Source organism: Eriocheir sinensis, chromosome 10, assembly GCF_024679095.1.
Source record: "Eriocheir sinensis breed Jianghai 21 chromosome 10, ASM2467909v1, whole genome shotgun sequence".
In the NCBI taxonomy this organism is placed as follows: Eukaryota; Metazoa; Arthropoda; class Malacostraca; order Decapoda; family Varunidae; genus Eriocheir; species Eriocheir sinensis.
Window position 1 is genome coordinate 10,289,040 of NC_066518.1, and position 132,043 is coordinate 10,421,082.

Here is a 132,043-nt window from a genome sequence, read left to right on the forward strand (position 1 = left end):
GACATGGGTTAGGGGAGAGACATGAACTGAGTATAGCAGCGGTCAGGGTGAATGCACAGGTATCTTGTTAACCCTCAGAAACTATACAGCGGAGAGTCGGGGCGATGAAGGGAGAGACAAAAAGGATGAGTAAGAATAAGAGATAGGGACGGGAGAGGATAGGCGAGACGGGGAAAGTAAAACAGGAAGAAATGGGGAATGGAAAAGAGAATAAACTAGAAAAGTTAAGTAGAACAGGGAGGAAGGGGAAGAGTGGAAAAGAAGGTAGGTGAGAAAAGGGGAACGCAAGGGAGGAGGAAGAGAGGATAGACGGTGGGGTAGAGAGAAAGAGTAGAAAATGAAGGAGGGGAAAGAGAAGGTACGCAAGAAAAAGTAAATAGAACACGAGGGAAGGGGAAAGGAAGAAGAGAAAAGAGGATAGGCGGTCGGGGAGAGAGAGAGAGAGAGTGGGAGTGAGTGAGGGCGCAGGCGTGTGGGTCAGGACGCAAGGGAAGCAAAGGGTGTAGGTTCTAAAAATTACCACCGTCCCGAGAGCAACATTGTGTCCGCGCCGTAACCTTTAAGCAGGAAGTCAAGAATAAGGCCCCGAGGGAAGCCGCCAACCCGCCATTGTTTCCTGGGGCCGCGTGCTTGATGGTCCCAGCACACCTGAGGCACGAGCAGGTGTTAGTGGTGGCCAGGTGCTCGAGACTAAATACCATAATTCGCTACCTAAACTAGAAAAATACAAACAAACCAGCGGGGATGAGAGAAGTGGCAAGGAAAGGAAAAGAGAGAAGGAAGGAAACGGGAAAGAGAGGAAGAGGAAAAGAGAAGAGTTAGGAAGGAGGAAAACAGGGGATGGATAAGAAGAGGAAAATAAAACAGGGAGGAATGAGAAGAGTGGAAAACAGGATAAGAGAGAAGAGGAAAGAGAAGAGTTGGGGAGGAGGAAAACAGGGGTGGATAAGAAGAGGAAAGTAAAACAGGGAAGAATGAGAAGAGTGGAAAACAGGATAAGAGAAGAGAGGAAAGTAAAACGTGTGTGAAGCTGGCAATCATGAAGGTATAAACAAATAGGAAAACACACACACACACACACACACACACACACACACACACACACACACACACACACACACACGCTTGTTCAAGAAGGTGAATTTGACAATTATGTAAATATAAACAAACAAAAAAACACATACACACAAACACACATACTGACACACACACACGCTTGCTCAAGAAGGTAAAGACTCACACCACGAAATCAATACCAAGAGAAAAAGTGAAACGACAGCCACGCGACTCTATGCAGCACTAACGGGGGCGACGAGGCAATCAGGCGCAGCACCGCAGGTAGTCTAGGGCAAGGCCGGGGCGCCCCTCAAAGCCGCTCACCTGGCAGACACGCAAGGGGGGCAGCGACAGGTAAGCTAAACATTTACACCTGTGCAGACCCTAGAAAAGGTACGCTTTGCACACTCATACAACCCACACACCTGTACCACTGTCTATCTATCTCTACTTTTCTATCTAACCTTTCCTTCTACTTCAGTCTATATATGTATTCACACCTGCAATAACCCATGAATAGGTACACTTTGCATACCTATATAACCTACCCACCTGTACCACATCTATCTATCCCTCTCTTTTCTATCTATCTTTTCCTTTTATCTCTATCTCTATATGTATTCACACCTGCACAAACCCATGAACAGGTATACTTTACACACCTATATAACCTAAACACCTGTACAGCCATCTATTTATCCTTCCTTTCTATCTATCTATATCTTTCTATCAGCCCGTATTCGTAAGCCTGCCATTGCCTCAGTTCGCTCGTTTGAAAGACTCTCGTAGAAGTTTCTAGGATTTCCATGGGCTGTTTTGTATTCCTAGCGATAGTCTTTCAAGAGGAGGGTATCAGGACACCTCTCCTCCCAAAATTGACCCCTCTTTCGGCCACCTCCTTGGATTCTTTTTAGGAGCAGCGAGTAGCGGGCTTTTATTTTATTATTGTTTCCTTTTTTTGTGCCCCTGAGCTGTCTCCTTTGTTGTAAAAAAAAAAAAATAGTCTGACACAACTTCTGCATCTTCGTCAGGAAAATCGCCCATGTGAAAACCTAGCTGATCTTTTCTCTGGCCTTTGAAATTAGTTGTAATGGAAGCCCGAGACGTTTAAGGTTAAGAACTTATGTCTATCTCTCTATCAATCTATATTTCTTTCATGGTCTCTCGTATTTAGTATCCCATTCTCTTTATACAGCTTCTACAAGGCCCACCTCTATCTCTGTCTCTCTCTCAATCCATATCTCACTCATAGTCTCTCGTATTCTACAATCCATCTCTTGTATAGTTTTTGCGAGACACATCTATCTCTCTGTCTCTCTATCTCTCTCTCAGTCTCTCGTATTCTGCATTCCTCTGTATTCAGCTTTTGCGAGACCCACCTCTATCTCTATCTCTCTAGCAGTCTCGTATTGTGCATCCCATTCTCTGTATACAAATTCCTCGAGACCTACCTCACCTGTACCTGTCACTATATCCCATGTGGGGGGTTGCTTACACCTGTCCTAACCTGGGATCACATCATAACAGAGGACGCACATCAAAGGGACGCCTCCGCTTTAGTTTAAAATCTCCCTTCCGCGAGGCGACCTTTCCTTTGTTACTTTTGGGAGGTAATTAAAAAACCCTTTTCATGTCGGGCTTCAAAAATAGTTTACATCTTCAGCTCATCACCCCAAAAGATGCTTCGGCGGAGGAAGGGTTGAGGAGGGACAACACTCTCCTCCGTGCTTATGAGGGAAGTAAAGAACGGGATCAAAAAAAGGGAGAAGTAAAGGAGGTAAGTAAAGGGGAGGATATGAGGGCATCTTCCACGAGTAATTGATGACCGACAAGAGCCCAACGAGGAGCAGGGAGGGGATTAAGGAAGAGGTAGGAAAGGAAAGCAAGGAAGGAAAGGGAAGGGAAGGAGGTGGAGATGAGAGGACGGCACTAAAGGGGAGGGGAGGTAAGAGAACGGGAAGCGGGAGAGATAGAGGGTAAAAGGAGACAGGAGAAAGGAAAGGAGGGGAAGGAGGTGGAGATGAGACAATATGAATAAAGGGAAGGAGGGGGATAACAGAAAGGGAACTGAGAGGAATGAGAAGTAAAAAGAGAAGGAAGCAAAGAGAAAAAACGGATAAGAGAAAGGAGAGAAGGAGACGAAGAAAGGAGGGAGGGGGCAGGACGGGAAGGAGGTAAGAGAAAGGTAAACAAGAGGCATGGGAATTAAAAGGAGAAAGACCCCCCAAAAAAATTAAAGAAAAAAAAGTGTAGGGAAATTAGCAGCAGTAGGAAGAGAGCTGAGAGTGGAGGGAAGTGCGTGGTGGTGGGAGAAGAATAGACGACTGAAAGAGAGGAAGAAGGAGGAGGAGGGACGGGAGGGTTGAAGCAGCAGGAGAGAAAGAGAAAGAGAGAGCAGCAAAGAGGAAACCCAAGCTGAAGTGAACTTTTTCGTGGTCATGGGAGGCGTAAAGAGGGAGAGGAAATCCATCATGAGAGTTGGAGAGAGGAGAGGGACACCAGTGATTGAGGAGAAGAGAGGAGGTAAGGAGAAAAGGACACTCAGGATGAAGGGAAGGGAAGGGGAGGAAATGGGAGGCAGAAACCAGAAGAGGGAACAACCACCAACAAGGAATGGGCAGCTATTTTAGACAGGAAACGTTGGGAAGGAAAGGACAGGAAAGGAAAGGGAAGGGAAGGGAGGGGAAGAGGAAGGGAGGGGGATGGAGGTAATGTCAAGAAGAAACAAGAGACTCGGACCACTCACCAACACGGAATGGGTAGCTATTTTAGACAGGGAACGTTGGGAAGGAAAGAACAGGAAAGGAAAGGGAAGGAAAGGGAAGGGAAGGGAAGGGAAGGGGATGGAGGTAATGGAAAGAAGAAACTCACCAACACGGAATGGGCAGCTATTTAAGACAGGAAACGCGGGGAAGGAAAGGACAGGAAAGGGAGGAAAGGGAAGGGGGTATAGGGAGGGAAGTCGAGGCAGGTAGGAGGCAACTAACTCGGCTGTCGTTTAAATGGGACCCTCGGGGAAGGAAGGACCCGGGTCACACGCGTAATAGAAAGCCACGAAAGGGTACGAGGAGCGAGAAAGAAGCTGAAGAAGGACGCGCAACGAAGAGGGACCGGCCACATAAATTAGGAAGCAATGAAAGAAAAATAAATAAATACTGAATACTGAAATTAATGATGCCAGAAAAAGAGGAAAATGATAGGAAAAAAACAAGCGATTAAGAGTGAGTTAAGGAGCTGGAGGAGGAGGAGCAGGAGGAGGAGGAGGAGGAGGAGGGAGAGAAGGAGGAGGAGGAGGAGGGAATAGAAGAAGAAAAGGAGAAACCAACCACATTAATCAAGGAGACGAAAGAAAGCAAATAAACACACACACACACACACACACACACACACACACACACACACACACACACACACACACACACACACACACACACACACACACACACACAACCCCCCCCACAAACATTTCCCCCCTCCCCTTCCCCCTCCCCCCCACACACAATGATGAACGTGAAGATTATAAAAGGAGATGAGAAAAAAGTGAAAGGGATAGAAAGAGAGAAGTTAATCAAGCGCTTGCATTGCCTCCCTCCCTCCCTGCCTCCCTCCCGGCCATTACTAAATTCATAATGCACACGCCGACTTATAAATCACGCCATGGGCCGCTCACTGCAGGAGGGCGAAGCGAAATGAAAAGAGGTGAGCGAAGAAATTTAAAGGAAAGGCCATAAACGGTGGGGGAAGGGAAGGGAAGGGAAGGGAAGGGAAGGGAAGATAAGGGAAGGGAAGATAAGGGAAGGGAAGGGAAGGGAAGGGAAGGGGAAGGGAAGGGAAGAGAAGAGAAGAGAAGGGATGGGAAGGGAAGAGAAGAGAAGGGAAGGGTGGTGGAGGAGGAGGAGGAGGAGGAGGAACGGCGACGGAGGGGAAAACGAAGATAAATGTGAATATAAGGAGGAGGAATAGAAAGCAGCAACAATTGAGATAAAGTTGTGGATAAACGATGAATGATGCGAAGAAAAGGAGGAGAGAAGAAGAGAGGAGAGAGAGGAAAAGAAGGAGGAGGAGGAGGAGGAGGAGCAGAATGATGCGGAGAAGTTGCAGCGGTAGAATGCCGACGAGGAGGAAGAGGGGGAGGAGGAGAAGGAGGAAAAAGAAAATTAAGAAAAATCTACAAAAAAGAAAGACGAGGAGAAGGAAAGGAAAACGAAAATGAAACTGACAACGACAAAGACGAGGACGAGGACGAAGAGGAGAAGAGGAAGACACGAAAACGGAGATAACAAAACAACGACGAGAGTGAGGAAAAAGAGAAGAAGGAGAAGGAAGATGAAAAAGAGGCCATAAAGAAACACGGAGATGATGACCAAAAAAAAAAAAAATAAATAAATAAAAGCAAAGAGGAGTAAGAAGGACACATCATCTTCATTCAAGAGGAAGAGTAACAATAAAAGAGGATTGGTTCTGGCATGAGGGTGTGACAAATTCATCTCATTTTCCAGCGATAAAACCAAGACAGCAACATAATTTTCAGTAGCATATCCACTCATTTCTACATTCTTTCTATGAGTAGGGATTAGCGGGCTTATTGTGTTTATTTAATTATACCCCTGAGCTGTTCCCTTTGCTGTAAAAAAAAATTGTGTTCTGTCCCTTAACACAAAATAGAAAGTCCCATAAAAATAATGAGTAGTGTTTCAACTTCAGCATCATCATCATTATAACAAAATATAATTACATCCAAAACTGTCGATTAAACTTGTTCACTCTCGGGAAAACTCATTAGCAGAATATTTATAAAGTTTGAGGTCCCTATAAATATACACTAATAATGAATGTAACTCTCTCTAGCACTCCTTTTTCTAGTTCTCCTTTTTAGTTCTTTCATCCTCCTTTTTTTTTTTTTATACGAAGTCAGCACCGAATGGCCTCCTTCCTCGCTGTAGCTTTGATTTCGACCCCTTCTAAAGTTGTCGGGTCTCGCTTAAGTAAGACGTTGAAGGAGCCGGAAATCTCTCTTGCACTCCTTTTTCTAGTTCTCCTTTTTAGTTCTTTCATCCTCCTTTTTTTTACGAAGTCAGCACCGAATGGCCTCCCTCCTCGCTGTAGCTCTGATTTCGACCCCTTCTCAAGTTGTCGGGTCTCGCTTAAGTAGGACGTTGAAGGACTAAATTCTTACAAGACTCTTTCGACGCCGGTGGAGCTTCTCTAAGGGCGATCTTCCGACTACCTGGCGCTTACCTTCAATTTCCTGGTTTCGCTTTCAACATGCTGAGAGGGAAGATGTACGTCCCTCCTTTGAACTGAGGAAAAGTGCAAGAGGATGCGGAAATAGATATCTAATTCCCTCGTGACATAGATGAATAGAAGTTACTTTTTGGAGAACTGTACGCGCCTCCTTTGAAATGAAGAGGACTCGGAAATTAGTCTAAGCCCTTCGTTACTTAGTTAGATAGCTGTTACTTTTCTGTATCGATTGCAGTTCCAGAATGTCAGTCCACGCATTACACGACATTCACATAAAAGTTACATTGGACTATTTTGCAAAGCTCTTTCGTGGTTTTTTCCTCATCCGTCGACGTTTCCAGCCACACCTTGCGTCAACAGTCTCCCCACCCCACCCCACCCCCACCCCAAGACCTACAATCTGGCACCTCCACAACACATTTATTTTGCATCCATTCCTCTGACGCACGACACATAAAACTATCACACCTCCCTCAGTAAGCCGCCCCCCTTTTTGACCTTAAATCTTGGCACACTAACGTCTTCAGGACACGACTCGATGATCTGCTGCACAACCGTTCGATTCCCCTTAACGCCCAGCCAACCAACGACAGCCTCCTGCTTTAAGAGAGTTCGTGACTGCTCTCCTCTTTGCTCGGGCCATTAAAGGGACATTCCACAGCCTGCACTCCCCTGCCGCCAATGAGCTGAGGTGAGCCAGAGTGACGGTGTGGAAGAATTTCGAACTATTTTTTTATGCATTTTCTTGTGTGTGTATCTGTGTGTGTGTGTGTGTGTGTGTGTGTGTGTGTGTGTGTGTGTGTGTGTGTGTTATTTCCGTGAGTGGAGGAGAGCGCAGAGGCAGACACAAAAGAGGGAAAGACGCATGAGGAATGATGAAAAGCCGCACTGAAGATTAAGTCTAGCCCCTCCCCTTCCCCCCCCCCCCCCAAAAAAAAAAAAATGACGTAAATACATTTCGTTCAATAACATTTTCCTCAGCGGCTCAAGGACTCTGGGGACGAGGGACACGTCTTATTTTTGGGGGGGGAGGTGGGGGGGGGGGGCGTGATAAGTTTAATGCAACGGGTCCTTCGCTATCAGGAACCAAACACTACTGAGAGAGATGCTTCTGATTGTTTTGTTACCATCAATCTCAAGGGCCAATGCGACGGAGATGAGCACAGAGGCCACGCGCAGTGATAGCGTATGCCCCCTACTTTACCTTCACCTTTTTATCTATCACTCCTTTCTATCTATATCCATATCTCCTTTCTATACCTATCTCTTTATCGGTCTATATTCCTCTCTGAGTTTTCATATTCTCCATCTCATCTCTCAATCACTGCATCTTATCCTGATCAATCCATATGAATGTTATTTCTGTTTTCTAAATGTCTATCTCCATCACTCCTTCATATCTCCATCTCTCCATCAATCTATATATCTCCATCATAGTCTCGTATTCTGCATCTCATCTCTTTACTATCAGTCCATATGAGTGTTTTTTTTTCTGCTTTTCTATCTATCTTCCTTCAATTCTGTCTCTCTCTCCTTTTTATCCCTATCTCCCCATCAAGCTATATCCCTCTCATTCACGTATTCTGCCTCTCATCCCTCTATCAATCCACACTATCTATCTCAAAGCAAACAATAAAGGGGCAAGACGCCCCTAAGAAGAGTAATCGGGCCGCAATGAAGCCGCTTCCCACAGATAAGAGTTCTCGCACCTCGCTGAGTGATCGAGTATGACGTGGATGGTCCTCATTAGGCGAGCCCTCAGCGGTCTGACGGCGTGCCAAGAAAACAAACTGGGCGGCGAGAGCTTTGTATCAAACCTCCCCTCTCGTTCACGCCACCAAAGGGATACGGGCCATATTTTCAAACATTTCGGCGGCCGAGTCACATATTTAACAAGGCGTTTGGGTCATGTCCTTATGGCCCTGGTGGTAGTTTGACCCTTCTTCTGTAGCATGAACCTAAGAAATTACTCATTACAACCCGACTCATCTCCTTTTCGGCCTTTGGAAATAGTTGATGTGAGAGCCGAGAACGTCTGACAATACCGATCACACACACACACACACACACATACACACACACACACACACACACACACACACACACACACACACACACACACACACACACACACACACACACACACACACACACACACACGAAATATAATTAATACACAAAATTTTCTTAGTTTTCCAAATATTCATAAATATTTTTTATTGTTAAGCATTTACAAGTGCCTTACACAGTATTGTGGAGGTCAGCCTTTCAGACTGGTACACACATCATACAACATTCGAGGTAATGATATCAATCTCATATGTCCACAGTTCAGAACTTCTCTCTTTAAGCACAGTATATTATACTCAGGTCCCCAAATGTGGAATTCATTGCCTCTACATATTAAGACTCTTCTCAATCATATAAATTTATCCATTTTTAAAAAATCTGTGAAAACTTATTTATATAATTGTCAAAGTAGTAATCAAATGTAGTGTGTGATATGAACTTAGTTTCACAAGTGTAATGTTCATTATTATTATTATTATTATTATTATTATTATTATTATTATTATTATTATTATTATTATTATTATTATTATTATTATTATTATTATTATTATTATTATTATTATTATTATAATTGATATTGTTATTGTTATTCTCAGCAACATATTATTATAATTATTCTTATTGTTCTATACGTTAGTTAATAATATATTAGGTACCAATTTTGTGCCAATGTAAACATTAAATAAAATAATATAATTCCATGTCTGTCGGGAAGCTTCGGCTTGACAGGCTGTGCCATTGCCATGTTTTATGTTATGTTTATATATAACAATATTCTTATATTTTAAAGGCAATAAATATTTACTTACTTACTTACTTACTTACTTACTTACTTACTTACTTACACAGGGGTAAGTTTTGGGGGGATGTGTGTGTGTGTGTGTGTCCGCATATTTCCATCGAATTATCGCGCGAGACAGACTGAAAAACGGATATGCACGAGTTTCGAACGGATTCAGAAGGGCTCCGGGGCCTTGAGCGGGGGACCTGAGGCTTTCCACGGAGGGTTTGGGAGGCTCTAAAAAGGGGTTGGAAAGCTTTACAGGGAGATTTCAACCCCACGCACCCAATCTCATTCCGCTGATAAGGATACATTCTCTTATACAATCTCTACCACGAATAAGAACTTTGCTTAACTACTTCATGCAGTGGGTATTTGATAGGCAATGAATGTGATGTCAACTGAGAAGGGAGAGAAAGCCTCCAGTCCAATATATGAAGGCAAATATTCCAAAGTTTCTCTCTCGGTCACAAAGACTTTCCTCCTCCACTAGAGAGAGAGAGAAAGACATAAGCAAATAGAAGGTTATTAATTCATGAAGGACTCAATCGGTGCGTCGCTCCCCTTCAGTTCCCTTGGCGTGTGAGTCCCGTGGGAGGAGGAGGAGGAGGAGGAGGAGGAGGAGGAGGAGGAGGAGGAGGAGGAGGAGAACAGTGGAGAGCTTCTATTGAGTTGAATCAAAGGAGCGAACAATGATGGATAACCGAGAGTGAGGAATAGGAGAGGAAATAGGAAAATTCTCTCTCTCTCTCTCTCTCTCTCTCTCTCTCTCTCTCTCTCTCTCTCTCTCTCTCTCTCGCACAGACAGACACACACAGCAGTTTTTAAAGGATTTTTCTCCTTTAAAAATCCGAAGGGGCGAAATCTCCCCATCGCACCATCCCCTTAAAACACACACACACACACACACACACACACACACACACACACACACACACACACACACACACACACACATATGAAAGGCGTCTCCCGTGGTTCTTCTGTTTCCGGACGAGTCTTTGATGGGCCGATCTTGTTGGGGCGCAGATGAACACGAAGGGGCGAGGAAGGAGCGTGATGGGAAACAGCGGGAAGAGATAAGGGGAGAGAGGGAGAGAGAGGAAGGAAGAGGATAACCTACTCTTAGCGGGCTTTGGAGAGTGGGTCTGTCATCCTCAACGGGGACATACGGGAGGGGATTCGATACTCTGTTCACCCCTCTCCCCCCCCCGAGTCCTCTATTCCTCATAAGTCATAAGTACTCCCTTGTAAGTCCCCTCCGCCCCCCACCCCGAACCATCCTTTCCGCAATCACCCTTCCACCCTAAACAACTGAAACTCTTGATTTAGTTACACTAGCTAAGAATTACAGCTACTTAAGAGGTTCAGATCATATGCAGGTAATAGACTCTGACTACATTACACTGAGATATCAACGACTTAACACGTGGTTACTCTGTTAAATCAGTAATTATTTAAAGACACTTATTACTAAAAACATGAATATCTCTCTTATTGTCACGTTTTAATCCCCACGTCCATTGTCATAATGTATTTTGGTGAAGTGCGTGCACAAGCGATGCTTCAAACTCGTGCTGAACGAATGTTTCAACTAAAACAGCAAATGTATTCGTCGCATGCCTACGCCTGGCCGCCGCCCCATTGTTAGGAGCTACGCCAGCGGCCTAAGCAAACATATCAGTGAAGCTAGAGCCATTGCCACGCCGATGAGGAGTAAGAGTAAGCTTCCGCGTTCTGAGACTAAGCTCCTGGTTGTAGTGAGACTAAGTTTCTGTTCGAGATAGTGTATGGCCTCTTCCTGCTCCTATTCGTATTCCTATTCCTATTCCTCCTCCTCCTCCTCCTCTTCCTCCACTTCCTCCTCTTCCTCCTCTTCCTCCTCTTCCTCCTCCTCCTCCTCCTCCTCCTCCTCCCAACTCCTCTGACTTCGGAAAACGTACCTCAACGCAAGCTACAGGTGCGCCACGATCGATAATATTGATTGCCAAGATGTATAACCATGAGGCTGCTCCGTGACTCCTTAATCAATGCGACTGAACACCACATCAGCATCAAAGGGCAAGCCAGTAATAATAACGATGGTGATAATGATAATACGAGGATGAATACAATGACGCCAAACAAGGAATTCGCAGGAGCATCTTTAAAGGGGAAACAATATTGCCACCATTTTCAGCGGACCCTCCCTTCCTCTCTCCCTCTCCCTCTCTCCCTCCGACTCTCTCTCAGCCCTCTCCCGCTTCTTTCCTGCTGATGCTTGCTAATGACAGAGATAATTCCACCTCCTCATCTTCCTCTTCTTCCTCCTCTTTTCCTCTTCCTCCTCCTCCTCCTCATGTTTCTCGTGCTCGTCGCAGTCCTCGTCCTCGTCCTCCTCCTTTTCCAAAATCCTCCATTCTTCCTCTTCTTTTTCTTCTTCTTCTCTCCTCGCCCTCCTCCTTCTCCTCCTCCTCTTCCTCCTCTGAGTTGCAACCACTGGCGGGCGGAACACCTAAATCAAGGCTTATGGAAACACGGGTCCGATTTTAGGTTTATATCCAAGGTTCGAAATCTTCTCATAAAGGATTAAATTCAACTATTGGGTGGATGCTCTCTCTCTCTCTCTCTCTCTCTCTCTCTCTCTCTCTCTCTATGTGTTACACACACACACACACACACACACACACACACACACACACACACACACACACAAAGTTGCACACAAACTTTGGATTTATGTGACGTTAGCAACCTGTCTCTTTGTGTGTGTATATGTGCGTCTGTGTCTGTGTCTGGGTCTGTATGTCTGGCTGCCTGTCTGTTAATCAGAAGGAGATCTGCTGACGATGATTTACGGGACTTGTGTGTGTTACCTGTCCGGTTCTCTTAATTACAGGAACTACGGTACGATCTTGCTAGGTGTGCGGCTTCTACCTGGAATTCCAAACGCAATCTTCTGCCCACTGAAAGGAACCTAAGGAAAGCGAGGCACCAAAGTTGTTATAGATCGGACGGACCTTCAATTTCTCTCTCTCTCTCTCTCTCTCTCTCTCTCTCTCTCTCTCTCTCTCTCTCTCTCTCTCTCTCTCTCTCTCTCTCTCTCTCTCTCTCTCTCTCTCTCTCTCTCTCTCTCTCTCTCTCTCTCTCTCTCTCTCTCTCTCTCTCTCTCTCTCTCTCTCTCTCTCTCTCTCTCTCTCTCTCTCTCTCTCTCTCTCTCTCTCTCTCTCTCTCTCTTTCAAAAATAAATAAATAAAGTTAAATAAAATAGAACAAAAACAAACAAAATATAGTATGAAAACGAAAACCACTGATAATTATTGTAACTTAAGAGACTGTTTCCAAATTACACCTGAAAATAAATTAAGGCTGAATCGTCATTATTTAAACACTTTTTCTACATGTTACCTCATCACTTAGTAGGTCACGGCAACCATAATCTAGTCTTCTCCTTTACTGGCGTTTGATAAAAAAAAAATCTCTTCAGTTTCATACATTTTTCTGCGCATATTTTGAAGTCATGCACGAGTTGTTGTTCTGTGTTTCGCGGAACTGCGCTGAAGGACCTTGATCCCGCTCTTTCATCCTCCCACGTCAAGTCCTTCAGCTATTTTCTTTAACATTCTCTTCCTGCTCTGCCTCCTCCTCTTCCCATTCTTCCGTAATTTTTTTTCTCTTCCTCTGCCTCCTTCTACGCCTCCTCCTTCCCTCCCTCGTGTTGGTTCTTGTCCACCAGATTTTTATTTCTCATTTTATTTCCTTTCAGTAATCTCCCTCCTTCTCTTCCTCTCGTCATCCTTTTGCCCTTATGCTTTATGTTCCAACTTTTTTTCCCTTCTCTAATCTCCTTCCTTCTCTTCCTCCGTCTCCTTTTCCTTTCGTCTTTCTCCATCTCCGTTTCCTCCGTTTCCTCCTCCCCCTCCTGCTCCTGCCCCTTCTTTTCCTCTCGTCATCCTTTTGCCCTTATGCTTTATGTCCCTACTTTTTTTTCCTTTTTCTCCAGTCCTCTTCCTCATCTACACTCATTTTCTTAATCCTTTCCCTCCTTTCCCTCTTCCTCTTTTCCTTATCCACGTCCACTCTCTGCTTGCGTCTTCATCGTCTTCGTCTTCATTTTCTAACCTTTTTTTCTTTCTGCTCCAGTCTTCCACATCATCACTTTCCTTCCTTTTCCTCCTCTTTCCACTTTCTTCACTATCACTCTCTGCTTGTCCTCTTACTCCTCCTCCATTTCCTCCTCTTTTTCTTCATCAACTATCACTCTATGCCTGTCCTTTTTCACTTCCTCCTTTGCGTCCACTTTCTGTTTGCCTTCTTACATGTCCTCCTCATCATCATCCTCTTTACCATGTCCCGACGGAGCGCCCAAAAGTGAGAGCCATCTAGGACGCCTCATCTGGCCCGCGTGACTTACTGGGGCGTGGCAACCGGCGAAGAACGTGTCTGTGTGCGTGTGTGCGTGTGTGTCAAGGGGTCGAGTCCCGGAGAGGTGAGGGCATACGAGTACTTCACTTTGTGCCGCCTATTAACGAAGAAAGATGATGAAAGAGGGAGGTAAGGGAGGAGCTTTGAAGGGGCAGAGCCATCATGTTGGGACGGAAGAGAGAGGGGAGGGAAGGGAAGGGAAGGGAAGGGAAAGGAAGGGAAAGGAAAGGGAAGGGAAGGGAAGGGAAGGGAAGGGAAGGGAAGGGAAGGGAAGGGAAGGAGGGGAAGGGGTAATAAAGAGGCCAGAAGAAATTTGAGAGATGTGGTGAAGTACGAAGTAAGCTAGAAGGAAGAATGGGCTTAGATATAGATAGATAAATAGATAGATAGAAAGATAAAGAGAACGAGAGCGAGAGCGAGAGAGAGAGAGAGAGAGAGAGAGAGAGAGAGAGAGAGAGAGAGAGAGAGAGAGAGAGAGAGAGAGAGAGAGAGAGAGAGAGAGAGAGAGAGAGAGAGAGAGAGAGAGAGAGAGAGAGAGAGAGAGAGAGAGAGAGAGAGAGAGAGAGAGAGAGAGCGCACACATATATGACAATGAAAAAAGATCGAAAGGGACATAATTTCTCACTTTATGGACAGACCGTCGTGTTGGGTTTGTTACGTAATGTATCACGTGTACAAATATATTATGCTGATGTGATATAGTACACGTGTAGGGAAGGGAACTACACAAACGCACACGCACACACACACACACACACACACACACGCACACACACACACACACACACACACACGACCCCCCTCCTCCCTCTCCCCCTCCTCAAACGCCCACCTACTCACCCCCCCCACACACACACCGTCCTGTCTCTTAAACATGTAATTTTTTTCCACATCACAAAGAAAGAAAAAAAATATATGTTCCCTTTCCAAATTTTCTTATGCTAACGACCTTTCCATTCCTCTTACACCTTCTCATCTAAACACAATATTTTTCCACAACCTAATCCAAATGAGAAGAGAAAAATGTTCCCTTTCTAAATTTCCTCACTCGGTAGACTTTTCGATTCCTCCTGCATTTCGTCCTTTAAACACGTAATACTTTTCTATATTCTGTGAAAAAATAATCCCTTCCTATTTTTACGGACTAACTTATTTCACTTTTCTACTTATTCACTTATGCTATACTTATTCACTACCTATTTCCGTATTCTACTGAGCTTTCGATTCCTCTTACATCACCATTTTTTATCTCTCCCTCTCATTTGCCAACGTAGAGTTAAAAGGTTTGCTTCCTCCCATCCCTCGCACGCTCCCATCTGTCTCGCGGCTTTGCTTTATCCAACACATAGATGAGCCATTAATTTCCCTCTGTGCCCCTAAATTTCCCGACCCTTCGACAAAGACACATGTTCCTCTTTATCTCTATTTACATGTATCCTTCTATCCTATTCGTCTCACTCCTCCGCTGTCGGAATTGCAGCTTATATTCTATCCCTCCTATCTCCCTCTCTCTCTCTCTCTCTCTCTCTCTCTTTTTTTTTTCTCTACTACGTAACATATCCCCATAGCGTGACCATCCCAGCGACCCTCCGCCCCTCCTCATTACCCTTCCCTGAAAATTACTACACGTGATTTTTACATTTTTTTTCTATTTTTCACAATTTTTTTCTATATATTTTTTAAAGGATGCGACAAATTTCAGAAGCAGACTTACGTACACAAAAAAGATGCACTACAATCAGTCCCTTCCTTCTTTCCCTTTTGAGATACAGAATTAACTAAATAACTACCTAACTAAACTACCTCAAAGTCAATGATATAGTAACGTTGAAAGACAGTATATAACCTCAACAATTCATCAGTACCCGGTTTATGGAAAGTCTGAAAATATTGTTATCAGCATATCCGGTAGCTTGAAGGTCAGTGACGGCCTCCGATCGTATGACCCAAGAATATAAAAACACAAACATCGGGGTTAAGTGACGGCCCAGAATGTGCCTCGCGTGACCGACTCGTAATATGTGTGTTCAGTGTACTTATGTGAACGCCAGCGAGCGTTTTCCTTCTCATATGTCCACCAGGTTTCTTTCCAAGGGTCAATCTGCCGCCCAACGAACAGGGGAAAGGGGATAAGAGGGCAGAGGCATTACACAACAAGTTTCTGGGTTAGTGTGTGAAAAGTGAAACTCTTATCATCAACGCAATTTAGGAGAAGGTGAAGCCTGAGTTTGTTTTTATATCTGTGAATTGAGAGATACAGATGGAAAGAAAGATAGATAGAAAGATAGACAGAAATGAAGATAGACGGATAGAGAGATAGTATGCGTTTATGTGCAGAAATATCAAGGTGAGTGAAGGTGTGTGACTGTGCAGCAAAAAAGTCGAGAAAAAAAGTTGCACGAGTGGCTGAGGAAAAGTGGCGTTGCTAATTAAGTCACCTGCCTTACCTGGCCACTTCCATGCGACCCTCTTCGTGTTGCCGACATTATTTTTTCCTCCTTCATGCGGCACAAACAACACACCAACACATTCCGTCTATTTTTTCCTATTTTCGTCTTTTTATTTTAGAAGGCAACCGAGACTTCATGTAATGTTAAGACCATGGAGAAAGTAACCGGCATATCCACAGCACAACGTCCTCTGAAATACAGCCAGGAAGCAACGAGGAGATAAAAACACACTGGCACATAATGGAGTTTCCTTTCTCTTACCCTGTAGCAACCGAATGAGCCCACCGAGAAAGTAACCATAATTTCTACCCCATAACGACCCCAACCCCACAAGAAAGAACAAGCAGCAGCGAGGTGACAACACGCTGGCACACTATGTAGTTTCCTTTCTCTTTACCAACAATCTACCGAGAACTCGCATGATGTCAGGACCAACGGAGAGGTAACCGTTCATTATTCCTCCCACACAACATCGCCCCAAAATGAACAAAAAGCAGAGATAGCATACTAAGCCGCCAATCAACTGAGGTCTCGTACGATTTTTGACCCATCGAGAAAATAGCAATCATCCTCTAAAAATAAACAAGAAGGAGCAGGAGTAGCGGGCTTTTTTTTTTTTTTTCATTTATTACCTTTTTTTATGCCCTTGAACTGACTCCTCTGCTATGAAAAAAAAAAAAAAGAAAGAGCCCACGGAGTCGTTCTCTTTTTTCCTTCAATCGGGACTCCATACGATCTTACTACCAACGAAGGCAAGTCATCCTTTCTGCCGCATAACGTTCCCTAAATATAAAAAAAAGCAACATATTAAAGAAAGACAGGCACGTAAAAGAACCCTTCCCCCCTAAACAGTAACACGTACACACACATAAAGAATACCAATAGCCCATTACTGTCCATGTGATACCCAAGATGATCCGGTATGTGTGTGTGTGTGTGTGTGTGTGTGTGTGTGTGTGTGTGTGTGTGTGTGTGTGTGTGTGTGTGTGTGTGTGTGTGTGTGTGTGTGTGTGTGTGTGTGTGTGTTAATCGGGGGCTCTGTACACACACCCACATCTCCCCCCTTCCAGGATACACACACACACACACACACACACACACACACACACACACACACACACCGCCCTCTTGTGGTCACTGTAATAGGAATAATTTCGCAGTCATGACTCACTCCTCTTCCTTCCTCTTCCATCCTCACCTCCTCCTCCTTGTCCTGCTAGTTCTCCTTTCCTAATATAAAGATTGTCTAGAGGGTGTCTCGGTGTCCTCCTCCTCCTCCTCCTCTTCCACTCCTCCTCCTCCTCCTCCTCCTCCTCCTCCTCCTCCTCCTCCTCCTCCTCCTCCTCTTCCTCGTCCTCTTCCTCTTCCTCTTCCTCTTCCTCTTCCTCTTCCTCCTCCTCCTCCTCCTCCTCCTCCTCCTCCTCGCCGTCCTCCTCCTCAGGTGTCTCGTCTGCACAGGTAAGAGGAGGACGCTGCTCACCTTAATTAAAACCAAGACTGAAATGACAGGTGATGATGATGACGACAATAATAACAGCCAAAAACACCCTAACAGCAAAACTAAGAGGAACAGCAATAACAAAACCCACGACAACAACAATGACAAAAAGAAACACAAACAAAAGGTCCTCCCAGAAACGAATCATAGCCCTCAGTGTCCCTAGAGATGGCGACGCGCATACGTGTCTTTTCTGAGGGGAAATGAATATATCCTGCAGGCGGTAAAGGTGGGGGGAGGAGGAGGAGGAGGGAGGAGGAGGAGGCGAAGAAAGAAAGATGTATAGAACGGGAGAGAGAGAAAGTGTGTGTGTGTGTGTGTGTGTGTGTGTGTGTAAGGGTTCGGAAAAGGAGGAAAGGGAGGCAAAGGGTAGAGGGGGAGAGAACTAGGTAACAAGATAGGGAAGAAAAATGACAGGGAAAATAAATGAATAACGAGGGCTGAGAATAGACAAATGGAGAAGAAAATGGGAGGAGAAAATTGGGAGGGAAGAGAATGGAACAGGAGGGGGAGGAGGAACAAATAGTAGGGAAGAAAGAGGAGGGCGTAAAGGAGACGAGGAGGAAGAAAGAGGAACAAAGAGGAATAAGAAAAGAGAAGGTTGTTAGTTAAGAGAACAAAACAGGAGGAGGAACATATAAGAAAGAGTAGGGCAAACAGGGAAGGGATAGAAAGAATAGGATAAGATAGATAGGGAAAGGAAAACGAGGAAGAAAGAGAAGAAACAACGGGGTAAAAAAAAAGATGAGAAGACTGGAAAGGAGGAACACGTAAGAAAGGGTAGGAGATATACAGAAGGGAAGGAAAGCGAAGGATAAGAGAAATAGGGAAAGGGAGACGAGGGTGAAAGAGAGGGGCGAAGGGGTAGCGGTGGTGGTGGTGGTGGTAGTGGTCTCCCTAACAATGAACGCTATTTCGTGAGACAGTGGACGCGCCCTTTTGTTTGCCTTGCCGCTGGGTACTCGTGGAGGGGCTGGGGAGAGGCGAGGGGCGAAGGGAAGGGACGAAGGGAGGAAAGGGAAAGGAAGTGGAGGGGGTTGGTGGTGTGACGTCACGCGAGGGAGCGGAGACAATGGAGGTACTAAAGTCTGCACGGCGCTACAACGAGTGCCGGCGGTGCTTCATTATTAGCTTCCGATATGGTGATGGCGGTGGCGGTGGTGGTGGTGGTGGTGGTGGTGATGGTGGTGGTGGTGGTGGTGGTGGTGGTGGTGGTGACAGTGGTGGTGGTACTTGCTTTCTTTTTTTTTCTTTGCTATTCATTTCTTCTAACTTATCCGATACGGTGGTGGTGGTGGTGGTGGTGATGGTGGTACTCGCTTTTGTTTTTTTTCTTTCCTATTCATTTCTTCTAACTTATCGATACGCCACATTCCATTTATCGCCGTATTATCATCTTTTTTTCTTTCATTTTTCTTTTTTCTTTCACTTCTCATCTTCTCATTTCCTGTTGTTGTTTTTTTCGTTTCCTTTTCTGTTGTGAATCGCCACGTCACTGACTTCACTTGACGACGAAAAACCAGGAAGTAAAAACAAATAAATATGACACTCGGGTAATCTTTTTTTCTTCTGTACCAGCAAATATGACACGAGCAATCATTTTTATGCACATTTTTCACCTTTTGCCTGTTCGGGTAACTAAAAAATAAATGACAAAACAGGTAAGCCGATAATTACACTCCAGAATTACACACATGAGTACGTAGAAAAGATACAGGTGCGGAACAGAGGAAAGGAGAACCAGGAGGAGGAGGAGGAGGAGGAAAAAGGGGACAAGGAGGGGGAGGACCAGGTGGCGAGTGAGAAGAAAGAGGAGGTGGAGAAATAGGAGGTAAAGGTGGAGGTGAAATCACGAACAACATTACATATTATACTCCATTAAATCGTCTCCAAGAAGTATAGACAAAGGTTTGGTTATGCAGTGTAGCGAGTCAAGGCGTTGGGTGATGAGTCCTGACCTCTCCCTTCCGTGGGTATTCGTGGCTCCAGGGAGGTGTGGTTTATTAGCCTCTTCAATGTCGCGTGCACGGAGCTCCTCGCCGCTTCCCTCCCTAGACAGTGACACGTTACCTTATCGATCCGTGGCACATTTTAGATACTCTTCCTTACGTTATTTAAGGCATAGTCGTCACTTTGCTCGCACCGTCCCAATTAGTACTCATGTCAGGAAAAAGTGACCATGTAGAATCAAGCTGAGATATAAAAACTGAATTATGGATAAAGAGTTAAATTGTCAAGCTTTTTTTTTGCTAATATATTTTGTCTTATACCTCGTCTTAACTTTATAGAGGAATATGAATTGTAAAGGCGTGTAAGAATAAGCGAAAAGGATGTGTACTGTATTTTGTTCTATCTGTATATGAAATGAAACAAAAATAATTAGAATCTCCCTTTCTCAAGACTTGAAACAGACCCACAACACACACGTAACTTTATTCCAGCTCTATTTCCTGTCAGGGTAACTCGTCCATTAACAAGTACGAAGGACATCCGGCTCTGGCAAACTTGAGGACCAGTCTTAAGAGTCCAGTCCGCGTACAGTAACTTAACAACGGTCTCGGGGCTTCCTGTGTGCGAGGCGTCATCTCAAAAGGAATGCCACAACTATTTTCTCTGTATATGTATGTAATAAAATAAACATTCAATATCCAGTAGCAGAGTCATCGACAATGACCCATATTCTATTTTAATAGCATAGTACGACTCTGCCGAAAATAATGAATGGGAAACAAAGCGGACTAACAAAAAAAAGAAGTGCATCCTACAGGTTGGTACTTCCCGCGTCAGTGTGTGAAAAATGATAGCGGATTACTTGATGATGGAAAAAACGTCACTTTTGGGCGATTGATGATTAGTGATTTTCCTTTTTTTGTAGCGTAGCCAAAAATATGCAGACTATTTAAGATTATTTGGACAGTCTTAACTGATTCAGCATACTAAACTTTAGGTAAGTACAATGCTGATCCTCAAAAGGGCAACAAAATGTTACAAACTATTTAATTTGATAATACTAACATTAGCACTAATAATAATAATCATTATCATAATTATCATAATAGTTATAATAAAAGTAATAGTGATAGTAATTATGATTATTTTTAATAACAGTACTATCAGTAATATTGTTGTTATCAATGATGATATTAGAGTATCTGAGGTAGTATAACAAGTAGCAATGAAAAACATAAAAGCACTTTCGTAACTATCATCATTCTACGTCATTAATAGACTCAGTCATTAAAAAAAGTCCACACGAGAATATAATAAGAATGATTTGCAGCTGCAGACACCTGGACCGCAAGAATCTGGCTAGTGAGAAGGTGACGAGAGGCAGTTTACGCAGAGAATGTAAACTGATGGTGTTCGGGGGCAGGTGAGTGTGTTCTGGCCGCCGGTACTGACTCAACTGTTTACGGGGTCCACGGCCACCTGCCCGCAGCCGCCGGACGTGTGGTCCCGTGCTTGAAAAGGCGAGGCGGGTACCGAAAGGCTTATGATTCATAGACTATGTACTCTGGTGAACTAATGAGATATACAGAAAAGTTGTTTGATGTTGATTAGACTACGAAAGAACAATAAATATTATATGTTGAGGTAATTGGTGGGCTGCTATTGGTATTAGTGGCATGTGATACTGAGAATGAAAAGGCTTATAAAGATGAAAAATCAAACTAGAGATGTAAACTCTAATTATGCGCTCAGTAATAAATATTGACGGATGAAAATAAAAACAAATATTGGACCGATCCGTACATCATTAGTTTTGGTCTTTCAGTTTCCTTTTACAAAAGTATGTTTAGAAGAAGGGAAAAAAGAAAAAGCATTCTGGAAACAACGGCAGACACCATTAATGTTAATGAAATGCGTTGAACTAAAACCGTAGATTGTTTCAACCCTGAAAAAAAAAAAACATTACCAGTTTGTTTGAGTACTATATTATCATGAACCAAAAGAAAACTCGAGCTGTGAAAGAAAACAAAAAATGACGTGGTTCTCTTTATACATATTGACCCAAGAAACTGCCACGAAGAAAAGAACTGGAAACACGAATGAAAATTCCCTTTGGCAACACCACGAAAAACAAAACGAACTCCAGTGTGGTTATGTTCTCTTAAAAATAATAATCCGGGATCTTTAACTAACTCCTGTGTTGCTATGTCTCTTTACAAATAACAGCGGAACATAAAAAAATCATATTATCAGGTCCCTTTAAAAAACAATATAGAAACTCAAAGTAACCCGCCCTAAATGAAAACCGACACGTGTGCCTTTGTCTAAATATTTGAGACGTTGTTCAGTTCCTTCAATAAAAACATGGGAGTCTAAGGCAATTCCAGTGCTGTTCCGTTCCCTTGAAAACAACACGTGGAGCTCTGAACTATCTACGACGCTGTTTTGTTCCTTCACTAACAACACGGGAACCTTAACCAACTCCACTGTACTATTTTTTTTCAGCTACACTTTTCCTCCTTTTCTTTCTTTCTTTCTTTCTTTCTTTCTTTCTTTCTTTCTTTCTTTCTTTCCTTCTCTGTTCCTATCTTTCATTTTCAAGTTAGTAGGAGAGTGAAGGGCAGCGTGAGCCTTAAGATACGACACCACTGTAAACACAACATCTGTCTACCTCGATAATGTGTCACGTTAAACTGAGAGAGGAAAACAATAGACGAAATAAGAGAGTAATAGACAAAATAAGAGAATAACAGGCGAAATAAAAATGAAGTAGACAAACTAAGAATAATAGACGACATAAGAAAACAATAGACGAAATAAGAAAATAATAGACGAGAAAAGAAAACAACAGAGGAAATAAGTCTTTTTAATAGTGCTAATGACCATAGTTAGATGTACATATTAAAAAGAGAGAGAGAGAGAGAGAGAGAGAGAGAGAGAGAGAGAGAGAGAGAGAGAGAGAGAGAGAGAGAGAGAGAGAGAGAGAGAGAGAGAGAGAGAGAGAGAGAGAGAGAGAGAGAGAGAGAGAGAGAGAGAGAGAGAGAGAGAGAGAGAGAGAGAGAGAGAGAGAGAGAGAGAGAGAGAGAGAGAGAGAGAGAGAGAGAGAGAGAGAGAGAGAGAGAGAGAGAGAGAGAGAGAGAGAGAGCACATTAAGAAAGCTATTCATTCTCAGAGCACTTAAGGTAAACCAGGTGAGTCTTTCCTAATGAGTGAACCTCCTAAGCATATCCAAGTCGCCATTAACCCCTCCTCCCCCCTCCCCCCACCCACCTAATCCCACCTGCCTTAAGAGGGGGGGAGGGACGAAGGAGAGACGAAGAGGAGGACAAAGAGAGGGGGAAGGAGAAAGGTAGAGGAAAGAAGGAGAGGGGTAGGGATAATCAGGGAACGAGAGAGGTAGAGAAAACAGTGTGAGAGAGAATGTAAGAAGGAGAGAATGGTGAGAGAAAGAGAGAGAACAGAAGAGGAAGATTAGAGAATGAAAAAATGGGCCTGGAGAGAGAATTGGGAAGGGAGAGGAGAGAAGAGAGAAGGAGGGAGAGAATGGGGAGGAAACAAAACGACACGAAAATGGAGAAAAGGGGAGAGAGAGAGAGAGACAAAGGAAGCTGGGAACAGGTGGAAGAGAGTAAAGGGAGGGAGAAAAACAAGACGTGAGATGAAAATAAATAAATGAAAAAAAATGGTGGAGAGAAACAGGAAGGAAAATACGTGAAGAAAAAATGAACAAGGAACGAAAGAATAAAGGTTCGAAAAGGGGAAGAAAAGAGAGAGAAAAGAATGGATGATAATCGAAGGTGAAGGAGAGAACAAGTGAGAAAAAAATAAAGAAAAAAATGGCGGAGAGAAAGAGGAAGGAAAAATATATAAAAGGGAATGAGGGACGAAAGAATAAAGGTTTGAAAGGGGAAGGAAAGATAGAGAAAAGAACGGATGATAAAAGGTGAAGGAGAAAACGGGCGAGAAAAAAAAAATAAAGCAATAAAAATGGGGATGAGAATGAGGAAGGAAAAATTGATAAAGAAAACGAATAAGGGACGAAAGAATGAAGGTTTAGGGGAAAGAAAGAGAGAGCAAAGAACGGATTATAAAAGAGGAGAAAGAGAGAACGGGTGACAAGCAAATAAAGAAGATCGAGGAAGGGAAAGTAGACGAAAAAAGTGAATAAGGGACAAAAAAAAGTTTGGGGGGAAGGAAAGAAAGAGGAAGAAAGAAACGCATGATAAAAGGGGGGGAGAGGAGAGACAGTAAAGATGAGATGAGAAAGGCGTAAAAAGGACATAGACAGTCATTGGGTGGCGGCAGACGAGGAGGGAAGTACATGAGAAAGAGGAGGTGGAGAGGAAGGGAAGAAGAGGGCGAAGAAGACTGAGGAAGATGAAGGAACAGGACAGGAGGATAATGGAAAGGCTGAAGAACGATGTGAAAAGGGGAAGAAAAGGAATGAAGTTTAAGAAAAAGGAAGAGAGGAAAAAACTAAGAAAGAAAGGAGTAGATTATGAAGGATGAAGAGGACGAAAGAAGATTGGCGTAGATGAGGGAAGTAGAAATGAAGGAAAGGTGTAGACAAAGAAAGTAGATAAAAAACGAAATAGAAAGAAGAAAAGAAAACCAAAGCGGGAGGAGGAAGAAAAACGTGAATGTAGAAGTAAATGAGAAGATTCAAAATAACAACAACAACAACAACAATGATGATAATAACAATAATAAAAAGACAACAATATAAAAAACACCCATTGCATTCTCTCTCTCTCTCTCTCTCTCTCACCCTATCTCTCACCCTCCCTCTCACCCTCTCCCTCTCACCCTCTCCCTCTCATCCTCTCCCTCTTCCTCTCTCACCCTCCCTCTCTCACCCTCCCTCCCTCTCTCTTTCATCCCTCCTTTTTCCATCCCTTTTTCCTGTCAGATTCAAATAAGGCTGAAAGCTAACACCGAGGACGTAATTTTCACCGAACGAGAGCGTCACATTAAACCTAAAGAGATGGGGAAAGACAATCAACCGTAATAACATCCTCACAAACCCTCAACAAGTTATCAGACACCTCCATACACTTCTTTCTCCTTACACCCTGAAGAGTTGCCGCCAGTCGCTGCCCCCCACGAACGACCTCTCTCTCTCACACACACACATGCTCCCTCCTACCTCAACGAACTCCTCATACGCACCTTCACACCTTCCTGCCTAATCTTCCCTAATGATAAATGCAAATAACAACGCCAATGAGGAAGGAAAGCTTGTGTTGGGTGAGGTTTTACGAGTCAGCGATCGCGTATGAGTTTGCCAAAATGAGGTGTGGGCCTGGAAGTGGATGGGACAGTGAAGGCTGGAAAGGTACGAAGAAGAGGAGGAAGAGGAAGAGGAGGTGGAGAAGAGAGAGCAGGGAGAGGAGAGGAGGGGAGGAGTCTTCGATCCAGCCCAGCGTTTCAACAGGTGACGGCAGCGGGCAGGTAGACAGGGAGGGAGGAGGGCCAGGGAGGGAAGAACGTGAGGAGGAGGAAGAGCGGGAGAGACGTGGGAGAGATTGGAGAGGTGTGAAAAGAGGGAGAGAAAAAAGTTATGTGGCGACGAAAGAGGAAGGGCCGGATGGAGGAGGAGGAGGATGACAGGAATAAAGAAAGAAAGGGAGGCGCTGAGTGAATGGAAAGAAGGGAGAGAAGGAGGAAGAGGAGGAGGGAAGGGAGATTAAAGGAGGAGTGAAATGACGAGAGGAACCAAGAAAGGAGGGAACGACGGAGGAGGAGTTTCAAAGAGAGATAGAGAGATGCGTCACCTTGGACATGAAATAGGAGGAGGAGGAGGAGGAGGAGGAGGAGAAGGAGGTGGAAGAGGAGAAGCATGAGAGAGGTGTTGAGAGGAAGTTGTTGAATATGTAAACAGTCACTGGAACCTAAAGGAAATATTGGCAGGTTTTCTTCCCTTCCTCCTCCCTTTACCTGCCTACCTAATCCTCCTCCTCCTCCTCCATTACCACCATCATCACCATCACCATCGCCACCAGCAAGGAGGCAACACCTGGCCCGTTCTATTCTCCTTTATCACGTTAATCTTTTTCCTCTCCCTACTAGGCCTTTTCCCCCTCATTTACCTCTTATCTTTTCAATCAATCCTCTTTCCTTCCTCCATTTTCTTCCCCATCCTCCGTTTTGCCTTCCTTCTACTCTTATCACCATCATCATCATCATATCTTCTCTTCCACTCTCTTTTGCTTCCTCTGTTTTTCTTCTCCTTCTAACTCCTTCTACCTCTTCAATGTAATCTCCTTTTTCTACCAGTTCTCTTTCTTTTATCTCAACTCATCTTCTTCCTCTCTTTACTAATCTTCTTTTCCGTCCTCGTTCTTCCTTTTTCCACTCTCTACCATTCTCTCTTTCTCTTTCGTTTTTCTCCTCCCCTCCTCTTTTTACCTCTTCTTCCTTTTCCTACTCTTTTTTATGCTTCTCCTCTGGCAGCCTTTAATCCCGGTAACGAAAAGTTGCTGGCTCATCTCATTTATGACACTCAAAATGATCTTTTTTTTTTTTACAACAAAGGAGGCAGCTCAAGGGCACAAAAAAAGGAAACAATAATAAAAAAAAGCCCGCTACTCGCTGCCCCTAAAAAAGAATCAGAAGAGGTGGCCGAAAGAGAGGTCAATTTCGGGAGAAGAGGTGTCCTGATACCCTTCTCTTGAAAGAGTTCAAGTCGTAGGCAGTTATATATAGACGTATTTAGTTATAATCATATGCTTCTCTATTTCTCTCTTACTCGTATACCATCTCACTAACACCCCACAGACCTACTACATCTGTCTATACCCATACACCAACATGCCCCCCTCCCTCCACACACACATACACACGCACATACATACATACACAAGCAAGCACATACGCATCCGGCCACGAGCTAAAATGTTAATTATATTTTGACCTGAATAAAGGGGAGGCGGTGGCTTAGTGGTAGCGTGCCGGCGTCACGTTCGGGAGATCTAGGAGGGACGTCGGTTCGAATACTGGCTGATTTTCTTTATTTTCGTTATTTTCTCTATTCTCATTGCATTCTTTTCCCTTTTATTTCAGTTTTTTCTTCCTTATTTTCTATTCTATTTTGTCTTTTCATTTTAGTTGTTCACACGCAGACGCAAACGGAAACACACACACACACGCACACACACACACACACACACACACACACACACACACACACACACACACACACACACACACACACACACACACACACACACACACACACACACACACGCACACGCACACACACACACACACACACACACACACACACACACGCCAAGGCCAACACACCAACAACAGGTAAATAAAATAGCCTTGTCTTGATAATATATATATATATATATATATATATATATATATATATCTTTATATATATATATATATATATCTATCTATATATATAGGAGAGAGAGAGAGAGAGAGAGAGAGAGAGAGAGAGAGAGAGAGAGAGAGAGAGAGAGAGAGAGAGAGAGAGAGAGAGAGAGAGAGAGAGAGAGAGAGAGAGAGAGAGAGAGAGAGAGAGAGAGAGAGAGAGAGAGAGAGAGAGAGAGAGAGAGAGAGAGAGAGAGAGAGAGAGAGAGAGAGAGAGAGAGAGAGAGAGAGAGAGAGAGAGAGAGAGAGAGAAAATTTTTCAGTCACCGCCGAGTATCCTAAGACTACCCACATGCTGCCCTGAAGACCACCGATCAACCTGGACTCTAGATAACCTCTCCTAGGAGAGGCTCAAAGATGAGCTCCGGGGGGCAGTATGAGCCAAGGCAAGATGGCGCCACTATAAACACTCGCCTGAGCCACAACGGGCTGGGCCGACCATCAAGCGGCGATGTAAAAAAAAAAAAAAAAATTAACTCCTTTTAAAATCGAATCGACCGTCATTTCATTGCGACGGGAGTAAATTGAATACCGAAGTGCTTTCATCTTCTCTGCGGGCACCAAGTGACTGTCGAGCAGATTAAGTCACCAGATCGGGCAACCTCGTAATGAACCAAAAGGCTTTCTGTTGCCTGCCTTTCCATGTTTCTCTCTCTCTCTCTCTCTCGGGTCATACTATGAATTTAAAAGGAAAACAAGAGGACATTGCACTCCTGCAGACTTTTTTTATATATTTTTTTTTTCTCAAGGCAAGGCTACTTTATTTACCTGTTGTTGTTTTGTTGGCCTTGGCGTGTGCGTGTGCGTGTGCGTGTGCGTGTGCGTGTGCATGTGCGTGTGTGTGTGTGTGTGTGTATGTGTGTGTGTGTGTGTGTTTCCGTTTGCGTTTGCGTGTGTACAACTAAAATGAAAAGACAAAATAAAATAGAAAATAAGGGAAAAAAATGAAATTATAGGGAAAAGAATGCAATGAGAATAAAGAGAATAACGAAAATCAAGAAAATCAACCAAAACAAAAGGTAAAAAAAGCGATGTTACGTTAATGAGCGCAAATCCTGGCGATAACACGTGTGCCAGCCAAGGACAATACTAACAAATGCTGCTTTATGGCCGGCGGGATAACAGTGGCCCAATATTGCCCGTGCCTCGCCAACGACCTGTAAACACATGGCCGTCACAAGCCACGTCAGCCCCACGTCAGGCCGCCGCGAGCTCTGTGTAAATAGATCATGTTGTTGGTTGTCGCCGCCGTCCACGGGCTGCCAGCGGGACTTGAATGGCGAGTCAAGCGTGGAGGGCCGAGGTAAGGGGTGTTGATAAGGCTGAGCGAGAGCGGAATGCCGGGGTAATTGACGGCTAAACACTCACTTAGTGCTCTCATGGACGTCAACGTGAAAATGAATCAAACGACGATTAAGTGTCATTGGGTTTCAAACAGTCTGCTCTGTATTGAAGTTTTTTTTTTTTTTTTTTTTTAGTTTAGGATAATTGAAATTACTGTTTTTGTTAGTAGTAGTATTATCATAATTATTTTTCTTAAGGTATTTTTCTATTCACCTAAAGTTTTAACGTTCTGTTATGCACCTCATACTGCCGATGTGGGTAACCCCTTTTTTTTTATTTTGCCAAACGGCCTGTCAAGAAGAAGTATCATGGAGACGTAAGCCAACCTGTCTATCAAGGACAAGGTTTCTCAGGTATAACCCTTCCCAGGGCCTCAGGGCAGGACTGCAGCTCCATCCTGACGACGCTAAGTGACTCATCCACCACATCCGCTAACAGATAAGTGGCTGGCATGTGGTAAGGCGACGGCGAGATTGAGTGGGATGCTCGGCCTGACACCGCTCCCAGAGAGTGAAGTCTTGTGGAGAAATGACACGAAAATAAAACAGTTTAATAGCTTTCGACACGAGGTTGTGCTAAGATCTCAGTTCCCTTAGTGGACTACACGGCTACACACGCACGGGTACACGCAACCGTATCTGCTTGAGGAGTGTCCTTTTGCGAACATCTGCTTTGAGCTGCAGCTGTAGAATTGTATCTAGAGGGCATCACTCAACTTTTTTTTTTTTTTTTTTTTTTTTTTACAACAAAGGAGACAGCTCAAGGACACAAAAAAAAATGGAAACAATAATAAAAAAAAAGCCAGATACTCGCTGCTCCTAAAAAAAAGAATCAAAAGAGGTGGCCGAAAGAGAGGTCAATTTCGGGAGGAGAGGTGTCCTGATATCTTCTACTACTGTTCAAGGGTGACCAGCGGCCACGCCTATTTAATACAACGACGCAAACATTTACTGAATACCCTACAATACACATATACGAGGATCAATGTCGACCACACCAACAAAAGGTCGTAACCCATAACTTTTAAACTAGTACACGGGTATTTCCACACTGAAGGTAAGCGCGTCACAGTCCAGGAACCAAAGGATGATACGCCCACCTGTACATCTGGCTCCCCACACAGCCCCTGTCCATCACTATAGTTTCACGCTGTTCACATTTCGCACACCAACTACTTTCTTGGCGTTGTGTATCGCTGTCACCATTTCTGTTCAGGTCTTGTTTTCCAGGATGGCAGAGGCGACCATGATTTCCGGGACACCACAATCAGGACACCTCTCCTGAAATTGACCCCTCTTTCGGCCACCTCTTTGGATTCTTTTTAGGAGCAGAGAGTAGCGGGATTTTTTTCATTATTGTTTCCTTTTTTTGTGCCCTTGAGCTGTCTCCTTTGTTGTAAAAAAAATGAAGATGATGATAACGATAATACTAATACTAATACTAATAATAACAATAAAAACAATTATATGTGTGGATGGTGGAGGGGTCAAGAAAGGGAGCAGCGGGGGAAGCTTACACACCCTCGCAGCTGTCCTCCCCTACACGCCCGACATCTCCCACACACCTGCCATACACATGCCCGCCTTCACACACCTTTTTTGCCTCCCATCCGTCACTGGCCTGTTTTCGATTACATATCAATACCTTCCCTTCCCTCGCTCACACTCACACTCTCTCACTTTCTCTTTCTTACCCCTACCGCCTCCCCCCCCTCCTATACACACATCCTATACACACCTATAACCCCTTAACCATACCTGATTTACCTGACAAACCCCTTTCTCGTCCACAACAATTTTAGTTAATATTTAGAAACACTTTATTAAACCTCATATTTTATTGCAACTCCATATAATAGTATTGCGATGGTCTCGAATGTGTTTTCCTCGAATCAGTAATATCGAGTACATTAAAAACGGTTCACCATAAAAGTCAGTTCCTGCGTCCAAAATTTAACTTCCGGTATCAACGCTTAAAGGGGAGCATTTTCCGGCAAGTCTGACCGAGGCTTTAATGGTACAAACAGTTTTTTTTTACATTTGCTTTGAATTTTCATCGGGATTAGCAGATTTTAACTAGGGAATATAACGTCCTTTACTGCATTCTTTTTCCACCAGATAAGATTTCTAATTCGCTACTTATCTCTACTACCAGTCTTCCTTACGGTCACAGAAAATAGATGGACCTCAACAGAATATCCAAACTATACGTAATTTTCACACTATAAATTTGCCATGCCAGAAACAATTTTATTAACTCATTGGACGAAATTTAACCATCCCGTTTCTTCCACAAGCGTTTAGGATTTCCCTCACCTGTACCTCCTTTACTTTCCAATCTATATTTCGCTTTCAATCTTTGCTAATCCGATTTGTTTTCGCCCCTGAATCAATCGCATTTTTATGAGTAATCAATTTCCACCCTAAAAGATCTCCTATAGACTTGTTTAGTTGTTTCATCCCACGCCTTTCCATTTACCGGTGTACCCCAGTTGGTCGTGTAATGCATATAAAGCAGGTCTGGAGCCACAACCCTTGCGTGTGTCTCCTCCTCCTCCTCTTCCCGGCAAGAAAAAGCTTTACTGACACGTCTTGGCTTCGTCCTCGACTTCGTTCTTCGCCCGACTGATGCACAACTTTAATGACGGGAAGTTGTCGTCATGAATTACTTCTTCACAGGTCTGGCTCCTCAACTTTCCCGGCATATAATTACAGCCCGGAAAGGAGTGGAGTTCGTGCCTCGTCTTGTACCCGTTCCGCACGTCTAAGGCCATTCCACACTAATCTCCTTCACAACTTACAAGGGTATCGGAGTATTACCTTGTCTTGTTCCCCTCACGCCACATTCACCTCACTCCACCCTCTGTTTCGCCGCAGCACATCAGGAAGAGCCAGATAAAAACGGAAACACCAATATTCAGGCTACAAAAACATGGTCTAGTCTGTCTTTCCGATGAACGCTATTTCGCAGGTTAAGCTGAGTCAGATATCTCCTTGAGCCTAGACGACTAAGCGACCCAACCTCGTCCTAGTCTGTCACCCTTACGCACCGCCCACACACAAGCCTGCTGCACCCCTTCCTTGCAAAGCCCACCCCTCAGCCCTTCCTTGTAGTCCCCATCCTTCTCCCCTTCCACAGCCCCACAAGCCCGTATTTTTTAATGTATGGCCCATAGCACCGGAAGGGTTTCATGATGGGTCCTGTTGGTTGACCCCAGTCTGCTAGTGGCGCAGGTAAGTATATTGTAGTGGCGCCATTCTTGCTTGGCTTTGTTTTTTTTATGTTTGAGTGCCAAAAACTAAGTTAGAATCACATTAAAAATTACCAAAACATGGAATCACTGATATTCACGAGACAACATCCTGTGAACACCTCCTCTTTAAACTAATCGCGGTACCAGGAATTGCAGACATTGGGAAAAAAGAGAGGATCAAAGAGATAAACTATGTTAAACTGTCAGGGCTAGATCATCAGTATCAGAAGCGATTACATTGAATACCGCTTCCAAGAATAGTTTGCCACGATGTCGATCAGAAACAGAGGAACGAAACAGATGGGGTGAAATAGGTGGAGGAAATTCATATAAACTCCAAGAATGACTAACGGAACAGCGCTTTCAAAGACTACTATTAAAAAGGGTTGACGAGGAGAGCAAAAGGAAGGTCTCGGTGGAGGAATAAAAAAACCTTTCCAAATTCGTTTAGTGAAGGAAACAACTTGAAAGAGAGAGGGAGAGACCAAGAGGGAGAAAGAAAAACAAGATTATTCAAGGTTTTGCCAGGGAAGTTTAAGGGAGGTCATCAGGTGTTTTCTGTGGATCATGCAAGTTACTGGACACAATACACCATTCAAGGAATCCTGCTGAGGGGTTATAAAAAGTTTACATGTGTTGAGGACATGCGAGGAGGAAGGCTGCAAGAAGGGTGAGGGAAGGAGGTAAGGGGAAGGTGTATGAGGGAAAGGTGCGTGAGGGGGTGAACTGTGTGAGGCGAGCGAGAAGGGAAGGGTAAAGGGTGGGTGAGAGGAGCGTGTAAAGATGTAAAGGGTAAGGAAAAAGAAAGGAAGGGCTTATAAGAGATGAGGGCTGAAGGGTGGGCAGGGAGAGAGGGGAGGAGTGTGAGGGGTGAACGGTGGGAGGTGGTTATGGAGGGAAGGGTAAAGGGTTGGTGAGGGGAACGTGTAGTAGATAAAGTTGGAGTGTAAAGTGTGAGGGAAAAGAAAGGGAGGGCTTATAAGGGGTGATGGGTAAAGTGGGTTAGTAAGGGAAGGGAGCATAAGGAGGTAAAGGGATGCAGTGTGCAGAATAAAAGATAAGGAGGAAAGGGTGTGAAGGATAAGTGAATAGGGAGAGAAGGGGATATGCGAGAGGGAGGTGTAAAATGTGATGAGTGGCTAAGAGAAGGGCTGCAGGAATGGGGAGGAGTGAGCAATGAGCATGGGGAGGGTTGCAGGAAGGGTGATGGGTGTGAGGTGTGGGGTGAGGGGTGAGGGTGAGAGCTGGTCGCGGCTAGCCAGGTGACGTACAGGCTGGGTTTCGGGTCTTCCCCTCGAGCCGAATCGAAAATCTTTAACACCTTCCGAAGCTGACAATACAGCCAGGCCGCCCGCGGCAGGCCGCCTTGGGCAATTCATCCCAACCAGTCCTGTCGTAGGCTGCGCGGTCACCCGGACGGTCACCTATGCAGGCACACAGTCTAACACCCCCCAACGCACCGCAGCCACCGCAAAGAGTCGAAGAGAGAGAAACAAGACCTTGCAGTTACAGATCCTTAACATAACGACGAGGAGAGCAGTGATGAAAATAAGGGATAAAAGGAATAACAACCTGACGAGCTGACTGCCTTTCTGTGCTTCTACAATGCTTCTACTAGATTCATGGTAATACTTATTACAAAAGTTGGGTCTAAAAGCAACAGTAACAGTAATGATGAAGGTAAGGGATGCCACGAATAGTTAAGGAACCAGCGATCCTTAATTGGCTTTGCTCCCACAATGTAACAGAAGAACCTCTGAACTACATTCTTGACAAAATTCCTCAAAAAATATTAAGTTTCTATATTTGAGCGCAAAGAAAAGCAGAAATAACAAAAAGACAGAAGAAATAACAAAGAATCCACGATCTTTTTATAACCGATCAACACAGCATCCCATCCTCTTGCACTCTTACTATATTTGAGCGCAAAGAAAAGCAGAAATAACAAAAAGACAGAAGAAATAACAAAGAATCAGCGATCTTTTTATAACCGATCAACACAGTATCCCATCCTCTTACACTCTTACTATACAGGAGTGAGACCTTGAGAATTGGGGAATAGCATCTCGACTTTCACATCTACCAGCGCGACGAGGTTAGTCTTGATACAGGACCCAATGACTCTATCATTAACCCTACCGACCGCAAGTGTGCATATCCCGTTAACAGCTGTGAGGGTGAGGGTAAGACTTTGCACATCAGTTTCACTCTCTCCTCTCAGACTCATTACACCTTAACACCGCTCTTCTTCAGTACGAGAATTGAGATTATAAATAACCATACTGACCAACATCAACGACAACAATGGCTGCAACAATAACGATAATGATACTGTCGGTGATAATGGAAAAAAAATATAATACAAAAAGAAAATATAAAATAGCAACTACTTATAATAATTTCCATTCTTAATTAACCTTCACAACAGTCCCAGAGTTTGCGGGCCACAAGCGACCCAGTTTATAAAAAAGGCAAGTGAGGCGAGGGTTCCGCGTCCTCAATATCCCGTTATACAAAGATGAAGACGAAGCGATCTGATAGCGAGGGATTGCAGCCGGGCCAATATCCTTCCCGAGAGTAGCTGAGGGGAAGCGGTCACGGTGGAGGGGCAGGCGAGGCACAGGTGGAGGCATGTGGGGGTGGGTGAGGCGAAGGACAGATAATGCGAAATATTTAAAAACGGGAGATGGTTAGAAAAGAACAAAGCTGTGGAAGAATTACATAAAAAAAGCGGTTAAAACAATAATGGAGTAAAAATCAAAGAAAATAATCATAGGAGACTGAAGGTGTGAGAGGAGAAGGGTAAATAATGTGAAATATTTAAAAAGGGGGAATAGGTGGGAAAATAATAGTCTTAGTACGATTACATAAGAAAAATTACTTGAAAAAATGGGATGGATAGAAAATAAAGTTGTGGAAGAACTACGTAAAAAAAAATTTGATAAAGGGGAATGGATAGACAAATATAAACCTATAGAAGAATCATATTAGAAAACCTGGTAAAAATAATAAGGAAGTAAAGAGATAAAAAAAAAGCATGGGAGGAAAATGAAGGTGAGGGAGCGGGCGGATAAAATAATGTGAAAAACTTGAAAAGGGGGAGGGACTTAAAATAATAAAGTTGTAGTGGAATTACTTTAAATAAAAACTTACCTGAAAAAGGGGGATGGATGAAAAATTATATAGTTGTAGAAGTAAAAATAATACTTGAAAGAGGGGGGATGGATAGAGAAAGATAAAGTCGTAGAACAATTACATTAAAATACCTGGTTGAAATAATAAGGAAGTAAAAGGATAAAAAAAGAAAACACGGAAAGAGAATGAAGAGGAAAATGAACGAAAATAATGGTGTTCTAAAAAGACGAAAGCAAGAGAGGAGAAAGGAAAAATAATAATAACGAAAAATGAAAGAAAATTAAAAGGATACTTATAACGAAAGAAGAAAACACACAAAAAAAACAGAGCAAGAAAGTGGAAAAAGAAAAACAATTGCAAAAAAAAAAATGTTGTTGGGAAAAAAATATGAAAAACAATAACCAGCTAAGAAAACTAAAACTGCCCCCACCCCACAAAAAAATCTAATACAAACTAAAAAAAAAAAAGAACAATAACGATGATGATAATGATAATAATGATACTGATGGTTATGATGACGATGACCAGAGAAAATGAAAAAAAAAAAACATCTAAGGGGAAGGAGAAGGTAAAGTAAGGATGCTGATGATATACTGAATAAACAATGATCCTGATGTTGACGTAGGACAGGAAAGCAAAAAAAAAGCTTCACAGAGGGAGGGAAAACAACGTAATAAAAGAGGAAGACTCCGAGGAGAGAGAAAGAGAGGGACAAACACGTGACTCAGAGAAAGAGACGAGGACGCGAAGTAGCTGTTAAGGTCATTCAACGTGTTTTTAGGAGCCTCCCACGACACGTCCAAGGAATTACCGAGAAGACTGGCGCCCCTCACGGTAACCTGCCCCTCGCGTCCACCTTACAAGCACCTGCATCCCACCGACCCTCTCCTCCTCCTCACCATCTCAACCCCCTCCTGCTTGCAACTCCTCCTCCTTCTATAATTCCTTCCCCTTCTGTCTCTCTCCGGCATATGACCACAGATGTTGCGCCGACTAAACGAAACTTTCCAACTTTTCCTCCTTCTACTACGAACAACATACCATTCACATCCTCCTCCTCACCACCCTCAACTACTCTCCTCCTGCTACTATCCGCATACCACCGACACCTTCCTTCTCATCACCCCCAACAACCCCTGCTAACAAATGTTCCACACTACCCGCATACCATCACCTCCTTCCACCTGCTCACCGTTTCCTGCCCCCCTCCTCCCCCCCTGCCCGTCGTAGCCCCTCTTGCCAACCACTCTTCTACTCCCACCCGCATACCACCACTTCCCTCCACCGACTCCCCCTCTCCCGCTCCCCTACCCCTTCTTTCTCATGTCCTTCTCTTCCTACCCACTGTCTTTCACCTCCAACCCCTTGTTTACGTCCACGCATAAACACACCAGACGGGACGTAGGGTAATAGGTAAAGAGCTACAGGTGCAGAATTCATGGCACAAAGATCCCCCGCCACCAGGAACAGCGGAGAGACGGTAAAAAGAGGCGGAGCGGAAGGGTACGTGTATCGCTTGTTTCCTGAGGACCCTTCCCACAAGTGTCCGAGGGTTAGGAAGAGCCGGGCAGCCCAGCAATTGAGAGCTCACGACTTGGATTTTTTTCGGTAGTAGCTACAGTTAGTGAGAGACAAACGGGAGCAGTAAATGAACGTTTGCATCCATCTATCGCCTTCAGTGAGGAATATATTTTCTAAACGGGGATGTTGTTCCAACGCCCACCGGGAACTACTGGGCTTGTTTTTGTTTTTCAGAGTGTGTGTGTGTGTGTGTGTGTGTGTGTGTGTGTGTGTGTGTGTGTGTGTGCGTGTCTGTGTGTGTGTGTGTGTGTGTGTGTGTGTGTGTGTGTGTGTGTGTGTGTGTGTGTGTGTGTGTGTACGTCCGTTAACGTTCTGGAGGCACATTTGCATATTAACGTGAGTTTATGGCAAATCATGCCGCAGTTCCAGAGATTCATGCATTATCATGGCTCACGGCTAAGGAAATATAAGATAAAAAATAACCTTACTAGGGGACAGGGGACCACTACCTCCAAATGCAGAATAATTCCCTGATGTCATGAGCCGTCGCATTCTTCCTCCTGAGATTTATTGTTTTCAGAAAGGAAAGTTGCACCCCGGGTCCAAGAAGAGACATTTACCTTTCTTCTTGTGGAAGAAGGAGAGTCGTCTGACGCGTCGTATGATCCATTGTGTGATGGGGATCTCCTTGCAGGGCTGCTGCTCGAAGGCCACTTGAGGACACTCCTCCCGCTCCTTGGGCCACACGTAGCGGTGCACCTTCTCCAACAGTGTGGGCATCGCACCCCGGGGGCTCCGCGACGCCCCCGGGCTGGGCTGTGGTGTAAGTGACGGAGGGAGCGGCTGCAGGGGATCCCGAGTGGTCCCGCTGATGGTGGCGACAGTGTTACGCGTTCCGTCCTCGTCTCTGTCCCCCGGGGATGCCTCGGGGTCCAGGTGGGAAAAGGGACGGCCAGCCACCGTGGTCAGTGCTATCGGGGGTGCTGTCACCCCCGTTCCACCAACTTCATACACTCGGGCCCGTCGGTAGGCCCGAAACAGCGTGACCGCGCGCGGGCTCGGCCACAGCCTGCACGTGCACCGCCGCACGCCCTCCACAGCCGCGGCTTACCACATCAAACTCGAAAACAAACCTGACCTGCCCGTCCGTGGCCTGTAGCGGGACCCTTGTGGCGCCGCTACGCCTTCAGGACCACTGAGTCATGGGTGGGGAGTGTGGGATGGGAGGGGGCGGGGCACACGCACGGCACATCCGCGGGGCGCCGAGGGGAGACGCCCGCGAGGAGGCAGCGGCAGGTGGCAGTGGCGGGAGACACGTGCTAGCGGCAGGAATACAGGTGGCACTGCACCGCGCGGATGGTCACTTGGCACTGGTGGCAGCGCCCAGGAGGTGCCTCGCTCTCACCTGCCAGCCAGTCTGCCGCGCGCCGCCCCTCCCACTCCTGGCCTCCCTCCACACGCTCCCCGTCTCGTCCCTCCCCCACTCACTCTCGTCTTCCCCTTCCCTCGCCGTCCAATATATTCTTTACTTCATCACATTCTCTCGGGGACACAAATGTTGTTCCTCGGGAAATAACTATTCGCTCTTTCCAAAAAGCAATCCAACAACGTGTTCCATCTCTCTCTCTCTCTCTCTCTCTCTCTCTCTCTCTCTCTCTCTCTCTCAACCCATAGTCCAGATTCTTTCCATTTTCTTTTTATCAAACAATTATTATTTATTTATTATTAAACCACCATAATAAATCCATCCCATTAATGTAACATGGCCAAAGATTATATTCCACGAAGACTTCAAACAGGACAGACATCGCCCCCTCCCCTCCTTCCTCGCCTCTTTCTCTTTGGTCCTCTGTAAACTTTGCCTCCTCATCCTACATAAGTCTCCTCGCAAGCCCTCTCTCTCTCTCTCTGTGTTGCCTCGGCCGCATAAATTTAAAACTGACCTTATTTCGTTGGAAGCACTATACTATGAGGGATAACGTCGCAAATCAACATACAGGAAGCCTCCCCCGCCCCCTTTCTCTCTCTCTCTCTCTCTCTCTCTCTCTCTCTCTCTCTCTCTCTCTCTCTCTCTCTCTCTCTCTCTCTCTCTCTCTCTCTCTCTCTCTCTCTCTCTCTCTCTCTCTCTCTCTCTCTCTCTCTCTCTCTCTCTCTCTCTCTCTCTCTCTCTCTCTCTCTCACAAGCAACCACTGTGACCGTGTAAACTGCATAACTTTCTTGAAATGTCACACCTCCTCCTCCTCCTCCTTCTCCTCCTCCTCCTCCTCCTCCTCCTCCTCTTCCCTCAAAGCTTCTCCTAATCAAGACAGACGAGGCTTTCTTCTGTCACCTGCATTTTTTCTTTCAACCAAATACTTCACGTAGACGAAGGGCGACCATTAAGTTAAGTGATTCTAACCCACAAACACGAATTGACTCAGTATCACCAGCAGAAGCCAATGTTAGTGCGTTGTTAAAGGGGTGGGGTTGATTCACTATTATTATTATTATTATTATTATTATTATTATTATTATTATTATTATTATTATTATTATTATTATTATTATTATTATTATTATTGTTTATTTATTATTATTATTGTAGTGATGAGGGTTTTGTGCTTTGGTTAGTGTTTGTTTTGTCCGTTGTTTTCTTCATTTTTGTCTTGTCTACTTTACTCCTCCTCTTCCTTCTCTTTCCATTTGTAGATCTGGCTATGGCTTATTCTATTTCTCCTTCCCCTTTTCCTAGATATACATTTCCTCCTCCTCTATCTCCACTTTCTCCTTTTCCTCCTCCTTTTTCGTCGTCCTCTTTCTCTTTCTCTCTTTCTCTTCCTCTTCCTCCATTAATTGTTTCCCTTCACTGATGCTTTGTTGTCCTCCCCTTCTTCTCCTCTCTTCTATCCCCCTCTTCCTCCCCTTCTCTCCAGCATCTCCCTACCTTATAATCTTGCTTGCTCTGGTTTTGTCCCTCCCTCCCTCCGCTCCTTCATCCCACCGCTCATCTTTCTCTTTCTCATCTGCTGACACACCTTCTATAATTGTTTTCTCGTATCTGCTAAGGCAAAATCGTCTCTCCCCCTCTTATATCCCATTATGAGGCGGGAGTCACTAGTATACAGCCTCGCCTGCCACTCACTGCCTTATACTTCACTGCTCGGCGTTGAAAGTGAAAAAGGGGGACGCAGGTGTAGTGGAAGGGCGAGTGTAATAGTGATGGTGCTCCGTAATCTAAATAATCTGAAGGCTATTATGTTGCCTCTCGTCACCTTGTTACCTGAGATTGGGGCGCTTAAGAGGGACAGGCGGAGGGGTGGGAGGGATGTACGAGCAAAGGGAGAGAGATGAAGGGCAGTGGGGGACATCAGGAAGAACGGAGAGGAAAGGGAAGGGTGGACGAGAGGCTGATAGGTTTTGGGAGATGAAAGGAGAAGGTGAGTTTTTGAGGAGCGAGAGAATGAAGTAGATAGATGGGGTACAGGGTTTGGGTAATGGAGGAAGAGAGGGAATGATGGAAGGTATGGGAGTGAATTGGGAAGAGAAATGGAAGAAAGGGGAAGGTTGAACGAGAGAGGCGATGAAAGGGAGAGCTGGAGGATATATGAGAGGAAGAAAATGAAGTAAGAAAGACGTGTGAGAAAGCTTAGGGAAGGGAGGGAGAGTATAAAAGGAAGAGAATGAGATAGAAAGAAGTGAGAGGGAAAGCTTGGAGGAGGAAGGGAGGACATCAAAGGAAGATAATGTGTAATAAAGAAGTGGGAGAAAGCTTGGAGGAGAAAGGAAGAATATAAAAGAAAGAGAATGAGGATGAAAGATGTGAGAGAAAGCTTGGACGGGAAATCAAAGTTATAAAAGAAAGAGAAAGAGGGAGAAAGATGTGAGAGGGAACATGAAAGAGGAAGAGAAAGAGGAATCAAAAAGAAAGGAGAAACAGTTCGGGCAAAGGAGGGAGAGAGAAAGGAACGAACGAACGAAGGAAGGAATGGAGGGAGGAGGAAAAGGATTATGTCTCCCCAAGGTCGTTATGGGAATGGGGCGTACCTCGGGGCGCGTGGCAAGCCGGGGAGGAGATCAATATAGAGCTTTACCATTAATAACACGACGCGATGGAATTTCCCTTCCCCTTGACTTTACCTTTTCCTCGCTGATTTACGGGGCGCTCAGGTGGACGGCTGGTGTTGTTTACCTGTCCTTTCGCGGTACACAGTGATAGGATTTTTTATTTATATTCAGAGGGTTATTGTTTTCTTGTTTTTTTTTTGTGTGTGTTTTGAGAGTGTGGTGGAATGCCGGAGTGGGTTTTTGTCATTGGTTTTTGTTTGCCTTCCTGCTATGTTTACTTTTGAATGCACTAATGGGCTAGTTTGCGTGCGTGTTTGTTCATTATTGTTTATTATTTTCATTAGTGTTTTCCTTGTTTTCATATAATTTGAGGTATGTTGGAATGGAATATCGGTTTTTTTTTTTTTCATCGCTTTCTTGTACCCTCCTGCTATGTCTATTTTTGAATGCACTAATGGACTTGTTTGCGTGCGTGTTTGTTCATTATTGATTATTATTTACATTACTGTTTTCCTTGTTTTCATATAATTTGAGGTATGGTGCAATGGAATGTCGTTTTTTTTTCATCGCTTTCTTGTACCATCTTGCTATGTTTACTTTTGAATGCACTAATGGACTTGTTTGCGTGCGTGTTTGTTCATTATTGTTCATTATTTTCATTACTGTTTCCCTTGTTTTCATATAATTTGAGGTATGGTGGAATGTCTTTTTTTTCCATCGCTTTTTGTGCCTTTTTGCTATGTCTAATTTTGAACACACCGATGGGCTTGTTTGCGTGCGTGCTTGTTTGATTGCTTGTTTGTTTTCAGGTGCTGCCTATAGCGCCGATAGGCTCTCTTGGGGCGCCTCTTGGATGACCCCGGGCCGTTAGTGGCGGTGGCGAATTTTATTTATGGTGGTTGGCGTGATGCATGACTCTTGTTTGTTTCTGCATGCCGATTTCTAAAAGGACAATGGCGTTTTATTTATTTTTCCCGTTTTCAATCGTGTGAGTCAGTCAGTGGTTGCCTCAGCGTAAGTCTGTGTTTTTAAGATTATTATGTCTTTATTTTCTTTTTCGTTAATTCTTTGTATCGTTCATCCGTGTGAGTCAGTTATTCTATTTCTCCTCCCCCGTTTCGTAGATATACCTTTCCTCCTCCATCTCCTCTTCCTCTTTCTCACTCTTCCTCCTTTAACCGTTTCCCTCCACTTATCCTTTACTGCCTTCCCTCCTCTGCAGTCATCACCATCACTCTCCTTCTCCTCCTCCTCTTCCTCCCTTCCTCCCTCTTCACCATCACCCTCCCTATCTTTTGGTGACTGTGCATCCGTCAGGCGGCAGAGCAGGACGGACCGGTCGGACCCTTCCCTGCCTCGACCCGCTCGCAGGCACAGGTAACGAGAGGTAAACACGGAGACGCTCTGTGCCGAGTCTGTCCGTCCGATTTACGAGCCAAGGAACGACGAGGTAATGACTCCACGCCCGTTCAGGTGTTGATGACGTAGTGGTGGTGGTAGCGATGGTTGGGGAAGTGCATGTTGTTCGTGATGGTGGTGGTAGTGGTGTAGTTAGTGGTGTTCTTTGTGGTTGTGGTTGTGGTAGTGGAGGAGGGTAAATGTAGCGAATGAGTGTAGCAAAAATAAATAAAAGTTGTTTCATCAAGAACTTTACAGAGTTGATATATATAAAAAAATCAGAAGTAAATAATGAATGCTAATGGTGGTGGTGAAGGACAAACTAAGGGTAATGAAAATAACGAAGAAGAAGAAAGGATTATATGAATGAGGATATGATGATTATATAGAAGAAAAAGAAGAAATAGGAGGAGGAGGAGGAGGAGGAGGAGGAGGAGGAGGAGGAAGAAGGATAAGCATAAGACACTCATTGCACCAAAAACTACAAATTCTCGTAAAAAAAAAGGAAAAATAGATATACTGTCCCTGACTCTCTGCTCTCGATCATCCCTCAGGCAGGAAGGGATTGAGTCTGACGGTGACATACGGAGGCTGGGCGCCGTTCATCCGCCTAATGGCACGCGTTCTGCTGCGACAACAACAACAACACACACACACACACACACACACACACACACACACACACACACACACACACACACACACACACACACACACACACACACACACACACACACACACACACACACACACACACACACACACACACTCCCCACTCCCCCCACACAGCATCATCACCTCGTTTCGTGCTCTCCATGAAAATCTAATATCAACACGCTGTCAGAACCGAAACCAATTTTTCCTCCTATATATTGTCTTCTTTTATTCATTTATTTATTCATTAATGTTGTATTTATCTAAGTTATTTACATCTGCAAGTCTATTTATTATGATTATATCTGTACGTTTAGCGCAGATGCAAATAGCCACATGACGCTACATAATGATATAACGTTCTCTCGCTCTTCCTTTGTAATTCTATGCTTCACCTTTTCCACCCTATTACTGAAGCACGGTATCACACAAACATTTTTCTCCCATACACTGGAGGCACACAAAAAGGGAGAACAAGTATCGTTGGCTGGTATAAAAAAAAATAGTTATACCCGACAACACACGCGAATCCATCAATCACATGAGCTCCTTCAATACAATAATCCCTTCACCAACAACACCCAGGAAGACACAGGCATGCTTATAGACTCAGGCTTACTCACCTACTCAGGAACGTCGTGATGAGGAAATGTACTAAGAAGAGACACTCGGCAAAATGCATCACTTGTACAGGGAAACAGGCAACATACGATACGCACAACAGGAATACGGGGGTGATACAAAAGGGGTGTGGGGGAGACTGGACTAAAAGGATGGGGGGTGGGGGGGGGCTGTTGGTCTTACTGCAGGCAACACCGACGAAGATGAAGGAGGGGCATGTCACGTATATCAATCACGTAATTCGTATTGAAACTTGATGGGAGAAAAATAACACGCAAAATCAGTGGCTCTGGAAATCCATAAAAAAGGAACATCATTTAAAATATACATGCATACCCTTAAGTCATCTTTTCACCGTGCTGTTTATCGTCACGACATGCGAGATGCATTTTATGAAGGTAGATGTTCCCGTCGCCACATTAAACGTGATACTCTACCTTACTGTTTGATATAAGATGTCAAACCTTACCTCCTTCAACCACTGAAACAGATACGACAGACATTAGATACGTGGAAATGACGCTTTATGGAATACACGTGTTATGCATTAAACTCGGAAACCCTCGTTTTCTTGCATGCACAGTACGTTCACTGTCACTATTTCAAGGGGTAGTAGCGTGTGGGACGTAACTACAACACACCACTTGCTAGCTCTACCACAGTCACCAACCATCTCATGGATAATGGGCTATAATAGCTGTACTAGAATTAATGCGCGTGCTGTAATAATTTAAAGTAATAAATATCCTAGTTCTCTCTTACAATATGCATGCAAGTCGCTTCAATGCGTGCGTTGCAGCGACAGTTACCTAAGCTGTCTTTGGTTGTCCAAAAGCTGTGTCAGCCGTCCACGCTGGCAGGCTACATCTGCTGGGCAGCGCCAGAAAAATGTATAATTTATGCAGACGCTGACTGGCCGCTGTCCGTAATGTATTGAGCTGCCTGACATGTGAAGCAATCTAAAAAGGCTATACAATTCCTCTCCTTCTAGATTATGCATTTATACACAGGTAACTCCAATAATGAGACCAAACAATATACAGAGGGAGACCACCAGCCGTCCGGACGCCCTCGGGGTCAAGATCATAAAGAACCGCTGCCTCAGTCAAGCCAAAATTGAACTGAGGCCAACGCTGATGACACGGACGCACAGTAAAGCCCGTCGGCCTCTACGGAGACAAAGTTGAACAAGGTCTTTGGATACTCACGAGCTAAGCTTTTCCTGCGCAGCTTGGAGACGCGGCGGACGAGGGCGGGACCGGCGTTGGACAGCAGGCGGGAGAGTCTCCGCATGGTGGGGACCTTCTCCTTCTCCTCCTTCTCTTCCTCCGCCTCGCCTAGGGGAGATATATAACGTCTCAGAATAGGAGGAGACTGAGGCCAATGATGAATATTATTTCCAGGTGCTATTATTATTGACAGGCATGATAATGTTCAAAATATGTGAAAATAAAACCATTAGAAAGAAAAATGACCAGATAATATAAAAACATTACTACATTACAACTCTTACAACTACTATACTACTGCAACTTCTACTGCTACTACTACTACATCCCCCAAGACGGCCTCCCACTCACCCTCCTTAGGCATGTGGATGGGCGGGTGGACTGAGCTGCGCCGCCTGTTCTTGGTGCCCCGCCGTGAGTCCCGCCTCGAGACACGGCGGGAGAGCTGCCTCCTGGGGCCGCCCGCCACGCTGTTGCGCCTTCCTCTCGTGGGGCCCGACATGGAGCCCCCGGCAGCGCCCCCACGACTCCGCTGCCTCACCAACAAGGGGATGCCGCTGCAGGGAAGACAAGGGAAACGTGGTAAGATGCAAGAACGAGGGACTTGAAATGAGTGATGAACATTATACGGATGAAGGGAGTGAGGGAATGAAATTGAGAGATGAACAGTATACGGGTGAAGGATATGAAGGGGATGAAAAGAGTTAGGGATTGAAAATGAGCGATGAAGAGTATAGGGATGAAGGGAAAGGCATGGCATGAAAATAATGAGAAAAAATGTGATGAATAGTGAACGGAAGAAATGAAAGGCATGTGATATTGAGGGGGGAAATGTTAGCAGAACACACACAACTTAATGACCAAAGGAAATTCTTCGATTACGTGAAGGGAATCAGCATAACAAAGGCCAAAGACGATCAAGCAGATGAGAACCCTTAAAGTATGAAAGTATATGGTGAAGTAAACCTCTGCTAAGCTTTTTGCCCTCTGATTAATGACACGGTTCGACGGCCAAGATTTCCACACAAGGGTTATTATTATTATTTTTTTTTTCTGTTTTCGTTTTTGAGTGCATGTGTTTTTGTCCTTTTTTATTTTGTGTTTGGAAGTGAATTGTCGATGACCGTGATTTTGTTTATATATATGATGCTGTTGTTGTTGTTGCTAGTAAATTAAATGTGCATGTTTTTTTTAATCTCTCTCTCTCTCTCTCTCTCTCTCTCTCTCTCTCTCTCTCTCTCTCTCTCCTTACCCAGAAGCAGCGATTTTCTTTCCGAAGCGTTTCAGTATTTCCTTGAAGCTTCGAACCGCCCGAGTCAGACCAGAACTCGCTCTGTCTCTCGCTCCCGCTCCTCCTTCTCTTCCTCCTTCTCCTCCTCCTCCTACCGCCCCAACACCAGCCTTCAACTCTCCCTCCACTTCTCGATCACTATTTGCAAGAGAAAAGTTCCACTCACGAGTTGGGTATAGTTTCTCCTGCAAACGAAGCGGGTGGAGACGAACTTGGAGTAATGTCGTTCAGGCGATCTGTCATGAGTGTGTCCGTCTGTCTAGAAACTACTTGACCTGTTTATGAACCTACCTGCTCCAAACCCTGTCTTTATATATTTATTTAGTCATCTATATTTCCCTTTGCTTTGTGAGAGGCAGATAGGCTGGTATATCTACTTATCTATCCTATTCATCCACCTTCCATAGTATCTGTATATGTTTGTTTTTCTGTCTTTTTTACAGCAAAGGATGTTAAGGGACAAAAAAAAGAGGAAACAAGGAAGCCCACGAGCGCTGCTTTGTGTGTGTAGTGAAGCAATTCCAAAACAAAGAATCAGAAACATTTGAATTCGTATCTATCTTTGTTTATACGTCTTTATTTAGAGGTACAATTCTATATATCTACCCATTTATATATCTATCTTTTTTTTTTTACAACAGAGGCAGCTCAAGGGCACAAAAAAAGAAAACAATAATAAAAAAAAAGCCCGCTATTCGCTGCTCCCAAAAAAAGATTTAAAAGAGGTGGCCGAAAGAAAGATCAATTTCGGGAGGAGAGGTGTCCTGATACCCTCCTCTTGAAAGAGTTCAAGTCGTAGGCAGGAGGAAATACAGATGAAGGAAGATTGTTCCAGAGTTTACCAGCGTGAGGGATGAAAGAGTGAAGATGCTGGTTAACTCTTGCTTAAGGGGTTTGGACAGTGTAGGGATGAGCATGAGTAGAAAGTCGTGTGCAGCGGGGCCGCGGGAGGGGGGGAGGCATGCAGTTAGCAAGTTCAGAAGAGCAATCATCGTGGAAATATCGATAGAAAATGGAAAGAGAGGAAACATCGCGGCGGAATTTAAGAGGTAGAAGGCTATCAGTAGGAGGAGGAGAGCTGATGAGACGAAGAGCCTTAGACTCCACTCTGTCCAGAAGAGCTGTGTGAGTGGAGCCCCCCCACACGTGAGATGCATACTCCATACGAGGGCGGACAAGGCCCCTGTATATGGATAGCAACTGCGCGGGGGAGAAGAACTGGCGGAGACGATACAGAACACACAACCTCGAGGAAGCCGATTTAGCAAGAGTGGAGATATGAAGTTTCCAGTTGAGATTTTGAGTTAAGGATAGACCGAGGATGTTTAGTGTTGAAGAAGGTGACAGCTGAATGTTGTCGAAGAATAGGGGATAGGTGTTTGGAAGATTGTGTCGAGTTGATAGGTGGGGAAATTGAGTTTTTGAGGTATTGAAGGACACAAGGTCTCTTCTGCCCCAATCGGAAATTATAGCAAGGTCTGAGGTTAAGCGTTCTGCAGCCTCCAGTCTGGAGTCGTGTACTTCCTGTTGTGATGGTCTTCTATTGAAAGAAGTTGAATAATGCAGAGTGGAGTCGTCGGCGTATGAGTGGACAGGACAGTTTGTTATGGAAAGAAGATCATTGATGAATAACAGGAAGAGAGTGGGTGATAGGACAGAGCCCTGTGGAACGCCACTGTTGATAGGTTTAGGGGAAGAGCAGTGACCGTCTGCCACCGCAGAGATAGAACGGCCGGAAAGGAAACTGGAGATAAAGGAACAGAGAGAGGGATAGAATCCGAAAGAGGGCAGTTTAGAAAGCAAAGACTGGTGCCAGACTCTATCGAAGGCTTTCGATATGTCTAGCGCAACAGAGAAAGTTTCACCGAAATGGCTAAGAGAGGATGACCAAGAGTTAGTTAAGAGAGCAAGAAGATCGTCAGTTGAACGCCCCTTGCGGAATCCATACTGGCGATCAGATAGAAGGTTAGAAGTGGAAAGGTGCTTTTGAATCTTCCGGTTAAGGATTGATTCAAAAGCTTTAGATAGACAAGAAAGTAAAGCTATAGAACGGTAGTTTGAAGGATTGGAACGGTCACCCTTCTTAGGCACAGGCTGTACAAAGGCATACTTCCAGCAGGAAGGAAAGATAGATGTTGATGGGCAGAGATGAAAGAGTTTGACCAGGCAGGGTGTCAGCACAGAAGTACAGTTTTTAAGGACAATAGGAGGCACTCCATCAGGTCCATAAGCCTTCTGAGAGTTGAGGCTAGAGAGGGCATAGAAAACATCATTTGGAAGAATCTTAATAACAGGCATAAAGGAGTCAGAGGGGGGATGAGTAGGAGGAATATGCCCAGAATCGTCCAGGGTGGAGTGCTTACAGAAAGTTTGAGCGAAGAGTTCAGCCTTAGAGACAGATGAGACGGCAGTGCTGCCGTCAGGGTTAAGGAGAGGAGGGAAAGAGGAAGAAGTGAAATTGGAAGAGATATTTTTTGCTAGATGCCAGAAGTCACGGGAAGAATTAGAAGAAGCAAGGTGTTGACATTTTCTATTAATAAAATAAATTTTGGTAAGTCGGAGAATAGATTTGGCACGATTCCGGGCTGAAATGTAAAGGTCAAAGTTAGTGGGAGTTCGAAGGCTCTGGAACCTTTTGTGAGCTGCCTCTCTATCTTTAATAGCACGAGAACAAGCGTGATTAAACCAAGGCTTTTTAGCATGAGGAATAGAGAAAGTACGTTGAATGTATGCCTCCATTCCAGAGACAATCACCTCTGTGATGCGCTGAGCACACACAGAGGGGTCTCTCTCCTGGAAGCAGTAATCATTCCACGGGAAATCGGAAAAGTACATCCTCAGGTCGTCCCACCGAGCTGAAGCAAAATGCCAGAAGCATCGCCTCTTCGGCGGGTCCAGAGAATGTATAGGAGCGATAGGACAGGAAACAGAAATAAGGTTATGATCGGAGGAGCCCATCTAGTTATCTCTACCTATCTTCTATCTATTTATCTATAAATCTATCTATTTATTTACCTCAACCAATCTATCATATATATATATATATATATATATATATATATATATATATATATATATATATATATATATATATATCTATATATATATATATATATATATATATATATATATATAGATATATATATATATATATATATATATATATATATATATATATATATATATATATATATTTACGTTTAACAATGTATCTATCTACGTGTTAATATATTTCTTCATCCACCCGTCAGCACCAGCATTGTTCGATTTATCTTCATCAATCTATCCAACCATTCCCTTCGCTGACCCTGCTCCTCACGCATAGGATCGATGGTTATCTAAGAACTAATCCATTATAGAATGTTTCTATGAACATAAATCATAACTTTTTCCCTAGTACTCTAGCGAGACTGGTGGGGGTGGGGGTGGCCACGCTGGTAAGTCGACACTAGTTTATTTGCTTCATGGACCGCCAACGGCCCGCACGTCGAGGCCCGCCGTTCGGATGTACCGCGAGCGTTGGCTGCCTGGCTGGGGAGGAAGCAACCCTCCCTGAATCGGAAGGTGTTCCAGCTATTCCAGCCAATGCTGACGAACGCTTAGTTAATAACTCATAAGTAGTCGAGGGGAGCGAAGCCATGTAGTGGATGGGAGCTGGGACGAAGGGGGCGAATCACCTGTAGTAAGTGTGGTTAGGTTGGATTTATGCTAACTTACTACGAGGAGGGCCTTGCCACCTCCTGACTCCTCCTCCCCTACGGAAATGCTTCGCCCCCTCGGCCATCCATGAGTTACTCAGTAAGCGTGAGTCAGCAGTGGCTGGAATAGCTGGAAAGTTCAAATCCTTGGAGGGAGTGCCGGTGTACTCCCAGCCAGCCAGCTCCACTCCCGAGCCGTGAGCCTGCACGTAGTGTGCGTGCCTGCGGCGCTCCATGGAACGGAGTGTCTACCTCACTGGTACGGGTGCAAGGGAAAGGAAGTTCAATATTTGCATCAATGATTCACAAGCCGGAGGTGAGCGTCGATGCTCACCTGCAAAAGGCCACAGCTTCCCGGTGACCTTTGAGAGAGTAGCACAGGCAGTGTGATTGTGTCATGGGTGGGGATGGGGGTTAGGTGCAAGGGGTGGCGGTGAAGGGCAAGGGGACGTGAGAGAAGAATGCTATGCCAAGGCAAGGGAAGGGCTGCGCTATACGAGCCAGTAATGTAAATCTGCGTGTCTCATTATCCCTCCGCTGCTGTTTCTTAATATCTCACGGATCATATTTCCTACTGTCTTGACGGTGGTCCTCGAGTTTTCTATTTTATTTCACTCTTCCAAATTCACTGACTTCACTTTAGACTGCATTCTCTGTTCCTTTCTACGTCGTGCATTATATCATGTGTCTCCTGCGGCCACACTGCTCCCCCTACGGCGCCGCCCTTCCTGACGGCCGCGGGCGAGAATAACGAGGAGCAGCGTGACATTTCGGAGCATCACCATCTCTCAAGGTTTTCCAGAAATATCAATACCATTTAACCGGAAGTGTGCTCGATGTTAACTGGTTGAAGCAAACGCTGACGTCATTCTTAGGTTCTGAAGGTCTAGAGCGACGAGACACAGACACACGGACACTCGGCGAGACAAATGGCAATGCTCAAAGATCGATGATCATGTGCGAGTGGAATTCTCTTAAGTCAAAATCGATAGTGATGCACCGGTAAGTAAATAATTGTTTCTAGCGAAGAAGTCACATTATAGAAATCACTTGTGTGTGTTTATATTTTTTTTTCACTGAGTTCGTTGTCGGTCATTTCACATCACAGCACAGGTGTGTCCACAGATACGAAGCAGCTGTTCCTTGACGGGCACCAGGTCGCAGGGGGAAGCGTGACTCACGAAATGGTGGGGCGGTGGGGAGGAGACGGTGAGGTGGGGGTAGGGTTGGGGATCTACAGGAAGGACGTGTCTGAAGGTTGGAACGACTGCAGGGGAGGAAGAGGAGTATGGGGACACATGGTGGTGATCGGAAGAGGCGGCAAAACTGGGGAAGACTGGGGATATGTCTGCGGGGTGGAGTGTAAAGGGCGGGGGCTGGGTGGAGGGATGGAAGAGACTGAAAGTGGAGGGAGGACCGAGTGAGGTGGATTGGGAGGCGGGGTAGAAGGGCGGTGGGGGGGGGTGAGACACAGGGGAGGAAGCTTGGGACCGAGTTGGCGTAGATATTTGTATTGTCGGAGAGATAGTGAGGCCTATGGAGTAGGCGGAGTGAATGGACGGGGAGGAGAGGGTCGCGTGGAGGCGTCGGCTTGGGGTGGTGCCGGGGGGAATGGGCGGGGGTGTTTGGGTATGACTGTGACTTGGAGGTGACAGACTGTGGGGGCTTGTCACCAATAGCTGGGGAGATTGGGTCGTCGTGGGAGGTTTGAAGGAGTGTGAGTGGGGGTGGGGGTGGAGGGGATGGGGCAAGAGAGTGTGCGAGGCTCTTCGGGACTGAGACATGGGTGAGGGCGAAGGCTGAGGAGGTCGGGGAGGATAAGGAAGAGGAAGCGGCGTGAGGAGGCGAGTGGTCAACGAAAGGCATCGGCTAACACTGCCGCTGACGCCGCCGCCTTACCTCACCTCGTCAATGACATTTTACCTGGAATTCGGGAGTGAGCGAGGACACACACACACACACACACACACACACACACACACACACACACACACACACACACACACACACACATACACACACACACACGCGAGCTAATATATATAAAGAAGAAAAGAAGTGCACAGAATTAATGAAAAGCAAACTCACACGCATAAGAACACAGTATTCTTGATTCTAACATTGCTCAGCCGTGCAAAATAAAAGTATGTGGGTGCTAAAGATAAGTCAAAATGCTTGATGTCTGTATTTCCTTCCAATTTGTGGAGCTGCGCCACTATGGTGTGTGTATTACGACGAGTCTTGTAGGACGCATGAGGCACAAACCCCAATGTTACGTCACCCGTGGAGGAAAGGGCACACCAGCCTCCCTCCTTCCACTCTCTCTCCCCTTCAGCTCCTCCATCTACGAAAGAATGACACGCCCTGTTTTCATTTTTCTCATTCTCCCCTTCTCATTTTTAGGAAAAAATCGTATGTCTCTCTGCTTGCATTCTCTCTCTCTCTCTCCTATGGTCTGAACGTCTATGTAAATCTATGTAAATGTTTCTTCCTGCTTCTCTTTGCCTCATCCAGGAAATGATAAAGGCTTTTCTTCTCCCATCCTCCTCACCAAACACGGCGCAAGTTTATGAAATTTAGATGCAGATTTCTTTTTCATCTTCCCTGCTTCATTCTGAGGGAAAGACAAAAGGGCTCACGCAGACAGAGGAAAGAGTATTTTCCCTTTTAACTTCACCCACCAAAGAAATTAAAAGTTCATGTTGTATAAATGATTATTCCTTTTTTCTCCTGCTTTCTGGATGTCTCAGTGGGGATAACAAGGGTCAAGCTTGTTCCTTTAATTATTCTTAACAGGGGAAGAGGAGAATACTTTGTTCCTTATTTTATGTCTCTCCCACCAAGCACATTATAAGGTTGATTAGGTATGCAGGCCTCTCCTTTTCTTCCAAGCATCCCCAACGTCTCGCACATTATAAGGTTGATTAGGTATGCAGGCCTCTCCTTTTCTTCCAAGCATCCCCAACGTCTCCTGATCGATACATTCCTCTCCCTGCAGTCTTATCGGAGGAGAGCGAAGTAAGTCTTATTCCTTCCTTCCCATCATTCCAGATAAACGTTCGTGAGACACAAACTTCCTCCTCTTCTTCTTTGCTTTCTTTATGTCTCAGAGGGGAATGTAGGGGGTAAGCTCATTCTCCCCGCAGCTCAAGGTGTGGGTAGCGAGAGAGAGGACAAGCTCTTCATCAGCTGATCAATGGCATGGGAGACACACTGACTATCCCTGTCCGTGATGCCTGGCCCGGACTGATATAGTATGGCTTGAAGCGGTTTAATACGACCCTGGGGGAGTTAATATAGCCCGGACGGAGTTAAAATGGCCCGAGCGAAGTTAATATGGCCCGGACAGAGTTAATATGGCCCGGACAGAGTTAATATGCCCCGGACGGAGTTAGTATGGGCCAGGTGGAGTTAATATGGCCTCGATGGAGTTAATATGGCCCGGACGGAGTTAATATGGCCCGGACGGAGTTAATCGACCGCCCTCTGTCATGATTCCCGTCAAGCGCATTCCGTCATTCAGCAGTGGCAATTAAAGGCAACCACCGAGGCAGGAATGTCTATGTAGGTAAACCCGTTTGTATTAGTTACTCCTGCCACAGAAAACGAGTGACAATATTGGCCCGAAGAAAATGGTTACGAGACGGGTCAACTATACTATTTTTTGAGTTGTTGCGTATACAAGATTTAAAGGGATGGACCAACTATTTTAGTTTGCTGGGATGGCTATACAATGATATATGTAGATCTGTGGTAGTAATACACCCGGTTCTATTCAATAAGCAGCCTTAGCAGTGGTAGGATATTTTATATTCGAAAATGTTTCATCCACTCAATTGAAAGCAATACCATCTCGCTTCCGCGGATGGTAGGTAGGTCAGCAGTATCTCCTTGCAACTGTTCTTGAGTGTTTGCTAAGAGAGGAACGGGACTGATGTGGGAGGAATAATATGCTATTGCAAACATTCACGCCGCCATAAAAGGAATGCAAGATATGGGTGATACCAAAAATATCAATGACTAACCAAAATGGATTACTATTGGTGAGAGGAGGGCATGTAGGGAGAGCTAAAGGGCGTTGCTGAGCAACCTCTACGGGCGAGGCCTTCCGCGCTGATCCATAGGTCTGGTTCAGGTCTGAGCACCGGCCTCAGGAATTCAAGCGGCCTGAGCTACTTTCAATTTTCGAGCATCCGGCCTTTCAGGACAGGCGCTGGGTAGTATCGACTGATAAAAAAAATCAATAATATTAAATAAAAACTGCTGAATAGGTAAATCATTCTTTGCTTCATTAGGCATGACTGATGAAGCACAGGATCCATGAACATGTCACAGAGGAAAGGACAGGTCTGTGGCATGAGCAACACGTGATATTGGTCTCGAAAAAAATGGAGTAAAAGACACACAGACACGCACGGCGAAAGTGTACAAATGATGGCAAAAACATGAGACAAATCTCTGCTGAATCAGAAAAGATCCTAACAATTTTACCCTGAAAATCGAAAACTATGACATTCTGAATCACTTATAGCTACACCGCACTCACAAAACAATCCCCGCACACCTGTCTTATCGATTCACCTTTCGTCAGTATACATTAATGATTCATCTGCTTGCCACGGCCTTCGTTACACAGCCCGGGGATAATAGCTTTTTCTTCTCCTTCATTCTTTTTTATGTACTTGGGATATGCTAAATTATGCACGCACCAGCCACGAATATACCTGACCTAGTGCCGATGAGGGAATGCTACACCTGGAAGAACACCTGGAGATACACCTGAATAGTGGGAGGGCGTAGTAAAGAGATGAGAGAGAAGGTGTAAGGAGACGAGGTGAGTCATGAGTGTCGAGGAATGAGACGAAAGAAGGAAGAAAAGAAAAAACAAAAAAAAGAGGAAGGAAGAAAGATAGACAGAGTGAATGAAAAAAAAGGAAAAGAGAAAAAAGAAAAGGATAGGGAAAAGAGGGAAGGGGTGTAACAGTGAAGGAAGGAAAAGGATAAGAAATAAAAGGATAAAAAGAAAGAAGGATATTTAAAAGAGGGAAGAGATGTAAGAGTGAAGGAAATAAAATAAAACGAATACAGAAAGAAAAGAAGGAAGGGAAGGAAAAATAAAAGGAAAGATAAAGGAAGAAAACAGTAAAAATCGAAGGAATAAGATTAAAACAGATGAATGGAGGTAATGAGAGAAAGAAGATATGAAGGAATGAAAGAATAAAGGATCGAGTAGAGGTATGAGTGGAATGGAATGTGGAGTGAAAGTGAGAGTGAAGTGGAAGGAAAAGTAAGAACACTGCAGAGCGTGTCTGGTTTCTACCTGTTCGATGCTTCGTAAAACGCCAAATTTATGATCGAACCCAGTGTGTGTGTGTGTGTGTGTGTGTGTGTGTGTGTGTGTGTGTGTGTGTGTGTGTGTGTGTGTGTGTGTGTGTGTGTGTGTGTGTGTGTGTGTGTGAGGAATGCAGTCAGTAAGATAATGAAAAGTGACACGAGAGAGTAGAGAAAAAATATTGACAGACCGATAAACAGAAATTGGAAAAGGAACCAAATAACACACACACACACACACACACACACACACACACACACACACACACACACACACACACACACACACACACACACAACCCCCCTCCCCCCTCGTCACATATACAAACACACACACACACACACACACACACACACACACACACACACACACACAGGCAGGCAAACAGATTAACCAAATGAGACGGGCAGATTTAGCGAATGACACACAGAGATAGACAGATACAGATAGATACAGACAGACAGATAGACGGACGGAAAGATAAACAGCTGAGCAAACAAAACATTATTCTCGAAAAGTCTGCCACGAAGTCAGTTCTGGGAAATTCTATAAAAGTTAAATGAAGCTCGTAATTATTTTCCATGAAGCGGAAACTACGTCCATGTTTTTTTTTTCTTTTCGTTCCCCTTTTTCCTTCTTTTGCACCATCTCTTCCAATGTGCTGGGAATGCCACTCTTCCTCCTTTTTCATCTCCCTTTCTTTTTTTTATGTCTCTTTTTTTCCTTATTCTTTCAACTTTATCTTTTATTCCTTATTGTCTTCCATTCCTCAAATTTACCCTCCATCATCCATTTCTTACCTTCCTTGTATCCTCCTATTTCTACCTGCCTTTCCCTCCCATAAAATCGCTTGTTTAGTCTTATTTAGTCCCCCTTACCTTCCTTCTCACTCCCTTTTATTGCCACCCTCTCCCTTCCTCCCTCTCTACTCATTAATTCCCTCATTCAGTTCCTCGTTCATCCACTCACATTCTGGCACTCTCTCGCTCCCACTTCCTCATTGACGCGGCTCAGTGTGGCTTTGGGTGTGGCGGAAGGCCGTGTGTGGAGTCATGTGGACGTGACGAGGCGGCCAAACACCTGAGAGGATCCAGGCAAACAGAAAGAGCCGAAGTTGGGAATACCTCCGCGGTTTTGAGCTTTTCCCTTCGCGTCGTAAATGAAATAAGGAATAATACTGGACAGCTTTGCAACAGGGAGCGGCAGTGTTTGGAAATGTTTACCTTGTCAGCGAGGTAACAAGAACGTAACTATTCATAGATAAAGCATTTAGTATCATTACCACTGAAATCACAACAACAAAATGAATATTAAACTTCCTGTCACATGTTTCAGGTGATAAATATTTGTTGGGATTATGAATCAGCCAGGACAAAGAAACGTCACTGGCGGAGGCAAAAAATGATGAGTGACAGTAAATGATGGAGATATGAATTCCCTGTCATGTATTATCACGGTTTCCTAAGTGACTGACACACATTCTGCACCTGTGTTGCAATAGTGCTTAACAGATTTACGATTTCCAACATTATAAGTGGATCAAATCAGCTCGGCCGTGCAGACCGATACTCACTATCACTTCAATATCTGGCTGCCGACAATAAACCACTTCTAACAGCGCCCGAAGAGACATGTAAATAAACGCATCATATAATTTGAAAGTACACACAATAAAGTAGTACATCTTAGTGATCTTAACAAGGCAGCACGACGCTCTTAACTTGTAATGATTTTTCTTTTTCAAATTCAAAGTTGCATCTCTGTCCCGACCACCACAACGGATTCGTAGCCATTCATGATGCACGCGTTGTCTGACTCATTAACTACGTGCTGCGAAAGTCACGACAATAAAATAAAAAAATAAAAAAAACAGCTCGTCCCCTTGTTTGTTGAAGGGACGCCTCGATGAAAAAAATAAAGTTAGGAAAGAATCTCGATGAAACTTTGTAGATTACAATTCCTCGGGCCAGGGAACAATCTATTTGTCTGATCAATGAATGTTTTACTGTAATGAGAAGTGAGCGAGTTAAAAATCTGTGTTGAAAAGATGAGAGCAAATGAGCAAATAGGATGAATGTCAAGTACCCAAACGTTATGTACTTTTCCCATCTCCTTCAGGGGCCCAGCACACTCGGAACCCACTCCATACTTAATTCATCAACAGTCCTATCCACTTTCATTATTTTCCTTACTCGACTTCTCTTCACAAATTTGTTTAATATTTCGCGGAGTTTTATCGATCGCCACCATGTCTCCCTTCCCACAACAATACTCAGGAGATCCCGTGCGGCGTATTTCGTCCTCGGCAGCGTATTTCTAAAGTGTATATGCGTGACTGGCACCCTCCGGAGCCGCTGAGCGCGCACTGAAGTAGCTCACAAACTAACCACGTAAGTATCTTCTAATTATTTTTAGTGTATTTCCCGGCAAAATGTGTCTCCAACTATCATACTTTATCTTATCCAAACCTAACCTAACTTATCCTGACCCAGTCAAACCTTACCCAACCAAACCTAACCTAACCTAACTCGACCCAACCTAACCTAAAGTAACCTGACTCAACCTAACCTGACCTAACTTAACCTGACCCAACCTAACCTAACCTAGCTCGACCCAACCTAATCTAATGTAACCTGACCCAATTTAACCTGAATCAACCTAACCTGACCCAACCTAACCTAACCTAAACTAATCTAACCAAAATCAGGCCGGACGCTGGATATTGCTACAGTTCAGAAATATTACGACCCGACCAAGGGGAAGCGTCACTAGGGTGCTGTTGCTTCGGTGTGGAGGTCCGAGATACTACTATAGACTTCCTTGGTTTCTTGGTAATGACTGCTGCTGGTGTGCGTTGGGGCCCTGACGTCTGTGCTGGGCTTATTGTTGAAGTGAGTGATTGCATGAATGAATAAATGAATGGGTAAAGGGGTGCTTGCCTGATTTAATGAATGAATGAATGAATCACTCACTCACTCACTCACTCACTCACTCACTCACACACACACACACACACACACACACACACACACACACACACACACACACACACACACACACACACACACACACACACACACACACACACACACACACACACACACACACACGAGGTCAGGGATGGTCAGAAATGTAAAAATATCCATCCATGTTGAGTAATAAAAAAAAGATATGTGCCTGTATATATTTTCCCGATCGAAGAAATAAGTTGAAGAATATAAACATTGTCTATCATGCTTCTTGGTCACGTGTTCTGATTCTGCTAAATGTGAATAATAAAACCGGGTCATTCACGAATTTATAGCTCCCAAAGTTTTCAATTACATATAGAGACGATGAATAATAGATAGACGATAAAAAAGTTTTTTTTTTTTTTACAGCAGAGGAGACAGTGCAAGGGCGTAAAAAAAAGAAAACAATAATGAAAAAAAAAAGCCTGCTACTTACTGGTCCTAAACAGAGTAAAGAGGAGTGGCCAAAAAGAGAAATCAATTTTGGGAGGAGAGGCGTCCTGATATGGCTTCCAAAAGTGCTCAAGTATATAAATTGACGAAATAGATAAACAATGAATAATAGATAACCAGCCGCATCCCTTGAGCTCTCTGGTATTCAACTTATGACTCGCTTGAACCTGAGCACACAGTTTACTTTCCTTTATTGTTGTGCGTTCACCGTGATCACGCAGTCCTCCACTTATCGTAAAGCGGTTGGTGTTCGTGCTTTTCGTAGTAAAGACCGTGGCTGGCCTCCACCTCCGCCTTATCAAACATTCACTTCTTATTTCTCTCCAATCAAGAAGCATATGCACTCACTTCTCTCTCGCCGAAGCTTTCCGATAGTGCAGAATGTTAGTCGGAGTAAAGTCGTAGAATAGCCGTTGTGTATTCGTGGTATAGACGGAGTATGGTCGTAGTATGGTCGTAGAATAGTCGTAGTATCGTCGGAGTATAATCATGGTTAGTCAGGGTATTTTTCCATGAGCTTCAGCAGTTTTGTTAGCGCTAAATATTTTTTTTATTTTTTATTTCAAGACTGTCAATTTAGATACGTACATTTCTATGGCTTCAGGAGGTTACGAGACCAATAAAGGTTATCTCCCAGACACAATCCACCACATCTCTTCCCTTTCTTTTAACTTTTTTTCCCGCATCCACTTAACTCTCTTCCTCCCCCAGTGCCTTTTGATGTGCTGTTCCTCTTGTCTTCCTTTGAGAACCTAAATTGGATATTCTTTACTTCGTTTCCCGTCAATGCGATACGGTTTTGGAAGTTTCTGGCTGCGTGGTTTTGCCCTCATTCAGATGTCCACTTTGTGCTGCCGAGGTTCCCCTTTGATTGTATATAGCACTCCCACGCCAGCACATTACACGCCCCCACACGCTCGCCCACCGCCACTACACGTATAACAAGGCACCGTCCCATTGCCCATTCACGATACACGCCTTTGCTCTCTCCGCCGCGCACAACCATATGAAACACCTCCCAGGCCCACCACCGCATCACTGGTTTTACCGTTGATGTTCCTCTACGTTACGGTGTGGAATATTTTGACCAACACCACATTAATTTTACCACTTCAACCTTGTATGACGATGTAAATGTATAGAAAATAATAACAACACTCCGAGACCTGTATACTGTCACGGCTTTTAGTCTTCAATTTGGACATTGCTGGAGCTGGAGGGCCAAGGCGAGACTGTACCTTCTGTCCGGGACACTCAAATCGGTTTTCTTAGACGTTCTCGACTCACATCAATAATTTCAAACGACCAAAAGAGAGGTTAAATACGTTCTCATGAGCATATTTTTACGTTCATGGTATAAAAGCCTTGCCAAACTACCACCAGGGTCAGAAAACTACCCCTGGAAAGGCTCACAACCCCTACGAAAGACTTATCAAATGTGTGTGTGCTTGAGCGACGAAATGTTTAAGAATGTGGCCCTCAATATCGCAGAGGCAGGAATCGTTGAAACACGGCCCAACGTAAACCCTAACTGACCCCTCGGTACCTCCTGTCGAAGCCGTTATTTAGGTGAGGAATCGCATCCGGGAAACTCTCACAATATTGTATGGCCGCGATATTTCCTCTGACATCATGCGAGCTTATGAATGTTCCAAGCCGCTGCCGTCACCCAAGAAACGACCGCTCAGTTCAACGCCCACCTAGCGACGGTCTGTCTCTGTGTCTCCTTCCAAGAACACGAACGCGGCGACACCATGCACTTCGAGGTCAAGACACGTGCATCTCCTACCTCTTGACAGCTTTTGCCCATGTTAATTTTCGGGTTTAGACAGAATGGAAATAACGAAAGAAGCTCATTTCTACAGCACACGGCCTTTCCTGTTATTTTTTACGGCAAGGGAGGCAGCTCAAGGGCAAAAACAAAAACAGCAACAAACAAGGCCTCTGCATGCTGCTCCAACAAAAGAAAAAGGAACGAGAGCCCAGAAAATTGGGTCGCTGTTTGAGGGGTTGTGACTTAAGTCCAAAAGCCCTTCCTAACCTTACGAACCGGCACTGGGATTGGAACCTAAACTTAATAGCCTAACCTAAAGCTTGCAAACTAACTACGTAATCCTCCTCTAATTATTTTTAGTGTATTTCCTTCAAAATGTATCTAATCCAAACCTAGCCTTGGACTCCTCTCCTTCCCTATCTCTCTTCCCGCCACCCCCCTCCCATGGCCCCCTCTAATTTCCTCTCCTTTCACCCCTCTCCCTTGGTCCCCTTTCCCTCCCGCTTCCTTCCCTCCACCTAACCTAACTTAAACCGGACCGGGCGGGGCGCTCAGCACTACTACGGCTTCGCTAGTGTACTGTTGCCTCGCCCTGGTCCTGGAGAAGAAGCAAACATATACTGGGGAAAAAAAAACCATCCTGGAAAATATATATATCCTACCAGTGCCACATCGACCCCTCGGCTGAAAATAAAACGGAACATGAAAGATAAAAAGAAAAGAGAGAGAGACTTCTGAAAACAATAACTCCTGAGGGAACGCAACGCTAGGTATTTTCTCTCCTCCATCTTATATCAGCAGAGTCATACGTCGAAACCCCTCGCCTTATGTTTTCCTATAATTAATTTCCCGGGAGCATTGTTTCCCGGAGCACAATGACACAATGATCACATTTTCCTTTCGTCCCCAAAGACCACGCACGACAAGACTCTTGGGGGAGAGGGGAGGGTGAGAGAGGGAACAAAGGGGAGGGAACCAAGAGAGGGGGGAGGTGGAGAGGCTGGCGTGAAGGGGAAGAGGAGGGAGAGGGAAGAAAGCAAGGGCGGAGGGAAGGAAGAGGGAAGGAAAGGGGACCAAGGGAGGGGGGGTGAGAGGAAAGGAAATTAGAGGGAGCCATGGGAGGGGGGTGGCGGGAAGGGAGATAGGGAAGGAGAGGAGTGCAAGGGAAGGGGTGGCAGGATGGGAGATAGGGAAGGAGAGGGGATCAAGGGAGGGGAGCAGCGAGAAGATAGGGAGGGAAAGGGGAGAAAGGGAGGGGGCAGGCGAGCAGGGGAAGAGGGAGGGAGAAGGAAACAAGAAATAAAAAAAGGGCGGAGGGGAGAGAGAGGGAAAGGAGAAGGGACGAAGGGGGAGCGGCAGGAGCAGGGGTGGTGTGGTGGTGACTGGTAAACAGGTTAGTGCCACGTGTCTGAGTACTCTATGGCATGCAGTCGTGCAGAATAACCATCTTATGAATGTTCTGACAGGTTCGATAATCTGGTAAGTCTGTTTCCATTTCCTATCCTCTAAGAACTAAGGAAATGATGGATAAGAAACGGAAAAGTATGAATGGGTAAATACATAAAACAAAACAAAAAGAGATCGATAAGAAATGGAAAAGTATGAATAGGTAAAGACATAAAATAAAACAAAAAGGAATGGATAAGAAATGGAAAACTACGAGCATACCTGAAAAAGAGATGAAAAAGAAATGAAAAACTGTGTAACATAGAGATGAAAAAGAAATGGAAAAATATGCATAAAAAAGAGATGAAAAGTAAATGGAAAAGTATGCGTAAAGAATAAGTTAAACACAAACGGAAGAAGGGTGTTAAAATATCATAATAATAATCAGCGGTTATTAACATAAATAAACCAGTATACAAATCTAGAACCAATTATAATAACGTGGACTTCATATCTGGGTGCACGGTGTAAACAGAATAACCAGCGAGCCCTTGACGCTAAACTTGCGAGATAAGGAAAACAAAAACACTACTCGGCCAGGTCACGTCGCCCCATCAGAGAGGTCGGAGCGATGAAAAATGTAGCGGGACGGGAAACACTACTACACCAAACGGCCGTCTTCGCTGAACCAGAAAAACAAATTGTCAGAAATAGGAGGATAGACGCCTGATAAAAGCAGAAATAAGTGTAATATAGCGTAGCGTAAGAAAAAAATTAGCGTTATGACAGTATACATTCGTGAGTCAACAAGGGTATATTTATTTACACAAAGAAATAGACAGGTATATATGAAAGGAATGGTTACATTGATCATCCTTTTCTCTCTCTCTCTCTCTCTCTCTCTCTCTCTCTCTCTCTCTCTCTCTCTCTCTGTCCCCCCTGCGGTCAAGGTCTTCCTCCCCTCCAACATATAACAGATAACGGCCATTCCCGGTGTCTCGTGCGCTGGCCTGAACATTGCCAAAGAAACTCTGCCACCAGAAGCCCAGATGCACCCCCTCTTCCCCTCCTTCTCATCCCCACCTCCTTTACTGCCGGGGAAGGGGTGAATGGGGAAGGTATGAGATGCTACATTGAAAGGGAGATGGGGTGCGTGGGGTATGGGGTGGCAGGTGGAGGAAGAGGAGGAGGGGTTGAGATGGATTGAGACCGAGTGGAGTGCGGCTTGGTTTGACCGGAATATTTACTCTTTCCCCTGTTCGCGTATAATATTTATCAGAGGAGGAACGGAAAGGGAACCGGAATCAGACAGGGAAGCGGAATAAAAACGGGGAATGAAGAGAGAGAGAGAGAGAGAGAGAGAGAGAGAGAGAGAGAGAGAGAGAGAGAGAGAGAGAGAGAGAGAGAGAGAGAGAGAGAGAGAGAGAGAGAGAGAGAGAGAGAGAGAGAGAGAGAGAGAGAGAGAGAGAGAGAGAGAGAGAGAGAGAGAGAGAGAGAGAGAGAGAGAGAGAGAGAGAGAGAGAGAGAGAGAGAGAAAGAGGAGGAGGAGATAAGAAAATAAAAATAACTGCAGAGATTCGTCATAATAACAACAGCAGCAGCAGCATCAACGACAACAACAGTCCTCAACCACCACTGCAAACTACAACCAACTACCAAAACTCCACGGAGATCACACACCACTTTTCATTACTCTCACCACAATCACCACCTTTATTACACAACCTTCACCACCACTGCAATCACACGACCACTACATACACATACCCCAGGAATGACCAACACGCCAACCACCACCCACCACCACAGTCGCACCAGAATCACCACCACCACCACCACCCCTGCGACATGTACAAGGGTGAGGTGTTCTGGGTGTTAATTAATTTGTTTGCACAGGTAAGTGGAGGAGGAGCGAGAACTTTGAACAACTCGAGAGACTAAGACGTGAGGGTGAAGCGGCGAGAGGCATCCGGGAGGCGACGACTTGGTCCTCGCGAAGTTGTGAAGCCTCGTGGGGGAAGAAGATCAGGAGGAGAAAAACACGGAGGAAGGATGAGAAGGATAAGGAAGAGAAGGAGAAGGGGGAGGATAATCAGGAGAAAGGGGTTGAAGGAAGAGGAGGAGGAGGAGGAAAAGAAGGAGGAAGGAGAAGAAAAAGGAGTAGGAAGAGAGCAAGAAGAGATGAACAGAAAGAGGAGGACGAGGAGGAGGGAAACAAGGAGAATGAAGAAGCACAGAGGGAAAAGGAGCAGGAGGAGAAAAAAACAAGAAGGAAGGAGAAGGTGAAAGAGGAGGAGAAGAAGGAGGAAGAGGGAAAGGATCAGGAGATGCAATAGGAAACAGGGGAAAAGGGAAAGGAGCAGAAAGGAGGGAGGAGGAGGAGGAAGAGGGAATATGGAACAGGGAAGAAAGGGAAAAGATGAGCAGAAAGAGGAAGCGGAGGAGGAAGAGGTAGAGGATGAGAAGGTACAGGAATAGGGGACAGAAAAAAAAGGGTAGAAGAAGCAACAGGAGGCAATGGATGAGGAGGCAGAGAAATAAAGAGCACAGGAAAAAAAAGAGTAAAAAGATAACTACTAGAGAGGTTACGTGCACAAAAAAGCCCGACAATGAGATAAAAAAGCGAAAATTAGAGGATTGCAGGAAGCGAAAGAGGCCGAGAACCCCTCAACAAGGGAATAAAGGAGAAACTGCGATAATTACGAGGGGTCAAGAGTGCGTCGGGGGGCTAAGCGAAGGATGAACGGGCGTAAGATGGCCGGGAATGTGGAGTTAGTGGGATGAAAGAGCGAGGGTCGGAGAAATGAAACAAGAGCCAACGCCAAGAAGCGACGTGAGGAAATGGAGAGAGATTAAACACACTCATGCCGGGGAAGGAAAGCGAGACCGAAGGGAAGGGAGAATGAGAACCGCCATAACGATAAGGAATAAGAAAAGCTCAACAGGGTGGGCAAAAGGGTTAAGTAAGGATTTGTCAAGAAACGAGGCTAAATATAGGTTAGACGGATCAGAGAGGAGCAAGGAGAGGGAAGACTTAGAAGAGGGGAAAAAATGAAAATAAAAAAAAAGTTTGGCTCCCTCGGATTGTGGGCAGGGAATTAGTGGAGGAAGAAAGTTTAGAAAAGTTCTTGATTGGAAGAGAGACGCCCTTTGTAGGGACAATGAACCAGGCGGAGGAGGAGAGAAACGGCGAATGGGAAGCAAGAGGAACGCTTGCTAAAGAGGGGGAAGGAGGAAGTAAAAAGAGGAGCATAACAAAATAAGCGAAATGAGGAAGGCAAAAGGACGAGGAGGTAGAGGGATAGGGATCATAAAGAAAAGGATATGAAGAGCAGATAGAGTAGGAGAAGGAGGAAGAGGCAAAGGATAAGGAGGCAGAGAAATAGGAAACAGAGAAAAAAAGGAAGAAAGGAAGAGTAAAAAGGTAACTGCCAGAGAGGTTATATGCAGAAAAAAAAAGAACGGCAGGAAGAAAAACGTGCTCCTGAAGAGTGCTAACTAACTAATGAGGAGCATACATTTGGGGGCGCATCACCTCTCTCACTCGCCGCCTATACTCCCGACGGTTCTCCCAAGTCACCACCCACGCAGCTGACCTATCCATCTGAAGTGCTTCTCGGCAGGATCGATCGACTTGCGAGGAACTGAAGTATCTCATAAAAAATAATTGGCAGGGTAGTTATACATAGACAGATAGACGCACAGACCCAGAAAATATAGGTGGACAGAAAAGATCTCATGACAGGTAAAGAAGACATACAGACAGACAAACAGACACACAGACCAAGAGAAGTATAAGATGACAAGTAGATTGCTGGATACCTAACTTTGGCCTCCTCCACTCGCAGGACAAATACTGATTCAGAGTAGACCGATGGGTAGCAAGGCAGGTGACGTTGCTGTGTATGGTGAGAACAGGTGGTGGCTTGTGTGGCATAAGTGGTGGTGATGATGGTGGTGATTGTGTAACCAGGGCAGGTGATAGTGATGTGTGTGCGTGTGTACGGGGGAGGGAGGGTGCTGGTGTGAGCGACGGGGCCAGCTGATTGATGGTATGGGTAACAAGAACAGAATAATCATGATAAATAACTCCAGCAAACGACGTCAAGAAATGTTACCAGCAGTCGTTACCAGAGCCATGAAAATAGTTACTACCACCACCGCTACCACCACCTTGCCATCCACACCACTACAACCACCACCACTACCATCGCTGCGACCCTTGCCATCCACACCGCTACAACCACCACCGCCACCATCGCCACTTTCACTGCCACAGCCATTACCGTTTTCTTTACCTTCGCCACAAAAGTGTATTGACATATTGACTTCAAATAATGCCTCAATAATCGATGAAAAAAAAGTTTATGATGAACGATCTATCACACGAAATTTAAAGGCTGAACCGATTATTGTTTTTGCACGGTATTTTGTATGAAGAATAAAAATACGTATTGAAAGGAAGGTGAACTCAGGTGTGGTAGTATGATTGTTTAGAAAGAGCGACAGGTGCAACAGGTGGTTAGGTAAATGAATCACTTGTGTAAAAAGGTTAATTACAGTTATATAACAGACCGTATTTTATTATTTTATTATTTATGTTTTATTTCTCATCACGGATCAAGTAGTTTGGTTTGGCCGCTGGTTAAGTAAGGTTTAGATGGCAATTAATATGTTTGAGACAGGCGTAACGTTCCCTTATCAAGACCTATAAATAATGGCGAGGAACTGAAGTATCTCAAAAAAAAAATAATAATAATTGGTAGGGTAGAGAGAGAGACAGACACATAGACAGACAGACGCACAGACCCAGAAAATATGGGTGGACAAAAAAGATCTCATGAAAGGTGATTGGTAATGAAGAGAGATACAGACTGACAGACAGACACAAATACCATAAGATGACAGGTAGCTTGCCGGACAGCTAAGTTTTTATAGAGGTGCAAGAAGTATTTGGTAGAGTAGTGAGTAGTGAGATAGACAGACAAACAGATAGACAGGCAGACAGACACACAGACCAAGAGAAATATAAGATGACAGGTAGATTGCCCGATACCTAAGTTTTTCTACAGGTGCAAGAAGTTTTCGGAGCAGGACCCCAAGTTACGAGCAGCGGCAACAGAAATATGGCGGCGCTAAACAGAGGACGCACGTTACAAATTACAGGGCCGTGAAGGTCTTATCGGAGACGCTTTATTTTACGAACTCCTCGCTAATGTTTCGGCGGGACTGTCTTCTTGACTTAACTGATTATTTTGGCAACTCGTCATGGCCTGGTACCCTCCCTCTCCCTCTCCCTTCCTTTCCCTTAACCTTCCGACCCCTTGCGACCCCCCCCTGCCTCATGTCTATTCTACCTACCTACTTTTACCTTTGTGTTCTTACCCTCCTCCTCTCTCTGCAACTTCCTCTTCCTCTGCCTTCCTTACTTATATACTTTTACCTTTGTGTTCTTACCCTCCTCCTCTCTCTGCAACTTCCTCTTCCTCTGCCTTCCTTACTTGTATACTTTTACCTTTGTGTTCTTACCTACTCCTCCCTCTACCAACCACCACCCATGCAACCCCCTCTGCCTCTGCCTTCTTTATCTACCTACTTTTACCTTTGTTTTCTCCTCCTCCTCCCTCTCCCTCTACCAACCACCACCCCTGCAACCCCCTCTGCCTCTGCCTTCTTTATCTACCTACTTTTACCTTTGTTTTCTCCTCCTCCTCCCTCTCCCTTTACCTACCACCACCCCTGCAACCCCCTCTGCCTCTCCCTACTTTATCTACCTACTTTTACCTTTGTTTTCTCCTCCTCCTCCCTCTCCCTTTACCTACCACCACCCCTGCAACCCCCTCTGCCTCTCCCTACTTTATCTACCTACTTTTACCTTTGTTTTCTTACCCTCCTCCTCACTCTCCTTTAACCTATCACCCCCCCCCCCTGTAACTCCCTCTCCCTACCTTACCTACCTACCTACCTTTTTCTTTAATTCCTTACCCATTCTCACTCTCCCTTAACTTAACCTAACAACCCCCTACAACTCCCTCTGCCCTTGCCTACCTTTCCTTCTTACCTTTTCCTTTGTTTCCTTTATCCCTTCTCCCTCTAACTTAACTTACCCTATAAACCCCCCTTGCTACTCCCTCTGCTTCTCCCTACATTAACTACCTACCTACCTTTTCCTTTGTGTTTCCTTACCCCACGATTTACCCTGCCCAGTGCTCAACCACTCTGTTACCTTCAATCTACCTTTTTTCCTTGATCTTCCCTTTCCCTCCCTTCCACACCCTCCTTTTCTTAACCCCTCTCTCCCTTTCGTTTCCTCCTCTATTTTACTCTGAAAGTCGCTCCCCCCTCCCCCACCTTTCACTTTTTATTGCCTACTATTCCCTGCCTTACTTATCTACTGTTTTCTTTTTCTCTCTTTGCCCTCTTAGTCTCTCTTCCTAGACAATCATCCCTTAAGCTTCTGTGACCCTTCTTCCCTCCCTCTCTACTCGCCTAACTTCACGAAACTCTCTACCCAGTCTACTTTTTCTACTCAGCATTTTCTTTCTTTCCTAATTTCCCTTCAGTCCTTTATGCGTTCATCCCATACACCACCGCAGTCTCCCTTCTTCTCCAGTTCACCCCTATCATCCCTGCCACCCCCTGCCACTCTCCCTGCCTGACCTATCTCTCCCTCTCAAAAACCCTGCCCACCTCTCCTTTTATTTACAACCTGCCCTGTCAAACGCACGCTCACAGCCCTGACGTTCTCCTTTTTCAAACGCCCCCCGAACCCTTACCCCCAATCGCCCCCTACGGTAACTTTTCCGAAATTTCTTACCCACCCCCCTTCCCTTACACCCCCTACACATCACCTCCCCTTACACCCCACTCCCCACTGACCCAGATCTTTCTCTTCCCTCGCCTTACCTCTCCCCTCCCTCGCTTCCCCCCTTCCCCCCATCAAAGCTTCTCCCCTTTCCTCCCCATCCCTTCCTCCCCACCGTCATCCGCAACAAATTTCTGGCACCCAATATCAATCCCTCCCCCTAAAGAGCAACCCCCCAGCAATCATGTCCCCTCCCCCGCATCCCCAAGTTCTCCCCACTCATAATATGTCCTGCTGTGCCACCCCCAACCCCCTCACCCTTTCATTTCTTCCTTCTTCCTCCTCTTCTTCCTCTCTCTCCCCCCTTCCTTCCAACAAAGAGGAGGGGTATAGCGTGCAGGTTGCCGTAGTGGTGTCGTGGAAGTAATGTTGTATTTACTGCTTGGAAGGATAGACGAGGAAATGGAGAAGGAGGAAGAGAAGCAGAAGGAGGAACGCAAAGTAAGAAGTAATGGGAAAGGAAAGAAGGGAAGGATAAATTGCCGAGTGACGGGGAATTAAAGAGGGGGCGATGATTTAGTGCGATATAATTATGACTAAACACCGACATCAGGTCAGATAGGAGTAAGAAAGGAGGGGACGAGGAAAATAAACGTATGAGGCTATAGAGGAAGGTAAGGAGACGAGGAGAGAAGGAGAACAGAAAAAGGAGGAAAGCCAAGTAAGAAGGATATGGGAAAGGAAAGATGGAAGAATATAGTGAGCGAATAAATGAAGGGAAAGAGAGAATGAGAAGGATAAAGAAAAGGAAAGAAGAAAGGGAGATAAGGGGGATGAAAGGAGTGAGAAAAAGAGGAAAAGAGAGGAAGGAAAGAAGAAAGAAAAACGGAGAAATGGAGGGATGAAAGGAGCAAGGAAATGACAGGAGAGAAGGAAGGAATAAAGGGAGAAAGAGAGGGAGGGAAGGATTAAGAAAAGGAGGGAGAGGGAGAGGAAAGAGAGAAGGGAAGGGAAGGGAAAGGAAAGGAAAGGAAAGGGGAGAGAAGGGGAGGGAATGAAGGGAAGAGAAGGCAAGGGAAGGGAAGGGAAGGCAAGGGAAGATCAAGGAAAAAAAAAGTAGGTTGGGGGTAACTGACCTTAAAAAGAATCGAGGCGTGCACTACCTGGCCACGTTTCATTGACCCTTCAAGGTGAGGTCCACATGTGTGTATACCGACACGCACACGCACACACACACACACACACACACACACACACACACACACACACACACACACACACACACATACGTAATTCTGACTGCTCCATGCATGTTAGGAGACGATCATCGACAAAAATAGGCACACGTTCTAGCTCATGGAGGGGCTCACACACAAACGCACACAAACACACGAGCCCAGGCACGCTCACTTAGAGAACCACGCAGACGAACACGTTTTAAGTAAGTAGCACATCAACACACTTCCTTCGTGAATGTTACTGACTCGCATGCAGTTTCTTCTTACTGTTGCAACACACCACCACCACCATCTGTTCCCCCGACTCTCCCCCCTCCCCCACACCCACCCACACCTGTGCATCCGTAACGCATCCAACCCCGATATCTCCCGCCATCTACCCAGTTGTCGCCATTTCCCATTCGTCTCTCCCCTCTTGCCTCCCCCCCTTACCCCCCTCCTCCCTACCTCAGGGCACACCCAAACAGGCCTGAAAAACAAATACCGAAGTTGTACTCTTAATGAATGTTCGAATTGATTAACCTGTTAATTTACTTTGCATTGAAGGCTTTCAGGTAGAGAGAAAAATATGGATGCAAAAACAATGCAGGTTAATGAGATGCCACCGATGCCATCACTTTTGAATTTCGCCGAGTTTGGTAATTACAAATTGTATTCTAATATAATAATCTGTTCCCACAATTTAACAATAAGGTTACGTTTGTGTATACATGAGAGAGAGGGAGAGGGCTTGGGACGAGTGCGGGTGTTTCCGGTGATTATTGCTTCGCCTGAGCTGACTACGTCTGTTTTTAAACAGATCAGCCTCGACTAACGCTTTGTATAATAACCAGGAACTATACATGATATTATGTCTTCGTTTCTAACCTTACTATCGTCACGGAAACAAGCACAAAAGGCGCTCGATTTGTGAACTTCCGTGCATAGCATCAAGGAATCATGGCAATTATTTGGTGCCCGCGGGGCACAGGGTAGGGTATGAACCGGTGGCGTTTGTCAGAAAACCCTTAAGTGGGTTGTCGGCTGCTGAGACAAGACGGTGGCCAGGAAAAAATAGTGACGCTAAAGACGAGGAACAACTGGCCGGCGAGAATGTCGAGCATCAATCACAACAAACAACGCAATAAAGATAAAAAAAGAACAAACGAGTAACATCAAGGAACAAATACCCAATAAAATCCATAAAAAAAATTACCAGAACCAAACCTCTCGTCCCAAAATGAGCAACAACCTTTCTTTACTTCCCGTCATTTCCTACTTCATCGAACAGTATCGGAAGTCTAGCACGCATGCACATACCGACACCTTCCCGGCCAGCCAATAACTGCCCGATACAGCGTGGCGGCCTCTGATTATGCTTATTAGGGACGGGAAATAAGGGCAAGATAGAAGAACCAAGACAATGTAGCGTTTGGTCAGGAAAAGGAGCAGGGGGTAGGTTTTTCTTTCATGTTGTTGTTTTTCTTTATTTAATGCCTCTGAGCTGTTTCTTGTCGTTAAAAAATAATATCCTGAGACTCGAACCCGGCGTTGATCCTGCGTTATCCCTTCGAAGTCTTTGATTTTAGTAATTTCGAGACATGGAAGGAATGGAATAATAACGAGCTGCATCATTGACCGTTGTGTGGAGACTGCTACGTCGTGTCTGGGTCCTGTCATTACCACTGCCCCAATCTTTTGCATGAATCTACTTCACCAGAGTTCGAGGGTCAGACGAATATGACAAAAAAAGTGAAGGAAATGAATAGAAAACAATGACAAAAAAAGTAGAGGAAGGGATAGAAACAGAATATGACAAAAAAGTAGAAAAAGGGAATGGAAAGAAACAGGATATGCCATAAAAAGTAAAGGAAGGGAATGGATAAAAATAAGATATGATACAAAAAATATCGAGGAAAGGAATGAAAAGAATTACAATATGACCAAGAAAAAGTAGAGGAAGGGAATGAAGAGAAAATACGACGTGACAAAAAAAAGTACAGGAAGAGAATGAAGAGAAAACAATATAACAAAAAAAAGTGAAGGAATGGAATGAATATGAATAGAATATGACAAAAAAGTTGAAGTAAGGGAATGAAGAGAAATACAATGACAAAAGAGTAGAGGAAGGGAATAGATAGAAGTACAATATAACAAAAAAGTGAAGGAAGGGAATGGATAGAAGTACAATATAACAAAAAAGTGAAGGAAGGGAATAGATAGAAGTACAATATGACAAAAAAGTGAAGGAAGGGAATAGATAGAAGTACAATATAACAAAAAAGTGAAGGAAGGGAATAGATAGAAGTACAATATGACAAAAAAGTGAAGGAAGGGAATGGATAGAAGTACAATATAATAAAAAAGTGAAGGAAGGGAATGGATAGAAATACAATATAACAAAAAAGTGAAGGAAGGGAATGGATAGAAGTACAATATGACAAAAAAGTGAAGGAAGGGAATAGATAGAAGCACAATATGACAAAAAAGTGAAGGAAGGGAATGGATAGAAATACAATGTGACAAAAAAAGTGAAGGAAGGGAATAGATAGAAGCACAATATGACTAAAAAGTGAAGGAAGGGAATGGATAGAAATACAATGTGACAAAAAAAAGTGAAGAAAGGAAAACATGCTACCCTGCGATAAGATTATTATTACTACATCTGTTATACCAATATATCAACAAAACAGTATAAGGGACGAGAAGACTTTGCCCTCATAAAATATAATTACGGTTAATATAGCGAAATAGATCACCAGTTGAATGGGGGCAAGAGGGGCTCAGATGCAAGGAAAATATTATGGTTGACATGAAGTAAATAAATTATGGTTGACGTGAACAGCCTCGTAGATCACAAGAAAAAAGGGGTCAAAGAAGAAGGTTGGTTGAGGGTGGTGAGTCCTGAAAATATACTTACTTTATACTATCAAGATCATCCAAGGAATTAGCTACGCCCCCCCACCGGGCCTAAACACGAAGCCCTGACATACACCACTCACACGAAAAGGGAAAAAATAAGAAAAAATAAGAAAGATACAAGAAGTGGAAAAAACTACACGTCTCCCAGCCCGTACACTAAGCTCTGACTACACAATTCACACCCACACATACTCGTCCATTGGCAGAGAAAGGAAACAAGCTACACCTCCCTAGTACCTGCACTCCAAGCATTGACTTACACCACCCACATCCCACACAAACGTCGACGGGCTGAAGGAAACAAGTTACCCTCACCCCCATACCAACACCTATACACCAATTTCAAGCAAAGGTGACACCAGAGAGACGGTACCTTGCAACCACATTCATTTCTGCCATTCGTTCTACCTGTTTATCGATACACCTGTTCCCTAGTCCCGCGGTGTAGTTTATCATCCTGTTTACGTAGATGATGAAAAGTTAGTGTTTGTTCTGGACCCACATATCAGTCAGCATTAGTCGATTCGTGTCTGTCTGTCTGTCCGCCTGCCAACTGTCTACCTGCGTGTCTGTCACTTTACCTGTTTCTCTGTATTAATATCTACTCGTATTGCCAAAAAGCGACGTTCTGTACCAATGATTTAATACATAATTATATCCATTCATATCATCAGTAACAATGCCTGCGTTTAATGCATCATATCACCCAATTAAGGCAGATTATCCTCCTCTTATTACCAACCTTTTAAATAGTTAACTAAAGTGTGTGTGTGTGTGTGTGTGTGTGTGTGTGTGTGTGTGTGTGTGTGTGTGTGTGTGTGTGTGTGTGTGTGTGTGTGTGTGTGTGTGTGTGTGTGTGTGTGTGTGTGTGTGTGTGTGTGTGTGTGTGTGTGTGTGTGTGTGTGTGTGTGTGTGTGTGTGTGTGTGTGTGTACGCAAAAAAAAAATGACGTACCCTAATACACACGACCTAAATACCGAGTTAGAGGGGCCAGGAAAATGTTTACGGCTACTGGAGGTCGATTCTTCCCTCCCTCATTTCCTTTCTCATTCTCTCTTTCCTCCCTTCCTACTTACTCTCCTCCTTCCCTCCCTCCCTCCCTTCCTCCTTGCCGTCTCCTCTCCACCTTCCTCCGTCCCGGTTTTTCCCCTCCCTCTTTCTCTTTTTCCACTCTTCTTAATTGGCATCTGCCCCTCCCTTCCTCCATCCTTCCTTCCTCTCTTCCTCCTTACTTTCTCCTCCTCCACTCTTCCTCCGTCCTGATTCTTCTTCCTAATTATCTCACTCATTCTCTCTTTTCTCTCTTCCTCCTTCCTATCCCCTCCTTCCCTTTACTCTTCCTCACTTCCTTTCTCCCAACCATCTCCTCCTCCACCCTTCCTCACTCCCTTCATCACCCCCTTCCCCCTTTCTCCTCTTCCTCAATCCCCCCCTCCACCCCCCTTTCCTCCCTTCGTCCCTCCTCCGTCGCCGCCCACCTGACAACAGTCCAACACGTTACCTCACTCACCTGCCAATCATGATAAGGCGAACCAGGTGAGTCTGCGAGAGGCGGCGAGGGAGAGCGACTCGAGGGGGAAGGAGAGAAGGGAGGTAAGAGGAAGAAATTATGATAGGAAGGGAAGGGAAGGAAAGGGAAGGTTGCTTGTATTGCGAGTGGGTGAGTGGAGGTAAGGGTGGAAGGAAGGGTGGGAGTAAGGGGTGAGGTAAGAGATGCAAGAGGGATTGAGATAATGGGTTGAGATAATGGATGGAGGTAAAGGGTTGGAGGTAAAGGAGAGTGGTGGTAAGCGGTTGGAGGTAAAGAGGTGGAGGTAACAACAACAACAACAAGGGGTAAATCAGGGGTAGAGGTAAGGAGGCAGAGTAGAGGTAGGGGTGGAGGTAAGGGGTAGAGATAAGAGAGAGGTATTTTTTTTATTTTTTTTTTTACGTTGATTGCCTATTGCGCCGGTATGCTGACAGGAGTGGATGGGAAGTAATACCTTAAGTGCTTGTGTTAATATTAATATCTCGATCGGTGTTGATATTTAGGAATAGATATCGTTCATAGGAAGTTATTAGCATTATTTTTATCATCGCCCTCATTATTATTATTATTGTTGTTGTTGCTGTGGTTGTTGATGTATTTTTGTTCCGTTTTTTTTTCTTCTTCCTCTTGGCAGCCTCATCTGTTACTGTTATTGTTGTTGTCAAACCGCCGCCCCACGCCCCACGCCCTCCGCCCCCCGCCGCACCCACCCTTCATGACATCGGCGAAGTCTGGCCCAGCGCCCAACCCGCACACCCTTTGCAGGACAAGGTCACGCCCGCGCTCCTTCCTCCCAGCGCGGCGAGGAGCAGCTCTTCAACCCTCCCCCTGGTGCCTTCCTGTACCCTCACGTCTGAGCCTTAAAGAGCGCTGACGTCTATAAATTTTATCGATGTAATAATTTAGAAGCTTCAATCATAGCATGCGACAGCCCTTAGATATCTGAGTGACACTTTTTTTTCTTACCTTCCTATAATTATCTTTATCTCAATCACTGCCTCTTCTCTTTTCATGCTCAAGTGGCCATTGCGACTATCAACCATCAGTCTTTTAATATTTTCCTTTATTTTACGTACTCATACTCAATTCTTCAGGCCCTCTCAAACTTAATGCTACTAATCTACCTTCACTCTCACTTACCTGCTGCCCACTTGAATTATACGCTCACGGACAACAACAAACAACCTCTATTTTTTGTCCCGCTTGGGCCCTCACTCTCTCACCTGTTGATTACGCTATAGGCACTCCTCTACCTTTACACCCACCAGCCTACTTCCCTCTAGACTCACACTTTCATGGACACAGCAACAAACACCTATTTCTTGTTCTGCCTCCGTCCTCACCCTTACCTCATGCTTATGCTTAGGTTCATGACGACTGCGAGGGGTCACTCATCTCTGAAGGGACAGGTGAGGGCAATAAGTCACAGCACGCGGCGGCAGGTGAGTTAGTGAAGCGTGAGTCACTCTATAAATGCAGATGTGCCAGATTACCCAAATGCTTCCAGATTTAACGTTAAGAACACAAACACACTCTCTCTCCTCCTCCTCTTTTTCTTCTCTCTCTCTCTCTCTCTCTCTCTCTCTCTCTCTCTCTCTCTCTCTCTCTCTCTCTCTCTCTCTCTCTCTCTCTCTCTCTCTCGGTAAGGCCACTTGTTCACGTCGCACTGTTCAGGGATTCACCGGTACACTGTTTAAGGTCAGGGCGACAGACACTTGGTACATATTTACGCTCCCGACCCTCGCAGCCTCACTTCCTCCCTTTTCTCCCCCTCGCCGCCAGCAACACACACACACTCGCGCGCCGGAAGCTCAAACACCCCCGAACACAAACACTGGCCACCTGTTTTTGCTCACCACACATCCTGGTGCACCTGCTCCCCTGTTCCCCGTCTACACACACATACGCACATACACTCACACGCGTACACGCACCCCCCACCTCACACACAGGGCCGTAATGAGGTATATATCGGCCCCCTGCACCACCATCATCGCCACCGTGTCCTTTATTCAAGCGGAACTCTTCGTCCATCGCCATCAAAACACTCCTCAAATGACGCCACCCAGACAGACAGACAGGCAGAGGGCAACGCTCACCGCCGTCCAGTTACTTATATTCGAGATGGACTGTCCGGCTATCTATGGCGCCCGTGTGTATGTGTGTGTGTCGGCGGCCTAGCTGGGGGACACACTAGTATATACACGGCAAAAACCCTCACGCGTACACACACACGTTTTTCCGTCTGTGTGTTGGTACTGGGGCGCCGGGGCGAGGGTGCTGCAAACCGGGCACTCGCTGACGTCTCACTGGTGTTGGTCGCGTCATGGACACCTACAGAGGTCTTCGGTCTGTTGGGGCCCTGGTGGTGGCGCATGTTGCCTCCCCCTGCCACCCTCCCACCTGGCCACCCTCCCTCCCCTCCCTCTTTCCCGTCCCTATTCCCTCCCTCCCCTCTGTCAGTGTCTCCATCTACCTCCCCACCCCACCTGAGCATCTGACTGACACTCCAACTTGCTCTGTACCGCTCTATCATATCTGTTCCTCCTCCTCCGCCCGCCTCTGTTCTCTCCGTCCCTCTCTCTCCCTCTCTCACTTAGTTTCACGTCGCCTGAGAATCTGCTTTTCCCTCCTGTCTTTTGCATGGTGTCTTGAGTCGTGCTTCTCAACTTTTTTTTCAGCTTACCCAGAAATATTTGTCTTATCATCTACTATTCCATTCTATTCATATAAACTTTCCTCATCAAAATTCTTTCACATATTGGGCTGTTACTTTTCTTTTTATGTTCTTCCGTTTGCTCTTTCCTTATTAAAAAAAATCACATAAATGGCTTTTATTTCTACTTCAGTTCTTTTGTTTTTATTTCGTTACCATTTACATGCCTCCATTTTCTCTCTTTCCTTATCAATATTCTTTCACGTACCCGGTTGTTATTTTTGTTTCCGTTCTTTTATTTGCTCTCTTTCCTTATCAGAATTCTTTTGCATATATGACTTATTTCTCCTTCCGTTCTTTCGTTTCTATTTCCTTTCCATTTACATTCTTCCATCTGTTCTCTTTCTTCGTTAATATTCTTCGTCATACATGGCTGTTATTTCTTAGTCCCGTTCTTTCGCCTGCTCTCTTTCCTAAAGGCAATTCTCCTTCATGCTTCTTCCCGGGTGCGTCTCCTCCTTCCCTATGCCATGCCGCACTCCACTATGATCACACATTCGCTCCTTCGTCCTCTCCGTGTCTCGCCTTCCTACGCTTCTCCCAAGACGTCCAATGTCAGCGAATTTTCTTGGAATAGCTCTTCTTTATTGCGCTCTTCCTCCTCTCCCCTGACTCACTTATGACTTCCTTTTTTTCCTTCCATTTCCTTCTCTCAGCCTCTTCTCCCCCACCAGTGTCTCGAAAGCTTCCTGTGATATTTATCCTCGGAGGCTCAAGGTTGGATCAAGTGGAGCTCCGGGTGGGCAACATGAGCCAAGCAAGAAAGGCGCCACTATAAAAAAAAAAAACACTTAAGACTTAGAGATGACCACCAGACCCATTCAAGAAAATATACCGGCGCCATAGGCCAAACTTTAAAAAAAATCTAACTTATGACTTCGTTTCTCTCTCACCTTACACTCCGCCATGATGAGCGAATGTAATGACTGGAAGACAAAATGATGGAATATTTTTGCAGGAGTGCGGCAAACAAACACATAAAGCGGCTGCAGTGACCTGGTGGGACAAGTATCAGTTTCTTATGGTCTGGTGTTGGTATGGTGTCACAGCGGCCAATTTGCATAATATTTTTAGGCTCTCCAGAAGCATATATCGTCTCTCTCCTTATCCTTGTGTCTTTCTTTTCTCCTCATTATCATCCACTTGTATTCGTCTCCCTCTTTCTTACTTTGGCTGCAATCATGTTCCTGCACTTTCTGATATTACCCTCCTCCTCCTGCTTTCACTATCACTACCTCTCCTTCACCTACTACTGCAATCACTACAACGTCGTTCACCGCCATTCTATCTCACTCACTAGCCAAAGAAATAAGTTAGCAGCATCAGACAACACAATCGTCATTAAGTATTTACAAGAACAAAAACCTTATTAACTATCATTTTCCTGAGCTTTACTTAGTCCATGGGTATTACAGGGTGTACAAAAAAAAAAAAAATAGACCCACCGAAGCATGTCTGTTTTATTTTGGGGATGGCATACCTTTAAGAGCTTGTCTGATTAAGAGAAATAACTCGTCTCTCTCTCTCTCTCTCTCTCTCTCTCTCTCTCTCTCTCTCTCTCTCTCTCTCTCTCTCTCTCTCTCTCTCTCTCTCTCTCTCTCTCTCTCTCTCTCTCTCTCTCTCTCTCTCTCTCTCTCTCTCTCTCTCTCTCTCTCTCTCTCTCTTTCTATATATCTATCAGTCTATGTCATGTTTTCCATTTCTTTCTCCTTCATTTTTCTTTGTTTTTATTTTTCCTTTATGTGAGCTCATCCTGTTCTTTCTTTCTATATTTTCTCTTTTTCGTTATTTTTATTTCTTATTTTTTCCTCTCAATCTATTTGTCTATCTAACTATCTCTGTGCGTGTGTATCTATATCTGTCATCTTTTCATTTGCTTTCTATTTTTCTTTTTCCTTTCTTTTGTCAATTCCTTCCTTCTCTCTCTCTCTCTCTCTCTCTCTCTCTCTCACACACACACACACACACACACACACACACAACACCAACGTCGTGTCGCTATAGGAGGATTACGTAAGTGCTCCTCCCCTCTCCCCCTGCATCTCCCCCTCCCTTGCCAAGCCTCGCCCCTCATTCAGATCCTCTTAAATAGCCCTCTAAGCCACTTCTTTTGCATTCCTTAAGACTCGTGTAACTCGTACGTGTCTTCTCTTTACCGCATTCCTTCTCAAACTATTTCTCTTCTTCCTGCCCCTCCTTTCCCTCTCCCTCTCCCTCTCTCCCTCCCTCCCCAACGCCATCTTTAGCTCACTCACCGCACTAACTCTTTTCCGCCGTGTAAGACGCACCCCCTTACTAATTTCCCGATTTCTCACTTTTCTTCTCCACTAGACGATAATTTACTTGCTTTCCTCCCCCTCGTGAACTCCGATATTAGTCTCTGGTAACCGGCGTGACACATGGACGGCGGTGAAGACGAGGGAACATGTTTTAGGGAATTCTTGCACACTCGTAAATATTTTGTGGTAGTTGATGGCATGAAGAGTATACTGTTCCAATAAATTCTGGCATACTATCTCTAACGTGAAAACTTGAACCGATTATAAGGTAGAGTAAACATCTGAATGGGAAATTGAAGGTAGGTATATGGATGCGGTAAGTTAAGGTAGAGAGGCTGAATTCTTGCATGCTCGTAAACTTTCACACGTAGTCGATAACGTGAAAAAAAATTAGCCGTTCTATACTAAAGGTAATGTCTGAAAGGAGAAAAAAAAAACATGTCAAGAGTTTACTCAATGCATAAGTAGATGAGTATGAGGGAGTTTTTGCATATCCTTAAATATTTAGACGAAGTCGATGAAGCTAAAAGTAAAAACATTCTGAACCATAAAGAAGAAAGAGAGGAGAAGAAAACACATTACGAGTTAAATTAATGCAAACAAGAGAGAGTCAACAGAATGAGTTTTTGCATACTTTTAAAACTTTGATGCGCAGTCGATGATGTGAAAACTAAAACAACTCTGAACAATAAAAGCAGAAGGAGAGAAGAAAACACGATGATTCATAAACAAGAGAGTCGATAGAATGAATTTTTGTATAATCTTGAAACTTTGATGAACAGTCGATGATGTGAAAACTAAAACCATTTTGAACAATAAAAGCAGGAGAGAAGAAAACACAATGATTCATAAACAAGAGAGTAGATAGAATTAATTTTTGTATAGTCTTAAAACTTTGATGAACAGTGGATGATGTGAAAACTAAAACCATTCAGTATCATAGTTAAAATTGGAACGGAGAAGAAAACCTCATGAAGTAAAAGTTAAGTCAGATTACAAAATAAGAGAGACATGGTTTATAGTCAATTCTTGCACTCTCGTAAATATTCACACACACTCGATGACGTAAACACTGAAACTACCACGTGATATACTTAACAGCTGAATAAAGAAGAAAACAAGAAAGCACGGTATAGGTCATTAAAATACCGAAACGTTAAATTGGAAACATGTGGCTTTCTCACCGACTTTACATCTTTACTAAACCGTTCATTTACCAGCCAGTAGATAAGAGAGGAAAACACGCATAGGTAGGTACTTCATATGCTCCTTAGGAAATATATGATAGGGAAATATGCATAGCTAGGTACCTCAAATACTCTTTAAACCAAAATAGCTGAGAGGATTATACGCATAGGTGGGTATTTCATATGCTCTTTACCGCAAAATATATGCCGGGCGCGGGGCCACAGAAGTTACGACACCGATAAAATGTTTCTAAAATAATCCACGTCTGACAGAGAACCATACATCTCGTGGGTACTCCGGGCGCTGCAAGGAGGTCTTAAAGGCGGTGCGTCGGGCCATAAGTCTCGGCTAAGTGGAGATCAAGGCCGTCGATTGCAGTTACTGAATGGTTATAAAAATGATGCGACAAGGAAAGATGTGGCATGAAGGTAGTTTATTTATGATACGATTACTTGAGGATATGATCAGAGTGCAGAAAGTTGGTGAATGGTTAGTGAATGGTTGTGGAAATGGTGCGACACGGAGAGATGTGGCACGAAGATAGTCTATTTATGATACGGTTGCTTGAAGATATGATTGAGTACAGAAAGTTGGTGAATGGTTAGTGAATGATTATGGAAATGGTACGATGCGGCGAGATGTTGCGTGAAGGTATGGTACTTAAGATACGGTTACCTGAGGATATGATTAGAGTATGCGAAGTAGATGTTACCGATTGTCAGATGCAAGAACCCGAGAAGAGGAAAGTAAAGGAACGGAAAATGAAAGTAGATGATAATGATAATGGTGGTGAGTGTTGGTGATGTTAGTGATGCTAGTGATGATGATAGAGATGTTTGTGGTGACAATGGTAATGTAAGTGATGATATTGATGGTGGTGGTGATTGTGACTATGTTGATGATATTAATGATGTTGGTGATAATAACGGTGATGTTTGTAATGATGATAGTGATGTTTGTGGTGATAATACTGGTGTTAGTGATGATAATGATTACATATGGATATACAGTTGATTTCACTTTGTACCTCTTTAACAATCTCAAACAATTAATTATATATATGCCGTAATTAGTGATACTCTAGTAAAAAAAAAGAGAACTAAATAAATCACCGGAAAAATTAAAATAAAACGCTTACGGTATGGCGAAGGAAAACTAAAGTAAAAAAAAAAAAACATACCACGCCGTAATTAGTGATCCGCTAATGAGAGAGAGAAAAAAAAGGAAGCCAAATATATACACACGAGGAAAATATATGACGAGAGAAAAAAAAGGTTACGGTCCTCTTGATGTAATGATGAAAAAAAAGACATTTATCTGCCGTGTACACATAGATCAAGGAAGATGACAGGCAGAGCATCCATCATGAAAACCACCACCATCACCACCACAACCACCATCACCACCACAACCCAGACAACGATGATGAAGATGATGATTATGATGATGAGGAGAAAGAGGAGGAGGAAGATGTTGAGGATGAGGATGAGGGTGAGAAAGATGAGGAGGAGGAGGAGGAAAAGGAGGAGGAAAATGTTGAGAATGAGGATGAGGGTGAGAAAGATGAGAAGGAGGAGGAGGAAAAGGAGGAGGAAGATGACGTGGATGAGGATGATGTTGCTGCTGATGATGATGATGAAGATAAAGAAGATGAAGGTGATGATGAAGATGAGAAAAATGGTGGAAGGAGGAGGAGGAGCAAGCATACAAACCCATTCTTCACCCTTCAATCCCTCATCCTCCCTTATCACGCCTAATATACGTTCGGCTACTTCCTCATTTCACTCAATCCTTTTTCCTCTATTACTTACTTTCTACTGCTTGTTTATACGCGTCTATGGCACGTATTCTCAAACATTTCACGGTTTACACACCCACATTAGATCAGGTTTGCGTGGAGGTTGTGGGTACTTCCATGGGTCGTGTAACAGTTTGATCAGGAAGAAACGTTGTAAGAGAAGGAGAGAAATAGAAGGAAGAGAGGAAGAGGAAGAAAGAAAAAGGAGAAACAGCAGGCAAAGGAGGGAAGAAAGGGAGAAACGTTGTGAGAGAAAGAGAGAAATAGAAGGAAGAGAGGAAGAGGAAGAAAGAAAAAGGAGAAACAGCAGGCAAAGGAGGGAAGAAAGGGAGAAACGTTGTAAGAGAAAGAGAGAAATAGAAGGAAGAGAGGAAGAGGAAGAAAGAAAAAGGAGAAACAGCAGGCAAAGGAGAGAAGAAAGGGAGAAACGTTGTAAGAGAAAGAGAGAAATAGAAGGAAGAGAGGAAGAGGAAGAAAGAAAAAGGAGAAATAGCAGGCAAAGAGGGGAAGAAAGGGAGAAACGGCATAAGAGAAAGAAAGAGAAAAAAGAAAGGAAAAGAAGGTGACCATGAACGTGAAAACCGCTTATGAGAACCCGATTAATCTCCTCTGGGCCTTAGGATATAGTTGTTTTGAGAGCCGAAAGTGTCTATGAAAACGGGCTGATATTCCTCCCCACAATTAACACGTAACCTCCATTATTATCACATTAAAAACTCTCTTATATCACACCATTTCCTGCCTTGATATATTTGAGTCCTTTTACATCATTATTTATTGATCACTTCACTATTAACATCTATCCACCTATTATTATTACGTCCTAAGCACACTTTTATATCACTCCATTTACTGCTTTGATACATCGCGTCTTAATCCTTTCAGCCCATTATTTATCGAACCCTCTGTCTGTGCCGCGTCAGGCCTCAAGTCACGCTGGCACTCGGGTCTCAGGTGCCAATTGTGCGCAGCCAGGTGATCTTTTGGCTCGGTACACCATTAGGAACAACACCGGTTTATGGGGTTCAATGCTCAGGGTCTCTCCTTCTCTTGCTCTCTGTCTCATATGCCGTTTCTCCCTCTCTTCCTTCCTTTGCTGTTATTGTTCATCCTTTGCTATCTTATTCCTTTGCTTTATCATTCTTGTTATCTCTCTTCATCTTCCTTTCCTCTCTTCTTTCTATTTCTATTTCTATTTCGTACCGTTTCTTTCTTTGCTTCCTTCATTTGCTTCCATTGTTCCTTATTGTTTTTGCATCTTCCTTTCCTCCACTCCTCTTTCTCTCTCTCTCTCTTCCTCTTTCTCTTTTTTTTTAAACATCCCCGCCTATAACGCCATACAGTTTCTCCCTTTTCTTCCTTAATTCCTTTGCCTCCGTTGTTTCCTTTTCTTTCTGCATCTTCCTTTCCTCCACTCCTCTTTCTCTCTCTCTTTCTCTTTCTCATACAGTTTCTCCCTTTTATTTCCTTCTTTTGCTTACATTGTTCCCTTTTCTTTCTGCATCTTACTTTCCTCTCTTCGTTCTTTCTTTCTCTCTCTTTTTCTTATACCGTTTCTCCCTTTCTTTCCTCCTTTGCCTGCTATTTCTCCTTTTTCTTTCTTCCTCTTCCTCTCTTCGTTCTATTTATCTCTTTCTCTTACACCGTTTCTTCCTTTCTTCCTTCCTTTGCTTTTACTACGTATTGTTCCTTTGTATTCCTTCTATCTCTTCCCTTTCTTCCTCTTCTCCCTCTCTTTCCTTGCTTGTCCCCACTCATTCTTTCTCCCTTCCTTCCTTTGCATCCTTCTATTCCTTTTACTTTCATCTCCCTCTTCCCTCTTCCTTTCTCCCCCTTTTTCCTGTTTGACTCCCCCAACATTTTCCCTTATTTCCCGCTTTTGCTTATTGCTGTTCCCTTTCTCTCATACTCTCCCTCTCCTCTTTTTCTCCCTCCTCTACTCCCTCTCTTCCCTCGCTTGCCTCCCAGCCACTCTTTCCGCCATCCTTTCCTCTCCTCACTCACTTTGATCGATCATGCAAAATCCTTGATACTCATATCGGATTAAATTTGGGAAGAAATGAATAAAGGAAAAATATATAAAGTAAGAAGAGAAGGGAGATAGTAAAGGAGGGAACGAAAGAGTGAATAAATGAATGAAGGAAGGAATGAAGGAAGGAAGGAGGGAAAGAATGTAAGAGGGAAGGAAAGAATTTAAATAGGGAGGGAGGGAGAAGGACCGAATGAACGAACGAAGATAGAAGTGAGCGAACAAATGAAGGAATAATCAACCGAACGAAAGAGGGAAATAGCGGACAGAAACGAACGAGCGAACGAACGACCCAACCAGCAAACAAGCGTCGGCAAGAATACATAAAAAGAAGAAAAGCTAAAGAAAGAAGAAACTTGACAGAGGATGGGGACTGCGTGGGAAGGGGGGGGTGGGATGGGGGGGGGGGGGCGATGGAAAGCAAGGAGAATGAAAACAGGAAAAAAAGGAGTGACGGAAAGAAAAAAGGAAAGGTGGAAGAAACGAAGAGACAAATGAAAAACGCATAAGGACATGAGGCGAAAAAAAGAAGAGAAGGGGGAAGAAGGAGAAGGAGAAAAAAGAACAAGTGGAAGGAAGGGATGAGAGAGTGAAGTCATGTGGGCGGGAGGAAGAGAACGAGGGAGGGAAAAAGGGAGGAGGAACTGGAATCGTAGGCGGAGACAGGGAGGAAACAGCAGCAGGAGGAGGAGGAGGGAGAAATGGTGGTTAGCAGGGAGGAAGAGGAGAAGGGTCGGCGGGGAGGGGAAGGAGATGGGCAAAGAAGGGAAACAACTGATAAAGTCCAATTCCCATCTGATATTGCACCGTGGCGACGTCGATGCTCGGCTGCGGGTCTGGACTGCTGCTTCCGTGTGCCAGGAGACGGAAGGAAGGCAAGACGGGACAAGTGTTGAGAGGAAGAAGAGGAGGCGGCTGGTTGGCTGTTTATATGGGTGGTATTAAAAGACACTTTCACTTCTCACATCAACTATTTCTAATGGTCAAAGGAGGGGAGGGGTCAGTCGGGTCTTAATGAGTGTTTCTTTAGGTTCAGGATATAGAGGAAGGGTCAAACCACCACCAGTGTCATAAAACTACTACTGGAAATGCCCAAAACTCCTACGAAAGCCTTGTCAAATTATGTGAACTTGGGCGACAAAGCGTTTAGCAATACCACCCTATGTCTCCCTTTCTCTCTATGTCTTTCTCTTTCGATCTGTATATCTATCTGCCTATCTGTAGCGGTATTTTTACTAGTCTCTATCTATCCCTCAATCTGCCTAGTGGTATTTTAACTTGTCTCTTCTCCCGTTTCCTCTCTCTATCTAACTGTCTCTCTCCCTGTCTATTTATCTGCCTATCTAGTGGCATTTTTAATTCTCCATCTATCCATATCTCTGCCTGGTGGTATTTTAACTTTTCTCCCTCTCCTTATCTCTCTCTTTCTGCGTGTCTAGTGGTATATTGGCATGTGTCTCTTGGAAGTCTGTCTGTCTGTCTGTCTGTCTGCCTGTCTGTCTGTTTGTTTGTCCGTCATTTACTAACTTTTATGTTGACACCAATTACTGAACAGTGCAGTGATGATTATTGGTTCGTCGTTTCTTGGCGCCGCAACATCTGGGTCATATGGCGCCGTGAACAATGCAGTTATTTCTATTCTTTGATATCCTTTTGAACAGTGCAACTAATTTTGTTTAACCTTCATATCCTTTTTTATTTAATACTAAGACTCTACACTTTCTCGTATCGTTTCCATCCCACGCCCATTTCCTTGTTTACATTACTTCCCTACCCTTCTACTTAACCTTCGCCTCCCCCTCCCACCCCTAACCCTCTTATTTTACCTATGCCACCCTCACCTTTGCCTTTCACCTCCTTCCCCTCCCCGCCGACCCTTCTCTTCCTCCCTGCCAACCACCCCTTCTCCCTCCTCCTCCTCCTCCTCCTGCTGCTGTTTCCTCCCTGTTTCCACCTACGATTCCAGTTCCTCTTCCCTTTTTCCCTCCCTCTCTCGCCCCTCCTCCGCCACGGACCGCCTGCCGAGATGGAAGGTCTTGACTCTCGGAAGGTCGGCCGCCGCGTCTGCAAACTGTTTCCGCCTTCATTATGCACGGCTCTTCCGGTTCAGCATGTCGGAGCGCTGCCCTTACTTCCTGACTTGACCCTTGCCCTTTCTCTCTCTCTCTCTCTCTCTCTCTCTCTCTCTCTCTCTCTCTCTCTCTCTCTCTCTCTCTCTCTCTCTCTCTCTTCATTTCCTTATAATAAGAGAAAAAAAGAGAGAAAGATAGAATGAAAAAAGAAAAGAAAAGAAAGAGAAAGATAGAGAAAGAAAAACAGACACACATATACACATATGAAGGTATACAAAGAATTTTTTTAAGTAAAAACATGAAACTTTAGCAGCCAAATTTGACAAGTGACGAAAATGAAATATATGCAGCAATGTAGGAAAAGCATACTTCAACATAGAGAAAACTGTCAAATAATTAAAAGAAAAAGAGTAGAACCTCAAAACAAGTGAATAAAAATTTTGGAGGCAAGAGCTTTATTTATAACTTCCTATATAACTTTTTTTTTCGGCGAGATGAACTTTCCACGTGGGACTTGGAGGAACGGAGAGTATATTTACATTACCGAGGAGTTTTAATCATGAACTTTGGCAGAAAAAAATCCCGTGTTCCCGTGTACTAGTGTTGCAGTGCTTCCCCGGCCTGCTGACCTGAAGACTGACGAGCCTCCATGTTACCTGTCGCACTACACAACACCTGCGGCCACTCGGACGGTGAAATGCCACCTCTGACGCGACCCTTACTCAGAGGTTCTTCATGGCGGTTTATGTTATTTTGTTCAATTTTTCGGTTTATTCTATCAAAAGCAAACGAGTGACATAATAGACATAATAGTGCAATAAGTAAATATGTAGAGTAAATGGCGATGAATTTAGAGTGGCGCATTATTATATATATTTTGAGTCAATATGAAAGAAAAATATAAAGAGTTTTCTTCACGGCGCAGAGAAAATAAATCTAATGAAGAGAAGCAGCACAAAGGAAAAGCGGAAACGCAATTTTGGGGAAGTAAGTAACCTCATTAGCGCTGCCTCCCAGACCCGCCACGCCGCCGGAACCGCAACTTTGACGAACACAACGAGAAAAGTACGAGGGCGAGGCAGAGGCAGTAAGTTTGTTTCAAAAACAGATATACTTCACAACGAACTTTATATTCCTTACAGATATAAAAAATGATATTACGCTTAAATAAAGTCCTTGGCACCGACTTCATATATCCTTTGAGTCTTGAATATGTCACACACTATCTCCCCTCTCATAAAAAAGCGTCAAACTTCATTAGTAGCCAGTGTAATGCCATGATCCAGAGACCCACTTTCAAGTCCCGACCGACGTTGAAAGCAGAAAATTTTCTGCCATCGCCGATTTTTTTTTATTTATTTACAGCTAAGGAGACAGTTCAAGGGCGTAAAGAAAAATATAAAAAAAAGCCCGCTACTTGCTGATCCTGAATAGAGGTTAAAGGAGTGTCCAAAAAGAGAGGTCAATTTCGGGAGGAGAGGTGTCCTGATGAATAGCCGAAGAAAACCCAAATGCTGTCCTAATGAACGCTTATTAACCCTGACGATAGCAAATATCTCACAGGAGGATCTGGGGGAGCTCCGGGGTGTATCATGAGCAGAGCAAGAATGATGCCACTATAAAATACTTGTCTGTGCTACTAACAGGCTGGAGCTGATCAAAAGGACCCATCAAGAAAGCCTACCTGTGCAATGGCCAAACGCGCGCGCTCTACCAACTGGCTTTTTTTTTTTTTTACGGTAAAGGAAACAGCTCAAGGGCAAAAAAAAACAATAATGAAAAAAAAACCCGCTAGTCATTGCTCCTATGAAAAGAGTTGAGAGGAGAGGCCGAAAGAGAGGTCAATTTCGGGGTGGTGAAGTAGTTTGTTTCCCTGGATCCTTTTCGTTCCTCCCTAATCCTGTTCCCCAAGCAATAGATCTTAAAAAAAATCCTCCTGGACAAGAAGACTAAAGGGAGAATAGGGAGGCGTCCTTCCCCTTCCCTTCCCTCTGTGTTTCTCTCCTTTATCCTTCTCTTTATTTTATCTTTACTTTCGTTTCCCTGCATTTTGTTTCCTGCGTTTCTTTTTTCCTTCCTCTTTGTCCTTTCTCTTTAGCCTAATAAGCTTGTTTTTCTCTTTTATTTTTCATCCATCTATCATCTATCTATGTATCAGGACCCGAAATTGACCTCTCTTTCAGCCACTCCTCTGCACTCTTTTTTTTTTTTTTTTGGAGCAGTAAGTAGCGGGGTTTTTTTATCATTATTGTTTTCTTTTCCTTTTCCCTTGAACTGTCTCCTTTGCTGTAAAAAGAAAAAAAGTCCCTCCTCAATCTAACCTCCTTTAACCATTTGCCTTTTTTTTTTCCCCCGTTCATTTTCTCGTCTCTGACATTTTTCTAACATTTTCTCTCCTTTTCCTGTTTTTCTTTTTCCTTTCCTCCACTTCCTTCCCTTGCTTTCCATTCCCTTCTCTTCATCCCTAAACGTGACTTTTTGATGGCAATAATTCTATGGGTTTTTTTTTTCAGCCTTACAATTGAAAAAAAAAAAAAAAGGAATCAATCAACACCGTAATTGATGGACATAATTTTTAAGATACGACCCATCATCTCCCCCCTCCCCTCAAAGACAAAAAAAAAAAGAGACTAACGTTAAAGAAAGGCATATTAAGTGAGCAAGGAAAAATCAAGAGGGGAGAAGGAAAATATATGCGAAAAGTGTAGCAACAGTTTAAAACTCTTCAAAGAATCGCCAAGTTCCATGTCCCGCCGGAGCTACGCATGAGGGCCTTCTGGAGGACGACATAAAGAGCTTAAAACTATGAGAGGTTATTAGGCTCAGTAAATAGGGATGGTGGTTGTACTGGTGGTAGTATTGGTGGTGGTGGTGATGGTGGTGGTGGTATTGGTGGTATTGGTGGTGATTATGATGGTGGTAAAGGTGATGCTGATGGTGGTGTTGTTAGTGGTGATGATGTTGATAGTGGTATGGTCAAATAGGTGTTGACAGGAATTAAAAACAGCATACAACTGCAAAAGACAACAACAACAACAACAAGAACAATAAAAAAATAAAAAAAATAGCAACACACACTGTGGATAAGACCTGCCAATCTGTTTTCCCTCCTCCCTGCAATACCTCCTCCATGTTTTCTTAACGTGTGTGTGTGGGTGTGGGTGGGTGGGGGTGGGTGTGGGTTGGGGTGGGGGTGCGTGCGTGCGTGCGTGCGTGCGTGGGTGGGAGGGCGTGTGTGTGTGTGTGTGTGTGTGTGTGTGTGTGTGTGTGTGTGTGTGTGTGTTCCCTCTCCATTTCATCAATCTTTTCTTCTAAACATAAATAAAAGAGGAGGCAGAGTGGAAACAACATCAACTATTATGGTTTGCTCGACCTGACTTATCACTGTTTCTAAGCCCCAACTCATGGAGCTTCTGACCCGCCTGGTGCACATGCTTGCTGAGCACTCGTAAAGGAAGTCCACAAACTGGTTAGTGGCTGCCTGGGCGCGGATAATTCATCATGATGTTGTGAAGTGTGCCAAATGCAGACCCCTGATGTAAACATTTCGGAACTGACGCAACAGAAAAGGTAAGGTTGGAAACATACGCTAAAGATGAGCGTTGCCTCAGTGCATATCTTTGTCATATTGACCTTTGCGCCAGTGGCGGGAAATAACCATTACTCTGGGACACAAGGCCAGGGTGACATCCGGGTTACCACGTTTACCTTCCCCAGGTTTCTCCGGGAAGGAAAGATCAACAAATGGGTGAGCTGCGCGCCGACTACCCGGGCGGGGTAAAATGATCAGGCATTGACAAAACAAAATGATTACTGCTGAGAATACTATAAATTAATTGCCTTCGAAGCAGACATTGACGACGCTCATGGTTGAACAAAGGGTCTCGATCTACAAGCTGATCAATATTTTTGAGATAAGAAACATTAAAATATCTTTTTTTATGAAGGACTTCTGTCTTATCATCTAGTTTACTCTTTCGATTGGCTACGCACCAAATGAACATCGAATCAAAACTTCCCTACTGGAGGAATATAAGAAATATAAAAGAATAAATAAATAAATAAATAAATAAATAAATAAATAAATAAATAAATAAATAAATAAATATATATATATATATATATATATATATATATATATATATATATATATATATATATATATATATCACATATATCACATATATATATACGCTACATACATTTCAGAGAGAGGGAGACCATTACACACATAGATATATACATAATTCCATGTGTACGTTTCCTTGAAGTTATCCCGGTGCCTGGGACTGGTAAACGCGGCAACATTTCAGCGGCAAAACACTTTGTCCACCACCGGGTCAGAGGCCAATGACAGTCCGGCACCATGGCAACGCTGGTCGCTGCGTTCATCAACAACGTTATCCTTCCTTGTCATCTGGGAGAGCAGGATTAAGTTATTAAGGATAAATCATCTGTTGCTGCTGCTGACGATATGTGTAAATATACATCCATCGTATACATAAGGCTTACTTACATTCTGAACACATACACGAACACGTTTAAATTCCCTTGATCGCTGCTGCGTCCCAAACACTTGCCTTGCCTCTCAACCGACATGCCTTCTCAAAAGCAGCGAATGATTTTGCTTTGACTACCAAGTCGACGGTAGTTTGAAATGCGAGGTAAAGATCCATCTCATGACATCCTGTGAGCGAGATATTTACTGAGGAGCTTTCAAACACGCTTCCTCAAACTATGGGTCAGGCGGCAACACCTAACGAGTGGAGGAGATGGTGGGGGGGGGTCATAATGATAGGTCCATGCTGGAATTTTGCAGAAATTGAACTGTTAACCCATTCCTCTCAAGTCTCACAGCTGCTTAAATCTCTTGGCAATGTTAATGAACCAAACGTGCAGAGTGACTCACAGGAACGAGAGAGAAACATACACAGATAAAAAACAAAAACATGCGACACTTCAATCATAGTCTTCTTGTATGGACGTAAACCTTTTCTCCACAAAGACAGAAAATTCTGGCCTCCTTGTGGTCGTGGTACGCGTTGGGCTCCCTGCTTTCCCTCGTCCCTTCCCTTCCCTAGAGGCAAGACGTCAAAGAGTTACCTACATCCCTTCGATTTTTCATGGTGCTGGAGACATTCTTTTCCCTCTTTCCTTCCCCTTTGTTCCCGACTTCCTTCCCTATTTTCTTCCCCTTTGTTCCCGATTTTCCTTCCCTTTTTCCTTCCCTTTTGTCCCCGATTTTCCTTCCCCTTTGTTCCCGATTTTCCTTCCCCTTGCTCGCTTCTTCAGCTCACACGTTCGTCTTTCAGCTAACTAACGATGGCCTCTCAAACTTGCTGATTAACATTTGCTTCGACTCCTCCGGCGACGCAAGTAATATTGGAGCATGGGAAGGAGGAGGAGAGCCGGAAAGGTCTTGCAGAGATAGCCAGCCAATTTCCCGGCCAGTGTTAAGTTGTCTAGAATCATAGCGGGAACATACTGCCTAGAGATGATGCGGCCAGACGAGTGTGTGTGTGTGTGTGTGTGTGTGTGTGTGTGTGTGTGTGTGTGTGTGTGTGTGGGGGGAGAGTGGTGTTTGTTTGTTTGTGTGACTGATTGTTTGTATGTTTGCTTGCTTGTGGGTTTGAGTGTCATTAAATATCTATGTACCCAACTATATATCTATCTATCCATCAATCGAACTGCTCATTAAACATGTATCTATCGTACCCAACCTATGTATGTATGTATCTATGTATGTACGTATGTATGTCTCTGTCTGTCTGGTTACCTATTCATCAAAGTCGATAAAATATAAATATACTCATCAGTCTATATGCTAACACAATTTCTACATTTTTGTATCTATCTATCTATTACTGTCTGTCTATCTTTATGTCAGCCTATCTATCTAATGGCTTATCTAGCTCTCTATTTCAATCTATCTGTCTATTCACCCATATATCTGTCTATCAATGTGTGTTTGTCTGTCTCTCTGCCTGTCTGTCAGTTGTGTTTGTCTCTCTTGGAAGCAGATTTGACTTCCAGCAAACGCCACTTTAAAACACTTGCCCGCGCCACGAACAGGGTGGGGCCGACCAACAGGCTTCACCAGGAAAGCTCACCAGCAGTACAGGCCAAACAAACAAACAAGAAAAAGGTCACTCTGCCACCCTCGCGTCCCTACACCCTCGCGCCAAGACAACAGCGCCGCCAATACCCAAAATTAAAGTCAAACATCGTGTAATCGAGAACCCGCGCGGGGATGAGAACATTTTTTCGTCATTATTCCGTCGCCTGGATACACAAAATTTTTCCCTCATTAATCCGTCGCTTCGATATACAACTTTTGGCGCAGCAATTTACCCTGAGCAATACGATGTCGTCTGCAATTGTTTGAGTCACGCCAAAAAACAAATGAGCAACAACACTCTTCCCGTAAATTGCTTTCGCGCCCAAATGATGAAAGAAAATAGTCAGAGATGATGATTCTGATATTTGTTGAGGTCGTTTTAGCTGTCTGGTTCCTTGTGACCCAGTCCTGACCGAGGTCGGACGTGGGTCATGGCGCTCCGAAAGGAGCAGCCCGGGGCCAGCCTGTTGGCCTCTCCCTTTCCCCTTCATCCCCGTCTCCCCTTTCATCAAGAAACACTACTAAGCAAGTTATTTTTTGTGACATTAAGTGATATCATGGTGACAGTCTGACAGAGTGAGTGGAGTGCGTGTGTGGTGCCGGGAAGACACAGATCGCCGAGTCTGTCGCCGCCGCGACCTTCCTTCAAGTCCATGCCGACGCCCCGAGGTCTCCCCCAGGCTCACCAGCCCGCCCATCCTGCTGTTGAAGTCTGGTCAGGTGCAGTGCAGTGGAGGCTTCGTCACTCAGGTGGGGGCAATGTTCAGTCTGCTCAGGACCAGGCTGTGCAGTCTGTTCCCAGGAACAGCAGCGAGTCTTCACATCTGTCTCGCCACCTGTATTGGATTAGCACTTCACCGCTAAGCCCCTTTCTGAGTGACCACCGATACCGCCTCTACCTGCTCCCAGGCCACCTGCTGCTACCTGACCCAGCATTTTGACCTGGGTATGACCTCGGATTAACAACTACTAGCCTTCCAGAAGAGGATTACCTTCCCGCCTCATCGCTCTACCACACCGCACTCCACCACCTCCTCACCACTCAAGCATCACCACAACGTTCCCTCCGTTAATGTAAATTACCTACCCCCACACCCCTTTCATATTGTATTTTTTTTATATAGTTACACTTTGTAATTTTAATATGTACATTTTCAGCCTAACGGCTGCCATCTGCGAAATAAACCGATTATTATTATTATTATTATTATTATACACACGTATTCAAACAAACATAACCCGGCGTCTTAGTCCTTTAGTTCCCCTTCCTTTCACCTCTAGTCGCCCTTTACGCGTTCCAAGAAAGCCTCCATGCCGAGTAAGCTGACACCCGCTTCCCGTCAGACCCCGACATCTGCCCCGAGGCATAACACAACACCTGACGGGGGCAAGGGGGACGGCTGTATTGTTGAGGTGCGCCGCTGCAGTATCGCAATTACGACTTGTAGTGTGGAGGACGCCTTAAGGGATGCTGCAGCGCTTATGTGAGAGACGAGGAGAAGAGAAGAGAAGAGAAGAGACGGGAAGGGAAGGGAAGGGAAGGGAAGGGAAGGGAAGGAAAGGAAAGGAAAGGAAAGGAAAGGAAAGGAAAGGAAAGGAAAGGAAAGGAAAGGAAAGGAAAGGAAAGGAAAGGAAAGGAAAGGAAAGGAAAGGAAAGGAAAGGAAAGGAAAGGAAAGGAAAGGAAAGGAAAGGGAAGAGAAGAGAAGAGAAGAGAAGAGAAGAGAAGAGAGAGAGAGAGAGAGAGAGAGAGAGAGAGAGAGAGAGAGAGAGAGAGAGAGAGAGAGAGAGAGAGAGAGAGAGAGAGAGAGAGAGAGAGAGAGAGAGAGAGAGAGAGAGAGAGAGAGAGAGAGAAAGAAAGAAAGAAAAAGACAAAAAATGAATAAAAGAAAATTAAAGATAGAGACAGCAAAAAAAAATGAAAATAAAAATCCATAGGTAAGATAAAGAAAACGGAAACAGGGACGGAAAACTAAACCAAACAAGAATCACAGTAACCAAAGGGAGGAGGCGAGACGGAGAGAGAAAAAAAAAAAACCCTCCCTCATAAATAATACTGCATCACACCAACACGTAGACCAGAGGGAAGGCGGGAACGAGGAAATCATGTTTTAACGACGAAGCAGAAATATATGACGAGTAGTGAATAAAATCGATGAGTGAACGTTTGTTATAATAATAATAACTCGACTCTTGGCACCGTGACATAACCAGGCACTGACACTGGCTGATACTGGCACTCCGTTGTTCCTTGCTGGCACGCTCGCAGGTGAGGGTGCCACGCCTAGGAGGGCTATCGGGTGGAGAAGGGGAAGGGGCGAGGGAAGGGAAGGGAGAGGAGGGGATGGGAGGGAAAGGATAGGAGGGGAGGGGAGGTGGAGGGAGAGGAGAAGGGGGAGGGAGAGTGAAACGGAGCTAGGGTTCGTGAGAGTTGTTAGGGTGGTAGTGGTGGGGAAGGGGAGGGAGAGGAGGGGATGAGAGGGGAAGGGAGAAGAGAGGAAGACGGAGCTAGGGGTCGTTCGTCAATCATAAGAATACAAGAACATAAGAAAATAAGAACATTCGTTTAAGAACTATCAGATTAAGAGGGCGAAAGTGGAGGGGAGGGGAGGGAGAGGAGGGGAGAAAAGAGAGACTAAGACGGAGCTAGGGTTTGTTTGTTAATCATAAGAACACAAGAACACATCCTTCCAGTCTTAGCACCTATGCCCGAATATTCACCAATCTCTAAGTCACTCCTACAGTATAAAAATTGAGGCAAAAGGGAAGACTGATCATCAAGCTTTACTCCGACAGATACTTCGCACATATTGCCCGTCTCACTCAGCAAACACATACACTCTTGAATAACTTGACTAAAGAGACCGGGGTTGCAGTGTTTGGCCTTTCGCACAGATGCCAAACAAATTCTCCACGAAGTGTCAGCCGCGGACAGAAGTATGGACTGGATGTAAGATCGAGCAGGAAACGTTACATACATCACCAGAGACGCAAAGATTTTCCGCCTCGCAAATTACAGCAAAGGTAAGGAGAACATAACTTGAAGGAGTGAAGAAGAGGACAGGTGTTGCCACTCCATGCAGGTGTGTGGGGAAGGCCAGGTGGGATGTAATTATCGTGAAAATCTTTAATTACCGTAAAGTAAAAAAAGTCACACCAAGTTCTTAGATACTAGTCACACGGATAAGAAAGCTCGTACGTGGTGCCAGAGTTGAGGCAAGGAACTGACAGGGCAGGTGCTGGTGGTGATGGTGGTGGTGAGTGTGTGAGGGTCGCTGGCCTCGCAGTTACACCCACAGGGGAGACATATGGCACACGTCAACCCCTTGGCAGAAAACGAGGGGTGTGGCAACAAAACCGACTGGCGATGTGTGTTTGTGTGTGGGATAAGAAAGGCCTGGCACCACTCCAAGCCACTGCAGGTAAGAAGATACATCACAGGTAAAACAGAGGTGGTGAGCAAGGGTTGTGGTGGTTGTGGTGGTTGTGGTGGTGGTGGTGGTCCTGGAGAGCGCAAACAAACAACCCCTGCTGTACGGGTTTGGCCGTGTTTGCAGTGGTATCGATTTATGAAGTCTGCTTAATAATTCATTAACAACAGGCTGAGTGTGCGTGTGTGCGTGAGTGTGTGTCTGTATGAGGCATGCTTCGGGAGGTCTGCTCGCTAAAAGGGCATGCTTGAGGGTTCTTGGGCAATCAGGTCAATGTCAGTGACTTCACACGGGCAATGCTGTCACACCACGGCAAAGGTCAGGCGGGAGTGGCTCGTCCCGAGGGCCTTTCCTTACCTGTAGCCCGAGGCGAGGGTGCACGGAAGGCAGCGACGCCACACGGACGCGAACGAGGACTCTTTGTGTCGTACAGAGGACCTGCTGCGGCCAGAACTTCGCCGCCGCAGGATGGAATTATTCAAGGCTGCAGCAAGAGAGGCTCTCCGCCCCGGCGTGGTGGGCGAGGAGGACCTGCGCTCGCCGGACCCTTGCATGAAGACTGTGTTTTTGTGCGCTGGCGGGAAAGTGTCTAAGCTTTCCGAGGAGGAGCTGGAGAAGCTGAAGAGCTGGGGAGTTGACGTGGAGGAATCCGAGCTCCCGTTGGAGTGGTTGACAAGTGGTTGACTGCTTCTTCTGCATAGTTCGTCTTTCCACCACATTCTCACCGTGGTCGCGGCAGGTTCTTGCCTACCGCCTTACACACTACGTGAATGCACCTCCTGTCGCTGCCACGTCTGAAGCTTGCTTCCTCAACTGTAGGTTAAGACCTCACGTCAGCCCAAAACTTGCGGAACTTAAACAACAAACTGATTAGAAAGACAAACAGTACAGTATTCTGAGTGTAGACTAACGCTGCACCTTAGCCCCCTGGAACAAGCAGCAGACACGCCACAGTGCGACGAGACTCGTCATCTTTTAGCCCTCTGCGGCCGGGGTGAGGATACGAGGCAGCCACACAATACCTGACCTTCACAGCGAGGTCACGCGCCACACTGGTAGGAAATGACTGATTGTTTCACCCTAAAAAAGACATGCATCACTTATAACGGGAACCTAATTATCCCGGAAGCCCACGTGCAGCGTTCAAACACACGTCGCTGCGAAGTCTTTAAAGTACTTCGACTCGGTTTCTGCAACCCTATAAAAATGAATCTTTTCAAGCCCTTACTTGCATAACTTCATAATTCAATAACATGAGCCCCACTTTGCTGTCACCACCGGGAGACAAAAATATGCAACTCACTTTGGTTACCCTAAGAACAAGACAACTCCGAGGGGAAAAATGTTAACCTGCTTTCTTATTTTTCCTTCAGGAGAGGGAAGCATATTTACCTTTATTGCCACCTTTTCATGACTGCGTTTCCTAAATTTTCCAACATTGTATTGTTGAATGGTGAGTAATTTTGGACCCTTCCTGCCGATAATAAAAGGGAAAGTATTTTAGCCTCCTGTTGCTGCAGAAACCTTCCATTCTTTATTTTATGGTGTGAGAGAGAGAGAGAGAGAGAGAGAGAGAGAGAGAGAGAGAGAGAGAGAGAGAGAGAGAGAGAGAGAGAGAGAGAGAGAGAGAGAGAGAGAGAGAGAGAGAGAGAGAGAGAGAGAGAGAGAGAGAGAGAGAGAGAGAGAGAGAGAGAGAGAGAGAGAGAGAGAGAGAGAGAGAGAGAGAGAGAGAGAGAGAGAGAGAGAGAGAGAGAGAGAGAGCGACGGAAAGAAACAGAAAAGACACTCACACACACACACACACACACACACACACACACACACACACACTGACACACACTCTCACACACACACACACACACACACACACACACACACACATACACAGACAGACATACAGATAGACACAGACGCTCCGTATAGGGCGGATAAAAAGTAATCCCGCGCCTCAAGTTCACAGAGGAAGCTGATGAACCTCAAGGGGCGGACACAATGCCGGCGTGACATAACCATCGGGCTATCGGTTTTCCGCGACGCAGCCCAACAGACGCGCCGGGGAGGTCTTACAAGCGAAATCAAAGCTCTTCTCACTCTCACTCCTCCTATCTATCTATCTATCTATCTATCTATCTATCTCTTTCCCTCTGATTAGTTACGGTCGCGGTGAACAGCGGAGCGACAAGCCACAAGATCTATCACCACAACACGACAAAGACCTCACGTCCCATAAATCACGCTCTCGCAAGGGAAGGATGCATAGGAGAGGAAGAAAGGAGGTATAAAGGAGTGAAGCGGGATGTGGAGGGTGCTACCGGAGTTACGTGATGAGTTGGAATGTCGAGATAATGAAATAAAAGAGTTAGAAAGGAAAATAAAGTCCCTCACGTTCAAGAGCAGTTCACTTCGTTCGATCCATGCAGAAACGGGATGCAGAGGATGCGGAGTATGCCACAGGAGTTTTATAATGAGTTGGTGTGTCGAGATAATGAAATAAAAGATAGCTAGAAAGGAAAATAAAAAAGTCCCTCCCGTTCAAGAGCAGTTCACTTCGTCCGATCCATGCAGAAACGGGATGAAACAACCTTGAGGCAACATGCTTCACACCAGAACACCCTCGCTGCTTTTATATATATATATCTATATATATATATATATATATATATATATATATATATATATATATATATATATATATATATATATATATATATATATATATCCCTCCTTTCGTCCTGGAGTGGTGTAAACTACTACATTTTGAGATTCGAGAGTGAGTATCGGAGATTAAGGAAGATAAAACTGATAAAGAGCATATACTAGAAAAAGAGGATTAGAATCTGTCAACCTGGTGATGTTCAGAATATTTTGGGTTTAAGCAAAGAAAAAAAGATCATTCGTAAATTTAAGACAAAGCAAAACACGGCTACTTCACATCAATATTGTTTGTGTAAATGCGACTGATGGGTTCAAAAGGGAAGTTAGGAAGAGCTAGACATAAGGATGACTCGGTAAGCTACAATTTCACGAGATTTATTGTTTCTTAGAGTCGTTTTATTCCCTCTAGTATCCTTGTGTAAACTTCTCCCCCTCGCAAACCAATATATTTTGGAACGTCGTCGATGACTAACCTTCACTTGAGCAAAGAAAGGCAACGTATGGCTTGGCATTGTACAAATAAGACCAAATAATACAGGAAGGACGAAGCAACAGGAAGCAGTTCGATCTCTCTCCAACTGGCTCTCGTCTCATCACACCTTGAGGAAACGGTGCTGGTAAAAGGCGATTGGAAAACGTCGAGGCCTATACACAGCCCCCCTATACCTAAAAGAACAAAAGCAACCCCAAGCCCTTTCTTAAGAGAGGGAGAGGATCGATATCTGAACACTGAAGGAGAAAAGTGCGAAGAAGAGAAAGGAAAGGTGAGAACAGGTGATGGCGTTGTGATGAGGTAAGGTGAAAGGAAAGGGAGATAAAAAGAGGAACGGGGAGGAGGGGAAAGAGGAGAGAATGAAGAGAGGAAAGGGAGAGAGTAGAGAGGAGAGTATGAAGAGAGAAAAGCCTAACGAACATTCAGAGGAGATGAAAGAAGGATGAAAAAAAAAGGAAGCGAAAAATGAAAGAGAAAAAAGGTGAATGAAAATACGATCTGAAAAGTGTATGGATATTGCGCGTGAATCCTCCATGGACGTGCACACACACACACACACACACACACACACACACACACACACACACACACACACACACACACACACACACACACACACACACACACACACACACACACACACACACACACACACACACACACACACACACACACGCAGGGAGGAATCAATAAAATAAAACGAAAAAAAAGTAAAACATCTAGAACAGAGGAGCGTACACCATGTTAGAGGGAGAAAAACACGCTTCGCACACACACACACACACACACACACACACACACACACACACACACACACACACACACACACACACACACACAGCCAGACAGATTGATAGCGAAAAAAAAAAATCCATCCCGGGAACAAACAAGCGAGGCCTCAGAAGCGAGTGAGAGCGGCAACAACAACAACAAGGGATCACTTCTTTCCTCTTATCACACTTTACGCCTCACATTACCGCTCCCACGCACACACACACATACACACACACACACACACACACACACACACACACACAAACACGCCGCCTGAAGAAGCACCCTGTCCACTAACTGAATGAGGCGAGCTGTTTGTGTACGTGTGTGTGTGTGTGTGTGTGTGTGTTTACTGGTGGACTTTACACACACGCAGAATCAAGATCAAGGAAGTGGAATATATTTGCGATGGTTCCTATTCATCTATTTTCCATCTGACCAAAGTCGCAATCAAATTAATTAATGGTTGATGTGTGGGTGACTAGTCGTGGTTAATGGATGACATGTCGGACATCAAGCCAGTCAGCGCCTTGCCAAACACTCTGGCGCATCGACAAACGTACGGCAAGACTTCACGGTCACGGTGTTTTAATGTGAACCACCTGGCTGAGTTCCTGGTGTGTGTGTGTGTGTGTGTGTGTGTGTGTGTGTGTGTGTGTGTGTGTGTGTGTTTATCTATCTATCTTCCTGTCTATCTATATGCCATCGTTTTGTCTATATCTGTTCGTTTTCAGGTCAAAATTATCAGAAAATGACACAAATAATAAGGTCAGTAATTCTGGAAAGGAAAAGCAATAAGATCACCTTTCTCCTTTTTACTTTCACTTTATACTTTTTCTTTATCCTCTTTTCCTTTCCTTTCTTTCCTTCCTACCTGTCTCTCCCTTCCCACACATCCTCACTGACATTTCTCTAATACCCTTTCCAATCTACTCATCTCATTCACCTGCTCTGTACTCTACCGGACTCCCACGGGCCAATCCTGCTACTCCTCCGCCTCCAACATTACCTTAATTAACTATGTATTCTTGTTACCTGTAGGGCCATCACACCACCTGTTTCTCTTCTCACCAATCTAAGCCTATCTGGCTGGTCTTGCCTCCTGCTATACCTCGCTTCCTGCAACAGTCCCTCTCCTAAAGACTCCTGCCCCTTCCCCTCCCAGAGTCTATAGCCTGTTCCTCCTAGTCTGCCTCCTCTCTCTGTTATATTTTTTACTCTTTTCCTCTCTCCGTTCCTCACAGCACCACCTGGAGAGCCCAACCCCAAGCCCTTTCTTAAGAGAGGGAGAGGATCGATATCTGAACACTGAAGGAGAAAAGTGCGAAGAAGAGAAAGGAAAGGTGAGAACAGGTGATGGCGTTGTGATGAGGTAAGGTGAAAGGAAAGGGAGATAAAAAGAGGAACGGGGAGGAGGGGAAAGAGGAGAGAATGAAGAGAGGAAAGGGAGAGAGTAGAGAGGAGAGTATGAAGAGAGAAAAGCCTAACGAACATTCAGAGGAGATGAAAGAAGGATGAAAAAAAAAGGAAGCGAAAAATGAAAGAGAAAAAAGGTGAATGAAAATACGATCTGAAAAGTGTATGGATATTGCGCGTGAATCCTCCATGGAAGTGCACACACACACACACACACACACACACACACAAACACACACACACACACACACACACACACACACACACACACACACACACACACACACACACACACACACACACACACACACACATCATCACGCAGGAGGAATCAATAAATAAAACGAAAAAAATTAAAACATCTAGAACAGAGGAGCGTACACCATGTTAGAGGGAGAAAAACACGCTTCGCACACACACACACACACACACACACACACACACACACACACACACACACACACACACACACACACAGCCAGACAGATTGATAGCGAAAAAAAAAAATCCATCCCGGGAACAAACAAGCGAGGCCTCAGAAGCGAGTGAGAGCGGCAACAACAACAACAAGGGATCACTTCTTTCCTCTTATCACACTTTACGCCTCACATTACCGCTCCCACGCACACGCACACACACACACACACACACAAACACGCCGCCTGAAGAAGCACCCTGTCCACTAACTGAATGAGGCGAGCTGTTTGTGTACGTGTGTGTGTGTGTGTGTGTGTGTGTGTGGACTTTACACACGCAGAATCAAGATCAAGGAAGTGGAATATATTTGCGATGGTTCCTATTCATCTATTTTCCATCTGACCAAAGTCGCAATCAAATTAATTAATGGTTGATGTGTGGGTGACTAGTCGTGGTTAATGGATGACATGTCGGACATCAAGCCAGTCAGCGCCTTGCCAAACACTCTGGCGCATCGACAAACGTACGGCAAGACTTCACGGTCACGGTGTTTTAATGTGAACCACCTGGCTGAGTTCCTGGTGTGTGTGTGTGTGTGTGTGTGTGTGTGTGTGTGTGTGTTTATTTATCTACCTTCCTGTCTATCTATATGCCATCGTTTTGTCTATTTCTGTTCGTTTTCAGGTCAAAATTATCAGCAAATGACACCAATAAGGTCAGTAAATTCTGGAAAGGAAAAGCAAATAAGATCACCTTCTCTCCTTTTACTTTCACTTCTATATTTTTTTCTTTATCCCTCTTTTCCCTTTCCTTTCTTTCCCTTCCCTTACCTGTCTCTCCCTTCCCACACATCCTCACTGACATTTCTCTAATACCCTTTCCAATCTACTCATCTCATTCACCTGCTCTGTACTCTACCGGACTCCCACGGGCCACTCCTGCTACTCCTCCGCCTCCAACATTACCTTAATTAACTATGTATTCTTGTTACCTGTAGGGCCATCACACCACCTGTTTCTCTTCTCACCAATCTAAGCCTATCTGGCTGGTCTTGCCTCCCTGCTATACCCTCGCTTCCTGCAACAGTCCCTCTCCTAAAGACTCCTGCCGCTTCCCCCTTCCCCAGAGTCTATAGCCTGTTCCTCCTAGTCTGCCTCCTCTCTCTGTTATATTTTTTACTCTTTTCCTCCCTCCGTTCCCTCACAGCACCACCTGGAGAGCCTGACAGGTTAATTGGGCGTCACTCAACACGTCCCAGCACAACCGGTTATTGAGGGAAAAGAGGCTTCATATTTTTTAACACACTATCGGCTTTTCTGTGTGCTTGGGTAAGGTTGACTGCCTGTATGAGTGTGTGGGGGGAGGGTAGTGTGTGTATGTGTGTGTGTGTGTGTGTGTGTGTGTGTGTGTGTGTGTGTGTGTGTGTGTGTGTGTGTGTGTGTGTGTGTGTGTGCGCGTGCGCGCGTGTGTGTGTGTGTGTGTGTGTGTGTGTGTGTGTGTGTGTGTGTCCCGAATAGAGGTCAAAGGAGTGGCCAAAAAGAGAGGTCAATTTCGGGAGGAGAGGTGTCCTGATACCCTCCTCTTGAAAGAGTTCAAATCGTAGGCAGGAGGAAATACAGATGAAGGAAGATTGTTCCAGAGTTTACCAGCGTGAGGGATGAAAGTGAAGATGCTGGTTGCATCTCATAAGGGTTTGGACAGAATAGGGATGAGCAGTAGAAAGTGTGTCGTGTGCAGGCGGGCCGCTGGAGAGCATGCAGTTAGCAAGTTCAGAAGAGCATTCAGCATGAAAACATCGATAGAAGATAAAAAGAGAGGCAACATGGCGGCGGAGTTTAAGAGGTAGAAGACTATCAGTATGAGGAGGAGAGCTGATGAGACGAAGAGCCTTTGACTCCACTCTGTCAAGGAGAGCTGTGTGAGTGGAGCCCCCACACACATGAGATACATACTTACTTCTATCTTCTATCGATATTTTCATACTGACTTCTCTTCTGAACTTGCTAACTGCATGCCTCCCCCCTTCCCGCGGCTCCGCTCCACACGACTTTCTACTCATGCTCATCCCTATACTGTCCAAATCCCTTATGGAAGAGTTAACCAATATCTCCATTCTTTCATCCCCTTCACTGGTAAACTATGGAACAGCCTTCCTTCGTCTGTATTTCCTCCTGCCTATGACTTGACCTCTTTCAAGAAGAGTGTATCAAGACACCTCTCCACCCGAAATGGACCTCTCTTTTGGCTGTCTTTACTTTTATCTTTTATGGGAGCGGCGAGTAGCGGGCTTTTTTTTGTCCCCTTTTTGTTGCCCTTGAGTCATGTCCTCTGATGTAAAAAAAAATACACTTATAGTACACACGAAGACCAGCCCTGACGCAATCTTACACTCCCTACGGAAACTGTCTTCAAAAATGTGTTTGTTTCTGGTTTTCAAGCATCGATCGTTTCCCATCCCAAGAAAAGATTCCGGGCAGACTTTTGTTCCTGCGAGTAAAGTGGGACCGTTATGGCCTCCTCTATGCCTCCAACCTGCCGTCAGTTCATCTCGCCACATAATGTGACGGGACCTCAACTGGAGAGGAAGGAGGGGGAGGGGGGGATAGACTGCCTGCTAGTGCCTTGTCTCTCTACGCGGAGTGCCAAGTCACCCGTTCCCTCATTTTATTTATATAAGTCAATTTAAGTCTGACTCTTGGTGACGTAAGAAAAGAGTGTCCGTGAAATACCGCTTCGCTTTTCCATTTATTATTCGTTTAGCCAAGACGCAGTGGGGTGACCAAAAAAATTGCTAGTGACATATCCCATGAGCAAAAGCGACGTGACTTGAAAGGGCCTGTCCGGGTTGCTAGACTTGCCGTATCTCATGTGTGAGGAAAAACGTAACCAAGACTTTTTTCCGTTTGTTACAGTGTGCGGAAGGCCCTCAACAGCGTGACGTAGATGACAACATAACACACAGACAGACACATACAGACACAGACAGAAACACTATCCCTCTCCCCTCTTTTGCTCAGTCTATCTACCTCTCCCTCTTTCTCCACTAAGGAATGACTGAGGGGGAAAAGAATGTGTACGCAGAATAAGTCGCGGGAATTCTCAATGAAAGGAGAAGGAAAGACCGCGAAGAATGGAGAGGAGACGAGAGATTACATTATACAAAATCTCCTGGAATCCTCCCCCTTTGTGGCACTCTTAATGAGTTTTGCCTTTTGAGCTAAGGACGTCCTCCATGCAGATATAAGGTCACAAGGGGGGGAGTGGGAAGGGAAGGGGGAGAGAGAGAGAGAGAGAGAGAGAGAGAGAGAGAGAGAGAGAGAGAGAGAGAGAGAGAGAGAGAGAGAGAGAGAGAGAGAGAGAGAGAGAGAGAGAGAGAGAGAGAGAGAGAGAGAGAGAGAGAGAGAGAGAGAGAGAGAGAGAGAGAGAGAGAAAGGAAAGAAAGAAAAAGAAAGAGAAATTTATTTACTGCCTTTTGTCTAACCTTGTATAAGATGGCAAACTAGTGTGTGTGTGTGTGTGTGTGTGTGTGTGTGTGTGTGTGTGTGTGTGTGTGTGTGTGTGTGTGTGTGTGTGTGTGTGTGTGTGTGTGTGAACGGGCGCTCCTATACTGAGGTACGAGGAGTATTTTCAATCCCATTTGGTGGCTCCAGTGGCCGGCTATATATAGTCCAGCCTAAAGAAGACCACTTCATATCTTCCATCCCAAGTTAGTGCCGAGACGTGGATTCATGCACCTCACCTGCCCACCAAACCTCACTTCTTCTTACCTGCCCCACTTTACCCCACCTCACCATACGTCTACCCTTCTCACCTTATGCTGTCTCCCCTCCTCACAGCTCCATCTTCCCACCTCTCCTCATCTCACCTTACCTTACCTCGTCCCATGTAATATCATCTCCCCTTCTCACAGCTTCATCTTCTCACCTTTCCTCATCTCACCTTACTTATCTCATCTCATGTCATCTCCCCCCCTCAACGATTCAACTTCCCACCTCATATCCACCGCTCACCTCTCCTCACTGCTGTTAATACCACTGCCTCAATGTGACTCATCTCTCAACTCTTCTTCCGTCTCCTTTTCCTCCTCCTCCTCTCTCTTTAGCTTCAACATTCCCGTCTTCGCCACTTCCTCCTCCTTCTTTTCCACTAGTTTCTTCATTCTCAGTTCTCGTCCTCTTCCTCCGTCTGCTGCTCCTCCAAAACACACTAAAGGTCATAACGTGTTCTAACCGATTTATTCACTCTCCCCATGTTTACTGCCATCTTGCCGTTTGTGTCTCCATTTTATCTCCTCTGCTTTAGCCTATTTCCTTTTCCCTTTCATCACTAATCTTCTGATATCCACATTGCTCCTTATGCACTACACCTCTCTAAAAAAATATTTGACTAACTCTGTCTCCTTCACTGTTTGTTGGTATTATGATAAAAGACGAATTAGGGGGGAGAGAGAGAGAGAGAGAGAGAGATATAGAGAGAGAGAGAGAGAGAGAGAGAGAGAGAGAGAGAGAGAGAGAGAGAGAGAGAGAGAGACGAGTTATTTCTTTTAATCAGACAAGCTCTTAAAGGTATTCCATCCCCAAAATAAAACAGATAGACATGCTTCGGTGGGTCTATTTTTTTTTTTTTTGTACACCCTGTAATACCCATGGACTAAGTAAAGCTCAGGAAAATGATAGTTAATAAGGTTTTTGTTCTTATAAATACTTCATGACGATTGTGTTGTCTGATCTTGCTAACTTATTTCTTTGGCTAGTGAGTGAGATAAAATGGCGGTGAACGACGTTGTAGTGATAGCAGTAGTAGGTGAAGGAGAGGTAGTGATAGTGAAAGCAGGAGGAGGAGGGTAATATCAGAAAGTGCAGGAACATGATTGCAGCCAAAGTAAGAAAGAGGGAGACGAATACAAGTGGATGAGAATGAGAAGAGAAAGACAGGAGGATAAGGAGAGACGATATATGCTTCTGGAGGAGCCTAAAAAAATGATGCAAATTGGCCGCTGTGACACCATACCAACACCAGACCATAAGAAACTGATACTTGTCCCACCAGGTTACTGCAGCCGCTTTATGTGTTTTGTTTGCCGCACTCCTGCAAAAATACCCCGTCACTTTGTCTTCCTGTCATTACATTCGCTCATCATGGCGGAGTGTAAGGTGAGAGAGAAACGAAGTCATAAGGTAGTTTTTTTTTTTAAGTTTGGCCTATGGCGCCGGTTGAGGACTGGTGGAGAGGGGATGGGTTGGTAATGGGACTGGTGGAGAGGGGAAGGGTTGGTAATGGGACTGGGGGATAGGGGAAGGATTGGTAATGGGACTGGTGGAAAGGGGAAGGTTTTGTAATGGGACTGGTGGATAGGGGACGGGCTGGTAATGGGACTGCTGGATAGGGGAAGGGTTGGTAATGGGACTGGTGGATAGGGGAAGGGTTGGTAATGCGACTAGTGGATAGGGGAAGGATTGGTAATGGGACTGGTGGAGAGGGGAAAGGTTGGTAATGGGAATGGTGGATATGGGAAGGGTTGGTAAAGGGACTGGTGGATAGGGAAAGGATTGGTAATGGGACTGGTGGAGAGGGGAAGGGTTGGTAATGGGACTGGCGGAGAGGGGAAGGGTTGGTAATGGGACTGGTGGATAGGGGAAGGATTGGTAATGGGACTAGTGGATTGGGAAAGGATTGGTAATGGGACTGGTGGATAGGGTAAGGGTTGGTAATGGGACTGGTTGAGAGGGGAAGGGTTGGTAATGGGACTTGAGGAGAGGGGAAGGATTGGTAATTGGAATGGTGGATAGCGGAAGGGTTGGTAATGGGACTGGTGGAGAGGGTAAGGGTTGGTAATGGGACTGAAAGATAGGGGAAGTGTTGGTAATGGGACTGGTGGATAGGGGAAGGATTGGTAATGGGGCTGGTGGATAGAGGAAGGGTTGGTAATGGGACTGGTGGATAAGGGAAGGATTGGTAATGGGACTGGTGGAGAGAGGAAGAGTTGGTAATGGGACTGGTTGATAGGGGAAGGATTGGTAATGGGACTGGTGGATAGGGGAAGGGTTGGTAATGGGACTAGTGAATAGGGGAAGGATTGGTAATGGGACTGGTGGATAGGGAACGGGTTGGTAATGGGACTGGTGGAAAGTGGAAGGGTTGGTAATGGGACTGGTGGATAGGGGACGGGTTGGTAATGGGATTGGTGGAGAGGGGAAGGGTTGTTAATGGGACTGGTGGATAGGGAACGGGTTGGTAATGGGATTGGTGGAGAGCGGAAGGGTTGGTAATGGGACTAGTGTATAGGGGACGGGTTGGTAATGGGACTGGTGGAAAGGGGAAGGGTTGGTAATATGACTGGTGAATAGGGGACGGGTTGGTAATGGGACTTGTGGATAGGGGAAGGAATGGTAATGAGATTGGTGGAGAGGAGAAGGGTTGGTAATGGGACTGGTGGATTGGGGTTAGGATTGGTAATGGGACTGGTGGATAGGGGAAGGGTTGGTAATGGTATTGGTGGATGGGGGAAGGATTGGTAATGGGACTGGTGGAGAGGGGAAGGGTTTGTAATGGGACTGGTGGATAAGGGAAGGATTAGTAATGAGACTGGTGGATAGGGTAAGGGTTGGTAATGGGACTGGTGGAGAGAGGAAGGGTTGGTAATGGGACTGGTGGATAGGGGAAGGATTGGTAATGGGACTGGTGGATAGGGGAAGGGTTGGTAATGGGACTGGTGGAGAGGGGAAGGATTGGTAATGGGACTGATGGAGAGGGGAAGGGTTGGTAATGGGACTGGTGGAGAGAGGAAGGGTTGGTAATGGGACTTGTGGAGAGGGGAAGGGTTGGTAATGGGACTGGTGGAGACGGGAAGGGTTGGTAATGGGACAGGTGGGTAGGGGAAGGGTTGGTAGTGGGACTGGTGGAGAGAGAGAGAGAGAGAGAGAGAGAGAGAGAGAGAGAGAGAGAGAGAGAGAGAGAGAGAGAGAGAGAGAGAGAGAGAGAGAGAGAGAGAGAGAGAGAGAGAGAGAGAGAGAGAGAGAGAGAGAGAGAGAGAGAGAGAGAGAGAGAGAGAGAGAGAGAGAGAGAGAGAGAGAGAGAGAGAGAGAGAGAGAGAGAGAGAGAGAGAGAGAGAGAGAGAGAGAGAGAGAGAGAGAGAGAGAGAGAGAGAGAGAGAGAGAGAGAGAGAGAGAGAGAGAGAAAGGTCATATTATATTCTCTGTATTAATGATTCGTTTATGCAGTGATAATTTTATATGCCAAGTGTATTAACCTTCTGTGTGTGTATAACCTTCCGCTTCCAGGGATTCACGATTTACCAACCGCCTTTTTTCTTTACCTCTCACTTTCTTTTCATCCTCCGTACCTAAAGTCTTTCCTCCCTCTCTTCCCCTCTTCCTCTATCTCTCCCTTTATTCCTTCCTTTTCTCCCTTGTTCCTTCTATCTTATTGTACCCTCTCTCTCTACTCCTTTCTTCCTTTTTTTCTCTCCTCCCTCGTTCTTCCATTCCCTTCTCTTTCTCTCCTCTCTCTCTACTCCTCTCTTTCCCTCCACTTCTTCCTTTCCTCTACCTCTCCCTTTATCCCCTCCTTACCTCACTCTTTTCTTCCATTCCCTTTCTCTTTCTCTTCTCTCTCTCTCTCTACTCTTCTCTTTCCCTCCTCTTCTCCCTTTCGTCTATCTTTCCCTTTATCTCCTTACCTCCCTCGTTTCCTCCACCCACTTTCTTTTTCTTTCCTCTCTCTCACTTATCTCTTTCCCTCCTCTTCCTTTCCTCCCCATATCCCCTCCTAACCTCCTTCCTCTCCCCCATCTCTTCCCTCTTTTCCTCCTCTCTTTTTTCTGCTCATCTTCCTTTCTTCCCTCCAGCGGCGCCTCTCTCCACCTGCTCCATCCACCTGTCGTATAGAGTTCCCGAATTGCACTCTCAGATTCACCTGGCTGCACCTCCCTTGCAGAGGCTTGAAGTAATCTCACCTGTATTGAGGCTTACCTGTTCACGGGGGGCTTAAATATATATGAAAAAAAAAGTGAAAGGGAACACCGACCCCCCTCCCACCCAACCCACGCATTCTCCTACCACGCAATGATCCCGGAACAAAGAGGAAGAAAGAAGAGGAAGAAGAAGGGATTTTTTTTTGGGGGGGGGGTGAGGGGGGCGGGGCCTAGGCTGAACACTTATCCCACGTAATGAAGTAAAAAAGAGAAAAAAAACGTGAAAAAGCCATCCATCTTTCCCCTTAATTATGGCGGTAACCTTAACGTGCATGCGTGCGAGAGGAGGTAATGTGTCGTGATTAGGGTCGTGAGGTAGTTATCGGCTGCCTGATGACTCGAGGGGGTGGGGGGTACTTGGGCCGGGGGAGGGGTGTGGGAGGTGTGTGTGTGTGTGTGTGTGTGTGTGTGTGTGTGTGTGTGTGTGTGTGTGTGTGTGTGCAAAAGGTCTTGATCATGTGCGCTGATGACGATGTGGTATGGTCTTGGTGGTTTCGTGGTGGTGATAATGGTGATGGTGGTGATGGTAGTGGTTGGCGCGTGCATTTCGGGTCGTGCTGTGCGGCGGTGGTGGTGATGATGGTGGTGGTGATGGTGGTGATGGTAGTGGTTGGCGCGTACATTTCGGGTCGTGCTGTGTGGTCGTGGTGGTGATGATGGTGGTGATGGTGGTAATGGTAGTGGTTGGCGCGTGCATTTCAGGTCGTGCTGTGTGGTGGTGGTGGTGATGATGGTGGTGGTGATGGTGGTGATGGTAGTGGTTGGCGCGTGCATTTCGGGTCGTGCTGTGCGGCGGTGGTGGTGATGATGGTGGTGGTGATGGTGGTGATGGTAGTGGTTGGCGCGTGCATTTCGGGTCGTGCTGTGTGGTGGTGGTGGTGATGATGGTGGTGGTGATGGTGGTGATGGTAGTGGTTGGCGCGTGCATTTCGGGTCGTGCTGTGTGGTGGTGGTGGTGATGATGGTGGTGGTGATGGTGGTGATGGTAGTGGTTGGCGCGTGCATTTCGGGTCGTGCTGTGTGGTGGTGGTGGTGATGATGGTGGTGATGGTAGTGGTTGGCGCGTGCATTTCAGGTCGTGCTGTGCGGCGGTGGTGGTGATGATGGTGGTGGTGATGGTGGTGATGGTAGTGGTTGGCGCGTGCATTTCGGGTCGTGCTGTGTGGTGGTGGTGGTGATGATGGTGGTGATGGTAGTGGTTGGCGCGTGCATTTCGGGTCGTGCTGTGTGGTGGTGGTGGTGGTGATGGTGGTGATGGTAGTGGTTGGCGCGTGCATTTCGGGTCGTGCTGTGTGGTGGTGGTGGTGATGATGGTGGTGATGGTAGTGGTTGGCGCGTACATTTCGGGTCGTGCTGTGTGGTCGTGGTGGTGATGATGGTGGTGATGGTGGTAATGGTAGTGGTTGGCGCGTGCATTTCAGGTCGTGCTGTGTGGTGGTGGTGGTGATGATGGTGGTGATGGTGGTAATGGTAGTGGTTGGCGCGTGCATTTCAGGTCGTGCTGTGTGGTGGTGGTGGTGATGATGGTGGTGATGGTAGTGGTTGGCGCGTGCATTTCGGGTCGTGCTGTGTGGTCGTGGTGGTGATGATGGTGGTGATGGTAGTGGTTGGCGCGTGCATTTCGGGTCGTGCTGTGTGGTGGTGGTGGTGATGATGGTGGTGATGGTAGTGGTTGGCGCGTACATTTCGGGTCGTGCTGTGTGGTCGTGGTGGTGATGATGGTGGTGATGGTGGTAATGGTAGTGGTTGGCGCGTGCATTTCGGGTCGTGCTGTTTGGTGGTGGTGGTGATAATGGTGGTGGTGCTGATGGTGGTGGTTGGCGTGTGCATTTCGGGTCGTGCTGTTTGGTGGTGGTGGTGATAATGGTGGTGGTGGTGATGGTGGTGGATGGCGTGTGCATTTCGGGTCGTGCTGTTTGGTGGTGGTGGTGATAATGGTGGTGGTGCTGATGGTGGTGGATGGCGTGTGCATTTCGGGTCGTGCTGTTTGGTGGTGGTGGTGATAATGGTGGTGGTGGTGCTGATGGTGGTGGTTGCGGTGTTATTGTTGTCGGGTGCATGTCGCGTCGTGTCATGAAAGCGAGCTCCGCGTTGCCAAAATACGAAATGGTAATTAAACTCCATCGGTCCGGCTTCTGTTTGGTGCAGGAAGACCATCAAATCATGAACACACATTAATCTCGTTCATTTCCGGCGCAGCTATAACGTATGCACCCAACTTTACCTTTACTACGGCCTAATACCTCCACGGCCCATTCGTCAAGGGAGCAACGTAAATACACTGAAAGACCGGCCACAGTGATCACCCTCAAATGTGCTCGGTAATCAGATTTAAACTAGTGCATAATAGAGACACAAAAACAACTACAACTTTCCTTTACCTTCACTACGGTCTAATATCTCCACAGCCCATTCGTCAAGGGATCAACGACAAAGGATGGAGAGTGGGAACAAGAGGATGTAAGCGTTTCATCCCCCACCAAAAATTTGAACTAGAGCATCACAGAGACAGGAAAATAAAATAAAAACTCTTCACCCGAAATTGACCTCTCTTTTGGCCCCTCTATTTCTTTATAGGAGCAATGATTAGCGGTATTTTTTTTGTTTCTACCCTTGAGCTACTGACTTCACTGTAAAAAAAAAAAAACACATCAAACACCCATGAGGATGACAGAGGTACAGTATCAGGCACAGTTTAAAAAGTAACCCAGTCAAGATAATGCGCGAGAATAAAAGCGCTAGTATGCTCACGAGATAAAGCAAGTTACATGACAACTAAAATCCCAGGTATGTTAATGCTCGGAGTGGGAGGTAGGTCAGCACACAATGCAACCCGGCCAGCAGAGATCGTGACCCCACACTGCACTCCGCACCCTTGCCTTATTGCCTTCCCTGATAAAAATAAATTAAACTCGTGCATAATAGTGGCAGAAAAAGAAAAAAAAAACATATCAAACACCCATGAGGAAGGAACAGTAAGTTATGCACAGTGTAAGAAGTAACCCAATTAATTAAGATCATAAACGAGAATAAAGGCGGTATTATGCTCATGAAAGAAGGAAGATTAGTGACTGCAACAATGCCAGGTGTTTTACTGCCCGAAGTGAAAGGCAGGTCAGCACAGATCGTGACCCACACTGCACTCGCGCCCCCGCCTTACTACCTCCCCTGACAAAAAAAAATTAAACTCGAGCATAATGGTGGCAGAAAAGAAAAGAAATTATATCAAACACCCATGAGGACAGCAGAGTAAATTAGACCGTTTAAAAAGTAAGCTAATTTCGATCATGAACGAGATAAAAGCGCAATTAGGCTCACGAGAGAAGGCAGATTAGTGACTGTAACAATGCCAGGTGTTCTAGTGCTCGGAGTGGGATGTAGGTCAGGGCACAATGCAGGCCGGGTAACACAGATCGTGACCCCACACTGCACTCGCACCCCGCCTGCTAATGCCTCCCCTGACAGCCGTTATTAAGGGCTTAACGAAGTAAATCAAGATAACGCTCTTAGCAATTAAAATGATGTTTCCCGTTCACGCGTCCGCACGCACACGCATACACACACACACACACACACACACACACATATACACAAACACAAACACATACACATACACATACACACGCACACGCACACGCACAAGCCCACCCGCCCACACACACACACACACACACACACACACACAATGCCTCGCCAGACGTAGTGTCAAGCACGAGCACCGTCCAAACATAATATGCCTGACATTTTGGAGTGACAATGAATTTTATGAAGACATTTTAATTTGTTACTATCTTAATTATAACCCGCATGAGCACCGCCTTATTTACCACTACCTCCACAATACCTTCAACTTCGAAACGGCAAAAATAACACCCACAATACAACCCCATTCATCACTATCAACACACCACAATATTCACCACGACAGTAATAACTCCCACCATCACAATTTTCAACCGCAACCTGCTTTACATCCGCATAACGAACTCACTACTCACAATTGTTGCCACCGCAGTCATCACACCTGACTCTTCATTCCTGCAACAGTCACCACCATTATCGACTCACCACCCCCGCCACCATCACCACTACCACCTGACACCAACCACACCACCAAACATCACCAATATCATAAGTCACCTCCAACCGTCATTACATCATCATAAGTCTGCAATCATGAATCACCACCGTACTCAACACCCCTACCACCATCACTGCATCACCACATATCATAATCCACGCCAATCAACACCAAAACAACATACAAAAGCACCTCCACCCGTCATTTCACCACCTCCATAACTTGCAGACCCCAACCACCACCACATCAATCAACGCTACCCCCTTCCACCACCACCACCACCACCACCGCCTAACACAGCGGCGCAACAAGGCTTTACGAACCATCAAAAAGACCGCGAACAATGGGGCCTTGACGGGGCTCCTTAACCCTTAATTAATGGCGGGCGGTCAAGCCTCGACGCTCTTGACGGTTTTCACTTCCTTCTCTTTTACGAAAAATGAGAGAGGAAAAGGAGGAAGAGGAGAAAGAGGAGGAGGATTTCGGTGGGTGGAGGGAGGGTGCATGGGTGAGGGCGGCGGGTGGAGGGGTGCAAGAGGGGGTTAGGTAGCGAAGTAAACACGGGTGACGTCATTCAGTGTTGTCACATTATGGGAGGGAGCGCTGGCGAGCCGCTATTTATACCCGCTCCTTGCAAGACGCGCCCTGATTGGCTAACTGTGGCCTTCACCTGCAATTTTGTCTCATAGGAACTCAGTGTTTTTGGCGCAATCAGGGCACCGGGTCACTTCACGAGTAAATAGATGAGGAACACACAAACACACAAACTGACAATATCTACGCATTACGGTAATTACAAGCATGAAATGGAGACCTTACGTGGTGACAGGTTTCCCTCGCATAAGAGTGCTTTGTTTTTCGTACAAATTCAAAAAGAAAACCAAGTGGGAGGAAACATGAATAGCATTATGCACTCATACAGGGAGTAAAACAAGCCTAATAAAACTGAGTATCGGTCGCATTTTCCATCCAATCCTACTACTTACTATCCGGTCAAAAGAAATAGACGCAAAGAAACAGACTCGACTACAAATGTGAAAAAAAGAGAACCATAAAGGAATCACGCATAAATAAATAACCACGAAACCGGGAAGACAACAAGTGAAAATAATAAAGACAGTAAATAAGCACACACCAGGGCGAAGAGGCAAAATAATATAGTCACCGTCGGAGGAGTGTTACCACGCAGCCGTCATCGACATAACTCACAGACATTCAAAAAAGACCAATCGACATGTTTATCAATGGCGAGAGGAGGAAGGAAAGCGAAAAATAATGAGAGAGAGAAAGAGAGAGAGAGAGAGAGAGAGAGAGAGAGAGAGAGAGAGAGAGAGAGAGAGAGAGAGAGAGAGAGAGAGAGAGAGAGAGAGAGAGAGAGAGAGAGAGAGAGAGAGAGAGAGAGAGAGAGAGAGAGAGAGAGAGAGAGAGAGAGAATGTGTTTGCTACAAGTTATTTTATATCCTGTCCCTTGTTTTCATCATTAGGACGGACACATTTCTCCCCGCGGGCCTGACTTGACAACCCTTTCAGGTAACCCGGCGAGGCAAATCCGTGCAGGTGTTCCCGGGCGACCCAGCCAATGAATGTCAACGTCGGACACGCTCTGGTGGGCGGCGAGAACCCAGGGAGGATAGGACAGCAAGCCGCCTCATGCATACACTTGTGGCGTCAGAGGTTAAGGAAGGGAACCTCAAAAAACAATCATAAATGACCTCAGACGCTTTCGGCTCTCACAGCGAATAGTTCAAAAGGTCACTCTCCTGAATTCTTGTTTTGAGCAGTTTTTTCCCATTATTATTTTTTGTCCTTGAGCTGCTTCCTTTGCCGTAAAAAAACATTCCCTTAACAAGCTCCACTGTATAGAACTGGACGTAACAGAAAATTAATCGTAGGTAAACCGTCGTAGCTAAGATTATATTAACAATTTATATCGTAATAATGTCATGTTTATTTTCTCATTATCTATTTTGCTTTCGTTCATAATATTCGTCCGTCCTTCGCCTTACTAATCGAAATATCTATTGTTAGTCACTTAGGGTTATAGTATTAAACATTTCGTCGCTCAAGCACACACATATGACAAGGCTTTCGAAGGGGTTGGTTGTGGACTTTTCCGTGGGCAGTGCTATGACCCTGGTGTTAATCTGACCCTTCTGTACCTTCTTCTTCTTTCGGCTGCTCCCTTCAGGGGTCGCCATAGCGGATCGTTCTCCTCCAGTGCGCTGTCTTCTGCTTCTTCTTTTGTTGCACTCACCACTTGCAAGTCTACTTTCACTGCGTCCAAAAACCTTCTTTCTGGTCTTCCTCTCTTCCTCCTGCCGGGTAGGTCCATCTCTAGAATCCTTGTACCCACATACTCCTCGTCCTTCCTCTTGACATGCCCAAACCACCTCAATCTTGCCTCTCTAGCTTTGTCTCTAAACCGACGTACATGTGTTGTCCCTCTGATGCAATCGTTCCGGATTTTGTCCATCCTCGTCACTCCCAAAGAAAATCGAATATTTTCATTTCCGCTACTTCCAACTTCACCTCCTGTCTTTTCGTTAGTGGTACTGTTTTCATACCGCACAGCATGGCTGGCCTCACTACAGTTTTGTAGATCTCTTTTGTTTTAGCAGAAACTTTTCTGTCACATAAGACTCTTGCCACCTTCCTCCACCCATTCCATCCAGCCTGCACTCTCTCTTTAACCTCTCTGTCACACTCTCCATTACTCTGTATCGTAGAACCCAAGTACCTAAATTCGTCAACCTTTGCTATTTCCACACCTTGTAGCCGCATTGTCTCCTCGACGTTTCCGTTAAGACCCAGGTACTTCGTCTTGGTCCTGCTTACCTTCAATCCTCTTCTTTCCAATGCGTATCTCCATCTCTCCAGCTCTGTCTCCATTTCTTCCCGCTTTACCCCACAAATCACGATGGCGTCTGAGAACATCATGGTTCGCGGGGCTTCTTGTCTGATCTCATCGGTCAGTCTGTCCATTATTATTATAAACAACAAAGGGCTCAAAGCTAATCCTTGGTGCACGTGGTCCTTCTTCTGTACCATGAACCTAAAAACACTCAAGAGAACCCAGTTGATCTAGTTTTTGGCCTTTGGAAATAGTTGATGTGAGAGGCGATCCCGTCTAAAAATACCAACCTTAGTCTCTCAGTGGGGATGGAGGAAGGGAATGTACAAGAATGGGGATAAAGAAAGGGAAAAGAGAAATGGGGATAAAGAGAACAGATAATGAAGGATAGAGGTAAAGAAATGAAGAATGGAATAATGCAAAATAAAAGACTGATAAAGCTGTGCTACTCAAAATGCTGCTTCTGTAAAGGGAGTAAAGGAAAGGGGTAGAGTAAAAGGGAGAGAGGAAGGGAGTAGAAGAATGGGGATAAAGGAAGGAAATAGGGAAATTAAATTAAATAAAAGTCAGTCATTTTATAAGTCTCGCCAAGCCACTGTCTTAATTAATTAGTCAGTTGTGAAGCAGTATTTAGCGGCACTATTATATTGTAGACGTAACAGTAGTAGCAACAGTATTATTATTGCTGGGCGTGATGGGTAAGCAGATACACAGTGAGTGTAGAGAATGAGATAGTAATGAAAAGAAACACATCAGCTGGGGTCCGCGCCGCCCCCGCCCTCTCCAGGGAGTGGGCGTGTGGGCGGCAAGGCTCTCCAGCTGTTACCCCCTCGGTGCGCTTTGGAGGCGGGAGTCGGGTGGGCGGCGGATGACAAAGATGATTCACTGGTTAAGAAACTTGCCATATGAGAAAGACTTAAACAATTATTCTTGCAATCTCTACAAAGGCGAAGGGTGCGAGGAGACTTAATCGAGGTTTGTAAATGGATGAAGGCCCTTAATAAGATTGATATTAGTAAGATACTGGTGGCAAGAGGGCCTACGTAGAGGGCCTAAATAAAAACCTCAGACGCTTTCGGATATCACAGCATGTATTTCAAAAGGCCACGACGGAGACCAATCTGGGGCTCATGAGTCTTATATCACGTTCATAGTGCAGAAGCCTTGTCACACCATCACTAGGCTCATAAAACTACCCATGGAAATGCTGTCTCAACCCCAACGAAAGCCTTATTAACTGTGGGTGTGTAAGTTTGAAAATATGGGACCAAGCTGAGTAACCCAAGCTTGCCCGCATATATAAATATATATATATATATATATATATATATATATATATATATATATATATATATATATATATATATATATATATATATCTCTCTCTCTCTCTCTCTCTCTCTCTCTCTCTCTCTCTCTCTCTCTCTCTCTCTCTCTCTCTCTCTCTCTCTCTCTCTCTCTCTCTCTCTCTCTCTCTCTCTCTCTCTCTCTCTCTCTCTCTCTCTCTCTCTCTCTCTCTCTCTCTCTCTCTCTCTCATTATTGTGCTGAAAGATGAAATGAAAAGGAAAGTAAAAATCACGAGGAAAAGTCATGTGAGGGATTGTGTTTGCGTCTCCCTTTGTCTTCCATGTTTTCGCGATTTTCCTCTTCGATTTTGAGGCCGAATTTTTCATGAGGGAATTAATCGGAATAGAATTTATGTGAGAGGAGCAGACGCCATGAATAATGTTGATTGTGTGGAAAGACTATACCTCTGTCCGCTGACGTCACGCGCAAACACACACACACACACACACACACACACACACACACACACACACACACACACACACACACACACACACACACACAACACACACACACGCACACACACACACACGCAAATAACCTCTACCCTCCCACTCCCTCCTCTTCCTCCACTGCACTCACTCACCCACCTCTCCACACCACCACCACCTCCTCCTCCTCCTCCTTCTTCTTCTCTTCCCTTCATTTCTCACAGTCTCTTCCTCCGTCCCTTCCTGCCGTCGCCTCTTCCTTCTCACTTTTATCTATGTATCTTCCTTTCCTTTCCGTCGCTGATTTTTCATCCTACCTCTTTTCTTCTCGCTTTCCTGCCTACGCCCATCTAGCTCTGTCACCTCTCCCTTGCGTCTCAGTCAGTCAGTTAGTTCGTCAGTCAGTCACTTTCTCAATGCCACTCACTAAGACTCTTACTCCCTGCCACCTCCTATCGATCTGCTACAGTCGCAATTTCGCAGTCACTCAAGTTACTCAGTCAGTCGATCTCTTGACCCTCCATCTATTCATTAATTTGTCCAACTGTCCATCTGCCTGCCTGGGTCTCTGTCTCACTCTTGGTCTTGGTCTTGTGCGCTCTCTCTCTCTCTCTCTCTCTCTCTCTCTCTCTCTCTCTCTCTCTCTCTCTCTCTCTCTCTCTCTCTCTCTCTCTCTCTCTCTCTCTCTCTCTCTCTCTCTCTCTCTCTCTCTCTCTCTCTCTCTCTCTCTCTCTCTCTCTCTCTCTCTCTCTCTCTCTCTCTCTCTCTCTCTCTCTCTCTCTCTCTCTCTCTCTCTCTCTCTCTCTCTCTCTCTCTCTCTCTCTTTGCAACTCTTATATCACCATCACTACCCTCACGCCTACACGCCCCCCCTCACCCTCACCGTCTGTACGTACACACACACACAAGCCCCCCCTTCCCCCTCCACACACTCACACACATTCCTTGCACCACTTGTATCCACGTCGCTTGCAAAGGTAGATGTAGTCGAGTCCATGTTTCGTCATCTCTGCTTTTCCTCAACCCTTTAAGAAATGACTCACAGCCCCCCGCGTCCCTCTTTCTCCACCTCCTTCAGGCCACCGTACAGATAAACATCTTCGGACACGTGTCGGTATTGTCAGACCCTTCCGCTCCTCATACCAACTATTTCCAAAGGCCGAAAAGGAGACCAGTCGGGTTCTTATGAGTATTTGTTTAGGTTCATGGTCCAGAAGAAGGATCAAACTGCCACCAGTCATCAAACTACCCCAGTTATTATGAGTCGTTATTTAGGTTCATGGTCCAGAAGAAGGATCAAACTGCCACCAGGGTCATCAAACTACCCCTGTTATTATGAGTCGTTATTTAGGTTCATGGTCCAGAAGAAGGATCAAACTGCCACCAGGGTCATCAAACTACCCCTGGAAATGCCCAAAACTCCTACGAAACCCTAGTCAAATATGTGTGCTTGGGTGCCGAGATGTTTAAGAATAAGACCCACCACGCGAGCACTTCATGAAAATGCAAATACAAACAAACTCAAGCCTATAACACAAACAACACACTGACACTTTGCATTCTGTCACGCCAGCATTAACGTAAACATCCGCTATAATGGTGGTCTAAAACAGGGCTCACGACCTTCAACACCGAACACCTAAACGCTGACTCATACCTTACTCTATATTCCTGGTTAATAATAATAATAGCGCGCCGGCAATTACTAAGCCTCACCTGAGAGTATCACCTGTGTGGTTTGCGAAAGGCTCCACTTCACACCCCGATATTATACAACATTTACTTTTAAAGAATAGCACTCGTCTGGATTTTATGATTTCCAATATTTTTCGACACTTTCACAAATTCCTTCACATAACTTCAGATTAATCGTGTCTCAAGTGGACAGTTACACTAATTTGTTTTCCTTCCTCATTAACACTCCACAGGATGATTGGACGCGCCGAGACGAGAGCCTTGGCGCTCCACAAACACTTCCCGCGCGATTCACACCATCACAGAGACTCGCAATCACCTCACCACTTGAAAGCAACGAGTGCAATGGAGTGCCAACCTTGGATACCACCGCAACCTCGCTCCCTCCACTCCTTAATTACCCACACGTCTCCAAAGCACAACCTCCTCCTCCTCCTCTTCCATCATCCTCCCACTCCATTTTTCTGCTTGAAGATTTGCTTGTTTGTAAACTTGCTTGAAGCCGCGTAGAGAGAGTGCCAGTCTACATGAGCCACGGCCCAGAGGAGTGTTTATGAAAGGTTGAAGTTCTGTTGACGGTCCGCGCTGCACCTCATCGTTAAGTATAAGTTCCCTACGAGAGAGTTCTTGGGCAAGGTGCGGGAGGAACGAAGGCCAAACACTGCTCGAGGTGCCCTGCGTCCTCCCCAACAGGTGGCACTAGACACAGTGCCACCCAGTGTCATTAGTAAGGTGTGACAGTCCCTCGCCTCACCTGCTGCCGACGCCACCTTCACCACCACCACTGTCGCTGCCACTACCTCCGCCAAACAGTGATGGAGCACCAAACTCCTGCTTCTCTCCCCTGCCATGTTACTCGTTGCGGGGGTGTTTTAGCTAATGTTACTGCTCCTGGTGGTGGGGTGGAGGTAGCAGTAGTAATATGATAAATGAAGAGACAAAGAGGAAAAGAAACAAAGAAAAAAGCATGAAGAAGGCCAAAAAGAATAGAAGAAAAAAAGATATATAAATAATCACTTATTATGATAATTATAACTATGATAACAATCATAAAGATTTTTTTTGGCTATCATTATTGCTCTTATCATAATTATATGAATAAAATAACCTCAACACTATAACGGTCCTCACCATCCACTCCCAAGTTTCAGGCCGCGAAGAGCCGCGGGATCAAACCGAACCCACGGAAAAGGCAAGACCTTTTTGAGGGGGAGACCAACCGGTAAGGGGCTCACACCTCACACACGCACCACTACTGTTGCCGCTCCTGTTGTGTTTGTAGTTGTTGTTGTTGTTACTACTGCAACAATAACAACAACTACCATTACTATTATAATAACACTGCTACAAATACTACAACAATTATTATTAATAGATTATGAAATTAATAATAATTACATCAGCAATAATTCTGAGAGAGAGAGAGAGAGAGAGAGAGAGAGAGAGAGAGAGAGAGAGAGAGAGAGAGAGAGAGAGAGAGAGAGAGAGAGACAGAGAGAATAATATTATTATTATTATTATTATTATTATTATTATTATTATTATTATTATTATTATTATTATTATTATTATTATTATTATTATTATTATTATTATTATTATTATTATTATTATTATTATTATTATTATTATTATTATTATTATTATTATTATTATTATTATTATTATTATTATTATTATTATTATTATTATTATTATTATTATTATTATTATTATTATTATTATTATTATTATTATTATTATTATTATTATTATTATTATTATTATTATTATTATTATTATTATTATTATTATTATTATTATTATTATTATTATTATTATTATTATTATTATTATTATTATTATTATTATTATTATTATTATTATTATTATTATTATTATTATTATTATTATTATTATTATTATTATTATTATTATTATTATTATTATTATTATTATTATTATTATTATTATTATTATTATTATTATTATTATTATTATTATTATTATTATTATTATTATTATTATTATTATTATTATTATTATTATTATTATTATTATTATTATTATTATTATTATTATTATTGACATTATTATTATTATTATTATTATTATTATTATTATTATTATTAATGGCATTAACACCCACAGTAGAAGAAAACACATGTGTGTTTGTTTTAGTTTGCTTGTTTGTTTTTGTGCGTATGTGCGTGCGTGTGTGTGTGTGTGCGCGCACGCGTGTATGCATATTTGTGTGTGTGTGTGTGTGTGTGCGCGCGCACGCGTGTATGCATGTTTGTGTGTGAGTGTGTGTGTGTGTGTGTGTGTGTGTGTGTGTGTGTGTGTGTGTGTGTGTGTGTAGGAACGGATTGCATCGGGGGGGGGGGGCACCCTCCTAATTTTGGCACACATCACCTTATTCGCTGCCCACCCTACACCCACCACGCGCTCGCTCTCTCTCTCTCTCTCTCTCTCTCTCTCTCTCTCTCTCTCTCTCTCTCTCTCTCTCTCTCTCTCTCTCTCTCTCTCTCTCTCTCTCTCTCTCTCTCTCTCTCTCTCTCTCTCTCTCTCTCTCTCTCTCTCTCTCTCTCTCTCTCTCTCTCTCTCTCTCTCTCTCTCTCTCTCTCTCTCTCTCTCTCTCTCTCTCTCTCTCTCTCTCTCTCTCTCTCTCTCTCTCTCTCTCTCTCTCTCTCTCTCTCTCTCTCTCTCTCTCTCTCTCTCTCTCTCTCTCTCTCTCTCTCTCTCTCTCTCTCTCTCTCTCTCTCTCTCTCTCTCTCTCTCTCTCTCTCTCTCTCTCTCTCTCTCTCTCTCTCTCTCTCTCTCTCTCTCTCTCTCTCTCTCTCTCTCTCTCTCTCTCTCTCTCTCTCTCTCTCTCTCTCTCTCTCTCTCTCTCTCTCTCTCTCTCTCTCTCTCTCTCTCTCTCTCTCTCTCTCTCTCCCTTTGCCTCCCTTCGTCCTTTCTTTGTTAATATACTTTAAGCGTTAATTTTGTGTTTTCTCCTTCTCATCTTCTTCCTTTAACCTCTCAACCTTTTCATAATTATTCTATTTATTCATTTTTTCATCGATCTTAACTTCACCTTTTCCTTTTCCTCCCCAACGACCTTTCTCCCTTTATTATTTCTTTCCATCCCACACTTTTTAATTTCGCTTCTCCCCTTTCATTCCCTTCTCCCTTCTCTCTCATTTCCTCTTTCATCATTTTCTCCCTTCATGGTGCTTTTTATTTCCCTCCGCATTTTATCTTTCGCTTTATCTCCATTCTCTATATTCCCTCTGCGTGATTTCTCGGTCCTGCCCTTCCTCCTCCTCCTCCTCTTCTTGTTTTTCTCTCTCTTGTCTTCCTCTTACTCTTTGACGGCAGTCCCTCTTCTTATCGTTATCTCTCTTTACCTCCAGGACAAACTAATCTCTCTCTCTCTCTCTCTCTCTCTCTCTCTCTCTCTCTCTCTCTCTCTCTCTCTCTCTCTCTCTCTCTCTCTCTCTCTCTCTCTCTCTCTCTCTCTCTCTCTCTCTCTCTCTCTCTCTCTCTCTCTCTCTCTCTCTCTCTCTCTCTCATGAATCTTATCTCCAGGTCACCCATTCCCTTCCTTTACCTTCCCTCCTTCCCTTTGATTCTCCCTTTATCCTCCTTTCCTCCCTCTATTCCCCCTTTCTCTCCCTCCCTTCTCCTCTCTCTCCCTCCCCGAAGAAGTCAAAAAGCATAAAAAACTCTCAATAAAAACCTACATTATTAAGAGAGAGAAAAAAAAGAGTGAGAGAGAATTATTTGGCCCACTCAAGGTGATCTGCCCTTAAATCTAATTCTCTATAAGTGGAATCGAATCCCTTTTATTGAATAAGTGCATTGAAGAGATAGGAGATGAGTGGAAGTGATTGATTATTTAATGTGATGAGAGAGAGAGAGAGAGAGAGAGAGAGAGAGAGAGAGAGAGAGAGAGAGAGAGAGAGAGAGAGACATACAGACAGACAGACACAGAGAAAACTAATACCTGCAAGCCGTCCTCGGGTTACGGATATCACCGCTTCTTCTCCTAAGGCGCGTGTGTAAAAAGGAGGTCGGTGGGAGAGCCGGTTCGCGTTTTACTTGAACCCGAGAAAGGACACGACAAAAAGAGTGGAGGAGAAGGATGGAAGGGAAGACCGCGAGTTTCATGCCCAAAGCTGTATCATGTCATTGGATTATTAGAGGAAAACAAATGGTAGTGCAAAACGTTAAGAAGAAAAATGTTAATGATAGAAAAAAGTCTGATTTCATGAGTATATGGCTGTGTAAATGGTTATCGCGAACGGTGAATTAGAAGACAAGTTTTTAAGAAGGGATAAAATCTTGCAACATTAAGAATAAGAAGTAAAAAAAATATTTCCTCTTATATTATGTGTTTGCTGCTCACACGCACACGCACACACACACACACACACACACACACACACACACACACACACACACACACACACACACACACGGACCGGCGATGCAATGGCTGGCAATGAATGGGTGTGGTCTCTAGCACGTTAAAGGAATTTGGATGATGGAAAATGACGAAGATTTGGTATGTCTGAGTAAAAAGGAAATGCTGGAAGGACTTCGGAAATTCAGTAATGTCTTAGATGCAAACAGCTCCAGGGAAACAGGAAGAGGAAGTAGGCCGGGGAATAAAACAGAGATCCTTTGAGAGAATTGAGAAAATATCAAAAAGCCAATTTCTGTATAAATATGAAATGCAAAAGTTTACGGTTTACTAACATTTCCTCTGAGTTATCGGAAACGAAACCCCGAATAATAAAACTTGAAATATATATGTGAGACAGAATACTATGAACTTTGGGAAAGAATACGATGCAATAATTATAATACTGGTAAGAAAGAAAAAGTTGTGAGCCCGTAATTAAGATGAGCCTCAAATTTACTTTTTACAAGGTGGACTGGAAGACTGATCACCGACCGGGTTACATTTACCTGTCCGTCAAAAGGTCACGCAGGTGGGAGCAGGTTTTCTTATGACTCACCTGAAAAGAAAGAGAAAGGGCCAGTTAGCCATAAATATCACCGATGTATGTGAATTAGTGAAAAAAAACAGTAAATAAAAGATACACCATAGTGATTCTAGTGATTGACTTATAATAACGATTTTTTTTATATTGGGTCTAGAACTTCATTAATTAAGATAAAATAGATACAAAAGAGTAACAGAGCTTCTAGAAAATGGAAAACTGCCTACATTATTATTAGCAAATGTGATTAAAAAAATTGTACCTCTCTCTCTCTCTCTCTCTCTCTCTCTCTCTCTCTCTCTCTCTCTCTCTCTCTCTCTCTCTCTCTCTCTCTCTCTCTCTCTCTCTCTCTCTCTCTCTCTCTCTCTCTTTCTCTCGTATCTGCCTAAGGCTTCTCTGTTTAGGTGAGCAGCTCCGCCATGGCCCTCACACATCCGCCTCTACCGTTTATTTTGTTGGATAGCGAATGAAAAAATGAAACGCAGAGCTGGGGAGGGGTGGGGTGAAGTGGTGGTGGTGGTGGTGGTGGTGGTGGTAACATGGTAATTCTGGGAAGGAAAAGGAGAAGAGTAAAAACGTAGAGAAAAAGGAGAAGGGGAAAGGAAAGGAAAAGTGGGTTAGGGGTAAGGAGGCGTTGATATTGCACGAAGAAGTACGGAAGTAGTAGTAGTAGTAGTAGTAGTAGTAGTAGTAGTAGTAGTAGTAGTAGTAGTAGTAGTAGTAGTAGCGGTAGTAGTAGCGGTAGTAGTAGTAGCGGTAGTAGTAGTAGTAGTAGTAGTAGTAGTAGTAGTAGTAGTAGTAGTAGTAGTAGTAGTAGTAGTAGTAGTAGTAGTAGTAGTAGTAGTAGTAGTAGTAGTAGTAGTAGTAGTAGTAGTAGAAAATGGACGTTGAAAAAAAAAAAAAAAAAAAAAAAAGCATAGTCGTTCGTTCCTCTCCCGGCGGTGCTTGCAAGGTGTCAGTGGGTGATGCATCGCTGCGGGGTGTTCCTGATCCTTTGGTAGTGAGGGAGGAGGGGGGGGTGATGGGCAAGAAGGGACCTTCGTCACCCATCACTGAACGGCCGTGAGGGATGGCGACCCACGGCCCTACAACCTGATCCTTCCTTTCGTTACTCGACCCTCCAGCGGACAGGGCATTAGTGGCGCTCCGATCCCTCCTGCTGCTCCTTCATGGTCTTTTTTTCTTTTTTTCAGCGTCTGTATCTGTCCCTTTCCCTCTTTTTCTACCTCTTTATCACTTTCTCTATCTCTCCCGCTCCCTTTCTCTTTATCTGTTTATCTATGTATCAATAACTATCTATTTATATTTCATGGTCCTTTTTTTATCTCTATTTCAACTTCTCTATATATATATATTTTTTTTTTAATCAAGGGTATAGTACGAAGAGGAAGTGGGTATGTATGTATGGCTTCAGGGCAGGGAGGAGCACTACGTCAACTATCTCCATCGCCAGCGAAAAGGTAGCACTCACTAAAGGACAAGGACTAAACTGCACTATTATCCAACGCGACATCAGCAAAGCGTTTGATAAAGTCTGGCTACAGGGCCTGCAATACAAAATACTTCAACTCGGACTGCCAGAGCTAACGGAAAAACTGTTATGTAGCTTCCTTGATCAGCGCTCAGCTTCCATTCGAGTTAAGTCAGCAATATCCTCCGTTCCCCTGCACAGCGGCGTGCCACAGGGCAGCGTGTTATCACCAACGCTCTTCATCACCTACACCTCTGACATGCCCCGGTCTGATAACAGAAGCTGTATGGATATATATTATGCTGACGACGCGACACAAATAGTGACCTCCAACGGTACCCTAGACCACCATGACGCCCTGGTCGTGCGGGAGGCGAACAGACTCAACACATTTGAAAAAAAATGGAAGATCAAAACAAACAGACAAGTTCGCTGTGGTCGCACTCGGCAGGAAAAAATTAAATGACATACAAATACAGGGCAACACCATCTCCACCAAAACAATGCCAGATATTAGGCCACAGTGACATCCACCGGCCTGATCGTTAAACACGTCAACGACAAAACCATGAAAGTTAAAACAGCCCTCACATCACTAAACAGATTCTGGCACTTCACAGAGCGGCTCAAACTGTATCTAGTAAAGACTAAGATACTTCCTATACTAGACTACTCACCCACCCCGACACACATGGCTTCCCACACCAAGATGTTACAGCTTCAGAGGCTGCAGAACAAAGCGCTGAGATTTGCCACCGGACAGAAATACCCGTACACGGAAAACACAGCAGCACAACACCGCAGACTCGGAGTACAACTAGTCAGCACAAGGCTACGGGAGGCGGCCGGAAAGATATGGGAGAAGCTAGACCAGCAAGACGACGTGAACTACACCCACGTCAAGGAGCTTGACGGCAGCACGAACTTGGTCCACCCCTGGTTTCCGCGCAGCTTGAAGTCACTACGAGAACAACCGCCCACACATCACTTCACACAATTGACGCCATAGCTTAGCTTAGCTCTCTACACACAAACAATCCAAACACACAAACCCCCAGCACGCCGGGGGTATACAAATAAGGTGCCCGATAAACAATAACTACACCAGAACAACTAACGAACCTACACCATACAACTGTACACTCCTACTGTCTTTCCTATTCCCCACCTGTACCTCATTTCTCTATACCTCCCACTCCTTCTCTTTCTATCTATCTCTCTATCTCTGTCTATCCGTCTCTCAATATCTATCTTTCTCTATCTGTCTCTGACTAAAATAACACAAGCTATCTCCTCCTCCATGGTCCTTTCTCTCTTTTTTCAATATCTTCCTCTCTCTCCCATTCTTTTTATCCATCTCTCTCTCTGCCTCTCTTTCCATCTCTCTAACTAAGCCAAGCCATCTCAGTTTCAATCTTCGGGGCGAAACAACCTAGTAATGACGTCTTCCCTGCCTCCCGAAGTTCAATGAAACTACTTTGAATCCAATTTCGACGGTACACCTTTTTTTTTAAGGGCGGAGGGTTCGGTCTTGGGTGTGAAGCTTTTTTTTTTTTTTTCGTGTGTGTTTGTGTGTGTGTGTGTGTGTGTGTGATTCACCTCTTGGTCTTCTGCTTGTCTCTTTCGAGACAGCCAGCCGTTCCCTTTCGGAAGGAGCTCAGAGCTCGGTGACCGATCTTTGGGGAGGACTGAGACCACTCACACACAACACACCGCAACAACGAGGTCACAACTCCTCGCCTTACGTCGCGTACCTACTCACTGCTAGGTGAACAGGTGAAAGAAGATAAACCCAACTTATCTTCACCCGGCCGGGAATTCGAACCCTGGTCCTTCTGGTTGTGAGGCAGACGCTCTTCCCACTGAGCTACTGGGACGTGTGTGTGTGTGTGTGTGTGTGTGTGTGTGTGTGTGTGTGTTTTCCTTGCTCTGACCCTTGACTTTTGCATGGTCTATAGACGCTTGTTTTGGGATCTCTTCTCTCTCTAGCCTTGTTGAGAGAAAAGATGAATATAAAACACCAGAAAGAATAATTATAAGCCATTCACATCGGTAGAGTGTTATTTTACATATGAGGTAGATTATAAAAGACCAAAAAGAATAATACAAAGCCAACCACATCGCTACAAAATTTTCTTACATCTTAAATTTTGCTTCCCTTTTACTTTTATGGAGTTTGAAACTTATAACAGAAGCTTTGTGTTTTAAGCATGAAGAAACACTGCATGTAAGCTCACAATTGTCTGGTATTTCCCTGACGCTACGCTATTACTGATAGTTGACACGCTACTCTGCACTATAATAAACCTGCCGACAGCTAGCGACTTAAAATTAAACGGAGCAAAATATATGGCAATGATAGGTGGCATGATAGTGGTAGGTAGTGAAATCTTAGCAGGAAATAATGATACTAAAATGAAGACTAACCTAGCGACTTATAATTAAACAGACCGAACTGCAGAAAATGATATAATACTACAATGAAGACAAACCTAGTGACTTATAATTAAACAGACCGAATTGCAGGAAATAATATGATATACAATGAAGACAAACCTAGCGACTTATAATTAAACAGACCGAATTGCAGGAAATAATATGATACTAAAATGAAGACTAACCTAGCGACTTATAATTAAACAGACCGAACTGCAGAAAATGATATGATACTAAAATGAAGACTAACCTAGCGACTTATAATTAAACAGACCGAACTGCAGAAAATAATATGATACTACAATGAAGACAAACCTAGCGACTTATAATTAAACAGACCGAACTGCAGGAAATAATATGATACTACAATGAAGACAAACCTAGCGATGTGAAAAAGTGACGGAGGAAACGACAGAAAATTATATAAATGAAAAACGAAGACAAACCTACCAACTCCTATGTACTCTATTCAGGAGCAGTGAGTAGCGGACTTTTTTTTTCATTTTCTTTTTTTTTTTACGCCCTTGAACTGTTTCCTCTGCTGTAAAAAAAAAAAAAAACGAAGAAAAGAAAATGGAGCAAACTCCCTCCATATCCCTCTCTCCTCTTCCCTCCATTATCTACATCTCCCTCCCATTCTCTTCCCTTCTTTATCCACAAACCCTCCTTCTCCCCATCCTTCCCTCCTCTTCCCTCATTTATCCACAACTCCCTCCATATCCCTCTCTCCTCTTCCCTCCATTATCTTCAACTCCCTCCCATCCTTCCCTCTCCTTCCTCCTTTCTACACACCCCCATCCCCATCCTCACCTCCACCATCATTCCGGCTCAGCCACTGAAACACCGGTACGGATGTCGAGGCAAAACTAGCTATGCAGTGAAGCCGATCAAGCGAAACAGAGAAACTCCGCCGGGGAATTCTGTCAGGGATGGGCCGCCACTTGTCAAACCCGGTGAAGCAGATTAAGTTCATAGACACACACGTAATACTGTCAGTGGTGGCCCGGAACACACACACACATACACACACACCCCTCCTCACACACACATACACGCTCACAGAAAAACACGTACATACAATCAGTCAGGTGCGCGCGTAAACATTCATGAGCCCCAAACTACCTGTCATCACACACACACGCACGCACACAGGTAAGGGATAGAGAGTCACACAGGTGTTCCTCCACTACCTTAACCTGAGTATCCAAATCACTTCCCCATCATCTTGTCTTCCTGTCACTTATCATGTCGTTCTCTAGTAACATCACCCAAAAAATAACTTCCCTGCTATCTCCTCTTCCTTTTAGTTATCACGTTATTCATTCGCTCGTAACATCACACACACAAAAAAAATCACTTCCCTGCTATCTTCTCCGTTCATCCATCATGCAGGTAAGTCACGGTTAGCATCACAAAAAGAATAGTTAAGAAGCAAACTCACTCCTCTATACTCTTTTTTATGGGGGTAGTGATTAGACGGCTTTTTTTTCATCTATTTATCTTCTTTTTTTTTGTCCTTGAGCTGCTTCCTTCGCTGTTAAAAAAATAATGAATTGGCGCTCACTTCCCCTCTCTGTCATGTACCGTGTCATAAAGTAAAGTAAAGTTGGGGGGTATATGTTATAGCTGCTCGTGGCCTCGGTGCTCATATTCGTTGCATTAGCCTGTGAAAATGTACCTTGTCATACAGTAAAGTTAAGGGACACATGTTATAGCTGCTCGTGGCCTCGGTGCTCATATTCGTTGCATTAGCCTGTGAAAATGTACCTTGTCATACAGTAAAGTTAAGGGACACACGTTATAGCTGCTCGTGACCTCGGTGCTCATATTCGTTGCATTAGCCTGTAAAAATGTACCTTGTCATATAGTCAAGTTAAGGGACACATGTTATAGCTGCTCGTGGCCTCGGTGCTCATATTCGTTGCATTAGCGTGTGAAAATGTACCCCGTCGTAAAGTAAAGTTGGGGGATATGTTAAAGCGGCTCGTGGCCTCGGTGCTCATATTCGTTACATTAGCGTGTGAAAATGTACCCCGTCGTAAAGTAAAGTTGGGGGACATGTTAAAGCGGCTCGTGGCCTCGGTGCTCATATCCGTCGCATTAGCCCTTGAAACTGCACCCCGTCATAAAGCCCCTCGTAAAAATTACGCCTCAATCATGCATAAGCTCCCGCTGTTTTATTGTTGCTGCGTGGTTGCAAGTTGTTACTGCAGTTATTCTTCTTGTTATGGAAACGTTATCCGGGCGCGCGTTCATATAATCGCAGGCACTCACGGACACACACACAACAAACAAACAAACAAAAAGAAAAAACGAGCACTGCACTAATTTGTTTTATTTTTTCTATATCTATTTTTATTATTATTACTTTTTTTATTCATGACCTATTGCACTCTGGCTTCATCGTTGTGTACACCTTATCACCCTCTCCTCCTCCTCCTCCTCCTCCTCCTCCTAATCCTCATCCTCATCCTCATCCTCATCCTCATCATCATCATCATCATCATCATCATCATCATCATCATGGGGAGGTGGTGGCTGAGTGGTAGCGTGCCGGCGTCGTGTTCGGGAGATCCAGGAAATGTCGGTTCGAATTCTGGCCGGTACACAGCTGGGATTTTTCAGTCACCGCCGAGTGGCCTAAGACTTCCCACATGCTGCCCTGAAGACCACCTATCAACCCGGACTCTAGATAACCTCTCCAAGGAGAGGCTCAAAGATGAGCTGCGGGGGGCAGTATGAGCCAATGCAAGATAGCTCCACTATAAACACTCGCCTGCGCCACAACGGGCTGGGCCGACCATCAGGACCCACCAGTGAGGAAGCCTAACGGCGCAATAGGCTGCGATGTAGAAAAAAAAAATCATTATCATCATCATCATCGTCAGGGGGTAATCAACAAGAGTCCATCACAGAAGCCATCAGAAACACGTCATTACTTTGTCAAACATTCTGAAACCTTATCCGCCCCGCCTCGTGTGTGCGAGAGAGAGAGAGAGAGAGAGAGAGAGAGAGAGAGAGAATGGTATGTACCTTCCCATGAAATCTATCACAACCAATAAGGACGATAATTGGGTTTTCACACGTTGCTAGCCTTCGCCTTCGCCTTCGCCTTCTCCTTTTCCTCTTCCTTCTCCTCCTTCGTCTTCGCCTTCTCTTACTCCTCCTTTACCTTCGCCTTCTCCTTCGCTTTCGCTTTCTCCTCCTCCTTCGCCTTCGCCTTCCGTTCGTCAATTCGTCGCTCGTTACTGCCGTCTTCTGTTTGCCCGGGCATCGAGTTAATAATATCGACATGCTGTCACTGATTGGGAAGATACCACGCCGTTAATGATTCATGTATTGGTTATTCGTTTACTTAGAGTTTAACGATATTAGACAACGATGCTCTTACTTTGTGTGACTTGATGCGAAACTGTGCGTACCTAGAGATTTTATTGTTTTTGTTTTTAGTTAGTTTTCAGTTAGTTTAAAGAGGTTTTAGTTAGTTTTATTTTTAGATGCATCATTGGGAGCAGGCTATAAATTTGAACTTTTGGTATATATTGCAATTTCTTCATCTCTATTTATTCATTTACAGATTAGTTTATTCATTATTTATTTTTCTTCTTTCTGTCTTTCGTCATGGGGTCCATTGAGCTTCTTTTTTTTAAACTTTAACGTGTATTTTACAGCACTCTTAAAAAATATTATATTCTTCATCCCACTTTATCTATTTATCTATCTCTATATTTCTGTCTTTCTTCGTAGCATTTATTCAGCTTTCTCCTCTCTTCATTTTTATAACCTTTAACATGTCTTTCTTAACACACTTTAAAACATTATCGTATTATTTTTATCTCAATTTATCTACATATCTATCTATCTATGTCTTTCGTCATTGCGTTCATTCAGCTTTTCTTTATTTACCTTTTTTCAACTTTTCGGATGTCTTTCTTAACA

At 44.7% G+C, this 132,043-nt stretch overlaps 1 protein-coding gene across 3 annotated transcripts; it reads right to left on the bottom strand.

Annotated features, from left to right (window-relative positions):
- Positions 1-43,540: 43,540 nt before the first annotated feature.
- Positions 43,541-119,993, bottom strand: LOC126996581 (uncharacterized). Of its 3 annotated transcripts, none has more exons than XM_050857177.1 (4): positions 119,246-119,993; positions 95,449-95,904; positions 44,394-44,599; positions 43,541-44,150 (listed from the first exon to the last, which is right to left on the bottom strand). In XM_050857177.1, exons 2-4 carry the CDS (start codon positions 95,808-95,810, stop codon positions 43,915-43,917), a joined length of 804 nt encoding a protein of 267 aa, XP_050713134.1. In that variant the 5' UTR covers positions 95,811-95,904; positions 119,246-119,993; the 3' UTR covers positions 43,541-43,914. The 3 variants fall into 3 exon arrangements, with proteins under 3 accessions (XP_050713134.1, XP_050713135.1, XP_050713136.1); XM_050857178.1 differs by having other exon boundaries at positions 119,842-119,992; XM_050857179.1 differs by lacking the exons at positions 95,449-95,904; positions 119,246-119,993 and adding an exon at positions 74,812-74,991 and having other exon boundaries at positions 43,542-44,150.
- Positions 119,994-132,043: the final 12,050 nt, after the last annotated feature.

Coding starts and splice junctions, on each gene's coding strand:
- LOC126996581 (XM_050857177.1), bottom strand. CDS start 95,810: ATGTGGTGGAAAGACGAACTATGCAGAAGAAGCAGTCAACCACTTGTC. Junction 44,600..95,448: donor ACCCTCGCCTCGGGCTACAG/GTAAGGAAAGGC, acceptor TCTTCCCTGCAG/CGGCATCCCCTTGTTGGTGA. Junction 44,151..44,393: donor CATCCACATGCCTAAGGAGG/GTGAGTGGGAGG, acceptor TATCTCCCCTAG/GCGAGGCGGAGGAAGAGAAG.